Genomic DNA, 144,179 nt, shown 5'->3' with positions numbered 1-144,179 from the left:
TTCATTCCGACTGACTGGGACAATTCTGAGAGTGAGGGCAATGCCGATAAAAAGGCACCAAACTGACAGATGTACAGCAGAACTTCCCAAGACAAACCCTATTACACATCCACACTTAGCCTAGCTAGCCCTCACTTCTCAGGACTACTCCTCTCAATCTAGCCAATCAGCTTGCCTACCTGCCTTATTTCTCTTGCTTTCTTCTTGCTTGCTTCCGTGTGCGTATGCGTGTGCGTGTGTGTGTGTGTGTGTGTGTGTGTGGATGTGGAGGTCAGAGGTCGATGCTGGAGTGTTTCCCAATCACTTGCTACCATCTTTGTTGAGACAGAGTCTCTCACTGTACCAGGAGTTCACAGACTGAGCTAGACTTAGATAACAAGTTCCAAAGATCCCCCTATCTCTGGGATTACTGGTGCTGGGGATTGAACAAGTCCTCTGTCTTGAACAGGAAACATTTTATTTTCTGAGTCATCTTTCTCATTCCTACTTTTGGCATTTTAAAAAAAAATCTACCTCTATATTTTCAAAGAATATTTTTCTATTGTTATTGATTTTTTCCCATTTTATAAATTACATATTAATTTTTTGCCATGGAATGGCCCTTCATAACTTTTTTCTTAAACCATTTTTCTCCCTTCTATTCCAATTATTACATTATATATTCGTATAAACCTTATTCATGGTTGAACCACAAAATTTATATTTTCTTTTTAGTGTAATTGATTATTAATTTTCTCTAGAGTTAATAATTAATTCACAGGCTAACTGGTGGCTCATGCCTTTAATCCCAGCACTGGAGAGTCAGAGGCAGGCAGATCTGTGTGAGTTTGAGTCTAGCCTAATCTACAGAACAAGTTCTAGGATAGCCAAGGCTATACAGAGAAACCCTGTCTTACAAAACAAAAACCAAATTATTAACTCATTTTGTTTTTAATCTATGTTCTGTGGCCATTTACTTACTTATCCCAAAACTCCCAACACTATAAAACTATTTCAAATACTACAGGTCCTACACTATATTGAAAATAACTTTTTTGCCCTTAGCTGCCTTAGTCCAGACTGGGCCAGGCTGCATTGCTGTTACCCAAGATCCTTCTGTGCTCTGTGGGATTGCTTTGTTCCTGCCCTGTTCCAAGGAATCCCTTTTTTCTTTTTCTCCCCCCCCCCCCCAGCTGGGGCCCGAACCCAGGCAAGGCAAGCACTCTACCACTGAGCTAAATCCCCAACCCCAATCCCTTTTTTCTTTATCCCTTAGATCTTTCACTTCCTTGTGTTACAGGGACCATGTCTGGTTCCACAGAGGCTACTCAGGAAGCCAGCGCAGAAGCAAACTCTGGAGAAATTTTAGGCCTAGTGGCCTACAGCTTTAATCCCAGCAGTTGGGAGGCAGAGGCTAGAGACAGGTAGATCTCCAGGTTTAAGGCTAACCTGGTCTACAGAGCAAATTCCTGGAAAGCCAGGGAGACACAGTCTCTATCTTGATAAAGCAAACAAGGAAACATACAAACAAAAATCTGTTTTCTCTTTCTTCCTTTTTTTAAAAGGAACTAATAGTTAATATTTACCCACATTTCCCTGTCATATCTTTTGTTTACTCTTTACCTGAGCCAACAAGCCGATAGGAAACACATCTTTTCTCTATATTAATACACATACATTTTTCCTTGAGCCATTTAAAAATTAGCTGAGGTTCCTCTCAAGTTTAAATTATATTGTTACCACTAAGTGTAGAATCTTAAATTGGCAATCATTTCCCCCCTTCCCCCCCAAAATGAAAACACTGATATCTGCAGTTGTTTCTGTTGGAAAGCTGGTACAATTTTGATTGCTGCCCTTTAAAGAGAATATGGTCTCCTGTAGCCCAGGCTGACCTCCAACTTACTCTGCAGATGACCTTGAACTTCTGATCCTTCTGTTTCCATCCCCTGTGAGCACACCTGGGATGTGCCCTTTCTGTTCTTTTTGTGTGATCACCCTAAAAATGTTAGTTATAGCAGTTTCCCCTAAAGTATCTTTCATCTTTGCACTCTCTTGGAGTTGGCCTCCTCTCTACAGGGGATGGTTTGTTCCATTTCAGTTTTGTGAGACAAGGTCTTACTCTGTACCCGGCTGACCCAGAGCTTGCTATGTGACCTTGGATTTACTGTGTGATCTTGGATTTGTGGGAATCATCCTGCCAGAGTCCTGACTCCTAAGCTTTGGGACCACAAGCTTGGGCCACTCGTGATCATTTTCTATTTGCTTATTTTGGGTTTTGTTTCTCCCATTATATATTTGTTTTAATTTTTTTAGAGCATCTTCATTCTCTTGTTCACAGACTCATGAATGTGAAATACCAAACAACTCTTTGGCAGTTGGTTGTCTGAGAGTGGGTGGGGCCCCTGGGGGGTGAGAAGCAGAGCTGAGCCACCTTGCTTTCTCCAATCTGTTTGCTTTCCTCAAAGAAGAACCCTACCTAGGGTGTTCAAATACGGTCACCAGCCGTCTGGGACTGAGAGGAAGAGGTGGGACACAGAAAGTCTCAGCTATTTGGATTGTACTTCGGATTCCTACAGGAAGTGTTAGGGTTTCTATTGCTGCGATGAAACACCATGACCAAAAAAGCAGGTTGGAGAGGAAACAGTTTATTAGACTCCTACTTCCACATCACAGCTCACCATCAAAGGAAGTCAAGGCAGGGAGCTAGAGGCCGGAGCCAATGCTGAGGACATAGAAGAACTCTGCTTACCAGCCTGCTCCAAATGGCTTGCCAGCCCCGCTTATAGAACCCAGGACTGCCAGCCCAGGGATGGCACCACCCACAATTAGCTGAATTTGTAGGAATCATCCACCAAAGAGTCCTGACTCCTAGGCATTTTCCTAAGGGAGGTTAACCGCCTCTGAGATGGCTTTAGCTTGTGTCAAGTTGACATAAAACTATCCAGAATAGGGTGCCTCCTTTCCCCATCTCAGGGATGAGGTATCAACTATGAGCTATGAGATAGACTAAGTGCTTCCAAGTCCACAGCCAGTCTGTTCATTTCAGAGGAAAAACATCACATCTTCCTTTTTGGTTGAAGAAGGCCAGTGCCTGGGTGTACACAGCCCAAAGCAGTTAATATTGTCAAATTGACAAGTTCTAAATATCCTAAGAGACTCTGAGTGTGTGTGTTGGGGTCAGGGTGCTAGCTTAGGTTAAATGACATAGCAAGGCTCACTCCAAATACCACTGGTCTGGGGTCCTGAGCTGAACAAAAGGAAGGAAATTAGCTGAGCTCCATCATTCATCTCTCTCTGCTTCCCGGTGGTGCACGAGATGAGATCCACAGTGATGGACTATACCTTCGTGCTGTGAGCCTCAACAGATCTGTTCTTCCTGAACTGGTTTTGTCCAGCATTTTGTCCCAGCAATGAGAAAAGTAAACGATGCATCCAGTTCACAAGACTTTGAGCAAACCCCTGGTTTTCAGCCCCGCATTCCACCCTGGGTTTTCAAAGTGTTGTGCTCCCAAATTTGGAACTTTACTTGGGTTCTGTGACATCAATTAAGTGATGCGACAGAGGGTCCATTGTGTCTTCCCAGGAGCCTAGACAGACTGTAGTTTGTAGACAGGCTGTTAGGTTGGGTAAGTGACTGAATTGTGGTCAGTGGGAGAGAGTAGAAGGGATGTGCATTCCATTCAGTGCCCCTCACTGGGTTGGCACTCTCCATCCCTCTCCAGATCCTGTGGTCAGAAAAGGGAGTGGGCTCACATCAACTCTAAACTTTTGTATTTACCAGAACTAGTGTAAAAGAATGAGGCCAAAACCCCGAGGTTTGTTCTCAGCTTCTGTGATTTTTTTTAAGTCATTAAAAAATATTACATTTTTGTTTAATTATTGTGTGTACCATGGTGCCCATTTGGAGGCCAGAGGTCACCTTGCAAGAATTACTTCTCTGCTCCTACGATATGGCTCCTGGGGATCAAGCGTAGGTCATCAGGCTTGGCAGAAAGTGCCTTTACCTGCTGACCCAACTTGACAGCCCATGCAGTTTTTTTGTGGAAGAATTGTTTTGTTTTCTATTATTTTAATTCACTTTGCAGCTAAGGCACAATTAGTCAGTGAGGCAAGGATGGGATTCATAGCAACTTGCGAAAGGTAGACAGCGAATAGAAGAAAATGAATCCCAGCCATTTCGTTAGTGCATAGATACAATTCCAGGAAGCAGAGGCAGGAGTGTGGCTGTGAATCTGAGGCCAGCTTGGCTATGTGGCAAGAGCATGTCTCAAAACATAAGATAAAAGAAAACACTATGTGCCTTCTCGGGGAGATACGGAAAGTGACAGACAAAGAGATCTGGGTTCTACTTAGACTGTCTGAATTTTATCTTATGTCTGGCAGCACTGATTTGACACGGACAAGGGAACGATTTTAAGTTAGCATCTAGCATATAGACCAGATCACTAGCATAGTTACTGTTTCCCACTTCTGGGGCATGCATGCCTAGGTGTAGAACCGGTAGAGTCAGGTATTAAGGAAGTGTTCTTTTAGTAAGCTACACTCCTCTTTGGGTAATTGTGCTGGTTAGTTTTTTTAACTTGACACAAACCCAAATTACTTAAGACGAGGAAACCTCAGTTGAGGAACCGCTTCCATCAGTTTGGCCTGTGTGATGTCTCGGGAGAATATTCTTGATTAATAATTGGTGTGGAAGGATCCAGTCCACTGTGGGTATTGCCATCCTGAGAAGGGGGTCTTAGCTTTCATAAGAAAGCTAACTGAGCAAACCAGTAAGCAGCATGCTTCCCAGGCAGAGGCTTCAGTTCCTGCCTCTCTCAATGATGGACTGTAATCTGCAAGTCAAATAAACTCTTCCTTCCCAAAGTTACCTTCTGCCATGGTGTTTACCACAGCAACAGGAAACACAGCTAAGACTGTCATAAACGATAATTTAATTAGTAACAAATACTAAAGATAACAGAATGGAAGCCCTTCATGAAGCAAAAATCCCTCTCAACAGGTTGCCCTGAGAGATCTTTACTAAGAAAACCTCTGCCATGAAATGGTACCAGGCAAAGGGTGCACATGAACCCCTGTAACCTGCTCACCTGGATTCTCCCACCAGTACACCTTCTGAGGGAAGTGTTCCGACAGTTAAACAAACCGAAGATTTTGTTCTTGATAGGAAGTCTCATTATGTGGCCTAGACCTGCCTCTGACTTGACAGTCTTCTTGCCTCGACGTCCCACATGCTATGCTGAGACTTCGGGCGTGTGCCACTCTAGCTAGCTGATTTATAGTTGAAAGCTTGCCATTAGACAGTGTATAATTATACGTACTGCTGATTTCAATGCAACATTTATAGTCACTGAAAAAGACGAGTTTAGACTGTGCCCTTAGGCAAGCATCCTACCTATTACTGTTTATTGTTACTGTGAGAAAACAACACAGCAGGCTCAGCGTGCCTCCTTCAGGAGCATATTCTGCTGTGACTACAAGTGTCTGTCTTGTCCATGTCATATAGCAATGACCTCATTGACTGTCTAATGCCATGGTACTGGTACCAGGGGTAACTGAGTCAGCCCTGAATAAATGTGTAAAGACCAGAAGTCCTAAGTGGCCAAGCCTTCCTTAGGATGAGGTTCAGAGGGATAGATAGCAAAGCCTTCCTTTGGTCCCAGTGCAAATGCTGGCAGGGTGCACAAATACTAGTGTCTACCAAGGATTGAGCAGTTTGTGGAAAAATTGGCGACTGCTGCCCTCCTTCTCCAGGATTATTACAACCTGAAACTGCTCCCCTACAGAGACCTCCTACCTAGAAGAGCCAACCCCTCCTCCTCCCACTGAGCTCCATGAACTCGCTGAACGATGAACGTCAGGGATGTTGTGTAGCTGGTGCCCTCATCAGAGCCAGCACAGCCCGGCAGAAAGGCAGTGCCTTCCTTCCTCTGGCTGAGGCTGACACCAGCTCCCCTCTCCTCTCCTTAAGTGCCAATCTGGCTAACACGTTTTATAGCTCAGTGGTGCTCAACCTTCCTGATGACTCAACCCTTTAATACCCTCATGTAGTGGTGACCCCCAGGCATAAAATTATTTTGGTTGCTACTTCATAACTACAATTTTGCTGCTGTTGTGAATCATAATGTAAATACCTGTTTTTCTGATAGTCTTGATCAACTTCTGTAAAAGGGTTGTTTAATTACTTATTTTATCAACATCGAAAACTTGTCATTAAAAATTAAAAATCTCAAGCTCACTAATTCTTTCAAAATTTTTTTATGAGTTTGTATGGTTGTACCCATGGTGCCCGTGTCACTACACGCTTATGGCAGACAGACAGCAAGTTTATGGAGCTGGTCTTCCCTCTCCACCTTTACACAGGTTCTAGAGACTAAACTCAGGTCATCTGGCTTGCCCAGGGAGTACTTTTACCCACTGAGCTACCTCTCTGGCCCTAAAAGACATTCATGAGAAACAAGAGACATCAAAAGAGAAAATATTTACAAAACTTATGTCTGGTAATCGAAAATATATCCCCTCAAAGTTCAAACAAAGCAATAAAAAAATTAATCGAAAGGTTTAAACAGGGACTGGAGAGATGGCTCAGTGGTTAAAAGCATGAGCTGCCTTCTGGAAGATCAGAGTTTGATTCACAGCACCTATTTCACAGAGTTCACAACTACCTGTAACTCTAGCTCTCGGGGATGCAACTTCTCTGACCTCTATGGGTACCTGCAAACTCATGTGCACATGCCTACACACACACACACACACACACACACACACACACACACACACACACATGTAATTACAAAAAAATAAAAATTTTAAAAAGATTTAAACTCTCTAATTTAATAATATATGGTTGACAAGAAAACATACCAAAATTGCTCACAACCTTTAGCCCTCAGTGAGCAGACATGACGTAATTCCTAGAACAAACTGGAAAGATTGGCCACACTAAATGTTGGTGAGGATATGGAGGAAACAGGATATCTATTCTTAGTTAGGGTTCCTATTACTGCCACAAAATACCATGCCCAAAAACCAAGTTGGGGAGGAAAGGATTTATTTGGCTTACACTTCCAGATTGATTGTCAGCACAGGAACTCGACCAGAGCTGGTACCTGCAGGCAGGAGCTGATGTAGAACCCATGGAGGGATGCTGCTTATAGACTTGCTCCCTGTGGCTTGTTCATCCTGTTTTCTTATAGAACTCAGGACCACTAGCCCAGGGTTGGCACCACCCACAATGGGCTGGGCCCTCCCCCATTGAGCACTAAATGCCTTACAGCTGGATCTCATGGAGGAATTTTCTCAACTGAAGCTCCTTCCTCTCTCATGACTCTAACTTGTGTCAAGTTGACACACAAAACTAGCCAGTACGCCTGTGAACCTTTTTTGACAACATAGGATGATTCAACCAACCTAGAAAATAGCTTGGCGGTTTAAATCCACAGAGCATATGAAACACCAATCCACTTCTAGATGTTTACTCACATTAATTTATGACTGCGTGAAGACTTATGTATAAATGTTCTCCCAAACTTTAACTGTACGAGCTGGAAAGTAGAAACAATTTCATTACCCGTTAAGAGGTGAATGAATGAACTATACCATATTCATAAAAATAATATTTGTGCAATAAAGAAGACTGTATACACACACGCATATTTATGGACATTCTTAAGCGTATGAGGAACAAGAAATAAAATCATGCTTGCTATTTTAACCCCACACATTGCAGGATAATGTGCTGTGCAGCAGTAGGTAGCTGATACACACAGCAACAACCTTCATCTTCCATATTCAGTTCTGTCACCTCCTCTGGATGCCCTTTCCCCTCTCTGGCTTAAGGTATTTTTTTTTTCTTGTTTTGCCTCATTTCCAGGCCATTTTCTAATAAACTGTCCCAATTTATTTATTCTATAGAACCTATCAAATGTAATTAAAATTCTCTTACTGTGTGTGAATTATCTGATAGCTGTCACCTGACTATCTCACTGATCTACACCTAGAATAACACATGGCTCAAAGGCTTATTGGCAAAAGTAAAGGGAGCAATGGTTCTGAATTATTCACCCAGAAATATCCTGGTGCTTGGTGAGACCACTCCCTCAAACCAAGAATAAGCTGTGCTTTGATAGGCACTGAGACAACCAAAATGTCCTGGGGCTGTTTGCAAGCTAGAGAACAAGGCCTACTCTCACATAATGGGTCAGGCAAGTAACCGGCCAGAGACCCAGAGCTGTAAGTGGCAGAAAGAAGCAGTATTCAAAGAAGGTCTGTCTGTGTTCAACGAACTCATGTTGTCAGAAACAATAAAAATTTTAAAACCACATCAAGGAGCTGGGAGAGGAGGAGGAAAATGGTGAACCAGTTTGATAAGGGAAGAAGGTTCTCTGGGGCCTTGGGCTGCTTAAAGAGGAACAAAATGGGGGCAGTCAGTTGAGAGTGAGATGATATGGCAGGGAGGTCTCAAGCCATAGGGAAGAATGTGCTATGACATGGGATCAAACTGCTTTCTATAATCACCCCATAGATTAGCACTGAGTGTGGGGAAAGCCTCTGGGTTGGCGAAGCTTCATTTTGTAGGTAATTAAGGAGGAGACTCGTAAGTGGCCTAAGTGGTATGATCACACAGTGTCGGGTGCTCATCCCCCCACATCTACATGACCCCCAAACACACATACACACACACACACACACACACACACACACACACACACACACACACAGAGTCACACAAGGGCCAGCAAATATGAAAAGAGAGAGAGAGAGAGAGAGAGAGAGAGAGAGAGAGAGAGAGAAGAGAAGAGAAGAGAAGAGAAGAGAAGAGAAGAGAAGAGAAGAGAAGAGAAGAGAAGAGAAGAGAAGAGAAGAGGAGAAAAGGTTATAAACACTGGAGGAAGAAAAAATAGCCAGGTGAATCTCTGGGAGTTCGAGACCATTTATAGAGCAAGCTCCAGGACAGCCAGGGCCACACAGAAAGACCATGTCTAAAAAGTCAATCAATTGGTGCTGGAGAATGGTTTCAGTGCTCCTCTGATTTCCGCTGACATTTTATACTCCAGATGCGAGCACACACACACACACACACACACACACACACACACACACATACACACACACACACCACACACACATACCACACACACATACACACACACACACATACACATAGACGTAGAAATAATTATTAAAAAAAACCCCACAACCTTTCCTTAGTGGGACAGTGGTGGCACATGCCTTTAACCCCAGCACTCAGGAGGCAGAGGCAGGTGGATCGCTGAGTTCAAGGTCGACAGAGTGAGTTCCAGGACAGGCAGGGCTACACAGAGAAACCCTGTCTTGAAAATCCAAATGGATATATGATAGATAGATAGATAGATAGATAGATAGATAGATAGATAGATAGATAGACAGACAGACAGACAGACAGACAGAAAAACCTCTGGCATTCCATCCTGTAAACTTTGTTTTTTGGTCTTCACAGATTTTAAGTTTCATCTCTTTTTTTTTTTCTTGGATATTTTATGTATTTACATTTCAAATGTTATCCCCTTTCCTCCCTCCCATTCCCCCTCTCCCTGCTTCCATGAAGATGCTCCCACTCCCACCCACCCACTCCTACCCACCCACTCCCACCTCAACACCCTGACATTTCCTTACAATGGGGAAATGAGCCTTCACAGGACCAAGGGTTTCTCCTCCTATTGATTCCAGACAGTGCCATCCTCTTTAAGCTTCATCTCTTTAAGGAGACTCCTGGCCTGACTGGGTTCCCCTTTCCTCCATTATGTCATTCAAACTGTCTCCATATCCACAGTTGGGACAAGAATAGTACAAACAGCACATATAGCCAGAATTGTGTAACTACGTGGTTAAAAAGACTTTGCAGGTAGCCTTTAAGCATGGATTGAAACAAAATGGAGTTTCAGAAATGGGAATGTCACAGGTTGAGGCAGCTGCTAGTGGGTTAACTCTAGAGAAAGAAGAAGGGCATCGTGGGTGTGAGCTGAGATGTGAAAGTCGAGAGGAGAAATAGGTGAACAGGGAACTGCAATCTATAGCTTCAGGAAGCAGAGAGAGAGGAGGAGCTGAAATGAAGGATGGCTCCGAACCAGACACAGGGAGCAGAGGGGAGGTATTTACGGAAATAGTTGGAAGAAATGCTAAGGTATGACAAACCAAAAGTCAATGAGAGTCATTGAAATGGCTCAGGGGGTAAAGACACAGCCGCCAAGCCTGATGACCTCAGCTTGATCCCCAGGACCCACATGGTGGAAGGCAAGCACTGGCTCCTGGTTCCTATCTTCCAACCTCCACATGTGTGCCACGTGTGCACACAGAAAATAACTATCCCAGAAAAGAAAGAGATGAATGAAAAGGGGAGGTCGTGTGTGGGCATTCCCAGGGAAGGTTCCTTGGTGCTGTGTTTGATATATGACTTTAGAGGGGCATGGAGAACTAGCGTGAACATGGTACTCTGTCTTGGCCAGGGAAACTTTTGCAATAGCCCCAGTGGTGTTTAGTTCCCCGTGGTAGACAGCAGTCAATTAAATGGTTCAGAAAAAGAGAAGCTTGGGCTAGCTGGCTGGCCCTTTATCTCAGCAGTGCTCTCAGCCTATTCCACATTCAGGGAAGACCCCTCCTTCCAGCTGCTATACCAACAGTCTCTAGAAAAACACCCAGTGACATGTTTACAAGTGAATTTTACTAGTATAGGCACCTCTCAATCCAAAGTCGACAGCTAAGTTAACCATTGCACTATTTGATGTTCAAACCAACCTTGGTCATAGATACAAATATTCCCTGCTTTATAGATGATGACCAGAGACCCAGATTTTTAAAAAATTCTCATTCCTGAAAACAAAGGCCAAGAAAAAGCTTTATCTATCTATCTATCTATCTATCTATCTATCTATCTATCTATCTATCTATCTATACATCTATCTATACATCTATCTATACATCTATCTATCTATCTATCTATTGACAGGGTGTCACACTATATAGCCTGGCTAACCTACCCCAGAGTGACCTTGAACCCACACAGACTTTCTTCCCTGCCTTTTCCTCCTCCGAGTTAAGAGTAAAGATTTACATAACAATGCCTGGTTTGAATATGTTTTTTAATTGAAACAAATAATCCCAAGGGGAAAGAGTGGAGAAAAGACAGAGGGAGTAGATGGGAAAGAAACATTACCAACAGGAGGCTGTGCATTGAGATGAGCAGCACTATAGAAGGCTGGTTGTTTCCTCCCATGCCATCTTCTGAACACAACCCATCCAAGGGTGACAGGAGACATATTTATCCATCACCTACCCCAGCCCACACCCCGTGGGTAAAGGTTCATTGCACCATGTGTTAAACTACCATACTTCCATGCTCCAGGTGACAGCTGAGTGGGGTCCGACAGAGAGCACAAAGCAAAAAGGTCCCAGGCACAAAGCAAGGACATGTAGTACAGATGCTGTCAGAATATTCCACCTCAGTCACCATAGTGAGAGGCAATGCTGAGAGCTTTTGAGGTGCGCAGGATGACACCACAAGCTGGCATATGAACAGAAAGCTTGTGGGAACCCTGGTCAGGAATGCATGTCCTTTTTGTTATTTTCATGTTTTTGTTTTGTTTTGTTTTCAACAGAGCTGCTTTTAATAGCTTGAGGCGTGTTCTGGAGCAATACTGAACACCAGAGTATATTACTGTACTCTAGAGGAACAGAACTAACAGAATGTGTGTGTGTGTGTGTGTGTGTGTGTGTGAGAGAGAGAGAGAGAGAGAGAGAGAGAGAGAGAGAGAGAGAGAGAGAGAAGGAGAGCGAGCACATGAACATGTGCAGGGCAAAGGATGACTCTTAGAAGTTATTTTTCTCTTTCCATCATGTACATACATACATACATACATACATACATACATACATACATACGGGAGCTATTAGATTGCATACATGATGTAGTCCAGAAAGTCCATCTACCTCAGCTGCCCCCAATACTACTCATCACAGACATCAGAACTCAGCTGCTTTGGCCTTCCAATGTAGACTGAAGATGTTGCCTTGTACTAGAGAGGCTGAGAACCCTGTAGTTGCTAAGTCCTTGAGGCCAGAGTCCTCAGCAGTCCCAGTGTGATATTGTAGGCCTGGAGATTCCTGGAAAGCCACTGATCTTCATTGGTCTACATTGGAAGGCCAAAGCAGAGTTCAGATGTCCGTAATGACTAGTGTTGGGGGCAGCTGAGGTAGATGAATTTGCCTGCATGACAAGAAGGCAAGCTTTTCTTTCTCTGGCTTCCTCTGTATCTCGGTTGGGTGTGAGCAGGGTGAAAGGGGAAGGGTAGAGGATTGCTTCACATACTTAGTGTGGGTCTTCCCACTTCGATGCACTAAACCAAGAAATTCCCTCACTGGGATGAGGAAAGAAAGACTTGTCTGTTAGTTGATTCCAGATCCTGTCAAACTGACAACCAAGATAACTATCACAAAGGGGTAAACTCCTCAGCCCCAACGGTAGAGAGGCTGCCAGAGGAAAGAACAAGAGAAACTTACTGCAAACCTGGATCAAAGGGAATGCTATGGGGCTTGCCCCAGAAGCACTACCTGTAGACACAGAAGGGACAGCTCCTGGTATTGTTGACAACAAGCTACAAACCTGCTGGGGTCCCTCCTTCTGGTCTATCTTTCTGTGCTTGTGCTGCCTGGTCTTGGGATCCTTCTATCTGTGGGTAGCAGCAGAAATCCCATCTTCAAGCATGACCTAGTGGCTCTGCCTTTTCCTGTTCTCAGGGAAGCAGGCTCAGACTGGTTACAGAGGTCATGGTAGTGTCACCAGGACTTGTCTGCCTCTCTTGCCTCTAGGTATCTATAATTCTTAAAGTTGCTAAAGAGACTAAGGAGGAGGGGCAACTTGGGCAGCAGTAGTGGGATAACTAACCATTTTGTCACAGCATGCTACATTTTATAACCCCTTCCAGGCATTGTCTCCTCCTCCTCCTCCTCCTCCTCCTCTTCTTCCTCCTCCTCCTCCTCCTTATCCTTCTCTTCTTCCTCTTTCTGAGTCTTGTACATGAGCAAGCACCCTACCATTCACCACAATAGCTTAGATTGACCTTTAACTCGCTTACAATCCTCCTGCCTGCCACCTACAGATATCTGCCACCACAAATTACATCTTAAGTCAGGGCCACAGGATCTGCAAAACTCACAGAAATCTGACGAAGAACCAGTCATGTGGGAGATCGGACGCTTACCTCTACAAAACAGCTTGGAGTGGGGGTTGGTAGATGTCACCATAGTTGGAGGTTCTTCTGCTGCTACTTTTAACCTTGACAGTTTGGTACATGTATACAGTGTATCTTGTGTACACCCCACTAACTTCCCCTACTGCCAGGTCCCAAAGAAACTCAGGACAAATGTCTAATTGCCTATTAGCAAACTTTAGTGGTCACTGGCTGTCAGGCATACACAGTACCTGTGGCTACTCTCAGCTCTTTTGACCCTGCCCCTATTCTAAGCCCCTCTAGTTCAGGGGCTTCGCTTCCCTCCCCTCAGCTTCTGATTCCTATAAAAAACGAACCATTTTGGCCACACATCTTCTGTGTCCTCTTGGTTCCCTTGGCTCTCTCTCTTCTGGTCCCCTTTCCTTTGCTTTCACACTCTCCTCTCCCAACCATCCCATCCTATCTTCGTTTTTTAAAAAAAATTTACGATAATAATAATTATTATTATTATTATTATTATTATTATTATTATCATTATGTGTGGGTAGTATGTGGGAGTTGGAGGACGCATGCTACATGTTGCCTATAGAGACCAGAGGGCAGTTTCTTAGTTATTCAATCTTTACATTGACCTCACAGATCAAACTCTGGTTGCCAGGGCTTTGGGACGAGCACCCTCACATGCTGAGCCCACTCATCGGGTCACTCATCAGGTCATGTGTCTTCTTTGTGTGTTGGTTTTATGCAGGTTGTCCAACTGCTGTTGTGGGTTCATGAATGCAATGGCCATGACCCAGAGACTACCTTTCACAGTGCTTCTCTCCCTTCTTTACATTGTGTGTGTGTGTATGTGTGTGTGGTATGTGTGTGTGGTGTGTGTGTGTGTGTGTATGTGTGTGTGTGTGTGTGTGTGTGTGTGTGTGTGTGTGTGTGTGTGCTCGCATCTGGAGTATAAAATGTCAGCGGAAATCAGAGGAGCACTGAAACCTCTGGAGCTGGACTTACAGGCAGTTGTAAGCCATCTGACATGGGTGCTGAGAAATGAGTGAGTCCTCTGGAACAGCACTAAGAGCTCTATAACTGCTGAGTCATCCCTCCCAGCCTGCAGAGCAGAAATCCAGAGACGTTCCGGGGGTCTCTCTTGAGTGCTTGGCCAGATACTGATGAATGTGGCGATGAGAAAGAATGTCCCAAGTCAGATGAAGAGCCACTAAGAGGAATAGAGGGATCCGTAACTGGAATTCATGCAGAACTGAGAATGAGGCTTTTTCCCACAGGCTAGGGTGAAAAAGTTCACTATTCATAAGACCTTGGCTAACATACACGGTGTTGCCTCACTGGGAGAATGACTAGCTTTAAAGTCCGCACTGGCCTGCTCTCACCTGACAGACAGATCACGAAGGCAAGGTCCAAAGTATCACATGGTTTCCAAATAGCAGTTCCGCACATAGAGCTTGCTAGTATGCTTATTGGTCTTTACCGCTGCAACAAACATCTGAAATGATCTTACCAAAAGAAAAAAATCACTTGGCTCAGGTTTTGGAGGGTTCAGCCATGATGGTTGCTTTGAACTTATGATGAGGTAGTTCAGCAGCAGCGGCATGTGGCAGGAAAAAACTCATGGCTGGGAAGAAAAGAGGCCAGAGGTGAACCTTGGTGCCCTCCTCTGTCCCTCTCTACCTCACCATTTGTTGGAGTCAATCTCTTTTGAGGGCACACCATCAATGGCCTACAGATACCCCTGACTGGATCTGTCTGTTAAAGGTGTCCAAATTGAACTACCCTGGGGCCAAGCCTTTAGCATACAGACCTTTGGAAGATGCTCATTCAATCTTAGTATTGGAAAAGTAGTCATGAAACAAAGCTTGACAGTAGTCAGAAAAACGAGGCACATTACATACAGAGGCACATTTATAAGGGCAACTTCAGGTTTATTGTAAAAAAGGTAATCTAATGTGATAAAGAAGGGCTGGGGAGATGGTTCAGTGGGTAAAGCACTTGACACATAAGCACAGGGGCCTGAGTTTGAATCTCCAGAACTCATTAAAGGTCAGCAAGTGTCTGTGATCTCTGTCCTCTTAGGACAAATGGGAGTGGGAATGGGAGAATCCCTAGAAGCCTGTAGGCCAGATAGTCTGGCATTCATGGAAGCAAACAACAAAGAGATCTGTCTCAAAGGATGTAGAAGCAAGAACTAACACCCAAAGTTGTTGTCTAACCTCCACCCACACACCATTATGTGGATATTCTATGACATGCATGCACCCAATTACACACATGAAAATGCACATAGACACACGCACACACAATATGGGACACTAGCACATATGCATGCAGTCTTATAAATTGCTTCTTCACTTGGAAATGCATTCTCTGCTCTTTTCTCTAACACCACTCATCTGTGTAGAGCTATACCATAATCTGTGCAACCAAACCTCTAATTTTTCAGACGAACATTTTCAATATTTGGAATTCCAATGGGCGTTGCCAACCATCTCTGATTCTACTACATGATCCCACAAGTTATCATAACTTATAATTTCTTAGGAGAAATTCTCTAAAAGATACTTTTAACGAAAGGGAAGGAACATTTTAAATATTTTTGGTATATTCTCCTATTATCCATCAAAAACGTCATACACCCCTCACCATCAGTGCCCATACTTCTTTTTCAAGGTATACTCCGTAAGTGAAGAGCATGAAGAACAGGTATGTTCTGTGCCCCTTTCTTATCTGTGTGTAGGCAAATGGAATGCAAATGAGGTTGCTTTCTACACCTTGATTGGAGTTAGGATGCACAGCTCAAGGTAATCATGGTGAAGCAGATAGATTTCCACAGGACTAGGGAACAGAAGACATTCACCTCTGTATAAAAATAGAAGAAACAAAAGGCCTTCTTGAGGAAATAGGAGGCAATCAACAATATACAGGTTTTAGTTAGTCTTGTAAAATGGTTTTTCTCAATACATAATTTCTTTAAAGGAGTAAAGGGTCATTCCAGAGCTGGAAGATGGCAGTCCCAGGAGGAGGCAAGAAGTCCGTGGAGAAGAAAGCCCTGGGAGGTAGATGGAATAAATGTAAATGACTGTTCTGTGAGGTCCAGAGAATGATGTGATAGCTATATATTTTTTTGAATGAGTGAGTTTATATTAAGTCTATAGTAAGCAAAAAGTAAGAGAATAAAGAGTGAACACCAAGAGAGAGAGAGAGGCAGCAGACAGACCACAAAACGTCATCAGGTCAGGCACTCACGACATCCAACAGAGATGACTGGGGTGGCCCGACTGAGAACACGGTATGTTCCCACTGTAGGCAGTTTAATATGACAGGGTGAATAGTAACCTTGGTTAGGAACTATTTACCTTCTAGCTGTTCTCCATGACTTGATTTTTTTTTTTTTATTGACTTGAGTATTTCTTATATACATTTCGAGTGTTATTCCCTTTCCCGGTTTCCGGGCAAACATCCCCCTCCCCCCTCCCCTTCCTTATGGGTGTTCCCTCCCAACCCTCCCCCCATTGCCGCCCTCCCCCCAACAGTCTAGTTCACTGGGGGTTCAGTCTTAGCAGGACCCAGGGCTTCCCCTTCCACTGGTGCTCTTACTAGGATATTCATTGCTCCCTATGGGGTCAGAGTCCAGGGTCAGTCCATGTATAGTCTTTAGGTAGTGGCTTAGTCCCTGGAAGCTCTGGTTGCTTGGCATTGTTGTACTTTTGGGGTCTCGAGCACCTTCAAGCTCTTCCAGTTCTTTCTCTGATTCCTTCAACGGGGGACCTATTCTCAGTTCAGTGGTTTGCTGCTGGCATTCGCCTCTGTATTTGCTGTATTCTGGCTGTGTCTCTCAGGAGCGATCTACATCCGGCTCCTGTCGGTCCGCACTTCTTTGCTTCATCCATCTTGTCTAATTGGGTGGCGGTATATGTATGGGCCACATGTGGGGCAGGCTCTGAATGGGTGTTCCTTCAGTCTCTGTTTTAATCTTTGCCTCTCCCTTCCCTGCCAAGGGTATTCTTTTTCCTCATTTAAAGAAGGAGTGAAGCACTCACATTTTGATCATCCGTCTTGAGTTTCCTTTGTTCTAGGGATCTAGGGTAATTCAAGCATTTGGGCTAATAGCCACTTATCAATGAGTGCATACCATGTATGTCTTTCTGTGATTGGGTTAGCTCACTCAGGATGATATTTTCCAGTTCCAACCATTTGCCTACGAATTTCATAAACTTGTTGTTTTTGATAGCTGAGTAATATTTCATTGTGTAGATGTACCACATTTTCTGTATCCATTCCTCTGTTGAAGGGCATCTGGGTTCTTTCCAGCTTCTGGCTATTATAAATAAGGCTGCGATGAACATAGTGGAGCACGTGTCTCTTTTATATGTTGAGGCATCTTTTGGGTATATGCCCAAGAGAGGTATGGCTGGATCCTCAGGCAGTTCAATGTCCAATTTTCTGAGGAACCTCCAGACTGATTTCCAGAATGGTTTTACCAGTCTGCAATCCCACCAACAATGGAGGAGTGTTCCTCTTTCTCCACATCCTCGCCAGCATCTGCTGTCACCTGAGTTTTTGATTTTAGCCATTCTCACTGGTGTGAGGTGAAATCTCAGGGTTGTTTTGATTTGCATTTCCCTTATGACTAAAGATGTTGAACATTTCTTTAGGTGTTTCTCAGCCATTCGGCATTCCTCAGCTGTGAATTCTTTGTTCAGCTCTGAACCCCATTTTTTAATAGGGTTATTTGTTTCCCTGCGGTCTAACTTCTTGAGTTCTTTGTATATTTTGGATATAAGGCCTCTATCTGTTGTAGGATTGGTAAAGATCTTTTCCCAATCTGTTGGTTGCCGTTTTGTCCTAACCACAGTGTCCTTTGCCTTACAGAAGCTTTGCAGTTTTATGAGATCTCATTTGTCGATTCTTGATCTTAGAGCATAAGCCATTGGTGTTTTGTTCAGGAAATTTTTTCCAGTGCCTATGTGTTCCAGATGCTTCCCTAGTTTTTCTTCTATTAGTTTGAGTGTATCTGGTTTGATGTGGAGGTCCTTGATCCACTTGGACTTAAGCTTTGTACAGGGTGATAAGCATGGATTGATCTGCATTCTTCTACATGTTGACCTCCAGTTGAACCAGCACCATTTGCTGAAAATGCTATCTTTTTTCCATTGGATGGTTTTGGCTCCTTTGTCAAAAATCAAGTGACCATAGGTGTGTGGGTTCATTTCTGGGTCTTCAATTCTATTCCATTGGTCTATCTGTCTGTCTCTGTACCAATACCATGCAGTTTTTATCACTATTGCTCTGTAATACTGCTTGAGTTCAGGGATAGTGATTCCCCCTGAAGTCCTTTTATTGTTGAGGATAGCTTTAGCTATCCTGGGTTTTTTGTTATTCCAGATGAATTTGCAAATTGTTCTGTCTAACTCTTTGAAGAATTGGATTGGTATTTTGATGGGGATTGCATTGAATCTGTAGATTGCTTTTGGTAAAATGGCCATTTTTACTATATTACTCCTGCCAATCCATGAGCATGGGAGATCTTTCCATCTTCTGAGGTCTTCTTCAATTTCTTTCCTCAGTGTCTTGAAGTTCTTATTGTACAGATCTTTTACTTGCTTGGTTAAAGTCACACTGAGGTACTTTATATTATTTGGGTCTATTATGAAGGGTGTCGTTTCCCTAATTTCTTTCTCGGCTTGTTTCTCTTTTGTATAGAGGAAGGCAACTGATTTATTTGAGTTAATTTTATACCCAGCCACTTTGCTGAAGTTGTTTATCAGCTTTAGTAGTTCTCTGGTGGAACTTTTGGGATCACTTAAATATACTATCATGTCATCTGCAAATAGTGATATTTTGACCTCTTCTTTTCCGATCTGTATCCCCTTGATCTCCTTTTGTTGTCTGATTGCTCTGGCTAGAATTTCAAGAACTATATTGAATAAGTAGGGAGAGAGTGGGCAGCCTTGTCTAGTCCCAGATTTTAGTGGGATTGCTTCAAGTTTCTCTCCATTTAGTTTAATGTTAGCAACTGGCTTGCTGTATATGGCTTTTACTATGTTTAGGTATGGGCCTTGAATTCCTATTCTTTCCAGGACTTTTATCATGAAGGGGTGTTGAATTTTGTCAAATGCTTTCTCAGCATCTAATGAAATGATCATGTGGTTCTGTTCTTTCAGTTTGTTTATATAATGGATCACGTTGATGGTTTTCCGTATATTAAACCATCCCTGCATGCCTGGGATGAAGCCTACTTGATCATGGTGGATGATTGTTTTGATGTGCTCTTGAATTCGGTTTGCCAGAATTTTATTGAGTATTTTTGCGTCGATATTCATAAGGGAAATTGGTCTGAAGTTCTCTTTCTTTGTTGTGTCTTTGTGTGGTTTAGGTATAAGAGTAATTGTGGCTTCATAGAAGGAATTCGGTAGTGCTCCATCTGTTTCAATTTTGTGGAATAGTTTGGATAATATTGGTATGAGGTCTTCTATGAAGGTTTGATAGAATTCTGCACTAAACCCGTCTGGACCTGGGCTCTTTTTGGTTGGGAGACCTTTAATGACTGCTTCTATTTCCTTAGGAGTTATGGGGTTGTTTAACTGGTTTATCTGTTCCTGATTTAACTTCGATACCTGGTATCTGTCTAGGAAATTGTCCATTTCCTGAAGATTTTCAAGTTTTGTTGAATATAGGTTTTTATAGTAAGATCTGATGATTTTTTGAATTTCCTCTGAATCTGTAGTTATGTCTCCCTTTTCATTTCTGATTTTGTTAATTTGGACGCACTCTCTGTGTCCTCTCGTTAGTCTGGTTAAGGGTTTATCTATCTTGTTGATTTTCTCAAAGAACCAACTTTTGGTTCTGTTGATTCTTTCTATGGTCCTTTTTGTTTCTACTTGGTTGATTTCAGCTCTGAGTTTGATTATTTCCTGCCTTCTACTCCTCCTGGGTGTATTTGCTTCTTTTTTTTCTAGAGCTTTTAGGTGTGCTGTCAAGCTGCTGACATATGCTCTTTCCTGTTTCTTTCTGCAGGCACTCAGCGCTATGAGTTTTCCTCTTAGCACAGCTTTCATTGTGTCCCATAAGTTTGGGTATGTTGTATCTTCATTTTCATTAAATTCTAAAAAGTTTTTAATTTCTTTCTTTATTTCTTCCTTGACCAGGTTATCATTGAGTAGAGCATTGTTCAATTTCCACGTATATGTGGGCATTCTTCCCTTATTGTTATTGAAGACCAGTTTTAGGCCGTGGTGGTCTGATAGCACACATGGGATTATTTCTATCTTTCTGTACCTGTTGAGGCCCGTTTTTTGACCAATTATATGGTCAATTTTGGAGAAAGTACCATGAGGAGCTGAGAAGAAGGTATATCCTTTTGCTTTAGGATAGAATGTTCTATAAATATCCGTTAAGTCCATTTGGCTCATGACTTCTCTTAGTCTGTCGACATCACTGTTTAATTTCTGTTTCCATGATCTGTCCATTGATGAGAGTGGTGTGTTGAAATCTCCCACTATTATTGTGTGAGGTGCAATGTGTGTTTTGAGCTTTAGTAAGGTTTCTTTTACGTATGTAGGTGCCCTTGTATTTGGGGCATAGATATTTAGGATTGAGAGTTCATCTTGGTGGATTTTTCCTTTGATGTATATGAAGTGTCCTTCCTTATCTTTTTTGATGACTTTTAGTTGGAAATTGATTTTATTTGATATTAGAATGGCTACTCCAGCTTGCTTCTTCTGACCATTTGCTTGGAAAGTTGTTTTCCAGCCTTTCACTCTGAGGTAGTGTCTGTCTTTGTCTCTGAGGTGTGTTTCCTGTAGGCAGCAGAATGCAGGGTCCTCGTTGCGTATCCAGTTTGTTAATCTATGTCTTTTTATTGGGGAGTTGAGGCCATTGATATTGAGAGATATTAAGGAATAGTGATTATTGCTTCCCTTTATATTCATATTTGGATGTGAGGTTATGTTTGTGTGCTTTCATTCTCTTTGTTTTGTTGCCAAGACGATTAGTTTCTTGCTTCTTCTAGGGTATAGCTTGCCTCCTTATGTTGGGCTTTACCATTTATTATCCTTTGTAGTGCTGGATTTGTAGAAAGATATTGTGTAAATTTGCTTTTGTCATGGAATATCTTGGTTTCTCCATCAATGTTAATTGAGAGTTTTGCTGGATACAGTAACCTGGGCTGGCATTTGTGTTCTCTTAGGGTCTGTATGACATCAGTCCAGGATCTTCTGGCCTTCATAGTTTCTGGCGAGAAGTCTGGTGTGATTCTGATAGGTCTCCCTTTATATGTTACTTGACCTTTTTCCCTTACTGCTTTTAATATTCTTTCTTTATTTTGTGCGTTTGGTGTTTTGACAATTATGTGACGGGAGGTGTTTCTTTTCTGGTCCAATCTATTTGGAGTTCTGTAGGCTTCTTGTATGTCTATGGGTATCTCTTTTTTTAGGTTAGGGAAGTTTTCTTCTATGATTTTGTTGAAGATATTTACTGGTCCTTTGAGCTGGGAGTCTTCACTCTCTTCTATACCTATTATCCTTAGGTTTGATCTTCTCATTGAGTCCTGGATTTCCTGTATGTTTTGGACCAGTAGCTTTTTCCGCTTTACATTATCCTTGACAGTTGAGTCAATGATCTCTATGGAATCTTCTGCTCCTGAGATTCTCTCTTCCATCTCTTGTATTCTGTTGGTGAAGCTTGTATCTACAGCTCCTTGTCTCTTCTTTTGGTTTTCTATATCCAGGGTTGTTTCCATGTGTTCTTTCTTGATTGCTTCTATTTCCATTTTTAATTCCTTCAACTGTTTGATTGTGTTTTCCTGGAATTCTTTCAGGGATTTTTGTGTCTCCTCTCTATGGGCTTCTACTTGTTTATTTATGTTTTCCTGGATTTCTTTCGGGATTTTTGTGTCTCCTCTCTATGGGCTTCTACTTGTTTATTTATGTTTTCCTGGAATTCTTTCAGGGATTTTTGCGATCCTTTCAGGCATTTTTGCGATTCCTCTCTGTAGGCTTCTACTTGTTCTCGAAGGGAGTTCTTCATGTCTTTCTTGAAGTCCTCCAGCATCATGATCAAATATGATTTTGAAAATAGATCTTGCTTTTCTGGTGTGTTTGGATATTCCATGTTTGTTTTGATGGGAGAATTGGGCTCCGATGGTGCCATGTAGTCTTGGTTTCTGTTGCTTGGGTTCCTGTGCTTGCCTCTCGCCATCAGATTATCTCTAGTGTTACTTTGTTCTGCTATTTCTGACAGTGGCTAGACTGTCCTATAAGCCTGTGTGTCAGGAGTGCTGTAGACCTGTTTTCCTCTCTTTCAGTCAGTTATGGGGACAGAGTATTCTGCTTTCGGGCGTGTAGTTTTTCCTCTCTACAGGTCTTCAGCTGTTCCTGTGGGCCTGTGTCTTGAGTTCACCAGGCAGCTTTCTTGCAGCAGAAAATTTGGTCTTACCTGTGGTCCTGAGGCTCAAGTTCGCTCATGGGGTGCTGCCCACGGGCTCTCTGCAGCGGCAGCAACCAGGAAGACCTGTGCCGCCCTTTCCGGGAGCTTCAGTGCACCAGGGTTCCAGATGGTCTTTGGCTTTTTCCTCTGGTGTCCGAGATGTGTGTGCAGGGAGCAGTCTCTTCTGGTTTCCCAGGCTTGTCTGCCTCTCTGAAGGTTTAGCTCTCCCTCCCACGGGATTTGGGTGCAGAGAACTGTTTATCCGGTCTGTTTCTTTCAGGTTGCGGCGGTGTCTCAGGCAGGGGTCCTGCCGCTCCTGGGCCCTCCCCCACGGGAGCCCAGAGGCCTTATACAGTTTCCTCTTGGGCCAGGGATGTGGGCAGGGGTGAGCAGAGTTGGTGGTCTCTTCCGCTCTGCAGCCTCAGGAGTGCCCACCTGACCAGGCGCTTGGGTCTCTCTCTCACCGGGTCTGGGAGCAGAGAGCTGCTGCGGGCCGGGATCCGCGGGTGTGAGACTTCCGGTAAACACAGAACGTCGACTTGATGTTTTTGGTACCTACACTTGGTCCTTTTCCTTTCTCCTTGCTGTGGAGTTAGGGCCCAGCCGGCCTCAGGGCAAGGAGTTTGTGAGCCAAGGAAACTCCCAGAGTTTGCTTTCAACTAATTAAAGCCACATAGGGAAATTTACCAATAAAACGCACATCATTGCGGTGCATGACCGTATATCCCTTTATAGTTTATCTGATATTGTTTATGGTGTGAAGGGGCATAGTAGGAGTCTGGTGGAGGGTATGGGGGTTTCCATACTATTGTCAAACTGACCTGCACTTCCTTTGTCTAAGAAGTCTCCAATTTTGTTTGCTTGTTTGCTTGTTTGTCAAGATAGGGTCTCACTTTGTAGCCCTGGATGGCCCGGAGCCTGTTTTGTAGAGCAGGCCAGCCTTGAACTCACAGAGATCTGTAGCTGTTTTGCTGGAGTCTTGAAAAAAGAAAAACATTCCTTTGTCCCCTACCATTTCCTCTATGGTATTTAAAATCAAATTTCCCATTCTGTCTTGTCCTTTATGGGGGCGCCATTTATAGCTAGCTGTCTTTCACTACTTTGTGGGTTCTTCTTTCTTCCATCCTTTTCCCACCCTTTCAACCCTTTAGCACTAGATAAGAGAGAAGTAAGGAGAGAAAGGAAAGGGGGCGTGTCATCATTAGACTACGTGCTGATTGAGGGCAAACTTCATCTTCATTGTCAGGATATCTAACTTCTTGTTGTTTCTTCTTAGCGGATGACTACTTGACAACCAATAACAACCCAACGCAACTGACCCCTGATCAATAACCTGCCCTGCCTCTCAGAGCCCTAGCATGTATCCCTCTGAAAACTCCCCAGAATCCCAAATGTCACATAAGCTCAGAAACTATCTGCTGCCAGCAAGATCACGGCCCTGCTGGAACATGAGACAAATCATAGTCAGCTGTCCTGGACAATCTGAAGTGGCTACATATGCCACTCCTGGGGTTAATTTCTGTTTTTTTGTTTGTTTGTTTGTTTGTTTGTTTGTTTAAGAAACCAAAGTGCCAAAATTGCACTACAGAGGTCCAGCTTCTTGGACTCACTGTTTTTGATTTTATTTTTGTGGCTTGGTAGGAGTGTTGGTGTTTGGCTTTTGGAGTTAGTGTTTCTCTGTTGCAACAGACCTGGCTATCCTGGAACTTGTTTTGTAGACCAGGTTATCCTTGAAATCACAAAGATCTGCCTGCCTGTACCTCTGGAGTGCTGGAATTAAAGGTATACACTCCCAGCACCCAGCTGCACACACCATTTTTAAGCAGTGTAATGAACTGTCTTTGACAACCATGTTTTTGTTTTTTTTTTTTAAGATTTATTCATTTATTATATATAAGTACACTGTAGCTGTCTTCAGATACACCAGAAGAGGGCATCGGATCTCTTTACAGATGGTTGTGAGCCACCACGTGGTTGCTGGGAATTGAACTCAGGACCTCTGGAAGAGTAGTCGGATGCTCTTAACCACGGAGCCATCTCTCCAGCCCGGTTGGTTGCTTTTTTGAGACAGGGTTTCTCTGTGTAACAGACCCTGGCTATCTTTCACTTTACAGACCAGGCTAGCCTCAAATAACAGAGGATCTACCTACATCTACATCCCAAGTGATGGGGTTAAAGGTGTGTGCCACTATGCCTGGCTCAAAAGAGTTTTAAGATTCTGGAGGGCAAAGTTAAATTTTATGGAACTGGAACAAATTAGTCCTCTCAGGGAAAGGGCAGATTTTGAAAGCATGGGAGTGTTGACATATGGAGTGATAAAGCAGTGGGTGGTGGGGAGTCGCCCCGGGAGAATCTAAATAACAAGGAAGAAAAAAGAGCCAGGGCAAATCCAGGGACAGGGTTAAGAGGGCTAGCAAAGGGGGGGGGGGATCTAACTGATTTTTAAAGATTTCTTTTCTGGAGCTTAGAAAAAGGCTCACTGGGTAAAGTATTTTCTCTTCAAGCAAAAAGAGGCCCTAAGTTGGAGTCCCAGTTCTCACAGTATAAAAGCGCAGGAACAGTGTGAGTCCATAATCTGGGTGCTGAGAGGCAGAAACAGAAGGATCATGAGTTGAGCTAGTCAACTGAGGAACTCCAATTTCAGTGAGAAGACCGGTTCTCAAAAGGTGAGGTTGCTGGGTATGGTAGAACATACCTTTAGTTTTAGCATTCAGGAAGCAGAGGCAGGTGGATCTTTGTGAATCAGAGCCCACCCTGGGTCTACATAGTGGGTTTTAGGTCAATCATGGCTATATTTTGGGACCCTACCTCAAAACTAAAATGATTGAGATTAATAGAAGACATTCAACATCAACCTTTAGTGTCCATGTACGAATGTTTAAGCACATACATATAATACACATAAATGTTTATTCTAATTGACATAATTAAACATTTTGTGGGATACAATGTCACATTTGACTCATGTAATTAGTTGGTATTCTTGTCTATTAGGATGCCTGTGTTTCCACAGATTCTTTTATTGATAACCTGGTTGGTTCTTATTTAGAAGATAAGCCATGACCTAGATTTAGTCAGTGATATTATTCCATCTCTTTTGGCAACATGGACTAGACTGGGGTGGATATATAATATCAGCCAAGACAATCAGACTTGTTATCTGACCATTTCCTCACTGGACTGGTCTTTTCTTCCTTGTTGGCTATTGGATATTTTGACTGTGGGTCCTCAAGCTTTGAGGGCATGTTTCCTGCTAGATAGAGAGTGGCTACTGCAGAAGGCCTCTAGCACAAGTTTTTGTCACCTAAATTAGTTATAGGTGATTGATTCGTTAGAAAATGTGATCTGAGCGATACATCAGTTGCTGTTGTTATAAGCACACCCTGAGCCAGGTAATAGAGCATGAAACAGAGAAGCGCAACCCCAGGTGCACTGAGTGACTTCATGCTTTGTTTGCCAAAGCACTGAGTAATGAGGCTGATAGGAATGTGTACAGGGTGTACTAGTGACAAAGGTGGGGAAGCCACCACTTGAGAGGCACTTGTAAGACACAGATGAAAGACAATGAGAAACCTAGGAAGACTCGGGCTTAGTCAGGGTTAGTATAAGATGATAGGAAATGATACAAAAGTCATTTCAGTAAACTTTATGCTTCTGGTAAGAAAAGGAATCATCTTAATGAAGACTTTATCTATTCATTTCTATCTGTCCCTGCAGTCTCTCTCTCTCTCTCTCTCTCTCTCTCTCTCTCTCTCTCTCTCTCTCTCTCTCTCTCCTTCCTGGATGCCATGAAGCAAGCGGCCCTGCCCCTTCATTCCTTCCTGTCTCAAAGTCTTACCTGCCACTCTGGTGACATAGGCCAGAGACATGGGCCCAGATGTTAGAAATCATAAGCCAAAATAAATCTTTCTCTTAATCTTTTTTTCAGTCTATTATTCATACAAACATACCGTGTGTGTGTGTGTGTGTGTGTGTATTTTAAGTGTGTGATGTATGTGTGGGTGGTGCAGTCATGTGAATGAGAGGTGGCATGTGTATTCTCATATATGAAGTAGCCAGAGAAGGACATCAAGTGTCTTTACTACTCCCCACCTTATTGCCTTGAGACAGTCTTATTAGGGTTTTTATTGCTATGAAGAGACACTATGACCAGGGCAACTCTTACAAAGGACAACATTTAATTGGAGCTGGCTTACAGGTTTAGAGGTTTAGTCCATTATCGTCAAGGTGGGAGCATGGCAGCATCCAGGGAGACATGGTACAGGAGGAGCTGAGCGTTTTATATCTTCATCCTAAGGCAAACAGGAGAAAACTGGCATCCCCGGGCAGTTAGGAAGAAGCTCTCTCAAAGTCTACCCCCACAGTGACACACTTCTTCCAAAACCACCTAATAGTGCCACTTTCTGGGCCAAGCATATTCAAACCACCACAGTCTCTCACTGAACTGAAAGCTTACCATTTTGGCTAGGCTAGCTGAGTAGTGGGCTCTAAGAATCTGTCTCTGTCCTCCAATGCTGGGGTTATTGGCCTCTCTGGCCATGCCTTGCTTTTTATGTAGGCCCTGGGGACTTGAACTTGGGTTTTCATACTTGCATAGGAAGTACCCCTAACCAATTGAGCTATATCCAAGCCTCTAAGCATGTTTCTTTGTCGTATCGCTTTCTTGTATTGCTATTATTAAATAACAGCTTTTTTTGTTTGTTTTTTTGTGGCTTCTCCAGACTGCATTTTGTTATGTCAGAGGAAAATGAAACATTTTTAAAAGTCTTTCAATGGCTAATTACAAGACATTCTTTAACTACACTAGGAAAACACTTCAGTGAGAGATATTTGCAATGAGTGTAGAAGACTTGTGACTACTGATGGGAGGAATTAATGGTAAGGATGGAAAAAATATTCCAACTCAAGGGTTCAAGGGCAATCAGAGGATGGAGATCACAACAGAGAGTGAATACAGCATGTGGCTATTCGCATTAAGAAGGGGAATGAACTGTGTGTCATACATATGCTGTGCTGGTTGGTTTGGTCAACTTGACACAAGCCTAGACATATCTTGGAGGAAGGAATCTCAGCTGAAAAAATATTTCCTTTGGATTGGCCTGTGGGGACAACTGTCTTGATTAATGATTAATGGGGAAGGGCCTACCTAGCACATTATGGTTGGTGCTATCCCTGGGCAGGTGGCCAGGAACTGTAGAGGAAAGCAGGCTGAGCAAGCCAAGAGAAGCAAGTCAGTTAGCACTGTTCCTCCCTGGCCTCTGCATCAGTTACTGCCTCAAAGTTCCTAGCTTTAGTTTAGTGCCTGTCCTGACTTCTCTTCATAATGAACTAAAAACTATAAGCTGAAATAAATCCTTTCCTCCCTAAGTTGCTTTTGGTTATGGTATTCATCAAAGCAATAAAAAGCAAAATAGGACAAATATAAACCAGAAAGCTCTGGATGCTTAGAATACATTATTATCCATGCTTAGCTGTTTGGAATGGTATGAGATTGTCCCTGTTTGTTTCTATTGCTGTGATAAAACATGACCAGAAGCATAGGAGGAAACGGTTTGTCTCAGGTTACAACTTCATCTCTGAGGTCAGTCAGGGCAGCAATTCAAGGATTCAATGGTCAGCAGGACTGGAGTGGCACTGGAACATGGGGAGCCTTACATTTTGTGTTCTGAAGCTTGCCCCTGGCTTCTCAGTAGCAGAAAGCCACTATAGAATGTAAACATCGGACTGATACTGCCTTCAGGGAAGGCAGAAGAATTTTCTCCACAACACTGAAGTGTAAAAAGAAAAAGAGTTGAATTTGTTTGAATTCCAAAATAAGCCACATGCACTCTGGTGTCCATTTATCAGAACTGGCAAGACACTTGGTTTCACTGGATGAGGTGCCAGCAGGGAGACAAAGGAGTGAGAAACAAGGGGGTAAAGGAGGGAAAGGGAGACTGCAGTGTATAACTATGTAAGATTGCTGACAGCTGCTGCAAGCCACTCTTAGTGGAGTGTGAGGTAGCACATAAGAATAGAAGTGTGGGGGCTGGAGAGATGGCTCAGTGGTTAAGAGCACTGACTGCTCTTCCAGAGGTCCTGAGTTCAATTCCCAGCAACCACATGGTGGCTCACAGCCATCTGTAATGAATTCTGATGCCCTCTTCTGGTGGGTCTGAAGACAGCTACAGTGTACTTATATATAATAAATAAATCTTTTAAAAAAATAATAGAAGTATGTAACATAAGTGCACAAGTGATACCTTGATCAATATCTCCAAGGTCACATAGGGAATCACACAAGGATGTTGCTAAGATGTGGTACCTGTCTCCATAGCTCTGGATCAGATCCCTGGCTGGAGCTAGACCTCAACTTCAGCCTCTGCTGTCTTCCCAGGGCTTCCAAAATGTTTACTAGCCTTGTAGTGCACAGAACCCTAAATGTCCTAGAAGAGACATGGAATTCTGTTTTCCTATCAGCTAATCTGTCAGATTTGTCTTATGAATAACGCATTTGGCAGCATGAAGCACGAAGAAAAGCCAGAGGGATGAGAATGTCTATCATCAAACAAATTATCCACAAAGGAGGGGTGTGGTTTCTTGAGGTAAAAAGGAAAGTGGATGGGGGGGGGCAGCAATTCAGCTGACTGAGGAAAACAGCATGATGCTATCAGGAAAGAGAGAGAAAAGTGGAATGGACTCTAGATCATTGTGTTTTGGGTTTTGAACAGGTGCTCCACTGTGTAGCTCGGGCTAGCCCTGAACTTAAAAACCTTTCGCTACTCTGTCATTCTTGAATTCTGTAATTCTCGAATGATAGAATTACAGGTCTGTGACACTACATCTAGATGACTCCCTAATTTTGACACTGGTACACCTGGAATGATGAAGAGTTGGTATCTAAGGGAGCCAGAGAGAGGCAGTTTGTGGGGGCCAGTGAATACCATTTTAGTCATGCTAAGTTTAAAGGACATCCTTAAATCTAGCTGGAGTCCTAAGTGTCTAGACAAAAAGAACTGAAAATTAAACGCCGAAAGAAGTCAATGGGAATCCACTGAGTTCTGAGGTGGTGACATTGTCGGAAGGAACAAAAGGATAGATGTTTGTTGAGTGGGAGGAGCCTAAAATGACGGTTGTGGAGAGACCTGACGTTCTAGATGAAGTACAAAGTGTTTGCTCATAAATAGGTACAAACATTTGCTTCTGTAACAAACTGGAAGAATCAGAAAGTCTTTGGGTTGAAGATCTAGAAAAGTCAGCTTGTATCTTTTTTATTTTTGGTTCTTTTTTTCGGAGCTGGGGACCGAACCCAGGGCCTTGCGCTTCCTAGGCAAGCGCTCTACCACTGAGCTAAATCCCCAACCCCACCAGTTTGTATCTTAAGAGCTGTTTCCCTGTTCTGCCTCAGCGTAGGAGACCTGGGAGACGTTATTGTGTCTACTACCTCTGCCTCAGATGCTGAAAATGATGAGATAAGGAAGTCTTTTCTTCCTCAAAAAAAAAAAAAAGCCACCTATTTTATACATATATAGGCTCGAATGCAAGAGTCATTCGTCTGGTATTTATTCTGACCTGGGCTCAATCAGCTCTTGGGCAAGCTGATGGTTCTTTGCTCCCAGGTGGTTACCATATCAACGCTGACCTTCTTATGAATGCCTGGTGAAGGTAGGACATTACAGCCTGGACTTCTGGACTAAGAAATCCTCCTGCCTCCAATTCCCAAGCATTTGAGTACACGCATGCACTACTCTGCTGCACACAGCTAGTATGTTTATGAGTACTACTTGTGAACAAAACAGGTTTTTGTATTTTCCTTTAATGTGGTCCAATAATGTTTCTTGGTATGTTAAGTTTTCTTCTTAAGTTTTGAGCATTTTACTGATAATTTTTTAGAAAATTTGTGTATAAAACGACTGACTATGGTTGTGTGACTGTTTCACCAATTTGTATCAGTGTGCAGATGTGCTTTACGTATTCATTTTGAGACCAGGAGTCAACCACCGTGTGATCAGGGCAACTCCCTGTTTGCAATGTGGCTTAGATAAACCTTCCATCCAAAGGTGGAGTCCATTGCCTCTCCTCTGGCCTCTCTGTTGGCCTGTGACTGGCTTTGAGTAGCAGCAGTCTCTGTATTTGCTTTGCTTCAATGCCACTAACGTCATGCAACTAAGCTTAGAGTTTGGCTGGGAACGTGATTAGGTTGGCAGAGTGTTTCCTTAGCATTCATAAAGCTCTGGGTTCCATCCCAGTATTGCGTAAATGAGGTGTAGTGGAACATGCTTATCATCTCTGCACTCACCTCAGAAGTTCCTCTGCCACCTAGAGAACTTGAGGCCCCCTTGGGAAGAAAGTGATACTGTTACAAAAAAGGAAGGAGAGAACAACAATTGTATCAGCAGCTGGGACTAGCTTCTCTCCGTGATAGACATGTTTAGAACTAGACAGGCTAGACAGGCTAGACAGGCGGGTCCTCCAGACAATATCAGAGACAGATATTCAGGCAAAGCTATCTCATACTGCTCTGGGGCCATCTTACCACTAGTGCAAGCAGAGAGAGCTTCCTTATGCCATCCGATGAGAATCAATCACTGGCCACAAGATAAATGAATGCAGTTTAGTGACCAGCCTCAGGTCAGATGAGGTAAATACTAGCATTGAGCACCAGAACAGATTGATGAGCCACAGAACTGTGATTGAATTAAGTGGTGGTTGTTTCAGGTCACTGGGTTTTAAGTAGATTGCATGTAATACAGATTAACGGATACAACTTGGGACCTGCTATTCGCATTCTGATTTTGGAATTAACCTCTCTTTGATATCATATTTCAGCATTTGACAAACTGAAAGATGATTTTAAAGGACTATGTTATTTTACTATAGTTTACTTAAACTTTCCCCAGTAATGGTATATTAGGTTTGCATGTAGTTTTTAGCTTCATGAAAAATATTGTTCCAAACATCTTCCTACAAGTGGTTTACAAACTTTTGCTTACTTTTGTTTTCTTTAAAGATTTATTTATTTGTTCAATGCATTTAATGTATACCGTCACTGTTCTTTTAAGAAAATCATGTATGGGGGCTGTAGAGACAACTCAGCAGTTAAGAGCACTGGTTTCTCTTCCAGAGGACCCAGGTTCAATTCCAAGCGTCCACATGGCAGCTCACAATGGCCTATAACTCCAGTTCCGGGGGATCTGACACCCTCACACAGATACACATGCAAGCAAAACACAAATCCACATAAAATAAAAATAGATCATTATAAAAATAAAAAAGAAAAGAAAATTATGTATGTATATAGTTATGTAGCATTTATTGCAGTGCTGGGGACGGAACCTGAAGCCTCACAGATACGTCCCAGAGCTATAGCCATAGCCCCTTCTCAGAAACTTTTCTTACATTGCCTGACGCTTTTCAAAAGGTCATTATCAATCTGTGCTTCAGTCAATGTACACAATAATGTATCCACCCAGTGCCAGCAACCTGTTTACACTGGGCAACTGCTAAATCAAGCATTCTGACATCAGAACCTTTGTGCCTTCCTATTTGTGTGCTGAAAATCTGGACCCTTACAGTGATGGTATTAGGTTCCTTCTCAACCTGTGGATTGCAACCCCCTTTGGGGGTTGAACACCCTTTCATAGGGATCATATATCAGATCTCCTGCATATCAGGTATTTGCATATGATTCATAACAGTAGTACAATGACAGTTATGAAGTAGCAACAAAAATAATTTTATGGCTGGGGGTCACCACAACATGAGGAACTGTATTAAAGGTTTGAAGCATTAGGAAGGTTGAGAACTTATACTAGGAGATGAAGCCTTTGGGAAGTGACAAGCTAGAGCTAGTGAATGGTATTTAAAGGGACTTACAGAGGAAAGAGACAGACTGAGAGACAGAGACAGAGACTGTGACAGACACAGGGACACGGGGACAAAGAGAGACACCAAGACAGAGACAAAAGCAGAGAGAATGAGACAGAAAGATGCATGTTTCTTGCTCCACAGAGGCTTCACTGTCACCCTTTTCTAGGCTGTAACATATGTAGCCCATTGCTGTTTACCATCAAATAGTTTTGTCTAATCTTGAATCATGAATGCCATGAAACTGGAAACATTGTCTCATCATATCTGTGAAATCTACCTATGGCGCTGTTGTATACCATTTTTTCAAAATCACTGAATATTATTCCACTAAGTGAATATGCTGTCATTTACTTATCCACAGTTGGAATCTGGGGGCTTTTTGTTTTGATGCTATTAAGCAGTGCTTTAAAACCCGTTTCAATAGCTGAACAAGTGTGCTGCTGGTGCCTCATGGATGTTTTAAAACTTTCAAGTACTGCCCAGAACGAGGTAAGGGGAGAGGGGAGTGATGGGCAGGGATAAGAGGGTAAAAGCGATTTTAGCCATGCCGAAGAACTTAGCCTTTATGGCTGGACAGAGGAAGGAGCTGCAGAGAGGTCCTGACCAAGAGGAGGAACTTATGCAATTAATGGAATAGCAGGAGTGACGGGGAACAGAATGATTGTCATTAATCGGCCAAGGGTTCTATTGCTGTCCTATTCACCTAGATAAAGTCATGAATAAGCAAAGTGCGATTTCCTCCTGTTAGCTGTTATGAGCTTTGCGTGGCAGAGGCTAACGGCTCTGGGCCTTTACAATTTTTCAAAATTGTAAGAGGAAACATATTTTGAAAGTATGGGGGGCATTTATAAATAAGGAAGGTGGTAAGTGGTTGTCTTGCAAAATAAAATAAAACGTGGCATGAAGTTTTTTCATTCAGGTTTATGAATTAAAAAAAAACATTATGTTATGTGTTGCTGCCTTTGGAAAGTGAAGGGGAACAACAGAGTGAGAGGGAAGGAAGCGGAACTCAGTATCAGACTTGAGAAGGTCAAGTTGAATCTGCTGAGCTGTAAGCTTACAAATGTGTTCAAAAGAGAAAGAGGGAAAATATGCTTAATGTTCAAATCGATAAGCTGTAGTACCAATATAGTGTATGTACTTGAAATAGCATTAGGGCACTGGCTTATCTATCCCTGACAAGCTAGTCATTTTTTAAAAAATGGAATAACTCATGGATTTACATGTTGTCCTTACATAAAGGTTATGCTAATTACCTCTGCCTTGGTTCTATTAAGATTGAGTGTGTGTGTGTGTGTGTGTGTGTGTGTGTGTGTGTGTGTGTTTGTGCGCACACGAGCGCATGCATGTGTGTGTTGGGGAGACAGGTGTATCGAACACACAAGCATGCCTGTGTGAGTCTAAATATACCATGTTCATGCAACTGCTAAAACACAACTTTGCAGTATTGAATTCCCTGGGGCTGAAACTACAAGAGATTGTAAAGTACCTGAAGTAGGTACTGAGAATTGAACCTGGGTCCTATGCCAGAAGTTCTTAAAGGCTGGGCTCTAGCCATTTGGTCTAATTTTAATAGGAAGGCTCTTGAGGGAAGCTCCATCACTTTGGATTTTTCGGAGGCTTTAGGCCTTGAGTGCCAGCAGCCCATCCACCCTTCACAGCTCTGTTAATGAACCTTGGTGGCTTCCCAAACCAGAGTGGAACCCCACAGCTCTTCTAGCAGTCAGGGATTCTATTGTCTCCATTCATTGCAGCCTTCACCTCCATCTCAACTCTGCAATCTCTACTCTTGGCTGCTCTCTATATTTCTTCGGGTGTCCTCTAATTGCTGCTGACTGGAGCCCCAGAAGATGTCTGCTCTTCACGTCATCAGCTCAGTCTGCTCTACCCATGGGTCTTAGTTTCATTTCAGCTGCTGTGATTAAATAGCCCAACAACAAGCATCTTAGGGGAGAAATGGTTTCTGCAGCTTGCAAGTCAACATTACAGTCCATCCCTGTGGGGACATCATAGTTTCAGAAGCTTGAGACAACTGGTCACGTCACACCCATAGTCGAGAGCAGATAGAAATGCATGCACTCATGCTTGCTGGCTACCTTGCTTGTACTCAGCTTAATTTCTCCACACTTCTGCAGTTCAGTGATCCCTATGTAGGGAATGGCTCTGCCCACTGTGGGATAGGTCTTCACACCTCAGTAAATGTAATTACGATAACTTTCTACAGACATGCCCACAGGCCAACACAATAGACAGTTCCTCACTGAAACTCTTCCCAGGTGATTCTAAGAGTCAAGTTGACAATTAAAGCTAATCATCCCATTATGGTAAAGACGGGGAAATAGTCAATAAACAACAAGATAGCATTTATTGAGGCCTGAGCTGCAGGATAGTGGGGCAATGCATAGGAGGAAGGTGTGAGGAGAGTGAGCCCAGAGCTGCTAGTGGAATCCTGTCATGAATGTAAACTAGCTCTCAGAGGTACCCATTCCGAGTAAGGACTGTATCTGCATGTAACTCTCCATAGGGGTCTGCTAAGGATGATCTAAAACTGTCATGGCCGAAGGGAAGCCTCCTGAGGCAAAGTGTCATTGGTGTGGCAGCCATGACAGGAAAGAATGTGGGCTTCAGTGTATCTGCCTGGTTGAAAGTTTCCTCTGGCATCTGTGGCTACATCAGAATCTCCATGAGCTGTGAAGATGTTTAGAACAGACATGTATGTAATGATGAGAACGAGTGGAATGGAGGAGTGACCACTTCATTGGCATCTCCCTTTCCTAGAGCTGCCCTTGCTGCTGTCTGGCTGAAGAGCAGCAGTAATATTTGCTCACAGTCCCAGCAGGCATGGAACTGTGAAGATGACAGTGGCAGTCCTGACTGGGCCTCTATATCTGCACAGCTCAGGGCAGCAGCCACTGCAGCAGAGCATGGAGGATGGGCTTGATAGCTGCAATTCTGCCATGCCTGACAGAAACAGAAAAGGGGGCTAGATGTTGGGGACAGCATACCATGACAGGGACTCATGACAGCGGCAGCTCTTTGTAAAAGAGAGAGAGAGAGAGAGAGAGAGAGAGAGAGAGAGAGAGAGAGAGAGAGAGAGAGAGAGTTTCTTCTCCTAACCTTAGCTCTGGACAACAACTGTACAGATTTCATTTGTGTGACTTTTTTCAGTTGGCCTTGGTGTGCATAATTATTTGTTATATCTGACTTTTCTACTCCCTTCTCCTTTTGTTCTGGTGAATTTTGTGAAACTAGATATTTCTTGATATAATGATTCTTACACAATTAAAAACATTGAGGCATAGGGGCACAGTACAACATAGTCCTAATGGTCTAGGTGCGTGCTATGTGTTCTCATCTTGGAAACAATGTAATAACTACACAATGGTGTTTTCTAGATTAATGTTTGGCTTACAAAGAAATTTTGAAGAAATCATGTTTTAAAATATTAGAAAATAAAACAAAGCCATGTACTGTTAGTGTCATACAGGATCTATTACTAGAAAGTGAAAGAATTTATTGAAATCATGAGAAACCATTAGTACAAGAAACACAATCATGGAATAAGGAAACACAAACATGAGATACTTTAATTTAGAAAGGAAAAAACATTAAAGTTATGAAATGAGTTTTGCACAACATTTGAGAGTAGTTCTTTGTCCCTTTTAGATGTATATGGATAAGAAAGTATAAAACACATAAAATTACATATTAGTAAAACTAAGTCAAAACACTGGGAATCTGAGGAGAGTCATTGTGTGCAATGTATAGCAGCAGAAAGCTGGTGGAGCCACTGAGCTAAGGGTTGACTTGATTCTTTCTGGCCACTGCCTGGCAGCTTTGCCCATGTCATTTATCAGTAGAGCTTCACAGGAAAATATATATAGCTGACCTCGGGACTCTGAGCTCTGAAGCATAATAAGTCAAAAGTCAAAATTTAAATAATGATAAGTTTACAATTATTATTCTTTTGGCCTGGGAATAGGGGAAGCTTGAAACTTTGGTGAACAATTGTAATTCTTGATTCTTTGTGGGATGTGGTTATTCTTTTGAATTTGATTTGATAATGATTATACAATGTCTTTTCTACTCACTTTTGGAGTAACAAAATAAAAGACTGAGACAAGAGAGCGAGAAAGTGAGTGAGAAAGGGTGTGAGGAGAGAATGTGTGTGAAGTGTGTGTGTGTAGAAAAAGAAAAACAGGGTTTGGAGAGATGGCTCAGCGGTTAAGAGCACTGGCTGCTCTTCCAGAGGTCCTGAGTCCAATTCCCAGCAACCACATGGTGGCTCACAGCCATCTGTAATGGGATCTGATGCCCTCTTCTGGTGTGTCTGAAGACAGCTACAGTGTACTCATATCTTTAAAATTAATAGAAAATTTTAAAAAAGGAAAAGGAAAAGAAAAACATACAGAGGAATGTGTGAGTATAAGAATGAGAAAGAGAAAGAGAGAGCACAACCCCCAGCCTGAGGGGAGGAGGGAGAAAGAAAGAGAGAGAGAGAGAGAGAGAGAGAGAGAGAGAGAGAGAAGAGAGAGAGAGAGAGAGAGAGAGAGAGAGAGAGAGAGAGAGAGAGAGAGAGAGAATAACTTTAAGCCTTCAAACATTGCCTGTCAGGTCATACCAGAAAAGTTGTCTATGTGTGTTTATTATGTGCCTTTTAGATATCCCTGTTTCTAGTTGAAAACCCAGATCCTGTGTCAAGGCTGGACCCTGACATTATGTGGTGCCTAATGTGGGGCAAAGGGTATTCACTCTGATGGCATCTAGATCTGCAATCTCATTCCCAGTGGCAGCCCTTCTGATGGTGTGTACACACAGTAGCTGGAATACTGCCTGATTCTCCTTGTTGAACATGGGCACTTCCCCCAATAGGTCTCTGAGGACAGTTATAACTTAAGTGCCCAGGATTTCCAGAAGAAAAGCACACACCTGACTGAGGATGTTCCCCTTTTTTGTTTAAAGACCTGCGGAATCCCCAGCATCTTATTTTTCCAGTTGCCATCTCCTTTTTTTTTTTTTCTTTTTTTCGGAGCTGGGGACCGAACCCAGGGCCTTGGGCTTGCTAGGCAAGTGCTCTACCACTGAGCTAAATCCCCAACCCCCAGTTGCCATCTCCTTAACTTGACACTCACTCTTAGCCTTAATTGTTGAAAACCCAGATCCTGTGTTGAGGCTGGACCGGGACAGCTAGAGAGATGGCTCAGCGTTAAAAGCACTGGTTTCATTACAGGGACCTGGGTTTGGTTCCCAGAACCCAAATGGTGGCTTATAGCCATTTTTAATTCCAGTACCAAGAGATCTGATGCCTTTTTCTGACCTCCATGGACACCAAGCATGAACCAGGCAAACAAAACACTCACACACATATAAAAATAAGTAAATCTATTTTTAAAGAGGAGGGGGAAAACACTACTAATAGCATTTATAACCAAGATCTATCATAAAAATAACTTTAACAGGGCTTAATACCTATTCAGATAAGACGGCTTGGGTTCTTCCTTCTGACTCAGGTGGTTTGAGAGGAAGACAGATTTCTAGGTTAAACAAAATACCAAACAAATAAACAAAAGACTGTGGTGATAGCACAGGTAAGAAATGAGCTGGGGTCACACTGGGTCCTGGGGACTGTGGTTGAGACAGATGGTAGTTGGGTAGCTAAGCTACTATTACCTACCTATCTACCTACCTACCTTCCTGACTGACTGACTAACACAAAGCATAGGAGTGGGGAGCAGGAGATGGCATCACAGGAAAGCTAACAGCGTCCCTTTGGAGATTCTCAACTCAAGATGTTTGTGGCATACCAGGTAGAGAGGACTGTCTAACAGTTCGGTACTTAGTTCTGAGATCTGGAAAGTGGTGCTGACTGGGACACAGATTTTGAAATTTGTTAGCATATGGATAGAAACATCCAGAAAGTGGTTCAGTGATCACTGACAGGGGTAGATGGTTTATGAGAAGGAGAGCCAAGGAAGAAAATGGTAGAAGAGAACTCAGGGGTATACAGGGAAGATGTGGGTCTTCAAGGAGAGAGTATTCCAAAATGGGGAGGAAAGCCAGATTGCAGAGTTGAAGAGATGGGAGCAAGTTATTAGATTTTGCTTCTAAGACACACAAGTGAAAGACTGGAAATGGCTCAGTGATTAAGAGCACAGACCACTTTTGCAGAGAACCTGAGTTCAGTTCATGTAACCCAGGATGGATGACTCACATTGCCTATAACTCCAGCTCCAGGGTGTCATAGGCCTCTGACCTCTGAGGACACCCACACACATACAGACGGACAGATGGATGGACAGAGACACAAATAAATAGACAAACACACACATGCATATAAATAAAAAATAAAAAATCACCAAAACAGAAAGATATCAGCATCAAGATTAATGTTTTTGCTCCCTTATTTAAGTTACAGAGACATGAACCTAAGTAGAAAAGAGGAGATTGAGCAGTTAGGAGAGGGAGGGAGCAGTGGAATTGACTTCTGAAGTTGCAACCAGAATGTGAGGATGGCGTGTAAAGATGGAGAGGTAGCAGGGTGGGAGGCCATCTTCACAAGAGGAAAGACGCAAAGACCCCACCAGAAAACAGACATTCTCTGGCTGTGGCGGCGACACTGTGGCGGGTGGGGTGTGGTTTGCCGTAGACACTTTCTACAATACAATTTGGATTGTTGGGTTCTCTTTCTGTTGATCAAAAAGGTAATTTCTAGCTTTTCAACATTTTAAGCAATTGCAAAAACTTTACCCTTTTCATAAAAAGCCCCAATAATACAGTTGTATGGCTATTCCTGGCTGTCAACCTGACTATATCTGGAATGAACTACAATCCAGAATTGGAAGGCTCACCTTTGATCCTGATCTTAAAGCGTGGAGATCTCTGAGTTCAAGGTCACCTGGAACAAAGCAAGTCCCAGACCCAGGCGTAGTGGTACACACCTTCGATATGGGACACATCTTCTGCTGGAGATTTACATAAGGACATTGGAAGAAGGAAGGGTCTCTCTTTCTCTTTTTTGCCTGCCTGCCTGCCTCGTGGGACTGAGACACCGCTAGACCCTTGGACTTCCATTCAGAGCTGCTGCTGATCATTGTTGGAGAGTTGGGCTACAGACTATAAGTCATCAACCAATTCTCTTACTGTAAAGAGACTACCCATAAGTTCTGTGAGAACTGTTGTCTTACAACAGTTGAACTGGATTCCATCTCCTCCTCCTCTTCTTTATTGTATCAAAGTAGCAGTTGTTTGTCATTTAGGAAATGAGATGGCGCGGTGGTGAGAGTCAAATGATGTCATCTTTTAAAATAAGGAGCTGCCCACTAGCCAAACAACCCATTTGATCCCTAGGAGCAAGTGACAAGGTTCTTGGATTTATATGAAACAGACATTTACAACAAATAATGTTGCTAAAAGAAAAGGTTTTTTATTTGATTGGTTGGTTAGTTTGTCTTTGAGACAGGGTTTCTCTCTCTATCCTTAGCTGGTCTGGAACTCTCTATATAGACCAGGATAGCCTCAAACTCACAGAGCTTCAACTGCATCTGCCTCCCAATTGCTGGGCTGAGTGGCGTTATTTCACCACGCCCGCACTTTCCACAGGAGATTGTGATGTATCTCTGCATCAGGACCTCTGTGCATTTGAAGGTGAGGAGAGGTCCTGCATGTCTCTGTGAAACACGTGCAGGGAAGACTCATCGAACTGTCTGCTCAACCTGAGGAGGTGATTGATGCAGAGAAGAGGATGTTGTGACTGAACGTCTGACTACACCTTAGCTGAGCTTTACTGCTCTGCTTCTCTGTAAGTTCTATGAGGAAAAAGCTATTTGTGGAAAAGAAATGGACATTTTGCTGGCGATTTTAGCTCCTTAAATGAGTAAATAATATATTTTCTTTAAGAAGAGATAGATTGAAGGTGCAGCAGCACACACCTTTTTTTTTAAAGATTTGTTTATTTATCATATATAAGTACACTGTAGCTGTCTCCAGATACACCAGAAGAGGACATCAGATCCCATTACAGATGGCTGTGAGCCACCATGTGGTTGCTGGGAATTGAACTCAGGACCTCTGGAAGAGCAGTCCATGCTCTTAACCTCTGAGCCATCTCTCCAGCCCAGCACACGCCTTTAATATGAGGCCGGGGCAGGTGGATCTCTGTGAGTTCCAGGACACCCTGGTCACCCTGGTGAGCTCCAGCACAGCCAGAGCTATGTAGAAAGACTCTGTCCCCCCCCCCAAAAAAAAACCAAAAATAAAAATAAAAGAGAAGAAATTGCCTTACTTTACTTAAAAATAAAATTTGTGTTGGACCAGCAAAAGCACAGTCACAGGGTTCAATTAAGAGACAGATTTCTTCTCTCTCTCTCTCTCTCTCTCTCTCTCTCTCTCTCTCTCTCTCTCTCTCTCAACCTTAGTTCCAAAATAACAGTTTTGGGGATAAAGCTATGTCTCAGAAGTTAAGAGTACTTGTTGCTCTTACAGAGGTCCCGAGTTCAGTTCCCAGCACCTACATGGTAGTTCACCACCATCTGTAACTCTAGTTCCAGGGATCTGTGTCCTTTTCTGACTTCTGTGGGCACCAGGCACACATGTGGTACATATACATGGGTGCAGGCAAAACTCTCATATACATAAAATAAAATAATCTCAGAAGTAACCCACAAACCAACAGTTTTCATCCTTTTTAAATCCACCATCTTATTTTGTTATAATTTTAATAGCTTTCTTTCTAACAAAATTGCTGGCAAATTTTCATATTGTAAATATCATTAATGATAATCAATTGATATGCTATAAAAACTAGTCTACTTCTTCCACTTTCTGAAAGTCAAATTTCATTTTGTCTTGAGCAAGTAATTTAACAAAAATGTCTGTTTGCTTTTTTTTTTTTCTCTCTCCAGAGTTTTCACATTTGATGAAAAGGCACTTAGGACATTCATTTCAAGAAAGGTAAGCTAATTTTAACTAAGTAACAGATGGCTCTGAGACATTTGAATTTTAAATGAGGAAGAGTGCTACAGCTGCACACATGCACTGTGTATCAAGCTTGTCAGAACCTCACTGGTAGGAATTTGTGATGTTTGGATCTGTATGCATAAAGTTAAAAAAATAAGTGTGGTAGGGAGGAGGAACTGTACAAAAGTTTTAGCTAAGAAGATAACCAAAATAAAAGATCTTCAGAAGAATATACTATCACCTATTTAAAAGAAAATTGGCAGTTATTATCAGGTTGTCACATTTACACCTTAATAATTCCCAGTTAGAGTTTTCCCAAGACGTGGAAATTATTTCAGGGGTTCTCCAGAGAAAGACTATGCTTGTGAACCTCCTTGTGGGACCAAAGATTGCATGGTGTCACCCCACCTCAAGACCAAGTATTGTATAAGATCTGTCACTGCAGGCCCTTGTCTGATTTTTGGAGAAAGGGTCTCAAGTACCTCACAGTTACAGTGCGACTAAGAATGACCTTGGGCTCCTAATCCTCCTGCCTCTAGTTCCCAAGTGCCGGGGTTATAGGCAAGTACCACTATGTCTAGTTTTGCCCTTCAAAAAAACAAAATCAACCATGTTCATGAATCCCATAGTAATGCACTGTTGGAGAGGTTGAGCATCACTAATCTGAATATACCTGCCCAAGATTTCCAATCCAGAATGTGTCAGGTGGAAGATGGACTGTGTCTAAGACAGTTGCACAAAATAGTTTCCTCAGCATACTATCCTGCCCCACCCCCCTGGGAGGGAACTCAGCCCCCAAAGGTGCAACACACAAACTTCGCTTCAAACACAAGATCACTAAGCATAGAAAATTACCTTCAGCCCATGTTTAGAAGGTATGCTTGAGACACAAGTGAACAGACTTGAGTTCCAGCTCCAAGATGAATGAACATGTAAATATTCCACATTTTGAAAATCGGCTACAGTTTGAATCTCGAATTACTGCCCAGGCTTGGAAATGTGTCCTTGAAGGGATTGTTGAGACTGTGACTACTCCTGACCTTCCCTTTCATTGCACAGCTTTCTCAAGGACAATGGTCTCTGCCACGCCACATGCTTGGCCATGATCTACTGTGACATCAGCCCTTGGGTCAAGTATCCCGTAGACTGAAATCTTGGAAACCATGAGCCAAAAACTTTTCTTCCTTTTCAACAAATTGTCCTCAGGTATTTTGTCCCACAGATCCAAATCTGACCTGTATAATCAAAGTTAAAACACTTCCATTACCAGCCATTTTGGAAGTCAACCCAAATGTTACAATGTATAAAAAAATGTTTATAACATTATCACTCTGTACACATTACTAAACTTAGTTTCTTATTTATCTTAAGGACATTTATATACATATCATTTATTAAATTATTTTTGGAATATGTCCAATAAATATTTTGCATACCTTTAGAGATTTATGTACCCACCCTGGAAGCTACAATTTTATTCAGAGAATTCCACAGCTGACACTCCAGTCAATCAACCTCATATATTGGCGTTTATAAGTGTCTCCATCCAACAGTATCAGACTATGCATTCTTTTCATGTGTCCATGGTAACAGTTATCAAAATATATTCTGGTCCATAAAACAAGTGTCAATAAAGTAAAATGAACTCAAATTATACAAAGTACGTCTTGTACCAATGCCTGATGAAAATTTGCTGGAAAGACCCCAAACACTCAGGAACAAAATAATGACTCAAGACAACATCAAAGTAGAGATTGCAAAGTATTTTTGAACTGAATGAAAATGAAAGTACAATCATTAAAATGTCTGGGGCATGCTCTCAGCAGCTCCTCGGGATAATTCAGTCACACAAACACCCAGGTTAGAGCAGAGCAAAAGCTCTAGAGCCATCAGTGTCTACCTCAAAGCACTAGAAAAAGATGAAACTTAAAGCAAGGAAGGAATAATAAAAATATTATTCAAAGCAAAGATGCATTAATTAAAAAATCATCTTTGACCAAATAATTAATAGATTAACCTGTAGCTAGGGTAATACTGCTAAAGTAATATTGTCTTAGAGAGTTAAATTGAGGTCAATCATGAAAACACACACACACACACACACACACACACACACACACACACACACACATACACACACACACACACACCCTAGTGATATGCCAGGGAAAACTAGTGAAAGAGATTCTATAATATTAGTTCCATAGGTCTGTATGTTGGTTTGGTTGAGAATGATGCTCACAGACTCATGTTTGAATGCTTGGCTCCCAGTTAGTGAAACTATTCGTGAAGGATTAGGAGGCGTGGTCTTGTTGGAGTTCATGTCTCATTCAGAGGTGGGCTTTGAAATTTTCAAAAGCCCACACCAGGCCCAATTGCTTTCTCTCTCTGCCTGCAACCCGCAAATCAGAATGTATCCTCTCAGCTACAGCATGGTGCCTGCTTGCCTCTCAGCACGCCCCCGACTTTGACAATCGTGAACTAACCTTTTTAAAGTGTCAGAAAACCCTCAAATAAATTTTTTCAAATGTTTTTCAAATAAATGTTGGTCATGGTGTTTCTTCACATCAAAGTAACACTAAGATACTCAGCAAATGAAACTAGTCAAACTAGCTTTTAGCGTAAATAGCAATGGGAGAGTAAATTTAAGTTGACGTTTCCTAAGTAGTTGAATGTATTCTTCTATTTGGTGGTAAAATCTATGGGTTCTGGTTCTTGGTTCTAGTGATTTGTTTTTTTGCTTTGTTTTGTTTTTTATTTTATTGGTGTTTTTGTTTGGTTGGTTTGGTTCAGTTTTTGGTTTTAAGTTTTTTGAGACAGGGTTTCTCTGTGTAGCTCTGACTGACCTGGACTCATTTTGTAGACCAGGCTGTCCTTGCACTCACAGAAATCTGCCTGCCTCTGCTTCTGGAGTGCTGGGATTAAAGGCGTGTACCATCACACCCAGCTGGAAGTTGTATATTTTATATGAAGAAATGACTTAAGAGGAAGGCTGTGTTAGGAAATGTGTAGACAGTTCACTTCTGGGCTTCAGGATACTCATATAAACAGGTGCCCATGTGGGCTAGAGATGGCTCAGCAGTTAGGAGCACTTACCACTCTTACAGGGGTCCTAAGTTTAGTTACCGGCACCTATGTCTGTGCCTCAAAACCACCTGTAACCGCAACGCTGGTGGATCGGATGTCCTTTCCTGGTTTCCTAGGCAACTGTGCTCACATGCACATTCCCTACATGGACAGGCAAGCACACACACATATGTAAAATAAATAAATGATACTAGGAAAGGTAGGTAACTTGAGAAACTGCCCACCAAATGACCTTGCTTATGTAAAAATTCAAGACATTTTAATCGCCTAAACTGTTTTTTTTTTTTGTTGTTGTTGTTGTTCTTTTTTTTCCCCGGAGCTGGGGACCGAACCCAGGGCCTTGTGCTTCCTAGGCAAGCGCTCTACCACTGAGCTAAATCCCCAGCCCCTTCAAGACATTTTAAAAGGTATAAAATATTGGAAACAGAAGAAAGATGAAATAAATCCATATAGGTCATAGAAAACATACACATGCATGTCACATTATATAATACTTGAGACACATAACATTTCTAGCAAGATGCTGTGAAACATCAATGTAGGTGATTGTCAAGTTGCATGTGAACCAAATACTTCTTAATTGTGTTCTGGAATTTTAATTTTGCTCTAAGGCAGGAAGAAACCTCTGTTTAATGGAGTAAGGTCATTTCCCTGCTCCCATACCCATAAATATTTAGGATGTGCAACACCTCTTACCACCATGTGGTGACACTGCCAGTACTGACTCCCATTCTGTCACCTGCTTCACCTCCAAAGGTGCTCTTTGCTCACAGTCTTCTTGATCTTGGTCCATTTCCCACCCCTTGGAAAGCCTCTTGAATCCTGCTTGATCCTCAGAGATGTCCCATTTCACATGAACCCTCCGATTGATGGATCAGTCTGAGCTTGAGAAACCAATACCCTGAAGTATTAGACACAGAACGGTTATAGCTAAACTGGTGAGTAGGTTGAGAATCCAAACAGGCTGGGGAGAAGGCTCAGGGTTAGGAGCACAGGGGTTAGGCTACTCTTGCAAAGAACCCAGATCCCATTTCCACTACCCACATAGCAGCTTACAGCTGCCTATAACTCCAGTTCCAGGGGATCAGATGCCCTCATTGATCTCTGTGGCCACTTGCACACATAATGCATATACATACATGCAGCTAACACACACACACACACACACACACACACACACAGACGTAGACACACACAATAAGAACAATTTTTTTTTAAAAAAGAATAATTTGCAACCATATACAAGAGTAATTCATCGATCAGAGTGTTCATGTGAAATGGGGCATCACTGAGGACCAAGCAGGACTCAAGGGAGTTTCAAAGGGGTGGGAAACAGAGCAATATCAGGAAGATTGTGAGCAAAGAATATGATGGGGTGGATTTAAATTATAACAGAAAGCTGAGAAGCCTTTTCCAGAACAATGGGTCAGTGATGAGAGGGACAGGAAGGCCATTGACTTTAATGAGTGGGCAGTGCATGGTGACCCCTAAAAGGCATATTTTAGAAGATATCCACTTATTATTTATAATATGCCTCTGTGAATTCTTCCCTTCATAGTTTCTTGTGAAAAACATGAAACAAAACAAAAGAAAAAAAACCACTCAGTGGATGAGAGCACGCACCATGCAAGTGTGAGAACCTGCACTCAAGTCCTCAGCACCCATGGGAGTAGCTGGGCGTGTGCACTCGTAAGCTCAGATTTGAGGGGCAAAGGCAAGAGGATCTCAAGGGCTCACTGGCCAACCAGTCTAACTTAAAATGGCAAGCTTCCAGTTCATAGAGAGACTCTGTCTCCAGACAATAAAGCAGAGAATGATTGAAGGAGACACCCAAGGCTCACACATGAATATACATCTACTCACATGCATGCATAACTCATTACATGCACACATACACATACATACACACAGTATTAAAAAAACAGCACTTATCTCAAAGATGTCTACTAGGCTCATTGAAGGATTTTCTTTCCTTAGTTTTCTCCATAAGTAAGAATGAATCTTTATCTCTAATAAATGAAGTAACTTAAGAATCTCTACTCATTTTGATAACTCAAACCTCAAAACTTGTTTCTTTTAATGCCCTCAAAGTTTTAACAGAGAAGAAACTCTCTGATCCTCTAGGATAGATTTTGATAATTATATGATCACAATACAGTTAGTCCTCCATCAATGTGGGTTCCATTCAGGAACTCAATGTGGAAAATGTTTGAAGAAAACATCTGTATTGAATAGGTGCAGACATTTCTCCCTGTCACTATTCCCTAAACAATACAGTCCAACTACATAATATCATAATAACATAATATCAACTTAGCTTTAGCAATCTTTTCTTTAAAGATTTATTTATTTATTATATACACTGTAGCTGTCTTCAGACACACCAGAAGAGGGCATCATATCTCTTTACAGATGGTTATGAGCCACCATGTGGTTGCTGGGATTTGAACTCAGGACCTCTGGAAGAGCAGCCATTGTTCTTAACCACTGAGCCATCTCTCCAGCCCTAGCATTAGCAATCTTGAGAGATGATATAAAGTATGGGAGAGAACTGTGAGATCATATGCAAATACCAAGGAATTTAATATAAGGGCCTGAGCATCACGTGTTGTGACCTTGGGTGTCCTAAAGTCCTATGGATATTGTGGGACCTGTTGATTTAGCCTCAGTTCCTCTGGTTTATGCCAAGGTATTCTACTTCTCAAGGAAACAGCTGTTGTAGAGTCTGTAGAGATGGCTTCACCATCTGTTAAGAGCATGCACAGCTCTTGCAGAGGACCAGGGCTCAGTTCCCAATCACCCATATCAGGCTGTTCACAACCATCTGTGGCTTCAGCTCCAGGGTATCCAACGCCCTCTTCTGTCTTCTGTGGACACCTGCACTCATGTGCATGCATGAACATGCATGAGCACATGTGTGTGCACACACACTACAAATTCACATACGCACATGTAAAATGAGATAAATCTTTAAAAGAGAGAAATGGCTCAGTGACACAGGAATTGACCGTGCAGTGTTTGTCATGTCTAAGAAAATGTGAGTCACAAAGAGGCAGCTTAGAGTGCAAGAGGACTCAAGCTGTGGCAGTTCCTGCCAGCTTTCTTTCATTGTGCACAACAATTAGACCAATGCTCTGGAGGTGGTTGGATGAGGAGAGTTCTCTTTCCATGCAACAATGTGTTTTTATTGATTGTATCTCATTGGATGACTGCAGTTAGGAGTTGAGTTGTGACATGAAATACTAATGATCCACATTACTTGGTGCCACCATCTCACCTGTAAGTAGAGTGACGTGGGTTAGCTGACTGACATTTAAGTTGCATAAGTTACCTTTCCATCTCCTGGTATTTGACATCCGAATCAAATATGGAAATGAAGTTGAATGAGAATATGTAAAATCTGGTTATTAAATTCTCCAAAAAGCATCAGGGTATTCAAAATAAAAGCCAGAAGAAACCTTGATTATATTTTTATTTCTAGAATGTTATTCATATAGCTGGCTTTATTGGTGTGAATTCCTATAGCTTTCTTTCATAGTGAAGACCACTACCCTTTTCTTGTTCAAATCAGTAAGAAAAGATGAGCACAGTTCCAACTATGAATAGGGTTCAGTTACTCGCCTACAATCCAGTAAGACTTTGGGAGACTTTGGAAGGCTGTATGCTCTGCACGTGGCTGCAATGTGCAGCCTCAGGGTCAGAAAACAGACTGCATCGAGGAAGGCTTGCAGTGACCTGCCTGACCTCATTCTTGCTCTTGTCAGATTTTCTCACCTGCACTGTGGCCTGGACCTAGCACTGGCTTCTAACAACTGACATTCCAGCAGATGAGTCACTTCTGAGATGAGGTGGTAAACAGGCTGTTGGCTGTTGGCTGTCTTGCTCACCCCTTCCTGTTTGCTCATCCCCAGGGAAGCCGGCTGCCATCTCAAGTGCCCTACAGGGAAGAGCTTTTCTGTGGTGCAGAAGAAAGGGTGGCCTCTGGAGGAACTGAAGGTAAGTGTAACCCACATGAGTGACCTCACCAACAGACTCTTCCCCAGCTGACTCACAGCCCAGTGAGCAATGATTAATTATACCCATCCAAGTGCTCCCAGACTCCTAAGCCACAGAAAATGAGAGGGTGTTTGTTAAGGCATCAGATTGTGTGACAACTTTGGAATGACTTAAAGTGACAAACAATTTACACCTTTAGGCTGGTAAAATGACACAATTCCGGGAGGTGGCGCACCCTAGTTGGAGGAGGCATGTCACTGGGGGCAGGCACTTGTCATTCATTTCTCTCTGTTTCATGCTTGCTGTTAAAGATGCAATCTGTCGGGGTTGGGGATTTAACTTAGCGGTAGAGCACTTGCCTAGCAAGCACAAGGCCCTGGGTTCGATCCCCAGCTCTGAAAAAAAGAAAAAAAAATGCAATCTGTCAGCTTCCTGCTCCTGCTGCCATTCCTGCAGCTTGTTGGTCTGCCTCCCTACCGTGATAGACAATGAGCTCTTATCCCTCTGGAATCATGAGCCAAATTAGACTCTCTCTTCCTCAAGTCCCTGTGGCTTGGTGTTTTATCACAGCAAGAGAAAAGTAACTAGTTCATAGCCCTCAGGACAAATGTCTTGAGCTGGAGAACAACAATCAAATCTTTGTACTTAAATACTCTTGCACCAAATATCCTGTTGATTATTTGATAGGAAAATGGGGAGGGGGGAAAGAAGATGAAGAAATTAATTGTAGCACACGCATAAGCACGCACGCACACACACAGACACACACAGACACACACAGGCATACACAGGCACACACACACGCACACTCAATTTAAAATAAAAATAAATTGAGAGACCCGGTGAGAGAGAGACCCAACCGCCTGGTCAGGTGGGCACTCCTAAGGCTGCAGAGCGGAAGAGACCACCAACTCTGCTCACCCCTGCCCACATCCCTGGCCCAAGAGGAAACTGTATAAGGCCTCTGGGCTCCCGTGGGGGAGGGCCCAGGAGCGGCAGGACCCCTGCCTGAGACACCGCCGCAACCTGAAAGAAACAGACCGGATAAACAGTTCTCTGCACCCAAATCCCGTGGGAGGGAGAGCTAAACCTTCAGAGAGGCAGACAAGCCTGGGAAACCAGAAGAGACTGCTCCCTGCACACACATCTCGGACGCCAGAGGAAAAAGCCAAAGACCATCTGGAACCCTGGTGCACTGAAGCTCCCGGAAGGGGCGGCACAGGTCTTCCTGGTTGCTGCCGCTGCAGAGAGCCCCTGGGCAGCACCCCACGAGCGAACTTGAGCCTCAGGACCACAGGTAAGACCAAATTTTCTGCTGCAAGAAAGCTGCCTGGTGAACTCAAGACACAGGCCCACAGGAACAGCTGAAGACCTGTAGAGAGGAAAAACTACACGCCCGAAAGCAGAACACTCTGTCCCCATAACTGACTGAAAGAGAGGAAAACAGGTCTACAGCACTCCTGACACACAGGCTTATAGGTCAGTCTAGCCACTGTCAGAAATAGCAGAACAAAGTAACACTAGAGATAATCTGATGGCGAGAGGCAAGCGCAGGAACCCAAGCAACAGAAACCAAGACTACATGGCACCATCGGAGCCCAATTCTCCCATCAAAACAAACATGGAATATCCAAACACACCAGAAAAGCAAGATCTAGTTTCAAAATCATTTTTGATCATGATGCTGGAGGACTTCAAGAAAGACGTGAAGAACTCCCTTAGAGAACAAGTAGAAGCCTACAGAGAGGAATCGCAAAAATGCCTGAAAGAATTCCAGGAAAACATAAATAAACAAGCAGAAGCCCATAGAGAGGAGACACAAAAATCCCTGAAAGAATTCCAGGAAAACACAATCAAACAGTTGAAGGAATTGAGGATGGAAATAGAAGCAATCAAGAAAGAACACAGGGAAACAACCCTGGATATAGAAAACCAAAAGAAGAGACAAGGAGCTGTAGATACAAGCTTCACCAACAGAATACAAGAGATGGAAGAGAGAATCTCAGGAGCAGAAGATTCCATAGAGATCATTGACTCAACTGTCAAGGATAATGTAAAGCGGAAAAAGCTACTGGTCCAAAACATACAGGAAATCCAGGACTCAATGAGAAGATCAAACCTAAGGATAATAGGTATAGAAGAGAGTGAAGACTCCCAGCTCAAAGGACCAGTAAATATCTTCAACAAAATCATAGAAGAAAACTTCCCTAACTTAAAAAGAGAGATACCCATAGACATACAAGAAGCCTACAGAACTCCAAATAGATTGGACCAGAAAAGAAACATCTCCCGTCACATAATTGTCAAAACACCAAACGCACAAAATAAAGAAAGAATATTAAAAGCAGTAAGGGAAAAAGGTCAAGTAACATATAAAGGCAGACCTATCAGAATCACACCAGACTTCTCGCCAGAAACTATGAAGGCCAGAAGATCCTGGACTGATGTCATACAGACCCTAAGAGAACACAAATGCCAGCCCAGGTTACTGTATCCTGCAAAACTCTCAATTAACATTGATGGAGAAACCAAGATATTCCATGACAAAACCAAATTTACACAATATCTTTCTACAAATCCAGCACTACAAAGGATAATAAATGGTAAAGCCCAACATAAGGAGGCAAGCTATACCCTAGAAGAAGCAAGAAACTAATCGTCTTGGCAACAAAACAAAGAGAATGAAAGCACACAAACATAACCTTACATCCAAATATGAATATAACGGGAAGCAATAATCACTATTCCTTAATATCTCTCAATATCAATGGCCTCAACTCCCCAATAAAAAGACATAGATTAACAAACTGGATACGCAACGAGGACCCTGCATTCTGCTGCCTACAGGAAACACACCTCAGAGACAAAGACAGACACTACCTCAGAGTGAAAGGCTGGAAAACAACTTTCCAAGCAAATGGTCAGAAGAAGCAAGCTGGAGTAGCCATTCTAATATCAAATAAAATCAATTTCCAACTAAAAGTCATCAAAAAAGATAAGGAAGGACACTTCATATTCATCAAAGGAAAAATCCACCAAGATGAACTCTCAATCCTAAATATCTATGCCCCAAATACAAGGGCACCTACATATGTAAAAGAAACCTTACTAAAGCTCAAAACACACATTGCACCTCACACAATAATAGTGGGAGATTTCAACACCCCACTCTCATCAATGGACAGATCATGGAAACAGAAATTAAACAGTGATGTCGACAGACTAAGAGAAGTCATGAGCCAAATGGACTTAACAGATATTTATAGAACATTCTATCCTAAAGCAAAAGGATATACCTTCTTCTCAGCTCCTCATGGCACTTTCTCCAAAACTGACCATATAATTGGTCAAAAAACGGGCCTCAACAGGTACAGAAAGATAGAAATAATCCCATGCGTGCTATCGGACCACCACGGCCTAAAACTGGTCTTCAATAACAATAAGGGAAGAATGCCCACATATACGTGGAAATTAAACAATGCTCTACTCAATGATAACCTGGTCAAGGAAGAAATAAAGAAAGAAATAAAAACTTTTTAGAATTTAATGAAAATGAAGGTACAACATACCCAAACTTATGGGACACAATGAAAGCTGTGCTAAGAGGAAAACTCATAGCGCTGAGTGCCTGCAGAAAGAAACAGGAAAGAGCATATGTCAGCAGCTTGACAGCACACCTAAAAGCTCTAGAAAAAAAAGAAGCAAATACACCCAGGAGGAGTAGAAGGCAGGAAATAATCAAACTCAGAGCTGAAATCAACCAAGTAGAAACAAAAAGGACCATAGAAAGAATCAACAGAACCAAAAGTTGGTTCTTTGAGAAAATCAACAAGATAGATAAACCCTTAGCCAGACTAACGAGAGGACACAGAGAGTGTGTCCAAATTAACAAAATCAGAAATGAAAAGGGAGACATAACTACAGATTCAGAGGAAATTCAAAAAATCATCAGATCTTACTATAAAAACCTATATTCAACAAAACTTGAAAATCTTCAGGAAATGGACAATTTCCTAGACAGATACCAGGTATTGAAGTTAAATCAGGAACAGATAAACCAGTTAAACAACCCCATAACTCCTAAGGAAATAGAAGCAGTCATTAAAGGTCTCCCAACTAAAAAGAGCCCAGGTCCAGACGGGTTTAGTGCAGAATTCTATCAAACCTTCATAGAAGACCTCATACCAATATTATCCAAACTATTCCACAAAATTGAAACAGATGGAGCACTACCGAATTCCTTCTACGAAGCCACAATTACTCTTATACCTAAACCACACAAAGACACAACAAAGAAAGAGAACTTCAGACCAATTTCCCTTATGAATATCGACGCAAAAATACTCAATAAAGTTCTGGCAAACCGAATTCAAGAGCACATCAAAACAATCATCCACCATGATCAAGTAGGCTTCATCCCAGGCATGCAGGGATGGTTTAATATACGGAAAACCATCAACGTGATCCATCATATAAACAAAATGAAAGAACAGAACCACATGATCATTTCATTAGATGCTGAGAAAGCATTTGACAAAATTCAACACCCCTTCATGATAAAAGTCCTGGAAAGAATAGGAATTCAAGGCCCATACCTAAACATAGTAAAAGCCATATACAGCAAACCAGTTGCTAACATTAAACTAAATGGAGAGAAACTTGAAGCAATCCCACTAAAATCCGGGACTAGACAAGGCTGCCCACTCTCTCCCTACTTATTCAATATAGTTCTTGAAGTTCTAGCCAGAGCAATCAGACAACAAAAGGAGATCAAGGGGATACAGATCGGAAAAGAAGAGGTCAAAATATCACTATTTGCAGATGACATGATAGTATATTTAAGTGATCCCAAAAGTTCCACCAGAGAACTACTAAAGCTGATAAACAACTTCAGCAAAGTGGCTGGGTATAAAATTAACTCAAATAAATCAGTTGCCTTCCTCTATACAAAAGAGAAACAAGCCAAGAAAGAAATTAGGGAAACGACACCCTTCATAATAGACCCAAATAATATAAAGTACCTCGGTGTGACTTTAACCAAGCAAGTAAAAGATCTGTACAATAAGAACTTCAAGACACTGAGGAAAGAAATTGAAGAAGACCTCAGAAGATGGAAAGATCTCCCATGCTCATGGATTGGCAGGATTAATATAGTAAAAATGGCCATTTTGCCAAAAGCAATCTACAGATTCAATGCAATCCCCATCAAAATACCAATCCAATTCTTCAAAGAGTTAGACAGAACAATTTGCAAATTCATCTGGAATAACAAAAAACCCAGGATAGCTAAAGCTATCCTCAACAATAAAAGGACTTCAGGGGGAATCACTATCCCTGAACTCAAGCAGTATTACAGAGCAATAGTGATAAAAACTGCATGGTATTGGTACAGAGACAGACAGATAGACCAATGGAATAGAATTGAAGACCCAGAAATGAACCCACACACCTATGGTCACTTGATTTTTGACAAAGGAGCCAAAACCATCCAATGGAAAAAAGATAGCATTTTCAGCAAATGGTGCTGGTTCAACTGGAGGGCAACATGTAGAAGAATGCAGATCGATCCATGCTTATCACCCTGTACAAAGCTTAAGTCCAAGTGGATCAAGGACCTCCACATCAAACCAGATACACTCAAACTAATAGAAGAAAAACTAGGGAAGCATCTGGAACACATAGGCACTGGAAAAAATTTCCTGAACAAAACACCAATGGCTTACGCTCTAAGATCAAGAATTGACAAATGGGATCTCATAAAACTGCAAAGCTTCTGTAAGGCAAAGGACACTGTGGTTAGGACAAAACGGCAACCAACAGATTGGGAAAAGATCTTTACCAATCCTACAACAGATAGAGGCCTTATATCCAAAATATACAAAGAACTCAAGAAGTTAGACCGCAGGGAAACAAATAACCCTATTAAAAAATGGGGTTCAGAGCTGAACAAAGAATTCACAGCTGAGGAATGCCGAATGGCTGAGAAACACCTAAAGAAATGTTCAACATCTTTAGTCATAAGGGAAATGCAAATCAAAACAACCCTGAGATTTCACCTCACGCCAGTGAGAATGGCTAAGATCAAAAACTCAGGTGACAGCAGATGCTGGCGAGGATGTGGAGAAAGAGGAACACTCCTCCATTGTTGGTGGGATTGCAGACTGGTACAACCATTCTGGAAATCAGTCTGGAGGTTCCTCAGAAAATTGGACATTGAACTGCCTGAGGATCCAGCTATACCTCTCTTGGGCATATACCCAAAAGATTCCTCAACATACAAAAGAGACACGTGCTCCACTATGTTCATCGCAGCCTTATTTATAATAGCCAGAAACTGGAAAGAACCCAGATGCCCTTCAACAGAGGAATGGATTCAGAAAATGTGGTACATCTACACAATGGACTATTACTCAGCTATCAAAAACAACGAGTTTATGAAATTCGTAGGCAAATGGTTGGAACTGGAAAATATCATCCTGAGTGAGCAACCCATTCACAGAAAGACATACATGGTATGCACTCATTGATAAGTGGCTATTAGCCCAAATGATTGAATTACCCTAGATCCCTAGAACAAACGAAACTCAAGACGGATGATCAAAATGTGAATGCTTCACTCCTTCTTTAAATGAGGAAAAAGAATACCCTTGGCAGGGAAGGGAGAGGCAAAGATTAAAACAGAGACTGAAGGAACACCCATTCAGAGCCTGCCCCACATATGACCCATACATATACAGCCACCCAATTAGAGAAGATGGACGAAGCAAAGAAGTGCAGGCCTACAGGAACCGGATGTAGATCGCTCCTGAGAGACACAGCCAGAATACAGCAAATACAGAGGCGAATGCCAGCAGCAAACCACTGAACTGAGAATAGGCCCCCGTTGAAGGAATCAGAGAAAGAACTGGAAGAGCTTGAAGGGGCTCGAGACCCCAAAAGTACAACAATGTCAAGCAACCAGAGCTTCCAGGGACTAAGCCACTACCTAAAGACTATACATGGACTGACCCTGGACTCTGACCCCATAGGTAGCAATGAATATCCTAGTAAGAGCACCAGTGGAAGGGGAAGCCCTGGGTCCTGCTAAGACTGAACCCCCAGAGAACTAGACTATGGGGGGAGGGTGGCAATGGAGGGAGGGTTTGGAGGGGAACACCCATAAGGAAAGGGAGGGGGGAGGGGGATGTTTGCCCGGAAACCGGGAAAGGGAATAACACTTGAAATGTATATAAGAAATACTCAAGTTAATTAAAAAAAAAAAAAGAAAGTTAACAGCCTTAAGTAATATTTCAAACTATTCAAAAGTGTGCTATCAGACAATTTGCCAATATCTCACATATTTTCATTCTAATTAAGATAATTTCTGCAGAGACAAAATTACTGCCATATCTCTCTGTCTGCCTAGGAGGTCACCTTACATTTATATAATATACTTTTTTTTTTTACTTAAAAAAATCCCCAGTGTTTATTAGTTATCCTGTCAGCGCTCATTCTTACCCGTTCCCTTAAAACAACTCTGTTCTTGTTCTACCTTATTCTACCATCATCAGAGAAGCTTGCTCCCGATGGATATGACAGCAAATACAGCGAGTCAGAGCAAGGTGCTATGCAGAAAGAGAAATAGAGATAGAAATTGACAGACAGACAGATGGACAGACAGATAGATGATAGATAGATAGATAGATAGATAGATAGATAGATAGATAGATAGATAGATACCTTGGAACACAGTCCTAAATGAGATGTCTCCATCAACTCTTTATTCTTAGAGCTCAGAGAACCTAGCAGAAGACAAAATGAAAGGGGTGTAATAACCAGTGGGAATGGAGAACACTGGGAGAACAAGTCCTTTAAGCCAACTGAGAATACACAAAATAAACTCAATGAGACTGAAGCAGCGATTGCAAGGATCTGTACCGTGTTCTCTCTGTATATAATGTAGCTTCCAGTTTAGCAATTTAGAGTGTAAATGAGTGAGCCTCCTATTCTTGTGCCTTCTCTTGGACTTGTTTTGTTCTGTTGGGTTGCCTTCTCCATCTTCGATGTGATGATTTTTGTTTATGTCTTGTTTCATTTTCTTTTTATGTTGTTATCTCTTATAAACCTGCTCATTTCTAATGAGATATGGAAAGTGAATGGGTCTGGATGGGAGAGGAAGAGAGAAGGTACTAGAAGATGTAAAAGGGAGTAAACATGGTAACTGAGATATACATTATGAGGAAAGAATCAATTTACAATAAAATGGTGCGGGGAGAAAAAAAATAAATTGAAAAACTTGTTTGAAATATTCATATTCTCATGCATTAAATTAAAAAATACTTTGAGGAATATGTACATGTGGAGATTATAGGACAACTTGAGGAACCCGATTTACCTTGTAGATTAATCCCCCTTTTACCTGAGGGTCGAAGGACTGATCTTGAGTTGCTTGGAGACAGACCCACCGAGCCATCTTTCCAGCCCTGTTTTCATGCATTTTCATGTGGGGTGCACCTGTGGGGTGCACCTGTGGGATGCACCTGTGGGATGCATGCATGTTTTGTCCACATGTGGCTAGAAGCCAGTGTTGAGTGTTCTTCCTTAATTGCTCTCCACATTTGCTTATTTATTTATTTTAGATTTATTTATTTTACATGTAAAAGTGATTGGTCTGCATGTAGGTCTGTGTGCCACATGCATGCCAGGTACCAGTGGGAGTGAGAAGAGGGAATGAGAGCCTCTGGAACTGTAGTAATGGATGGCTATTCGTTAAGATGTGGGTGCTGGGAATTGAATCTAGGTTCTTACATGGAGCAACATGTGCTCTTAACCACTGAGTCATCTTTCCAGTTCTACACACACACACACACACACACACACACACACACACACACACACACATGTCTTTTTTTAGAGACATGATCTTTCAATGAACCTGAAGTCCTGCGGCTAGGCTCCAGGGTGTCTGGCTCAATACCTTCCCCCAGGGCGGGAGGAAGAGGGGTGTACCATCATCATCCGTAGCTTTTTTCCTGGGTCCTGAGGATGGAAATTTGGGTTGTGTGCTTAGGTGACAGGCACTTTTCCCACCATTTCCTTGCCCATGATTTTGACCTCTAAGCCCTTACAAGTTTTCTACCTACTTGTTCTATAAATTACTGACAGACTGAGAATTATAAGTGTCATTGGTCTTTTTTCCTACTTCTATTAGTGTTTTCATTTTATGCTTTTCATCTAGTACTTACCTACTTTACACTCCTATGCTTCTCAGCTGAGTGATCTTTTCCTGGTGAAGAGCCTGCCTGTGTCTCTAATAGTTTTCTTGACTCTGAAGTTTCTTCACACAGTATCAACCAGTAATTGTTGATTTCTTTTGATTAATGTTTGCATGATATAGCCTTTTACATGCTTTTACATTTACTATGCCTTTATCATAATTACGTAAGTATACTGTAGTCCCTCATGGAGTTGGGTTTAATTTTAAATTTACTTTGCCAATTTAATCTTCTCATTGCAGTATTTATAATGAAAATTTATATTTAATGTACTTCCTGATACATTCGGCTTAAATATGACATTTTATGTTTTGTTTTCTGTGTTCTATTTTTTGTCATTTCATTTCTTTTTTGTACCATCCTTGTGGGTTACTTATGCAACTGTAACTAGGATCTATTTCTAGAATCTTCATGTCAGCCAAATAGCAACTTTGTACCCATTAAAAATAACCCTCTCCTTCCCCTTCAGCAGTAATTATTAAAGTATCTGTTTGTGTTCTTGTTATTGCTAATTGGGGTTGCTAGGTTCACATTATGTGACTCTATCATGGTCCACTAATGTCATCGTTTTGCTAGTTAAAGACAAATATAGAAACCTCACCATCTCTACTAGTTGTTTTTCTTGTTTATACAACTAAACACCTAACAATAAGCAAGTTAAAGGAAAAATGTTTGGTGCTGGAAAAAAAATGCTCAGTGGTTTAGAGCATTTACTGCTTATGCAGAGGACTGAAGTCTGGTTGCCAGTATCAACATTGGATGGCTCACAATTGCCTGTAATTCTAGTTTCAGGAAAATCTGATGCCCCCTTTTGGCCTCTGGGGACACCAACATACATGTGTAATCAAGTTGGCAGTCAAAATTATCTAATATACCACCCTTTGAATCATGGTTCATTCTGTTTACAACATAACTGTTTTCATCAATTCTACATAACATAGAATAGCATCAGTGTTAAAATAATTATTAACATTTTAGAAACTTCAAAGACTCAAAAAGAACTGAGCATGGTGATGCATGCCCTTAATCCTAGCACTCAGAGAGCAGAGGCAGGTGGATCTCTGAGTTCCAGGCCAGCCTGGTCTACTAAATGAGTTCCAAGACAGCCAAGGCTACACAGAGAGACTCTGTCTAGAGAAAAACAAACGAAACAGAACAGAACAAAAATAAACAAAACTGCCAGAGGAGGTGGCCAGCCCTGGTCAGGATCTTCTTTCTTGTTGGTTCTTCTTGAGGCAGAAGGGAGAAGAGTGTCAGTGGAGGGTTAGTAAAAAATTTACTTATCTAAGTCTAAGTGACTATGCAACTGTAGCTGACCTGCCTTCTGTGTACCTCTGAGGCCAGAAACTGTAGTCTCTGGCACTTAGCACCTCTTCTTAAAACAGCAAGTGATTAAGTAAAGGATTAACTGCTAGAGCCTTTTCCCTTTTGTCCAGATGACTCTTACTGTCAGGCTAGGGGGAAGTTTGGAGCAATAAACTTCTACTAAATCAGGAGAAGAATATAGCATTGGCAGAAAGAAAAACTTTTACATAAGCAAATATGCATAAACTAACAAATTCATATATGGATTCACACATGCATATTTATACATTTCCATTCATATCAGTTGGGTTCAGTTTGTATTCATTCTCACAATTACATACATATAAACACACATGCATAAATTCTCATAACTACACACACACATCCATACTTACATATGCATATGGAGCAAAAGACCAAGTACCAATGCAGAAAGAACTCATTCATTCTGGATGAAAAATGAGCTCCAATCTTTATTGCATAAAGAAAGAAAAAGCTTCTACCCTTTTAATGCTAAATGAATTAAACCCAAGTTTGTAACAAGAAAGGTCCTATAATAGGACTAAGCCTGTCACAAAAGAACACATATGGTATGCACCCACTCACTGATAAATGGATATTAGCCCCAAAGCTCAGAATACCCAAGATACAGTTTACAGACCACATGAAGCTCAAAAAGAAGGAAGACCAAAGTGTGGATGCTTCAGTTCTTCTTAGAAGGGGGAAACAAAATACTCACAGGAGGAAATACAGAGACTGAAGATTGTGTGAAGGAAAGGCCATCCAGAGACTGCCCCACCATATACAGTCACCAAACCCAGACACTATTTTGAATGCCAAGAAGTGCATGCTGACAGGAGTCTAATATAGCTGTCACCTGAGAGACTCTGAGACTGACAAATACAGAGGCAGATGCTTGCAGCCAACCATTGAACTCTGCATAGGTTCCCCAATGGAGGAGCTGAAGGTGGTTGGAACCCCATAGGAAGAATAACAATGTCAGCCAACCAGACACCCTAGAGTTCCCAGGGACTAAGCCACCAACCAAAGAGTATACATAGAGAGACCCATGGCTCCAGCTGCATATGTAGCAGAGGATGGCCTTGTTGGGCATCAATGGGAGGAGCTGTTCTGTGAAGGCTCTGTGCCCCAGTATAGGGGAATACCTGGGTGGGGAGACAAAAGTGAGTAGGTGGGTAGGTCAGAGAGCACCCTCATAGAAGCAGGGAGAAGAGGATGGGATACGGGGTTTCCAGAGGGGAAACCGGGAAAGGGGATAACATTTGAAATGTAAATTTTAAAAAATCCAATAAAAATAAAGACCTGTCCTGTCCCATGGTAAGAAGAAGCCTGCTTGGTCCTGCTCTCTCTCTCTGCAACTTCTACTTTTTCCTCTTTCAGTCTGCACATTGCTCGTAGTTTTTAAATGTTACCTATAGTTTCTAAGTTATTCTACGCTGCAGTCTCCTTCTAATCTTGCTCTCTTCTCCTGCTCTGATGTCACAATAATGCTCTTACTCTCAATGCGTTTTCTCCCAATACTATGCCTATACTTTTAAGTTCTTCTTGAGTTCAGTTCTGTTTAAAAAGTGTTCTGTCTAAAAATTTCTCTTCAGCTCAGTTCTGACTATTCTTTGTCCCCTACACATATACATCTTTTCAGAACACATGATCACATGATAAAAAGTTCAATACAAGTTAACACATAAAATCAAATCATAAACTGAAGTAGAGGTTTACAACAGAGAGTGTTTACATGCATATCCATTAGGAGTAATTATCTGGCTAAACATTCATCACCTGTCACAGCTCCACAGGTTCATTGAAAGTTGAAAACCATAACTAAGTTATTAGTGAAGTTTTGTATAGATGAACCAAGTCAATATTTTATCTTCTGTCCTAGCACCTATAGTAAATCTTTAGTTCCTTTTTTATGACCTTTGGTTAATTGCTTTATAACCTCTTGGAATGTGCTCTGAGTAGTAGAAAGTCTGGTTACTATCTAGAAGCAATTAACTGGTGACACTTGGGAGACTGACAGAGTTCTCATTGCAGTTTTGACTATCAGAAAAGAATCTAATAGCTGTCCCAATATAAAAGAGCTTAATAATTACCGATATAATTTTAGAAGTTCTTATAGGATCATCATTAAGAATTAAGAAGTCGGCAGCAGCTCTCTGCTCCCAGACGCGGTGAGAGAGAGACCCAACCGCCTGGTCAGGTGGGCACTCCTGAGGCTGCAGAGCGGAAGAGACCACCAACACTGCTCACCCCTGCCCACATCCCTGGCCCAAGAGGAAACTGTATAAGGCCTCTGGGCTCCCGTGGGGGAGGGCCCAGGAGCGGCAGGACTTCTGCGCCTGAGACACCGCCGGAACCTGAAAGAAACAGACCGGATAAACAGTTCTCTGCACCCAAATCCCGTGGGAGGGAGAGCTAAACCTTCAGAGAGGCAGACAAGCCTGGGAAACCAGAAGAGACTGCCCCCTGCACACACATCTCGGACGCCAGAGGAAAAAGCCAAAGACCATCTGGAACCCTGGTGCACTGAAGCTCCCGGAAGGGGCGGCACAGGTCTCCCTGGTTGCTGCCGCTGCAGAGAGCCCCTGGGCAGCACCCCACGAGCGAACCTGAGCCTCGGGACCACAGGTAAGACCAAATTTTCTGCTGCAAGAAAGCTGCCTGGTGAACTCAAGACACAGGCCCACAGGAACAGCTGAAGACCTGTAGAGAGGAAAAACTACACGCCAGAAAGCAGAACACACTGTCCCCATAACTGACTGAAAGAGAGGAAAACAGGTCTACAGCACTCCTGACACACAGGCTTATAGGTCAGTCTAGCCACTGTCAGAAATAGCAGAACAAAGTAACACTAGAGATAATCTGATGGCGAGAGGCAAGCGCAGGAACCCAAGCAACAGAAACCAAGACTGCATGCCATCATCGGAGCCCAATTCTCCCGCCAAAACAAACATGGAATATCCAAACACACCAGAAAAGCAAGATCTAGTTTCAAAATCATATTTGATCACGATGCTGGAGGACTTCAAGAAAGACATGAACACACTTAGGGAAACACAGGAAATCATTAATAAACAAGTAGAGGCCTACAGAGAGGAATGGCAAAAATCCCTGAAAGAATTCCAGGAAAACACAATCAAACAGATGAAGGAATTAAAAATGGAAATAGAAGCAATCAAGAAAGAACACATGGAAACAACCCTGGATATAGAAAACCAAAAGAAGAGACAAGGAGCTGTAGATACAAGCTTCACCAACAGAATACAAGAGATGGAAGAGAGAATCTCAGGAGCAGAAGATTCCATAGAAATCATTGACTCAACTGTCAAAGATAATGTAAAGCGGAAAAAGCTACTGGTCCAAAACATACAGGAAATCCAGGACTCAATGAGAAGATCAAACCTAAGGATAATAGGTATAGAAGAGAGTGAAGACTCCCAGCTCAAAGGACCAGTAAATATCTTCAACAAAATCATAGAAGAAAACTTCCCTAACCTAAAAAAAGAGATACCCATAGGCATACAAGAAGCCTACAGAACTCCAAATAGATTGGACCAGAAAAGAAACACCTCCCGTCACATAATTGTCAAAACACCAAACGCACAAAATAAAGAAAGAATATTAAAAGCAGTAAGGGAAAAAGGTCAAGTAACATATAAAGGGAGACCTATCAGAATCACACCAGACTTCTCGCCAGAAACTATGAAGGCCAGAAGATCCTGGACTGATGTCATACAGACCCTAAGAGAACACAAATGCCAGCCCAGGTTACTGTATCCAGCAAAACTCTCAATTAACATTGATGGAGAAACCAAGATATTCCATGACAAAACCAAATTTACACAATATCTTTCTACAAATCCAGCACTACAAAGGATAATAAATGGTAAAGCCCAACATAAGGAGGCAAGCTATACCCTAGAAGAAGCAAGAAACTAATCGTCTTGGCAACAAAACAAAGAGAATGAAAGCACACAAACATAACCTCACATACAAATATGAATATAAAGGGAAACAATAATCACTATTCCTTAATATCTCTCAATATCAATGGCCTCAACTCCCCAATAAAAAGACATAGATTAACAAACTGGATACGCAACGAGGACCCTGCATTCTGCTGCCTACAGGAAACACACCTCAGAGACAAAGACAGACACTACCTCAGAGTGAAAGGCTGGAAAACAACTTTCCAAGCAAATGGTCAGAAGAAGCAAGCTGGAGTAGCCATTCTAATATCAAATAAAATCAATTTCCAACTAAAAGTCATCAAAAAAGATAAGGAAGGACACTTCATATTCATCAAAGGAAAAATCCACCAAGATGAACTCTCAATCCTAAATATCTATGCCCCAAATACAAGGGCACCTACATACGTAAAAGAAACCTTACTAAAGCTCAAAACACACATTGCACCTCACACAATAATAGTGGGAGATTTCAACACCCCACTCTCATCAATGGACAGATCATGGAAACAGAAATTAAACAGTGATGTCGACAGACTAAGAGAAGTCATGAGCCAAATGGACTTAACGGATATTTATAGAACATTCTATCCTAAAGCAAAAGGATATACCTTCTTCTCAGCTCCTCATGGTACTTTCTCCAAAATTGACCATATAATTGGTCAAAAAACGGGCCTCAACAGGTACAGAAAGATAGAAATAATCCCATGCGTGCTATCGGACCACCACGGCCTAAAACTGGTCTTCAATAACAATAAGGGAAGAATGCCCACATATACGTGGAAATTGAACAATGCTCTACTCAATGATAACCTGGTCAAGGAAGAAATAAAGAAAGAAATTAAAAACTTTTTAGAATTTAATGAAAATGAAGATACAACATACTCAAACTTATGGGACACAATGAAAGCTGTGCTAAGAGGAAAACTCATAGCGCTGAGTGCCTGCAGAAAGAAACAGGAAAGAGCATATGTCAGCAGCTTGACAGCACACCTAAAAGCTCTAGAACAAAAAGAAGCAAATACACCCAGGAGGAGTAGAAGGCAGGAAATAATCAAACTCAGAGCTGAAATCAACCAAGTAGAAACAAAAAGGACCATAGAAAGAATCAACAGGACCAAAAGTTGGTTCTTTGAGAAAATCAACAAGATAGATAAACCCTTAGCCAGACTAACGAGAGGACACAGAGAGTGCGTCCAAATTAACAAAATCAGAAATGAAAAGGGAGAAATAACTACAGATTCAGAGGAAATTCAAAAAATCATCAGATCTTACTATAAAAACCTATATTCAACAAAATTTGAAAATCTTCAGGAAATGGACAATTTCCTAGACAGATACCAGGTATCAAAGTTAAATCAGGAACAGATAAACCAGTTAAACAACCCCATAACTCCTAAGGAAATAGAAGCAGTCATTAAAGGTCTCCCAACCAAAAAGAGCCCAGGTCCAGATGGGTTTAGTGCAGAATTCTATCAAACCTTCATAGAAGACCTCATACCAATATTATCCAAACTATTCCACAAAATTGAAACAGATGGAGCACTACCGAATTCCTTCTACGAATCTACAATTACTCTTATACCTAAACCACACAAAGACACAACAAAGAAAAAGAACTTCAGACCAATTTCCCTTATGAATATCGACGCAAAAATACTCAATAAAATTCTGGCAAACCGAATTCAAGAGCACATCAAAACAATCATCCACCATGATCAAGTAGGCTTCATCCCAGGCATGCAGGGATGGTTTAATATACGGAAAACCATCAACGCGATCCATTATATAAACAAACTGAAAGAACAGAACCACATGATCATTTCATTAGATGCTGAGAAAGCATTTGACAAAATTCAACACCCCTTCATGATAAAAGTCCTGGAAAGAATAGGAATTCAAGGCCCATACCTAAACATAGTAAAAGCCATATACAGCAAACCAGTTGCTAACATTAAACTAAATGGAGAGAAACTTGAAGCAATCCCACTAAAATCAGGGACTAGACAAGGCTGCCCACTCTCTCCCTACTTATTCAATATAGTTCTTGAAGTTCTAGCCAGAGCAATCAGACAACAAAAGGAGATCAAAGGGATACAGATCGGAAAAGAAGAGGTCAAAATATCACTATTTGCAGATGATATGATAGTATATTTAAGTGATCCCAAAAGTTCCACCAGAGAACTACTAAAGCTGATAAACAACTTCAGCAAAGTGGCTGGGTATAAAATTAACTCAAATAAATCAGTTGCCTTCCTCTATACAAAAGAGAAACAAGCCGAGAAAGAAATTAGGGAAACGACACCCTTCATAATAGACCCAAATAATATAAAGTACCTCGGTGTGACTTTAACCAAGCAAGTAAAAGATCTGTACAATAAGAACTTCAAGACACTGAAGAAAGAAATTGAAGAAGACCTCAGAAGATGGAAAGATCTCCCATGCTCATGGATTGGCAGGATTAATATAGTAAAAATGGCCATTTTACCAAAAGCAATCTACAGATTCAATGCAATCCCCATCAAAATACCAATCCAATTCTTCAAAGAGTTAGACAGAACAATTTGCAAATTCATCTGGAATAACAAAAAACCCAGGATAGCTAAAGCTATCCTCAACAATAAAAGGACTTCAGGGGGAATCATTATCCCTGAACTCAAGCAGTATTACAGAGCAATAGTGATAAAAACTGCATGGTATTGGTACAGAGACAGACAGATAGACCAATGGAATAGAATTGAAGACCCAGAAATGAACCCACACACCTATGGTCACTTGATTTTTGACAAAGGAGCCAAAACCATCCAATGGAAAAAAGATAGCATTTTCAGCAAATGGTGCTGGTTCAACTGGAGGGCAACATGTAGAAGAATGCAGATCGATCCATGCTTATCACCCTGTACAAAGCTTAAGTCGAAGTGGATCAAGGACCTCCACATCAAACCAGACACACTCAAACTAATAGAAGAAAAACTAGGGAAGCATCTGGAACACATGGGCACTGGAAAAAATTTCCTGAACAAAACACCAATGGCTTATGCTCTAAGATCAAGAATTGACAAATGGGATCTCATAAAACTGCAAAGCTTCTGTAAGGCAAAGGACACTGTGGTTAGGACAAAACGGCAACCAACAGATTGGGAAAAGATCTTTACCAACCCTACAACAGATAGAGGCCTTATATCCAAAATATACAAAGAACTCAAGAAGTTAGACCGCAGGGAAACAAATAACCCTATTAAAAAATGGGGTTCAGAGCTAAACAAAGAATTCACAGCTGAGGAATGCCGAATGGCTGAGAAACACCTAAAGAAATGTTCAACATCTTTAGTCATAAGGGAAATGCAAATCAAAACAACCCTGAGATTTCACCTCACACCAGTGAGAATGGCTAAGATCAAAAACTCAGGTGACAGCAGATGCTGGCGAGGATGTGGAGAAAGAGGAACACTCCTCCATTGTTGGTGGGATTGCAGACTGGTAAAACCATTCTGGAAATCAGTCTGGAGGTTCCTCAGAAAATTGGACATTGAACTGCCTGAGGATCCAGCTATACCTCTCTTGGGCATATACCCAAAAGATGCCTCAACATATAAAAGAGACACGTGCTCCACTATGTTCATCGCAGCCTTATTTATAATAGCCAGAAAATGGAAAGAACCCAGATGCCCTTCAACAGAGGAATGGATACAGAAAATGTGGTACATCTACACAATGGAATACTACTCAGCTATCAAAAACAACGAGTTTATGAAATTCGTAGGCAAATGGTTGGAACTGGAAAATATCATCCTGAGTGAGCAACCCATTCACAGAAAGACATACATGGTATGCACTCATTGATAAGTGGCTATTAGCCCAAATGCTTGAATTACCCTAGATCCCTAGAACAAACGAAACTCAAGACGGATGATCAAAATGTGAATGCTTCACTCCTTCTTTAAATGAGGAAAAAGAATACCCTTGGCAGGGAAGGGAGAGGCAAAGATTAAAACAGAGACTGAAGGAACACCCATTCAGAGCCTGTCCCACATTTGGCCCATACATATACAGCCACCCAATTGGACTAGATGGATGAAGCAAAGAAGTGCAGACCGACAGGAGCCGGATGTAGATCGCTCCTGAGAGACACAGCCAGAATACAGCAAATACAGAGGCGAATGCCAGCAGCAAACCACTGAACTGAGAATAGGTCCCCTATTGAAGGAATCAGAGAAAGAACTGGAAGAGCTTGAAGGGGCTCGAGACCCCAAAAGTACAACAATGCCAAGCAACCAGAGCTTCCAGGGACTAAGCCACTACCTAAAGACTATACATGGACTGACCCTGGACTCTGACCCCATAGGTAGCAATGAATATCCTAGTAAGAGCACCAGTGGAAGGGGAAGCCCTGGGTCCTGCTAAGACTGAACCCCCAGTGAACTAGTCTATGGGGGGAGGGCGGCAATGGTGGGAGGGTTGGGAGGGGAACACCCATAAGGAAGGGGAGGGGGGAGGGGGATGTTTGCCCGGAAACCGGGAAAGGGAATAACACTCGAAATGTATATAAGAAATACTCAAGTTAATAAAAAAAAAAAAAAAAAAAAAGAATTAAGACGTCATCTATTTGTCTATTTAATATCACTACAAGACAATGAATCTTCATAGATCTGCAGAGATCTGCTCAAAATGGTGGGTTAATAACTAGTGATTGTTATGTATGTTTAATAATAGCAGGAAAGGCATATTAATAGCAGGGATCTTTCATAAAATGAATTTCTCCTGGGCCATGTCTATGGAGCAAACCTGTCGTGGATTATAATCCGAAGCAGAACATCTCGGGAAGATGACCTGCTAGTTATTAGCTATGATGACTCATGACACAAAAATAAACAAAACTCAGAAGCATTTCTTTCTTCTTTCTTTTTTTAAAGTATGGGCTCATGTACCCCAGATTGATCTTGAAACCTTTATGTAGCCCAAAACAACCTTGAACTTCTGATCCTTCTATCTCCACTGTGCATCAACACTCCAGACTCAGTGCTAGGGATTGAATCCATGGCTTGGTACATAATAGGCAAGTGATCTACCAACCAAGCCACACCCCTAGTGCTGTTGCAGGATGTGGTTTTTTTTAGCTGTGCTTTCCTTCCTCCCATCCCAAAGTTTTATCCTTTCTCATTTCCTTTCTGCTTTGGGCTGTTGTTCAGTCACTTTCTGGATAGTTTTTCTTGAGATTGACCTCTCCTAGCTGAGATGTTTTGGTTTCTGTTTCATCACTAGAAAAACCTATCTGGATACAGGATTCTAGTTTGGTGATTTTTTTTTAAGTACTTAAATATGTTATGGGATCAGGGCATGGTAAAGCACATCTCTAATCCCAATGGTCTGGCAGCTGAGGCAAGAGGACTGCCACAAGTTTGAGGCTATTTGGGTCAGTGTGAGAGCTTCTCTGGGGGAAAAACTTATATACCATTCCCTCTATCCCCAAAGGTTCATGGAAAAGAAAATTGCTGTCGCTCACAGTGCATTTCCCATAAGTAGCCTCTACTTCTGCTTTCTTTCAGTAACTCTTCTTCAAATTTGGTGTTGTTCAGCAGTGAACGTGTGTCACGGCACAGATTCGCGTTGTTCAATTCAGCTTCTTGAATTTGTACGTTCATGCCTTTTGCCAAATGAGGAGACATTTTAGGTTGCTTTTTTGAATACTTATCTCATGGGTTTCTAGGACTCTGTGGTCCTCTGCTCAGATTGAGTGTGTCCCACAGGTCTGTCACTGACCCAGCCTTGCCACTCACTACATTTCAGCACATTTCTACTTGTTTCTCCTCTGCCTTGTAGTTCTATTATCTTCAGTTAGTTCATTTGGTAATTTCTGCTTCTTTACTGAGGTTTAACCTTTATGTTATGTTATTTATTTGTGTGTGTGTGTGTGTGTGTGTGTGTGTGTGTGTGTGTGAGAGAGAGAGAGAGAGAGAGAGAGAGAGAGAGAGAGAGAGAGAGAGAGAGAGAGAGAACATGAACATGTGAACATGTACAGGGCAAAGGATGACTCTTAGAAGTTATTTTTCTCTTTCCATCATGTGGGTCCCAGGTATTGAACTCAGGCTACTTCAGGCTATTGGGCTTAGTGTCAAGTGTCATTACCCACTAAGCCATCCATCAGCCCTCTGATGACTTTTAAACTTTTGATTAAGGATTTTCGAATTATTGCCCAAGCCTTTTATGATACATATTTTAGTATCCCTTTTAGGTAATTTAACATTCATTTCATCTCACAACTTAACGTATGTTGATTTATTCTTTTGTACATTGTTTTCCTGGTTCTTGGATGGTTTTCTTTACATATCCGGAACATTGGGTACCTTATTGTGCTCTGTCTCCTCCTATCTGCTCTGCTCTCTTCCTCTCTCCCCCTTTCCACCATCCTCACCTCCCTGACCTCCCCTCCCCCTGCTCATCTTAATTTTTAACAGGCAGTGCCCTTCTAGGCCAGGCTAACACAACTTTGACAAAGCTGGAGGATGCAGATGCCATGTAAATGCTGCAAAGTTCAGCTTTGCCCTTGCTATACTGACAAACCCCCAACTGAGCACAGCACCAGCTCCTGCTACCTGACTGCCTTTGAGCATGTGTCAGTTTCAACAGCTGAATCTGCCTATGAGAACTCCTGAGTACTTCTTGTTTCCTCTAGGCCTGGAATGAGAGATCAGCTCCGAAGGCAGCCCTGCCAACATCAACCACAAGGGTGTCAGAGTGCTGCCTCCCACTGCCACAAGTGAAGGGGTCAGGAGGCACTGAACATCTACTGCGTCTGATTAGCCCAGGGCAAATATTGATGGTCTGGCTTTCTGCTACTGGGCCACATTTCTCCCTTTTTGATGAGGGAACACAGGCCATTTATTTTGACCTTTATTTTGTCAAATCTGCTTGTAGTACTAGGATGGCCTTTTAAGATGTGGGAGGATGGGGTTGGGGATTTAGCTAGCAAGCCCAAGGCCCTGGGTTTGTTCCTCAGCTCTGGAAAAAAGAAAAAAAGAAAAGAAAGAAAGAAAGGGGGAAAAAAAGAGAGACTTTGGGCTGGAGAGAAGGCTCAGTGGTTAGGAGCACTGACTGCTCTTCCAGAGGTCCTGAGTTCAAATCCCAGCAACCACATGGTGGCTCACAGCCATCTGTAATGAGATCTGATACCCTCTTCTAATGTGTCTGAAGACAGCGACAGTGCACTTACATATAATAATAATAATGATTTAAAAATTCACTAAAAAAAAATAAAAGATGTAAAAGGACTAAAGAAACTCAGGGAGTCTGTCACCACGCCCCTCCATAAGTCCTGGGATGCCTGGGAATCCAACTTTGTCTCACCTTTAATTGTGTGTGTGTGTGTGTGTGTGTGTGTGTGTGTGTGTGTGTGTGTATGGGTATTTTTCCTGCATGCATATCTGTGCACTATATACATGCCTGGTGCTCCCAGACACCAGAAGAGATTGGGGGATTCTTTGGAACTGAAGTTACAAATGATTGTGAACAGTCTTGTGGGTGCTGAGAATCTCACCTGGGTCCTCTGGAAGAGCAGCCAATGCTTTTAACCAACCACTGAGCCATTGCTCCAGCTCCTTTGCCTCACTTTAAGTCTTGGTACTCTTATTCTATGATGTGTGTTCACATGTGTACACAAACACACATGCATACCTCAAAAGGCCATTTATTTGTTTGTTTATCTTGTTCTGGCTGGCATGGAACTTTCTGTGCATCTCAGGCTTGCCTTTTCATGACTCTTGGCCTCTCAGGATTATAGTCCTATAGCACCATGAAGAGCCCCCAAAGCCATTATAAAACACTTGTTTGAGTTAGTGATTGGAGTCCTCGGTAGAATATCAATATCCATGAATGTTCTACTTCAACAGTTCACATCCTAGGCCTCACTCCATACAGATGCACGTTGAGAGACAATGGCTGATACAGAGAATCACCCAGTATTGGAGAAGAAATAAACAAACACAAACCTTTGAGAGCGCCTAGGCATGGTGGCTCTTGCTGTATTCCTAACACTTCCTGGGGTAGAAGCAGGAGAATCAGGAATTCCAGGCCTGTGTGGGATACATGAGACCCTGTCTCAAACTAAACAGACAAACAAACAAATGCAAAACAAACTACCAGCTTTGAGGGGAATGGCTTTTGACAGGACACACATGAGATATAACTGAAGAATTGCTGAGACTGTGTGAACACATCTGAGAGTTAACAACTCCAAGAGGGACCCAGTCATGGGGATCCAGTCCATTTCATTTAAAGGAGTGTGACCAAGTTCTCAAGGTGCCTCTATCAGAAAGATCCATTGGGACTTCTAGAAGGAAGCGGGGCAAAGCAGCCATACTGAACTATGCTCCATCATCTAAAAGCAATGAAAAAGAAACCTTGAAATAAAGGTGTAAAGGAAAGCTTCTCACCCACAGAAGAGCAAAGAAAACGACTGCAACCAACTGCAAGCAAGCAGGAAAAACGCAGAGCCAAGTCCTTTAAGTGTGGAGAGGAAAGAATCATGAAGGCAGAATTTTGTACTCTGTGAAAGTATCCTTCTAAAGTGACACAGCTAGGTTGGACAGGTAGCCTGATAGATAGAGCGCTTGCCTAGCATGCATGAAGCTCTAATTCCTGGTGCCACATGCTCAAAGTCCCACACTTAGGAGGTAGAAGCACACAGACTGCAAGTTAAAGGTCATCCTCAGCTACATAGTGAGTTTGAGGGCCAACCCTGTCTAAAAACAAAATAAAACAACAATGACAAAGCAAAACAGAGAGTGAAAGGAGTTGAGGCAGGAGAGTCAAGAGTTCAAGATCAGCCTCAGTCACATGAGGTTCCAGGCTAGCCTGAGCTACTTGTGACCCAATTTAAAGAAAAAAATTGAGAATTAAGGAATCTTTAAAACAAACAAACAAACAAACAAACAAACAAACCAATGTTCACACCTAGTAAATGCCATAAAAAGTTCTCCAGAAAGCAAGGACTGTATGGGTCATAAATTCAGAGGAAAGTAAAGAAAGAGATGAGATACATTCTTTCTTTTCTTTTTTTAAAAATGGAATTATTTTATTTATGTATGTGTGTAAATGAATCACATGTGTATGTGGGCACAGAGGCTTAGAAGAGAGTGTCCCATCCCAAGGAACTGGAATTGCAGGCAATTGTAAACTGCCTGACCTGGGTACTGGGAACTGAACTCAGGACCTTGGGAAATGTTACAAGTATTCTTCACTGCAGAGTCTCTCTGACCCACCTTTATTTCTCTTAACTGACTAATAGTTACAAAATTGCAACAACAATAGTAGTCAGTGTTTTAAACATAAATGTCAGCAACCAAAGGGAAGAATTAGGACTAGTGTTTTATTCTAAAGTACACATTCTACTGCTGAAGTGTTCTAGCGATATTTGAAAGTTAATTTAGGATGGTGATATTGAAAACACCAGGGCAAATGGTGTTGAGGGAGGAGAACATGTGGAGTCATGAGGAGAAGCAGCACCTTGTTCAATGGGTATGATGCTACCTGCACAAAGCGTTTACACAGGGAGGGCAAGGAAGAGACAGAAACAGGGAGACAGAGATTACAAACTCTCTAGAATAGGGTTTGGGGGTGTCATGTCCACCTTAACACAAACTTAGTTTGCTTATTCTTACCTAAGGTTCAAAAGCTGGAGTTGTAATCATGGTGAATGTTAAGCTCTGTGTTCCTATCACAAGACCGTACAACTTAGGATAAATTATCTACTATTTACTAGCGAGAACATCTTCACAAATAAGTATGCAAACATTTGCTTTCCTGAGAGAGCCACTTATCTGAAAGATTTGTATTCAAATTCTAGTTTTACTATTTATCAGTTGTGTAGTTAGTCTCAGTCTCTCTCTCTCTCTCTCTCTCTCTCTCTCTCTCTGTGTGTGTGTGTGTGTGAGAGAGAGAGAGAGAGAGAGAGAGAGAGAGAGAGAGAGATAGCGTTCATTTCTGAAGATGCAGATTAACATGTATTTGTGTGTATATAAGGGGGAAAGCTGACACTAGATATTCCTCAATTACTCTATTTTTTAAAACAGGGTTTCTCACAAAACCTGGAGACCCCCAGCTTGTTTAGGCTATCTGGACAATGAGCTCCAGGAATCTGTCTGTGTCTATTCAGTGCTTGGGTTATAGATACACTTGATCACCCACACTTTTTTTTGAAAAATTTTTTCATGCAAAATCTTTTTTTTTAAGATTTATTTATTTTGTGTATATGAGTACACTGTAGCTGTCCTCAGACACACCAGAAGAGGGCATCAGATCCCATTACAGATGGTTGTGAGCCACCATGTGGTTGCTGAGAATTGAACTTGGTTAAGAGCAGTCGGTGCTCTTAACCACTGAGCCATCTCTCCAGCCCTCATACAAAATCTTTTGACCGTGTTTTTCTCTTCTTCAATTATCCTAAGATTCTCCCATAATCTCTACTCTCCAAAATTTATGTCCTTTTTCTCTCTTTCAAAAAAAATAAAGGAACAAAAGCAATAAAAAGACCTCCCCCCAACAAAAGCATAAAAACAAAAATTATAACAAGGAAAAGACTAATAAGATATTTTGAAAAATCAACAAAGCAAAATGAAACAACACATCTACAAAAATACCACTGAGTTCCTTTTGTGTTGGCCAACTACTCCAGGGCATGGGGCCTGCCCTGACGCATGGTTCCATATCAAAGAGACCCCATTGGGAAAAAGTTCCTTTTCCTTTGCCAGTGGATATCAATTACAGATAGCTTCTCAGTTATGGGTGGGACTCTGGGTCCTCATCTGAGTGCAGGAACCCACATGGTTTGAATCTGTGCAAGTCGCACGCATGCTTCTACAGTCTCTGAGGTAATACATGCATCCATCTTGTTGTGTCTGGAAGACACTGTTTCTTTGGAGCCATCCACCTTCTCTGGCTTACACTCTTCCCACCTTCCCTTCCTCATTGATTCCGGAGCCTTGAGGAAAGAGGTTTGATTAAAACATCCCATTTAAGACTGAGTGTTCTCTGTCGTTGCCTACACAGTCTCCAGTTGTGGATTTCTATGTTAATTACCATGTACTGCAAGAAGCTTCTTTTACGTGGGCCGAGTGAGGCATTGATCTATGGGTATAGCACTATGCGTGCCATTAGCAGTTATTTCAATGTTATGCTCCTTTAGCAGAAGAAGAGTAGTAGATTTTCCACTAGACCCATGGCCTAGCTAGTCTCTGGTTCTTGTCTATTTAGCAATTGGATTGGCCTCCAATCCAAGCAGAAAGTGGTTGGCAGCTTCTGTAACATTTGTGCCACCATCACCAGTATATCTTACAAGCTGTCAGTTGCAGGGTCTGTAGCTGGGTGACACTGATAATTATGTTCCTCCTCAAGTAACATGCAGAGTGCCTTTAGTACCATGGCTGCTGGTCAGTAGGATGAAGCCTCTAGCAGGGCACCAGCTGAACTTTGCTTATGTGGAAGGACGTAACTGTTGTTTTCAGCAGCAGGGCCTTACTGTCAGTTGTAGAAAGTAGCCAATGGCTTTGACAATAGCCTGTGATGTTTGGGTGTTTCCATAGGGCCCTTTTGGCCAACGACTCAACAAGATATAGCTCATTCCTAGCACTGCAGACTTTACTTGGTGGCTTAGGATATTTTGTTGGGGCATTGTTTCCACTATTATTTGGTGGCTCTATTTGGATTCCTTTCATATATGTATATATTTTAGGAAGCTTCTATACTAATAAGGTCCTAAATGTTTTTTCAAATGGCCTTTAGTGTTAGTTGTCCCTACGCAAATTCTCTCTTTAACCCTTTTCTCCCTTACCCCCTCCTACTTAATGTTTCTATTCTAATTTCCCCTTCATCCGCCCATAATACTATATTCTATTACCCCTTTCCATGGGAGATTCTTTCTGTCCCCTTAGTAGGTATCTAATTTTTGTGGTTATTTGGATTGCAGTGTATGTACATGTGCATGTATGTGCGTGGTGTCTTCATCAGTTTATACATACCACATGTGCAGTTGCCTGAGGCGGCCAGAGACCATCAGATTTCCTGAAACTGGAGTTACAGGCAGGTGTGAGCCACAAGATGTTGGTGCAAGGAATCAAACCCTCTCCAAGAACAGTAACTGCTCTGCTCTTAACTGTTGAGCCATCCCTCTAGTCGGAGTCAGAGATAGTAGCAGATTTAAAACGGAGCACATTTCATATTTTAAGCCCTTGGTAAATGGTAGCTGTTATTAGAAACAAACAACCTCCCCCACCCCCAATGCAGCAACTTCACTACGTTGCCATAATGAGGAGGTCATGATTCGAACTCAAAGCTTTCAGAAGCAGGGAGGATGCAACATCCTACACCAATTCCATTGTGCAGCATTACTTAAGAAGCACTGACATCTCTGTCATTCAGAGTTGATGGGAACAAACATAGAACTCATCTCTTCTAAGTTACCCATTTTGTAGATAAGGAAATTGAGGCTGGGAGGCATTGAAGGAATTACTTCAAGGTTACAGTGTCAGCACCCATCCTGCTGTACCCAGTAAAGCACACAAATATGAGGTCAGGAAACTAAAACATCTGGATTACAGAAAGAAAATGAACCCGACCAATATAACCCAAAGGAGCATGTCCACAAGGTATAAATATCCCTGGGGCTGAGTACCAGACACAGGGACCACCCTCACCAGAACTCTAGGGGGAGTAGCAAGCATATTTGCTTGGTAGCTGGATGAGAACCATGGTAGCCAGAAAAGTAGTGAAGGTGGTGCTGTGTGAGCTTGGCTGCTGTGCATGGGCTAACCTCTGTTAACATTCATGGAGCAGAAAGGGGAGCAAGTTGGCATAAAAGAAACATACCATTTTCTGCACTGCTCACTGATCCTAGAGAGTAGGTCACAATGCAAACAAATACCATCCATCCAGCTGGCAAATGTCAATATTTCCCAGACCATACCTGGATACAAAGAGCAGAAGGCATTCACAGTGTGGATTCACACTGCCTCTAGACCTTATGCCTTCATTCACTTCTGAGGCTGGTCTTGGTGTAATTTCTAGAAATGGATAGGATGAAAATTGATTTTGTGAAATATTGAAGAGGAACAACTTTTTCATGATTCAGTATTTCTCAATAGTGCATTTTGTCCGTTTGCCCTACCCCACTAGCTGTGAACTGTAACAAAGACAGGCGCTGACAGCCAGCTCTGTGAAAACCTTGCTGCCTTATTTTTGAAACTATAATCAGGGTCTTTCTTATCTTTGTCTTGAAATATATTTTGCATAAAATATTTTTAAGGAGGTAAATTTTAAAAAATAGTTTTCAAATTTGAGAGTTGGGATTTAGGGATTTATATTTATTTATTTATTTTCTTTTGGTCTTGCTTCTATCTGCTTTTCAGATTCTAAGACAGATTCTAATCAGTCTGCTCTTTTATGTCCTAGGTTGCTTTTTATTGCTGTGCTAAAGGCCATAACTGGAAGCAACTTAAGAAGGGAAGGGTCTATTTCCTCTTAAAACTTCCCAGCACAGTCCACTGTTGAGGGATGTCAGGGCAAGAACTTAAGCAGGAACTTGAGGCAGGAACCGAAGCCTTGGAGAAGGCTGCTTGCTAGCTTCCTCTCCATGGCTTGATCATGGGAATTTTCTTAGACATTGTAGAATCCCTTGTCCAGAGCTCGCCCCACCCTCAGTGAGGTAGGCACTACTGCACCAATCATTAACCAAGAAAATACCTTGTATAGACTTGCGGTTCCTCTTCCCATATAACACTAGCTTGTATCCAGTTGACAAAAAGCCAGGACATTTTATTTCTATTTTAAAATTTAATGTATGTTGTGTGTGCTCACCTGTTGAGTGAGGGTAGGCACATACATGTCAGGACACTTGTAGGTTCAGGGGACAACCTTGGGTGTCAATCCTTCCTTCTAACTTGTTTGAGGCAGTAGGTCTTGTGGTTAGCCACTGAGTGTCCCAGGCTAACTGATTCACGAGCTTCTAGATATTCTCCTATTTCTGCCTCCTGTCTCTCTGTAGAATAGCCAGGATTAGAGACACAATGACTGCATCCAGCTATATATGGGCTGTGGGATCCCAAACTGCAGTCCTCAATCTTGTATAGAGCATGCTTTACTCCTTGAAACTTCTCCCCAGGGCAAAGGAGTTACTTAAAAAGAATAACGTTTTCTTTCTTTCTGTTGTTGTTACTGGACAACAAAATCAGTTTATGAAATAGTGGAGTTGGGGACCTAGATCAGTTGGTAGAATGCACAGAACCCGGGTACCCAGGAGTCTGTTGTGGTATAAATCTGGAATACCAGAAGAGCCAGCACGGGGGTGTAGGCGCAGGAAGATCAGGAGTTCAAGTTCATCTTTGGCTACATAATGAGTCTATCCTGGGATACTCGAGAGCCTTTCTCAACAATAAAATCAAGTAGTAAATACAATGAAATCTCTCTTTGGCAAAAATGCAAACAGAGGTGACTACAGAGGAATAACTAGAGAAATTCATCCTGAAGCTGTTCTAAACCCCTCATCCCAGGTCTGGGATTTCCAAGGATTTTTTGTTGTTGTTGTTGTTTTCTAGTTTTCTTAAAAATGAAAATTATTTTGATCAAAAGATAATCCCCCTCCATATTAGTTAATTTCCATGTTGCTGCTACCAAGTATTGACCAAAGCAACGCAAAGAATGGTGTATTTGGCTCAAGAATGAAAGGAACAGCCATATCGTAGGAATGAAGTCATGGCAGCAGGAGTGTGAAGTGTCACACTGCAGCCACAGTCCAGAAGTAGAGACAGTGCTAGTGCTGCTGCTGCTGCTGCTGCTGCTGCTGCTGCTGCTGCTGCTGCTGCTGCTCAGCCAGTGTTTCCTTTTGGTTCTGTCTGGGCCACAGCTCATGGTATGGTGCCCACTTACAATGGGAAAGGTGGTCTTCCCATATCACATAACCTCATCTAGAGACTCCCTTACCAGCATGTGTAGAGGCTCCTAGTGATTCTAGATCTTGTCAAGTTGACAGTCAATATTAACCAGCACATGCCATTCCTTTTATTCAGCCTGGCTCCGGGATAAAATGTAGGGTCTCAGGCATGGCTCTCCTAGCTCTTCTTTACTTTTTAGCCAATGTTCATTTACATACCACAGAGTGTCAAATTTAGAGTAGAGGGGAGGACCAGAGCAAATTCCAGAATAACTGCAAAAAAAAAAAATTCTCTGTGAACAGTCCCAGGAGTCCATTCAACACTACAAAGGACTTTCCTTATGTGTATGCATTTCTTGTTATGGTTTTTAAAAATGCAAAAATCAGAGATATTATTTGTGTCTGTTTTGGAGACTGAGTACCCACCCCCCAATCTGTTACTTTGTTCATCAATGTAACAAAATGCTTGCCAGAAACAACTTAAAAGGGGGAAAGATTTACTCTGCTGACGGTTTCAAAGGGGTCCATCCATATTCCTGTACCTAGGAAGAACATAGCTGTGGCAGGAGCCTGTCATGGAGAAAGATCTTCACCTCATGGTGGGTGAGAATCTGAGATCAAGGAAGGAATTGGGAACCAGCTGTAACTTCCAAAGGTTCATCTACAGGACCTACTTCCTTCAACATACCCTACATTTTCCAGAAATGCTAATTTAAGTAGTTACATGTGATTGGTACTTTGTGTCTCTGTGCAGGCTCAGGTGTTGCCAATAAGCAAAATTTGTCCCATTATTGGAACCGTTACTGGAAGAGAAAAAATCTGAATTCCCAACTACTGAGATCAGATAGGGATCAAGTGATCATACAAGAGCCCATAGGGAACATTTCATATTCAAACCTATAATCCTTTTTTAAAAGTTTCATTGCATTTAATTTTTAAGTGTATTCCCTCAACCATATAAGTTCAGTGCCTGGAAAGGGAATCAGATCCCCTGGAACTGAAGTTACAGATTATTGGCTTTGAGCTGCTGGGAACTGAATCCAGGTCCTCCTGAAGAGTATTCTTACCCACCAAACTATCTCTCCAGCCCCTACGATACTTCTTGCTTCTAAAGACCCTTCTTTGAGAATTCAGTATTAGGGATAAACACAGTTATAAACTGGGTGAGAAGACTCATGTAAAAAGGAAACAGAAAAGTCTCTGATTTTCCAAGTACTATTGTACCTCTGAAGCTTCCTCTCACCTAACTTACGGTTTTCCTTCAATAAACACTTGAGAGCACTTTTTCTGTTTAAGTCAAAGAAAAGGAAAAGAAGCCAGCTCTGATCTGGGACTTACCAATGTAATTAAGTGACTGCCTTGGTGAGGTTTTTCATTGCTGTGATAAAGCACCACAAGCAAAAGCAATGTGAGGGAAAAGGGTTTATTTCCGATTATAACACTCCATTGCTAAGGGAAGTCAGGACAGGAACCTGAGGCAGGAGCTGAAGCAGAGACCATGGAGGAGCGTTCTTACTGGCTTGCTCAGCTTACCTTCTTAGACACCCTAGGATCACCTGTCCAGAGGTGACACCACTTTCCGTGAGCTGGTCTTTCTAACGAGTGGTTATTAGACTTGCTTATAGGAGATTTGATGGACATATTTTTCTCAATTGAGGTTTATTTTTGTTAACTAACCTTGCCAAGTTGACAGTAAATTAGCCAGGCCAATACAGAAGGCGTAGTTAACTAGAAGCTGAATTAGAAACTTGGGGCAGAAATATGTGTGCGTTAGATGAAGTTCTAGTGCTTTTACTATGGTCTTGGTCTCAATCAGCACTATTAGAGCTTTCAACATGGAGGAAAATATACTGATTAGCACAGTAGCCATTAGTCACCGTAGCCTACTGAGAATCTGAAATGTGGTTAGTACAGTTAAGGAACTGAATTTTTTTTTTATTTCACATTGATTTTAAGTAGCTACTTGGGATTAGTGTCTTGAGTATCTGTGCAGGCTCAGGTATTATCAATAAATAGAATTTGTCCAGTTGTTGGGCGAGAACTATCTGCAAACTTATGGTAAAAGTAAACAGCATGGGTGTAGGCTTGAATGAGCTGTGCTCAGCTCACACTGAGACTAACAGTGCTAGGTAGTAGGATGGGGCTGTGATAGGTTACACTGGGCATCCTGCAGCTAACTGGATTTGAAACTGCAGTTAACAAAGAATTGTTACTTCTGATTGGTGGCTAAGAATAGCCCTTACATGTGCCAGACATTATGTTGAAGGCTTTACATGGATTATATCATGTAGTTATTCTAACAACCTCTAGAAAAAAAGAGAGGGGGAAAGAGAGAGAGAAAAAAGGGGTGTGTGTATGACTGAAATTATCAGGGAGATCCTTGGACTAAGGGGAGGAACAAGATTTGTCTGTGCAGTGTGGCAGCTTCGGAGGGGTCAGGTGAAGGTTGCTAAGTCAGGTCCAGTCCATCCCCAAACAGGAAGAACTAAAGTGCAGTGAGGCAAGGTCACTCTAGACAGCAGTAAGATGATACCAGGCACCCTGGGGCTTGTTTTTACAAAGGAAGAAGGCCTTTTGTTCTTTTGGTTGGCTGAGCACTTTCACAAAATGGATGGTAGCTAGAAAACCTTTTGAGGAGAATGACAAGATTGCTGGAGCTAAATGGTTTTTATTTTTGAGAAGCAGGAATCAGGGCCATCTGCCAAGAGGACTAAAAGCCATGGTGAGGAGTAGAAAGGAGCTCTGAAATACCATCAGCTGAACTCCCAAATATCCAGTATCCTTTATCATTAAAGGCCACCATATATATCATCCCATTAAATCTACCCACCCACGGAAGTATTTTCCCCCACTTGATGCTACATTATGAAAACAGAAATTGAACTTCAAAAAGGTTACCACCATAATTAAAGGAAAACAAAGACTGTCCACCAGGGTGCTGGCAGTGTTCTAGAAACAAACAGGCTACAACAAAGGGGGTTTTACTTAAGTGGTGCAAGCAAAATTCCAATTATTATTTTAGACTTTGACAAGTGATGTGGGAGAGGAAAAAATGGTGCTGTAAGAGATACGGTGGATTGATGGAGAAAATTCGGGGAGGCAGAGGTGATAAAACCATGATGGAGGTAGGAATGCTGTGAGCAGGCAAGCAAGCTGGAAACTTCAGGTCCAGGAAGGTAGATTCTCCCAGGCCCAGGCTATGAGGCAGAGACTTGGCGAAAAGCTAGTAGGATAGAAGCCTGGTGAGCAAGAGGGCACTGGCCAAGGCCAGAACCCCATGGTAAACCAGGGCAAAAGCCCTGCCTTTGCCAAGGTAAGGGCAAGGAGCAAGGGCCAGGTTGCTCAGCTCGCCCACGCGTGTTCGTGACCGCCACCAAGACGCCCAGCACGTGGACAGGGCGACAGTAAAGGCCACTTGCAGGCCGAGGGGCGTCAAAGAACCAGAATTAGCCAAGCTGGGCGTGGGCCATCCTTCCAAGAGCTACCACCTTCCATCGGTGAGCGACCCCGCCCGGGCCCTCCGCCACCAGGCAGCCAGACTGACAGCCTTTCTTCCCGGAAGCGGGCCTCTCAGCCGAAACTTTGGTCAAAATGCCGTGCGGAGATAACACAAATTGCAAACAAGGCGAAGTCCTGGAGAAAACAGCCCTGTTGATTTATCCTGTTTCCCCTCGCGGCTTCCCAGTAGAAGATTTAAGCGCCTCTCTTCAAGTCACCCCCCTCCAACAGCGAGAGCATTGGTTTGTCCCCTCAGTCCGGATTGGCTGAAATTTTACGCCTTGGCTAGCGATTGGAGAATATTTGTCTCGTTCCTAGCCCCTGCGTCAATTGGTCGGTCTCCTGCTTCTGGGCGGAGCATCCGGGGACGGTTTCCACCCTCTTGTTTACCGGCCGCTTAGTTGACGCTCTCGCTAAAGTTCCCTGTTCAGCCGCGCGGGCCAATTGCGCCGCTCGCTCCGCCCCCGCCCCCTCCCTCACGGCCTCCTGCGTGGTACTGCCCACACCTTCAGAACGCCGGCTCTTCCTCCGCCCGCGCTGGCCCGCTGCTTACCCCGACCCCGCGTCGAGTCCGCGCTTGGTACGGCCCGCGCCACCTCCTCCGCTCGTGAGGGAGGCTCGACCCCCTCCCGGGCCGCGGCTCTTGGTGCCGCCCGGGAGAACCAGGTCATCGGCCGGTTCCCGTGAAAACAAAAACAATCGGCGGCGCCGCCGGGGGGCGGCCGAACGCGGCGAGACAGGGGGCCCGGGGCGAGACGCGGCGCCGGGTAGGGCGGGCGAGCGAGCGAGCGCGAGCGGCGGGGCCGGGGCGCCATGGGGCGGGCGGGCATGGGCTGCGCGGGGCTCTCCGGGTGCCGCGGCTAGCGCGCCCGCCTTGCCTTCGTCTCCCGCGCTGCCCGCCTGCCGCCTTGGGGGAGGAGGAGCAGGACGCGGCCTCGGTGGGGCCCGGGCCGAACCACTGCGGACCCCTGGGCGCCGGGGAGCCAAGCGCCGCGGTCTCCGGCATGGATCAGTGCGTGACGGTGGAGCGCGAGCTGGAGAAGGTGCTGCACAAGTTCTCGGGCTACGGGCAGCTGTGCGAGCGGGGCCTGGAAGAGCTCATCGACTACACCGGCGGCCTCAAGCACGAGATCCTGCAGAGCCACGGTGAGGGTGGGCGCGCGGGGGTCGGGGCCCTGCGCTGTGTCTGCTGGTCCCCAGGCCGCGGCGACTTTTCCTCGTCGCGCGGACCCACCCGGAAACGCGGTGGCCTGGGGGAGCAGTCCGCTGCACACGGCTCGGGGCGGGGAGGCTTGCGTGGTCCTGCGGGCCGCAGGTGTGCGAGTGATAAAGGGGGTCTGCGCAGGACTTTGTCTAATTCTCGGCTTCGCAGACTTTTTTTCCCGTGGTGGTTCTTAGTTGAATGTTCTTGGCTGTGGGTTTCCACATCAGCCGCTGCTGGAACTTCAGAGCTGGACTTAGGTGAGCAGGCAGCTCTTCTGAAATCTCATAGGAAGCCGGCTGATTTGAACCATTCAGCGCTCCTGCTTTAGCCTCTGTAGAGACGGATGGAGCAGTTGTCGAGTTGTTAGTTACTTGACTTACCTGGTCCAGTTTGTACTTGTTAATAATTCTTTCAGAAAACTGTTTTTCCGTAGAAAGTGTTTTGCCTAGGTTATTTCTTCAGTTGCCTGGGCTAACTTTGAGAAAGGGTTTTGTGTTTTAAAAATGACATTAGAGGTCTGGTACTTTGGAGCCACAATGCTGACCCTTTCTGAAGAGTAAAGGACTTGTAATATTAGAGATTCTTTCAAGAGGTTGGGCCCTTGTCAGTTTGAGGGCTGAACAGAAATTAAAGGGATGTTTACTAGTCAGGGAGAAATGCTGATGGTGCAGGTGAGATTAAGGCAGTGCTAGCCCTGCCTCTCTCTTCTTTCCTCTACACCTTTATTTCCCAGACATTTCAGTTGTGAGTGACTGCTCCTCTCTGGTAAAGGAGTCTGACAACTTCTGACACAGCTGTCGCTTTGGAACGCCGTATAAATATATAGAAAACATATTGATGGCTGCTTGTGAAAAGATTATTTGACTGAATTGGTGGTGATCATATACTTGATACAAACAAAATAAGGAGGGGTGTGAGGAAGTCTGGTGAATTTTGACTCATGGGGTGAAGTTTGAGCACTGACTTCTCTTCCAGAGGCCCTGAGTTCAATTCCCAGCAATCACTTGGTGAAGGGGCTGGAGAGAAGGTTAAGAGATGAAATTCAAGGGTCTGATGAACATAGAGCAAAGGGCTTGGGTGTACGTGAGACTAAAATTGGTTGTTTTCTTTTGGTTGTGGTGTTTTGAGGTAGAGTCTCACTGTGTGGCCCAAGCCAGCTTTGAATTTATAATCTTGTCTTTATCTTTCTAGTGTTGGGATTCCCGGTGTGGCCCCCTGTGTTTCCAGATATTTCTAGGCAGACTGTGGAGATCATAGGATGTGAGATGAAAGATCGTAGGCTCTAAACACAGCCAAAGTAGAGCAGAAATGAAAAGGGCAGAAAGGATAAGAGAGGCTGCTTGGCTGGTACTTGACATTTTGTGGACAAACCAGATTATTTCGGGCTAAGAAAAAAATAGTGCACACTGAAGTGGAAGGCAATCAGTCCAAGGTGGTTCTACCTCAGTGCTTAGAGACCCCGACACCCCATTACTCAGAGGACATCTTTGTCATTTGACCAAAAAGGAGGAAGCCAATAGGGAAAGAGAAGAACACAGGGCTTACACCTGGAGAGGTAGGAGGAATGCTTCCTTTTTTGGGGACCAGATCAGAGATTGAGGGGTTATTTGAGAGAGAAAAGATAGAAAACAGAGTCCTTTCCAGAAGAGTGAGTATGGAAGAAGAGAGATGTGATTGTGAGGTTTGTTTTAGGGAAATTACAGTCAGTTCCAGATGGTTAAAATTATTGTAAAAATCACCAAGTCAGGGATTTTAGGCCTCTTTGCTGGTGGGAGAACTTTGCACAAAACCTGTGGTGTGAGGGGTAGTAGGCACATATGCCTGCCGTGCTGCTGGTAGAACACATTGTTGTGCTTGTTCTCCTGTGTAACACACACCTGCCAGTCCTCTGTGGCATCCTTGTTTCCCTTTAATAAATTGACTGGGATTAAGTAAGGAGAGGTAGTTATAAAACATGAAAGAGATACACACAGATCCTGGGTCTGCTTTCTAAGGTAGCCTTTGTTTCTTTTGAGTGATAAACATGCTTTGGTATTTGATTGCAGGCTTCTCAAAACAACTAATTTCTAAGTTAAAGTTTCAAGCAGGTGATGGGCAGTGGGTATTATACTGAATCTTAAATACGCCCCTTTCAAAGGTGCCTGCTGAAAGCAGAGTTTACCTCTATTTAGGCTTGGAATTGTGCCTTCTGGGCAAGTACTCTGGTAGGCTGGCTGCTGTGATCCAAGAGAGGGGCTCCAGTTGGGCTTCTGTCAGGGCTCCAGATCTTATGCTCCAAGCTCATGAGTGGTAGGTAATATTCCTGGGAGAAGAGAATGAGTGAATTAGAACCTTGGGGACTGTGAACATTATCTGCCAGATTGCAGAAACATCTTTTACCAGAACTGGGAAATCAGCCCAAGTTTAAGAAGCCATAATTTCTTAGGTTTACTTGAGTCTATAGTGGGGTGTCTGAGGTAAAAGGGATCACAGACAACTATAGTAAATGAACATAGCTAGAGAATCTTTGGAAACTGGTTGTACGTATGTGGGGTCAGTAAGTTCAGCCACCATATCAAATCCTTCCTCCAAGTTACAAACACAGCCCTAGGGGCTGACCTGGAACTGTCCAGCCAGCTTGAAATGACCTCTATGTAACCTGAAATTGTTGCACGTGAAATTTCTCTGTTAGCTATGTCTTTTTAAAATGTAGCTTTCTTATGCATAAACTACAGGAGAATAAGGATGATATGGGATACTCACTCACATTTGGTGAGTTAGTTTATGCTATCACTTTATCCATCCCTAGTTCATCAGCTTGGAAAGGGGGCGGGGAAGTTTTGTTTTTTTCTTTTTTAAACGAAGCTCTGGCTTCTGTAGAGGAATATAATATTAAAGTATAAGAAGGAAATGCAGGCTTTGAGTGTGGGTGGTTCTAGAGCAGCTAAGGTGGGTAATAGGAATATGAAGGGGCAATAGAGGCTAGAGCTTAGAGAAATCTGTGTGAACTGAGCCATTCCTTTTTGTGGAGCCTGGCACCAGAGGCTTCTCTTTGCTGCCTTGGATAGGGCACGGAAGCAGGAGGATGGGCCTCAGTGGGGTGCCCAAGGTGGAAGAGGTAGACTCAGTTATTCATGGCAAATGGAAAACAGGGACCAGTATGTTGGTCTGAGGCAGTAAGACCCCTTTTTTAACCTACTTTGTTCAAGAATTGAGCTCTGCTGCTTAGCCTGAATTTTTTTGAAGTTCCCTTTTCATTAATTCCCCAACTGAGAGGAATGCACTCCTGACTTGGTCGTGTCCACCTTTCGGTGGAAGTTTTCCCAGAAGAGAGAAATTGGCTCTAGATTGTCGTGGTTGATGTTGCTGGGGGATCTTTTCTAGGATGCTCTTGGTTTAATGTGGGTGATGCCTTACTCGTTCGTGTGTGTGCTCTCAATTTTCACATATGCTTGAGGGTTTGCCTACATAGACTTCAGCTCAGTTCCAGGCACTGCTGGTTCTGGTGAGGTCATAGACTGGATATTAGGTATAATAAGCCAAACACACTTAGGTTTTAGTGATCTGGCTTGTGATGATTCTGCTCCTCCTTCCCCCTTTAATATTTTCCTAGTGGAAAATACAATAAAAATTTTTGTTAATGTTTTGTAGTGGAAAGAAGAACAAAAAAGACTGAAACAATTTTGGTAACAGTTCACAATATACTTAAAGTGTAGTTGGAGAAATTATAGAATTAAGGATGTGCCATATTATTTTTCTGGTATTTTATACTACTACTAAAAGAAATTTGGCTGTACTGGTAATCAAACCCAGGGCCTTATGAACACTAGGACAAGCAACTGACCACTGAGCTATCTATGTATCCCCAAGAAGTTCTCTTGCCTTTTTTTTTTTTAAGATTTATTTATTTATTTATTCATTTATTTATTTATTTATTTATTTATTTATTTATTTATGTACAGTGTCGATGTCTTCAGACACACAAGAAGAGGGCATCAGATCTCATTACAGATGGTTGTGAGCCACCATGTGTTGCTGGGATTTGAATTCAGGAACTCGGGAAGAGCAGAAAGTTCTCTTAACCACTGAGCCATCTCTCCAGCCTCTCTCTTGCTTTTTTAAATTTAAATTTTATGTATTTTGAGTAGGTAATGAATGCAGATCGTTTGAATCTTTAAAAAAAAAAAAAAAGGCTTCCTGGGAACAAGCTTCTCCACTGTTCCAGAACCTCCTCATTGCCTGACAGGTGGAGGTGCTAGTTTCCATTTAATAAATAAATAAATAAATAAATAAATAAATAAATAAATAAATTGCAGTAATGGGGCCCACTGGTAGATTTCTTGCCTAGCACCTCAAAAATGGCAATATGATTACCTGTCACCTTTTAAAATGGCATCTGTGTATTTACACTTAACCATCATTACATTTGATGAATTGGTTAAAGATACCATTGTGTGTGTAGTGATGAACACATAAAAGCACCTTAAACAATTTTTGCCTGTATTCATTTATTTTGTGTGTGTGTGCGTGTGTGTGTGTATCTGTAATTGTAAAACTTAAACTATAACTCCTATAATGATCTTACTGGTGAGTCAGAAAATAGCTGAACATTTGGTTACTAGTGTCAAAGCTCTTCCTTGTTTTAAGTTGGAGAGTGACACATGTGAAGCTAATTAGGCAAGTGAGTGTAAAAAATACGGAGATAACATTTTAAACTCATATTTAGATCACCAGGCTCTAAATGCATACTATTTAGGTCTAATATACGGTTGAATTAATAGAGAGAAGCCAAGGGTTGAAGATCGAATGTGCATAAGCTTCCAGTCTAGAAACTGGGTTGTATTATTACACATACATGTTGAAAAATATGCATACGTGTACATAGAGAAGTGTTGTGTGCTAAGTGTGACCTGCCTATGTCAAGTATAATTTACAAGTAGAAGGAATCAGTCAGGGCCCAGTAGACTCATAAAAACCTTACTTTTTAGCTAACTTGGGTTAGATCACATAACCAGGCCCCATTTGTTGAAATTGTGCTAAATGTTAGTAGATACTCTTGAAAGAATTGACTTTTAAGCTTTGACTTGAGTGCAGTGTGGTCTACAATAAACACCTAGTGTGGAAAATGGCTTGTGAGTGGGTCATAAATAAAAGTTTGGGTGGATGGCTATACCATTGTTCAAGCACAGTAAGAGCAAAATAGATGGGTTGCCAGGCTACTCAGGCTATTTTAAGTAGGAAAATAAAAGGTCAGTATGTTTCTAGTTGGACTTAAAAGTGGATTTAACTTTTGTTAGCCATTCCTGTCTAGGCTCCTGGAGGAGACAATTTTTTGTTGTATGGAACACCGTTCATTTAGATTTGTGTGTTATCCAGTATTCTTTGGGTTTCAGGTGGCATGCAATTTTAATAAAAGTAGACTTTTTAAACATGACTACATAGGCTCCAGTTAACAAGACTGGCTCCTGAGACACTGAAGGTGACATCAGGAAGCCTTGTCTTCCGTCATTAGTGCTTTCCATGATTACTTGAATTCTCAGAGTTTTCCTCATTTAGAGGTGAGGATGACCGACCTAGCTCAAAAGACAGGAACGTGGCTAGTAAGATTTCCCAACAATACTTTCTTGTTTTGTATTCCTGGTCACCTTGAGCTCTCCTCGTCCTGCTTGTGTGAGGCAGAAGAAAAGCTTGAAGAGTGTGGGAAAGGCACATTGCCCCTAGCATATGTTGATGAAAATGGAAGAACTCTGAGTGAAATCAACCATTGTGTTCCCTGAGAAGCATTGGTGACTAGCCTGGCCTTTACTGCCCAGCGTTTAGTCTTGTATCCTGTGTGCATATAGTTGTAAATACTGAGCTGTTTAAAATGATCTTGTCGTAAGCTTAAATGGATCTTGCTTCTTGCACCTTTGGGGACTTGTTTGACATGGCTTTGATGCCATGTAGTAAATATAAAGCCATTTCTAAGATTATCTCTTAGGTATCTTCTAATTCTGGATAGTAACATAGCTCAGGGGCTGTCCCAGAAATAGACAGATAATAGCTTGTTCTAGAAAAGTTACAAAGGACAAGTTATCTGTGAACTTTGTATGTTGTTAGGGAGATGGGGACTGGCATGGACTTTAACAAAAGCAGTGCCTTGTAATGCAAGACCATTCATACATACAGACCATGAGGGTGAGGAATGGTAGAGAGGAGTCTGGCTTAGGGTTAAGAGACTGCCTACCTGTGGTTGGTTTTAATAACACAGGAGATGAATGAGAACCAGAGGATGGCAAGAACAAAGGTACAGAAAGGGAGATGGTGAGAGAGAGTGGGATAAAAGCATTAAAATTGGAAACGTTCTGTAAAATCCTGGACACCAGGGAAAGAGCGAGATGGGGAAGACACTGACAGTGAGTCTTCAGTAAGGATGGGGCAGGGGCTTGACTAGAGGCCTTTTGCCCACAACGCTCAAGTTGAAGTTTGGGCCTGTTCTTGGGCAGTAGTGGTGGAAATGTGGCTTCCTAAGGGATTTTTGAGAGTGACTGGGACTTGTGCAAGGATGGAGTTGGGCAGAAAGGTTATAAAAATCAAAGATTAATCTAAGCAGGAGTGAAAGAGATAATTATGGAACCAAGAAAAAAACAAGCTGGGAAAAGTAGGAGGAGAAACATGAGTTTGATTTTTTTTTTTTAAATATGAAATCCAGATTTAAAAGTTACACTGGGTTCAATCATTCAGTTTTGAGATACTTAGAGATTAAGTGTCTGTATTTTGAATATGAGGTCTTTAAAAATAAGGACTATCTAGAAGACATTTAAAAACTTGTACCTGCAAGTTTTTCTCTGTAGTTCTTGTCATATGTGCTTTGAAGTCCTCCACCCTAACCCATGACAGTCATTGGTTAGTTCTCTGCCCCAAGAACACTGTTGTCTATACCATGCAGTTGAGCCTGACTTAGAACACCCATCTGTGAGGCCTCTGCTCTGTTCTAAATGGTCAGGCAGGGCTTGGACACCAAAATGCCTTCTTTACGGATTTGAGTGAATGTGATGAATATGTCCCCTTCCTCTGGGTTAGGTCTGAAAACTTACCTATTGAACAGCTGTAGCATAGGCCTTAAGGTTGCTCTCAGGAAGGCCACAGCTCTCCTTGGCCACATTTAGACTATTAATGCTATGAAATAGTCCTTTGTTATTTTTAACATCAGACTGAGCTTTTCAAGTTTCTGTTTTAGTACTTTGCAAGTACTTTAGTACTTGTTCACTCTGACAGGTGACTTTGTCAGTTTTAAGTCCTAACGTCTTTTCTTTATGAACTAGTAACACGAGGGAACACTGCTGGCCAAGGCTTTGATGCTCAAATGTTAATTAAATCTAAATGTCATCATTTTCTCCCCTGCTTTTGACATTTTGGGGGTTTTGTTTTGGTTTCCTTTTATTTTTAACTATTAAGATTCTAACTGGGAATAGTGGTATACACAACTTTAGCGCGCCCCCCCCCCCAAGCTGAGGACCGAACCCAGGGCACTGACTAAATCCCCAACCCCTGGTATATACAACTTTAATCCCAGCATTGGTGTGAGTTTAAGGTCATCCTCATCTACAGAGTGAGTTCCAGGATAGCCAGAGCTACATAGTGAGACCCTGTCACGAAAAAATAATAAGTAAACAAGCAAAAATAAAAGGTTTCAAAGAAAAAAAAAGACTCTAAAAAAGAGTGGGTTATAAAAATACCCCTCTCTAGTCTTCTTAATGATACCTAATATTCATTTGAATTCGAGCTCTAAGAATGAGTCAGTCTATCTGTCTATTAATCTATCATTAGTCTCATATTTTAGGCCGGGCTGGCACTTACTGTCGGTAGCCTAGGGTGACCTTTAACCTACGACCATCCTTCATTACCCCGTCTACACTCTATGCTGGGATCTCAGGGGAATGTATCTCCAACCTTATGCTGGGGATAGAACCTAAGACTTTATGTAAGTTAGGCAAACACTCTTACACTCCAGCCCTGTGCACTTGTTAGTTTATTTATTCTAATCTTTAGGAACTTATTTTCATTGAATTTACAGGATCTGAGTTTTCATTTAGGTATAGTTAGGATTATGTTTTCTGATTTTTTGGTTCTTTTTTTCTTTTTTTTGGAGCTGGGGACCGAACCCAGGGCCTTGCGCTTCCTAGGCAAGCGCTCTACCACTGAGCTAAATCCCCAACCCCTAGGATTATGTTTTCTAAGTGGACTTTTATTTCTCTGCATTATAACTTGTTTCCTAATTTGTTTGCTCTATTCTGCTAAGATCTCTGTCCATTTTGTGAAAGTGCATAATTCAGGAGAGAGCAAACTCAGTATATTTATAAACTAATGTTTGCCTCTAGCATATTTATAAAGATATATAAGTAGGGTCTGTGATTTCTAAGAAATCTGACAGTTCATTTTTACCAAAATATTTTTATTTTAGATAGTAGACTTTGAAAATCTGAGTTATAATTTTCTTGGATATTAGCAATACCTTTTTGTGTTTTCTGCCTCACTGGTTTTATAATGTTCTCCATGTAGAGGGCCCTGTCTCATATGACTACTGGGAGGCCTGAACATGATGGTATAGTGACACGCTTAAGATCCCTTTTAAAGACCTAGTTAGAACTATGATTGTCAGCTGATGGGCAGATGTTTCAATCTTCTGCATTTGAATGCTGCTCAATGCCAGCTGTGGTTTTAACAATGGTATATTTTGTTAACAGTGTATGCTTGTGTAGTTGTTTAGTGTCACCCTCCACCCCATATGAAAATAAGCACCAGACAAATTTGAAAGTTCAAACACTGGGTTGGAATTTAGTTGTCAGTTTTACTATCTTTGACTCAATTTAGGTGGGTCAAAATGTGAGGGAATCTTAACACAGTTGGCCACTTGGGTTTCTTAGCTCTGTGATAAGGAGAAATATAGAACAAGTAAAAGGTAGAGGTACTTTAGGATATTTACTCGACTATGTTCAGATATTAGGATGTACTTTTCGAAAAAATATTTCTTTGTGTGTGTGTGTGTGTGTGTGTGTGTGTGTGTGTGTGTGTGTGTGTTGAAGCCAGGACAACTTTGTGGAGTCCTTTCCCATCTTTATGTGGGCTCTGGGGACCAAAGTCATCAGGCTTGGCAGCGAGCACCTTTACAAACTGAGCCATCTCACCATGCTGGGATGCACTTTGATAAACAGACAGTGAGATGGGTGTCTCTCTATCTTTAACACAACTTAGGATATTTTTATTTACAAATGAAGATGCTAACTCAAAAGTGACTGGTGTCAGAATACAAACCTGTGTATTCCTGCTCTGTGGTCGCAGCAGGTGTTTGAAACAGAGAAGGAACTTAGGACAGAAGGGGAGTAGGAGAACTTATTGTGCCATATTTGAAAATAAGAGTGTGTGCACACATAGGCTAATATAATAGTTCTAAGGGAAATAGTGGGAGGAAAGAGAAGGAATGTGTATGTGCATGCATATGAAGACTGTGGGACTGGGAAGGAGGGTACTATATATACTATTATTTCCAGGCTTACGTTGGCATTTGAAAAATGTAGCCCAGAGTGTTGTTATGTAGGAGACACTAAACATTCTTCAAGAAGCCAGGGAATCCACAAACTGCTGTCTGTGAAGCTGCTGGCAGCTTTAGAGTATGTTGGTAATACCAGTCTCCTATGCTGGACTTGAAACCAAGAGTGTTGTGCAGCATCTATTATTTTTATATTCATTTTGTAAAGGATTGTTGACCCAGGTGTTGTGATGCACACCCTAGACTCCTAGTACTTTGGAGATGGGATCAAGAGGAATGTGAGTTTGGAGGCAGTCTGGGATATAAAACAAGACCCTGGAAAAAGCAAAACAGGAAAGCCGCCTCCAATAACAACAGTACCACAAGTTACTGAATGCAGTTATGTACCAGTCACCATAGCTAACTGTTAGAGGTTGAATACTATGCTTCAGTTATTTTCTTGGGAATCATAGACAGGTATAACAACAAAGTGTAACACCTGGATTGGGAAGCAGAGGATGCTAATGAAACAGACATTTTTGTAACATACTGTTTCTGTGACACTAATGGACATAAATCTTGAAATGGCCAGGCATAGAAGCTGGCAGGTAGATCTGGACTCCTAGCCAGACAACATAAAAACCATGTCAACTCAGTTAGGGATAGTTAAGTTTGGTGAATGTCTGGTTTTGGAGGGGTAACTGACTTAAATTTCTGAAAATATTATACTTAAAATCTGTTTCTGAAACAGAAGGTGATAGCCAGGTGTGGTAGCTCATTCCTAATAGCAGCATGGGGAATCTGAGGTAGGAGGGTCACTGAGTTCATGGGTGGCCAGTTTGATCTGCAGAGTAAGATATGTTCTAAAAACTACTGCTGCAACAACAATGACAACAAAATAATAATAATTAAATATCGATTGTTTTTAAAGGTGTTATTGTGTTACATTTAAAGTGTCCCCCTCCCTGTACTGGGAATCCTATATGCTAGGCAAGTACCCTATCATGGAGTTACATCCCTACAGTTACAGAAGGGATTTTTAACTCACCTGTTGGGTGTGATGGTTGAGTATTTAATTTTAATATTCTAATTAATGCTCACAGTCATTTAATCAAGTCATGTTAGTTGGGACCTTATAATGTACTTGTCACGAAGAATGCCGGAGTATCTCAGTTGCATTCATATGCGGTCCAGGGAATCTATCACATTGAAAGATACAGTGGACACAGGACTTTATCCTGAGTGAAAAGTGGCCAGTCTGAGCTCTACTTTAGATACGGTAAAAATTAAAGATGGTTGTTTTATTATTTTCACTTTTTATCTAGGAAGTAAATTAATTAAATTTGTTTCACAGGAAGGTTCTAGAAGCAGGTTGTGTTTTCATAGAAAGATCAGAAAAACATTAAGACTTACCCATTAGGACTTAGAAGTTTGATCTTGTCTCAGTCAGTCTGGTCATTTTACTGATTTTCAAACCTGTTTTTACCTCTGGTCGCTTTCCACTGAGTACATTTGAAAATGCATTAGTGGATCCTCTCTGAACGGGGCTTTCCTTCAGGTAATTCCATACTAGTTTTCTTGAGTTCCAAATAGGAAGGCATTGCTTAACGGCAGGAATGTGTTATGAGAAGTGCCATTGCAGAGTTTCATTGTCGTGTGAAGGTTGACATGTACTTACATACCTAGATGGCACAGCCTCTTGCGTATCATCATGTAGGTGGCCCATTGTTATTAAGCCATCTTTATGTAGTACGTGACTGAACTTGGAGCTCACTGATTCAGTAACACTGTCTAGCCAGCAACCATCAGGGACTCTGAGTCTCTGGCTCCCCAGGGGTGGGGTTATAGGTATGTGCTGCTGCACCGGCTTTTTATATTGTACATGGAGATCCTCATGTTTGTTTAGCAAGCACTTTACCGACTAAGCCGGCTCCCTACTCTCTCCACCCAGCTGTTTTTAAATTGAATTGTCATGCTGTTGTTGATTTGGAAGAGTGTGTTTTGTTTTTTTTTTATTATTTTTGCTGTATTGAGGATTTTACCTGTAACCTTGCACAAGCTAGGCAAATGTCCGGCCACTGAGTTGTATCTCTCTATATTGATACATTGGGTGTATGTATAAGTGTGTATGTGTTTCCTTGTAAGTTTAGCTTTGTCCTTGATACATTAAGAGTGTGATTTGCAAGTATTTTCTCCCATTCTGGTTTATCATCTTCCAGAGACAGAGTCTCATGTGGCCAGGGCTAGCTGTAAACTCTTGTCCTTAATTCTACTTTCCAGGTGCTAGGATTACAAACACACGGGCTCTGAAACTTTAATTTTAATGAAGTCAAGTTTAACTATTTTCCTTTGGTTACTTATGCTTTTGATGTCATGTTTAAGAAACCATTGGTTAATCAAAGATCCAGAACAAATTTGTTTTCTTACAAGGTTCTAGTAGTTTCAACTTTTTGATTTTGGAGCTTTATTCTGTTTGAGTTAATTTCTGTGTATGATGTGATGCTTTTGCAAATAGCAGTCTTGTCCAAGCACTAGTTGAATAATTCTTTCCTTTGCTTCATTCACTGTCAGTCCAAAGTTTTGTATGCCTTGCATAGTTTTATCATGCATGTAAGAATATGGCATGCACACTATGTGGTTAAGAACCTTATCTCACCTTGGGGCCGTATGTGCGTTTGGCAGATGTTGGTGTACACAAGAAATTGTTAGCTGGTATAAACTAGTGCCAGAGGAATGAGTAGAGAACAGGAATTAGCAGAAGAGGAACCAAGTCAAGGAACCAAGATGTTTGTAGAGAAGGAAGGCCATTTGTAGAGGAAGACCACTGAAGTTAGGCAAGGTTTAGTCCAGATCTCAGTGCCCCACACTGGTGCAGTTAAACGCTTCTGCTGCAGAGGAGTAAATTAGACAGATTGTGTTGGAAGTTGGAATCATCTGGCTTAAAGTTTGTGTGATTATGTTTAGAGATGAGGGTATTTCATTTCTGTTGGGCTGCCCTGTACAGTTTGGACAGCTTGAAGCACTACCTTCTGTTTGCGTCTCAGGTCGCCTTACTTACTGCATTCCTTTTCCACAATCCCTGCAACCTTGTAGGATGTCTTTTCCTGAAACTTTTGAGAAACTATTCTTGTGGTTATGATATCTGTGCTGGGCTGGAGAGATGGCTTAGCGGGTTAAGAGTATTGACTGCTCAGGTTAAGAGGTCCTGAGTTCAATGCCCAGCAACCACATGGTGGCTCACAACTGATGCCCTCCTCTGGTGTGTCTTAAGACAGCTACAGTGCACTTATATAAATGACATCAGTGCTGTAAATCCAGTGGCCAATGTTCAGTCCATAGCTTACTTAGTGGTTTTGTCATCATTCTTATTCTCTGTACCTGGGCAGATTTTCCCATAATTGATTTCCTCCCTATCTTTAGGCTTCAGTAGTCTGTTAGTCTGCATTTCAGTTCTTCCTCATGTCTGCCTTTCGCCACTTCTCTGAATCTGTACTGTACTTTCATTTAGTTTCATAGTTGAAGAATAATTTGTGTGCCATTGCTGCACAAGTTTGTCTCTCTAGTTCTGGCACTGATCCTGACCTCCAGGCCTGCATATCCAGCTGTCTCCCATGTATGCAGTAGTCAGCATCTTGAATTTAGTAAGTACCAGTTAAAGCTCTCTCTTTCCTGGCCCTCAGATGTGCGCATCTTTCTGTTTCACCTTACTTATAGGCAACATCATCTTTGTATGTGGCTGATTATAAAACTTGGAAACAACTGTGAGGCTTTCCCTTCCTCCAGGCCAGTCAGAAAGTACTAGGCTGTCATCTGTCAATTGGGTTGTTGCCACAGTTGCCCACCTTGCTGTCCTGAGTCTGTTCTTGCCCTCCTCTTGTCCACCAGAGCAGTCATATGAAAATATCAGTAGGTGCTTGCTCTGCTTCAAACTGTAGTGACTCATTCCTTACGTCACATAGTAAAACTAGTCTTTACAGAACAAACAAGAACCTACAAAAACTAGGAGCCAGTTGTCTCTTGAACCTGTTTTCCTGCTATTTCCCCAGGCAGAAGTTGCTATTAGACACACTAGCTTCTTCACTATTCCGTCAGTATTCTAGGTGTGTATATTCTGTGTAAGGCTGTCCAGGTTGGCCTCTTGGTCATGGTCTCTTGCCTTAGCTGAGGTTATAGGCATTATCTACCATGAAACTGCAATAGGATGGACTTGTGTTGTTGCCTGTTGGAATGCATCCTCTCCTCCCGAGGTAGCTAGTTATGTCATTTATTCAGATCTTCATGCCCATTCATCTTGGCTTTTGTTTTTGCAGTTGATTGATCCCATACACGCGTCTCCCCCTACTCCCCTAACAGCAGTGATCTTTGCCACAGTCTCATTTGCCTTACTGTAGTGTTTGTCTTGCATCAGAAGGTCAGTCATAGGGAAAGGGTTGATTGCAGTTTTGCTGCTATCACCTGCCTTATAGTGGATTCACTAGACAGGAATATGATAAGTGCATAATAGTTTAGTTAGTCTGTGGTAAAGATATTGTGGAAGTGGTTTGCTTCATAGTAAAAATTTTTTTAATTTCTAAAAATAAATTCAGTTATTTCTTGGTGTACACTGTACTGGTGTACTAGTGTACAATGTAATTGGTGTACATCTGTAACTGTGGCCACATGCTTCAAGAAAGATACTGGTTTTTCTTTGTTTTTTTTTTTCCTGTCATTATGGAGTTTACTTTAGTGAGTTATCAGTATTTTTTTTTTCTCTCTCTTTTTTAAAATAGGTCAAGATGCCGAGTTATCAGGGACACTTTCACTTGTTCTGACACAGTGCTGCAAAAGAATAAAGGACACTGTCCAGAAGTTGGCCTCTGACCACAAAGACATCCACAGCAGTGTTTCTCGAGTTGGAAAAGCCATTGATAAGGTAAGGTATGGAATTGAAGAAATGTTTTTGTTTTTAATTTCCTTTTAGTTACTTGCTATATGCGCGCGCGCGCGCGCGCGTGTGTGTGTGTGTGTGTGTGTGTGTGTGTGTGTGTGTGTGTGTGTATGTGCGCGCGCGTGCATGCATGCAGATGGAGATGAGAGGACACATTGAAAGTTAGTTTTCTTTATCTACCATGTGAGTCCCTGGGATTGAACTCAGGTTATCAAGAGCCACACAACAGCCACAGAGTGCCTTTGTGTTTCTGACAATCTTCATTTACCAGCATCTTGATACCTTTTTCTTCCTCACATCACTTTATGCCATTCCTTTCTTCTTTGCTTCTGATAACTTTTACAGGTCTTGTTTACTGTGTAATCCTTGTTAAAAGTTCCCCTGTTGCTGTTGTTTGAGAAACAGAAATAAAAATAAAGCACTAAAGTTCTTGCCTTTTATAGCTTTACTGTTCCATTGCTTTTATGGCTAGAGTCCTGATGAGTAAAGCTGGAAGGAAGTTGTAAGCCACTGTGGGAGTTTGTTTATAGGAATAAGTTGCTGCTTCCTAAGCGAGTCTCTGGCTGCACCCAGGGACTGTTGTGGGATGGTTAGACTAGCACCCTGGATGTGTCTCTCTCACCTCACCCTAACTCTTGCCTTCTGTAGGCAGGCTAGTTGCTTTTCTTTATTAATGTCTTCTATTCAGGTGAGTGACTTAGTAGTTAGGGAGCCAGGCAAGCCATTTTTGTTCAGTGATTTTTTTTTCTTGTGATAGTTTTTAAATAAACCATCCTTGGTTTAGTGATTGACTCATAAGCACTTTCCATTTTTAGCACTGAAGCTGTTTTTCCCATGGGGTTCACAGTCTAGATGGAGTTTAAGAGGAGGGGCCATGTTTTCTGTCTGATGTCTCTGACTCCTCCATTTATTAGGTAGGGAGTGTGACTGGCCACGGCCATCTCTGTTTATATGTTGTAAACTTTTGAAAGAAGAGGCAGACTTTTAGTGGAGAGCTCTTTGTAGCAAACGTTCCTCCTGAACCTATCTGAGCCACTGCCCCTGTGTGTACAGTGATAGTGTAACATAGAGGCTGCTGTAATCTGGAGTGTTGGAGAAACACGTGAGCGGTCCCACTGTTAGAAGTTACCTGTGGTGTAAAAGTATTGAAAGGCTAAGCTTAGTGGTGCCTAAATCAAGACAGCTTCTGAAGAGGTATGTTTGCTGGTAGGTGTGATACTACAGGATTGCAAGTGGCAGGGACTTTGGGGACTGTATGACTTAGGGAAGTTTTAGCGGCCTATCGGAGTGATGATCTTGGATTAGTGATGGCAGTCACCAGCAAAGACTGGGAATGTGGTGAGTATTCTCTGAAATATCTTTGAAGTTTGAAACTTGTTTGGTGACTTGATGTAGGTGAACATGGCTGTGGAAGTAAGCTTAGCATCACACCATCTGGGGTCAGTGGCACTGGAAGTTATCAGTTGGTACCTGAAGTGGTTATTTTGATGTTTGTGAAGTGGGTATTTGAGAGACAGTGTTAAATCGTCTGTGGATGGGTGAGGAGCCGTTGCATTTGCTTAAGAGGCTTCAGATTTTTATGATCAAAACATCCTGGTGATTCTGATGGCACAGAGAACCCTAGTAGGTTCCTGGGTGATCTGGTGGATCACTGGGCCTGCTGCTCTCTGTATTTATTAAGGGAGTCATCATCTGGGCAGCAGACCAGGGTTGTTATGGTGAGAAGAGCTAATGTCCAAGGCAGCAAGTCTTACCTGGGACAAGAACCCTGCTTGGGTTAAATGGGATGGTCTCAGCTGTCATCTCAGGCTCATGTCTGTGCTGTCTTCCAGCTAACACCCTCTCTCTATTGTCCTGCCACAGTTATCATAAGAATTCTCTTTTGCCCTTAGGCCCCCTCATGCAGTTGACTTGCTGTGAATGGCTACCCCCAGATACAGCAGGCTTTTACAAACATCACTAAGGGTTATCAAATATTTTGACTAGTTTTTGAGCAAAATAGTAAGATGTACTTGGTGTTAAGATTGAGTACCTCTTTGAGAATGAGTCTCCCTGGAACACATTTATAGTTAATAATTCACATTTTGACTTGGATTGGGAGAGGACATTTGAAACATGTTTCTTATTAGGTATTTAATAAGTTTTGAGATTTCTTCTCATGTACTTGGAAGTTATAAGGATTTCAGATAGCTACAGTTGTGAAAGAAACAGAATAGTTTCTTCCAGAAATGTGTTTACATTTTTAGGAAAGTAGCTTAGGTTTTAGTTACAAAGATTCTTTTCATCCAGCATAGGAAACTACAGCAGTTGGTGAATACTTAAGTGCCCGCTGTAGCTAGGTGGTAGGGCTCGTTTCCAGGCATCTTTCCACACAGACTCCATGTTTTTTTGGCATCTACTGTGTTGCCCAAAGAGGAAGTTGTTTTCTGACTGGATGTTCCTAGTTGTTGTAAAGAGACCTCATGTATACATGAGAAATCTGTGTAGGCTGTTATTGCATTAAGACTCCTCTGGATTGTTAAGTCCTACACATGTAACTTGAACTTGGCAAGCTCTAGGGAGCTTATTGTAAAGGTGGAGTGCATTCAGGTATTGGTGGTGAGTAAACAGGATAAAGCCTAAACCATTGTGGTCCATGGGTTGTGGACCACGTTAAGCTGACCTGCAGTAGACTGGAATGCTGCCTGTGAATGCCATTGTATGAACACTTGCTTCTTCCAAAGAAGCAGTTGCCTCCTTTGGAGTAGGCTGGATTTGTTGTTTTTAAAAGCACATTAACAGCAGTATAAAGTAAAAAAATAGACCTTTAAGAACAGAAATGAGTATATAATTTCTACAGATTCAAAAACATAGGATTTTGAAACAACATAAAGGTAAATTACGACCTTTCTTTAAGGGAAAAGGGACTTAAAAAGGTCTATTTGCTTTTATTTTATGTGCATTAATGTTTTGCCTGCATATATATCTTAAGGTGCCAGAAATTGGAGCTACAGACAGTTATGAGCTAGGTGTGGGTGCTGGGAATTGAACCTAGGTCCTCTGAAAGAGCAGCCAGTGGTCTTAACCGCTGAACTGCCTCTCTAGCCCTAAAAGGCACAGTTAAAGGACAAGCAGGCAGGTGTCCTTTATTCGGTGTGTGTGTGTGTGTGTGTGTGTGTGTGTGTGTGTGTGCGCGCGCGCAAACAAGACCCAGGTCGCTCCCTTTGCAGTGGGGACTTAAGGTAATCCTTGCTTCCTGTCTTGGAAGACTTGAGGTAGGTAGCGTAAAGTCACAGCTGAGGTTAAAATCCTTCCTTCCAAAAGCTCGTGTTACTTCTCCTTGTTATATGCTTATGATGTTTTGTGTGGGTGTGAATGAAAAGCTTTTAGTGTATCTTTAAAGCCCTAAGTGATAATTTTTTTACTTTAATGTTTTAAAAGAGTTTTTTTGTTTTCCTTTTTGTATTATTTTTTCCCTGAATATTTATTATTGTGAATATAAAACATTGAAGTTTTAACTTTAATGTGTTGCCTATTAAAGTATTTTAATTCTTGGATTTTGTGAAAACTTTTTTGTCTTGTTTTTTAATTTAATCCACCCATTTTTTTTTAAAATGGGAATAGTATGCTGGGCTGTTTTTAATTTTCTTTTTTTTTTTTTTTTTCCAGAGCTGGGGACCGAACCCAGGGCCTTGAGCTTGCTAGGCAAGCGCTCTACCACTGAGCCAAATCCCCAACCCCTGTTTTTAATTTTCTACCTCCTACTTTCTAGAAATTCTAGTTAGAGGGGATAGGGGAGAGTGGCTAAAATGAATAGTGAATAATGCTGAGATTTTAAACTTCTAAAATGCATGTTATAGTTAAGAGCTAAAAAATAATACGTGTTATTTTTATGCTAGAAATCTTAACTAGTCTTATAAAACATGCTAGGTTTTCTTACAGAAAATAGTAGAAAAAGTTCTGAGGCAAATAAACCTATGTGTACCTGAAAACGTAAAGGAGATATTACACTTTTGGCTAATCTAAGGTTTGAAGAGTTACTATCTTAACTTGAAAGAATGTGTAAGCTTCAGAAGAAGAAAGCTGTGAAGTGAGATTTTCTGTTAGGATAGAAAACAAGAAAAGCAACACGTGTTAAAGTCTGAAGGACTGGCTTGGTTAGGGAAGGTTCTCTTCCTGAAAGTAGGAAAGATCAGGTTGGGAAAGATGTAGGGATTACGGACTCCGTCCTGAGTTTTATCCTACCGTCCTGAGTTTTATCCAGTAGGTGACCAAAAAGAACGAAGAAGATATAGAGAGCAAAGGAGGATTAGCTTGACATACAGGAGAAAGTAAGTAGTGGTCAGGGCTGGGAAGAGAGGCGCTGGGAAGAGAGGGTGTTTCTGGTACTGAGCTGAGTGATTTACATGCATTATGTGTCCCTTGATGCTAGCATGCTGTTCTCATTCACTTAGTAGGAGGAACTGAGGTGAAATGATGTTAAGCCCCATACCCTCAGTATACAGCCTGGAGAAGTTTTCAATGGAGAATTTATTCTTAAACTTTACTTGAATATAAGTGAGGTATGGCAAGGGTGATGTTGGGATGGTAAAAAAGTGAACTGCGTTACCCAAACTGGTTTTCTGCCACTAGGTGGAGCAGCTAGCATTGGGGAAGCAAAATGCTGACGTTAAAGAATGATAGTATGGAAAGTAGCTAACATTTTTTAAATAAGGTAGTCATTTTAATTTTATGTCAGTATCACTGGTTCCAAGAGTAGACAAAAGATAACGCAGCAGTTAGATCTTGTGCTTAGCTTACACCGCGGTTGAGATGAATTGGGTGAAGCAGAATATAGACTGACTTTAAAGTCAGTATGTGATAAATGCATCCTTCTGTAGTAGAGATGACGTATTAAAAAGAGAAATAAGGACATTAAGAAAAGTAGATGATTGTCTCTGACTAAGAACAAAAAAGCTAAGTTGAGTTCTGAAGTACAGATGTAATTTTATATGTATATTGGAAAGCACTTTTTGAAAGGGATAGCTGACAGATATAAAGAGAAAATAGTAATTAAAAAGCAAGGAAGGCATTCCCTAAGAATGAAATAAAACATACCAAACTACTGTCCACCCAAGTAACTAATAATAATAATAATAATAATAATAATAATAATAATAATAATAATAATAAATGCAGTCTGTCACTGGTGAGCTTTATTTAGGTGCATGCAGTGAAGTAGCTTGGCCTTGGCAGTCAAGATGGAAGTCCTTGCCTTTGAAATTGCATGGTTTCAGTAGGAGCTGCTACAGTCTCTGTTTCTTGTCTACTTGGGTCATAGCGCTTGTTCTGAGGATGGACCTTTCCCAGCCACATGTGTGCACTGTGCCCCAGAGATTTTCCCATCTTTCCCCAGGTGTGTGTGAGGACGGGGTAGTTGTTTTTCATCAGAGCCTTAGGGAAGGGAGTGTGCTGGCTAGTTCTATGTCGGTTTGACACATATATAGTCATCTGAGAGGAGGGGACCTCAATTTAGACAGTGCCTCCATAAGATCAAGCATCAGCAAGCCTGCTGGGTAGTTTCTTAATAATTAATGGAGGAGGGACCAGTGTGTGGTAGGTGGCTGTGCTGGTTGAGCAAGCCATGCAGTGCAAGCATGTGCATCAGCTCTGCTTTCCAGTTCCTGCCCTGTCCTGAGTTCCTGTCCTGACTGCCCTTGATGGTAAACTGTGATGTGACGATGTAAGCCAAATAAACCCTCTCCTCCCTAAGTTGCTTTGGTTATGGTATTCCCTAACAACAACAGGGAGTCTGGGAATATATGAGGTTAGGCAGTGTCCTGCAAGTGGGGTAGTGGTCTTGGAAGGAATCTAGTCTGACGTGGGAGACAAAGCACGGGTGCCAAGAGGGAGGGAGCATCTTTGAAATACTATCCCTTGCCCACCACCTTCCTTAAAGCCAGCTTGCCTGAATAAAAAGAACTCTGTAAGAATCCAGCATCCTAACTAACAGCTGGGTGATCTCTGGTTCCTTGCTTACCGAACATAAGCACTGGTGTGGAACCATACTGCCCCTGCCCCTCATAGTCTGAAAACCATTCTCCAGAAAGAAACTGAGTGCAGTTTTGCTTTCCCTGCCATCTGTTATGTATCTGCTCTAGGTTATAAGCCTTACAGATTTTGTTTTTGTTGTTAAAATAAAATCCTGTTTCAAACTGAATGAAGCTACATTATTTAGATGATAACCATTTATTGAATTATAGTATAGACCACAGAAGAAAGCCTGGTAGTCAGGTCTCATAGGATTGGGGCCAGAAGAATCCTCTGGACTGGCATATTCCCACATTACCTGCTCGGGAAGGTAGAAGATGAAATACTGGGCTTGGTCTAGCACCCATGGCACATTAGGCCAAAAGGCACAAAAAGACCTATACAGTAAATTGTGCATATAAATCTAGACTGTGACTAGATTCAAGTGGTGTGTGTGTGTGTGTGTGTGTGTGTGTGTGTGTGTGTGTGTGTGTGTGTGTGTGTGTAGATTTATTACCACACCCAGTTTAAGTGATTTTTGAATTAAGGAATTTGTTGTTGTGTTTTGTGGTTTTGAGACATGGTTTCTCTCATAGCCTTAGCTATTCTGGAATTCACTCTACAGACCAGGCTGGCCTCAAACTCAGAGCTACCCACCTCTGCTTCCCTAGTGCTGGAACTAAAGGTGGGTACCACCACCTCCTGCTGAATTTGTTGTTTTTTATGTGCTTGTTTTGTTTGTATTTTCTAATGGCTCAGGAGAAAAAAGTGCAAATTGAACAAGACTAGTGTCCTGAGTTTGATCCTTAGAACTTGTGGTGAAGGAGAGAACTGATTCCTTTCAGCAAGTTACCCTTTGCCCTCCATATATGTGCCGTGGCACTCATGTGTCCGCCTGTTTTCACAGTCGCATTATATACACACAACAATACTAGTAAAACTTTATAAAAGCTTGTGTTTTCTAGTGGAGATTATTTTACATGTGGCATCAGAATTGGTGGCAAGGACTGATTCAGACCTTTTGCAGGTTAAATATTTACTTTGGATGAATATGGGTAGAACATTTACATCTTCTTGACTAATGGTTTAATTTAATTTGAATCCCAACAACTGCAATCCTAGGTATGTGAAAACTGAGGTTTATGTTAGAACCAGAGAGCAAATGGGAAAACTGAGTTTAAAATCTAGAGCTGAGACTTTAAGGAACCTTCTCAATTAGAATTGCTTGGGCGAAGTGATCTTTAGTGCCTTAGGAGCACCTGCGGTATACTTAGGAATCTTTCTCCTTTCCTTGTAAAATGGAAAAAGATGCTTGCCATCTTTGGGAGAATAAGTCACTGACGTGTCTCTGTTCTGTTCTAAGAGCCAGTGGGGTAGCAGATGGGGATGTGAGATCCTTGAGGAACAAGGGAGCGACAGACAGGAAGCTGTGGAGCATGTTTATCTTGTAAGAGCGCAGCGTGTGCTGTGGTTTAGTATGTCTTTATGCTTATAATGTAAAAGCTTAGCAGTGTGAACCTGTCTTTCTTCTAACTTTGAATACCAAAGCAGAGGTGTGAGTATGAGTGCTGTACAGAGGAGATAAAAGAGTGTCAAAAAAAGATAGTGTTGGCATCTAGAGTTCACCTACACCACTGATTGTGCTACACTACCAAGCTCATTCCCAGCCACAGCTTGTGAAGTACTGCTGTCTAGCATATGCTAATATACAAGGTTATGTCCTCACAGGTCTGAAACCTTAGCATCAGCTTTACAAGGTGTTGCCAGATTTTTCCCTAAGGGCTTAACCAGTTTACAGTCCTGCTCAACACGTGTGACAGTGCTGTCCCCTCATTTCTCATCACAGTGGTCAGATATTAAAACTTTTGAAGATTAACCAGGTGGGTGTGAAATAGTATGTGGTCATATCACTTTGCCTTTCCTGTCTTTTGAGGGGGAGCAACTTTTCACCTGTGATCTCTCGTGAATTTCATATTCTTTGGCCCATGGTTTCCTTTTAGATGGTCTGTTTGTCTTTCAGTTGGGGGTTTGCTTCCATACTCTTTGTGAGTTGAATATGAAGTAGCAGTCTCTCCCAGTCTAGGTCTCCTTACTGGAGACCTTTGGAGTCTACTCTCTCTTACTGACCCACATTCACTAGATACTGAGGAAGAAAACCAGTCTCTTGTAGGTGCAACAGCAACCTGTTGTTGGGTTCATGTGCTAGTTTTTCTTCAAAGTAGATGGGAAGCTTAAAAATAACACTGGGAGTTGGCACTTAGGAATGAAAGCAAACACTGTTTTATTGTGGACTGCTCAGTAACTATAATTCATGAATGTATTTAGGTGACCAATGAAAACCACTCTTTAAACCTACTTGATTGTATTCAAGTAGACTGTTTGTTCTCATGGCTACATGATGAAGTTTTGTGCTTCTCCACCCTCCAATCTCCAGATTTTGTGTGTTGTGGTTTTCTTTTTCCAAGTTTTATTGCACCTTGCACAAATGGACTCACTTTGCTATTCCTTTTTTGGTTCTTGTTTGAATCCTTCCTCCCTGTGTGAAATCTCATACCAGGCTTCTCTTTGCTTTATTGTTTGTTTTTTAAGACAGGGTTTCTCTGGGTAGACATGGCTATCCTGGAACTCATTCTGTAGACCACCATGGCCTCAAACTCAGAGATCCACCAGCGTCAGCCTCCCAAGTTTTGGAATTAAAGGTATGTGCCACCATGCTTGGCATACTGTTTGGTTTTAGTTTGCTGTGTAACCAGGCTGACCCCACTGAACTCTAGATCCTCTGGCCTCTGCTTCCTAAATGCTATGTAAATTTGTTTTACAAATATGAAAGGGAAGAAAAGTAAAACATGATGCTAATAATAGAGGTGTTTCTTCACATTAGTGCCTCTGCTGGTTCACAGTGTTGTTGATTTCCTGGGTAGCCGTGTGAATATGTTTGGTCACCTAGTAACAGGTTGGAAGGAGTACCAGCTCTGATGCAATAGTGAGTAAGAACCTACAGTTATGAGGAAGGGAGTTGACTTGTATTGCACCCCCTCAACATCCATTTATATTTTGGCTTTAATTTTTATTACATGCAACCAGAACATAAACTGTGAAAGGGTTTCTAGTCTCCCTTAATTGTTTAAAGTGAAAGAATAGGTGGTTGAAGGGAGTTTAGAAACTGTCCAAGACAGGCAACTATGTTACAAAGTTTCAGTGTGATTAAAGACAATCTTACTGGAAAGGCTGTTCTATTTTTCTTACCTATGTGGTGGTAACCATAGAAAGCGTTAAGAAAGTGAAAATCTATGAAGGGCATCCTTATAAAACCATACCATTGTTTAAATGCTAGACTAAAAGGTTTCTCAATAGGCACTTATTTTTGTTATGTATCTCAAGGAAAGTAATTATCCAAAGAATTTATTATTTGAGAAGATAGCATTAGTGGTAACTGTTAGATATTTTAAAAGTAGCTGTAGGAAAAGAAGGCAGAAGGAAAGAAAGGCTTTGTCTGATCTTAGGCAGTGTTGATGGTTGGTATTTGCTTGGCCCAGAGAGTGGCACTATTAGAAGGTGTGGCCCTGTTGGAGTGGGTATGGCTTTGTTGGAGAAGATGTGGCACTGTGGGTGTGGGCTTTAAGACCCTCATCCTAGCTGCTTGGAAAGCCAGTATTCTGCTAGCAGCCTTCAAGTGAAGATGTAGTAGAACTCTCAGCTCCTTCTGCACCATGCCTGTCTGGATGCTGCCATGCTCCCTCCTTGACAATAATGGATTGAACCTCTGAATTTGTAAGCCAGCCTCAATTAAATATTGTCCTTAGTCATAGTGTCTGTTCACAGCAGTAAAACCCTAACTAAGACAGGCAGGACCATGGTTATTCATTGCAAGGGGCATCTTTATTACCCACATGTTTGGATGGCCAGAATGCCTACAGAGGTGGGATGTGGAGATGACTTCCATAGTTCTCACGAGAAGCTGGAGGTACAGTCCTTCGGCAGGAAGCTGTCAGTAACTATTGGAATTCTGATAGTATGTTAGATGTGGTATCTGTATACTCAGTCTCTGCACTTGGGAGGAAGGCAGGGTGCCAGGAGTTCAAGATCATCTTTTATTACATAGTGTGTTTGAGCCATAAACCCTGTTTTCAAAAACAAGCAAACTGATAATATATATTAACGAGTAAAAATACCTTTGAAAGCATTTTTTATTTTCCATAATTGTCTTCTTTCTTTCCTGGTGAATTAAATAGCTGCTGATAAGTTTATAAGATTGAGAAGTAATTATTAGACGAGTCATTACCACCTAGGGCTGTGTTTGTTCACAAATCAGTGAGGAGTGGAACTGAGTCAGGTGGCTTTTGTTTATTACATATGCTTAGGTGTGTGGAGAATTATAGGCAGATTCTGAGTTTGCAGTGAATTCAATCATTAGATACCCAGTATTTTACTTGTTTGAATGTCCTCTGGGGTGTAAAATAGACCCATCATACTGTGGGTTTCTAGTTGAGTCCAGAAGAAGAAAAGCAAAATATCACCAGTCCATTTTTCTGGTTGTTACAGACAGCACACAAGATGTAAATTGCTTTTTAAAAAAGTGTCAGTGACCTGCCATGAATCAATTTTCAAGTGTTGGCTCTCTGATAAGTAGAAGTAAAACTCAAACCTTTATAAGAGATTGTGCTTCATTAGTGCTGTGGATCAGGAAGTTCATGTGAGCATCATGTTAGCATTAGGTTATTTGTTTTTTTCCGCCGGTTAGGTTCTAGTTTAAGAGATTAGATAGGAGTGATGATGGAGGGCTCCTGAGTTCCCATTCCTGGTGAAGGAACTTTTGACAGTTGATGGCTGCTGGAGGAAGGGCAGTCCTTTTTCTTCACTGTTAAATTATTCATACTACTATAAAAAACACTCTGGTTGTGTTCATGCAAGTAACTCAGTTAAACTCCTGAGTCAGTAGTAAGAAAAAAGACATGAAAGTAGGGGGTTCTTACTAGGAAGAAGTGATCTAAAAGCACCAAAAAGGCAGTAAATGGGGAATGAATATGATACGACTATATTATATTCATGTATGTAATTGTCAAAGGAAATAAAAATTGAAAATGAAAAGGTCTTACAATAAATGAAAATTAAGATATAACAATACTGGGGTTTTAGCTTTCATTTTGCCTGAATGATTTCAGATTTTGATGTATTTACCTTAGCTCCTGCAAGGACATCTAAAACCTGAAAAGATCACTATGGAAAAATGTGCTCAACTTTGGAAAAGATCACTTTTTTGTTTGCTGCTGTAGGTTACTTATAGGCTATTCTTTTCTATAAACTAGTATTCTAGTATTCTATTGATTAGGCTAGTTAAGCAAAGGTTGCCAGGAATTGTAATTTCAGATATATCCAGATGATCTTGTTTCATTGATTTGTGTAGTTTTAAAAAATTAAACAATAGAGACTTAAGGCAAAAACGAACTAGACAGAAAACTTTGAGACCATGATACAGATTTGTTCTTTCTTCACTCTTTTTTTTTGGTTTGGTTTGGTTTGGTTTGGTTTTGAGACAGGGTTTCTTTGTGTTGTCCTGGCTATCCTGGACCTTGAATTAACAGAGATCTGTCTGCCTCAGTGCTGGGATTAAAGGCATGTGCCATCTTCACTTGACTTCTTTTTTTAGTCTTGATGTAAATCTGCCAAAACAAAATCTTTTTTGTCAGAGAATGCTTACTTCATCTTCCTTCCTGAAGGATATTTTTACTGGATATATAATAATTCTGGAATACCGATTCTTTCTTTTTTATTGTTGTTGTTTGTTTGTTTGTTTTTGGTACTATAACATCCTTTTAACTCAATAGTTTCTGTTGTGAAATCTATAATCATTGAAATCCTAGTCCCTCTGTTCCCTCTGAAAGTAATGGGCCATTTTTCTTTTCTCTTAAGTCTACACACATGCACACTTGCTCATGACAACCTCAGGTGTTCTTATTCCTACTATGTCTGTATGTCAAGCTAGCTGGCCTATGAACTTTTGGAGATTCTCCTGTTTCTGCCTCCCATCTTGCTTGTGTAGGAACTCTGAGATTGTAAATGTGTGCTAAATTCAGCTTTACATGGGTGTTTGGGGTCTGAATTAGTCTTAGCTCAACTGAACATTGTCTCTTTAGTCCTACAGGCCATTTTTTTCTCAGCTGGTTGCCTTGGGCTAAGATTCATTTTTGTTTTGTTTAGATGTTAACATTTTGATGCACTCAAGTGGGAGTTTTCTAAATTGCTTGGGTCTAAGTGTATCTGTCTGGCAATTCTTTTTCCCATCCTTTGGTGACACATACTATATCTTGTTATTTTCCCACTTGTTCAGACTCTGCTCATTTGTGTTTTGTTTTGCTTTGCATCTTGTTTTTCTGTTTTCTAATTGGATAATATGTATGGTAACGTTTACTGGCTTCTTGCACTGCCACTTTGTTCCTGCTTTTCTGTGTCTCTGGTGAGTTTATTTTGGTTACTGTGTCTTCTAATTCTTTACTCTGTCCTTGATGTTTCAAGAATGTTTGCTTTCTGGGGCCTGAGATTGGGTTCAGACAGCAAAGAATGCCTCAGAATTTGACAATTTTGAGTTCTGTCTCTAGAACTCATGTGGTAGAAAGGAAGAACAACAATGCGTTTTTCAAAAGAGTATTTGCCCTTTTTGGAGAACATTTTTGTAATGATAGCTTAGAAGTCTTGGGTTTCAGCATTTGTCATTTTGGCCTTGGTGCTTGCCACTTCCTCTTCTGTATCATGTGAACTGTGTTTGGTTCCTTCTATGCTAAACAAATCTTGAGTTGCCCTCTGATGGGCAGATGCTAGTCTTCTGTGGGTTGCAATTCAATTTGGTTCACAGTTGTCTTGATTGTACTTCTGAGTAGCCAGTCTATCTTACTTCGGTTTTCAAAGTCAGAAGTATGCTCTGTGGGGTCAAAACTAGTATCCACAGCTCAAATGTAGGCCTAATAATAGAAACCACCCTTTACACCACCTGTCTCCTCAGTCCCAGCCTCAGAACTGCAGTTAGTGGGCTGTGCCATGTAGCAGTTCTATGTCCAAAGAGGGTGTGTGTGTGTGTGTGTGTGTGTGTGTGTGTGTGTGTGTGTGTGTGTGTGTGTGTGTATGTGCATATATGCATGCATATGTGTGCTGTGTGTATTTCTGTCCTTCACATTCCAGACAGAGCTGCATTGAGCATGCTTTTAACAGATTACTACAGCATACATCTGAAAATATTGCTATAGTATAATGCCCAGAAATTGGCTTATTGATTTTGGTTTCACAGAAGTCAGTGTTAAGTCTATACATTTTCCTAGAGTGCTTCTTGATTTTTTTTTTAAGTTCATATTTATCTACCAGTAATCTCCAGGAGTGAAAAGATTTAAAAGAAGCACTAGGAAAATCCCTGCCTGTGATTGTGTAGATGAATTGAATTGAGTACTTCCTGATAACACCAACGGAAGATGTAGACCTTTCTGTAAGATGTTTCTTTCTGTTAAGTGAGGTGAAAAAAGAAAGTCATCTATACACGATTATTTTCCATTTGCCCCCAGAATTTTGATTCTGACATTAGCAGTGTGGGAATAGATGGCTGCTGGCAGGCAGACAGCCAGCGGCTTCTCAATGAAGTCATGGTGGAACACTTCTTCCGACAAGGAATGCTGGACGTGGCCGAGGAGCTCTGCCAGGTAAGCATGTGCCAGTGAGGCATAGGGAAACAAACAAGGCCGTGCTGTGGGGTCTGCAGTGTCTGCGGGTGGGACTTGGGGGCACCTCAGACTGTAGGTCGATTTGTAATATTTTAATTAGCATGAATAAGTAATTTTGCTAGGAAATTTTTTAACTATGAAGATTCTAGTGCTATAATTTAGTATCTGAATTGCCCTTTCCTCAAGAAATTACACTCAGAGGAAATTACACTCAGAGTTTAATATCCAAATTGTTATTTCTTTGTTCGGAGTCTGGTAGGTTGATTTCTGGTCATGAGTCAAAGTGTCAAAGTAATACTACTTTTCCTGTGTGGCCCAGGCGGCCTTGACTCCTCCTGTTTCAGTCTCCCCAGTGCTACATTTAGTGGTGTGCACCATTTACTCCAGATCCTTTTCTTCCTGTGATAGGGAATGTTAATATAGCAGAAAAAAGAAACAAAAATAGTGATGTTTGGTTTTCTGATCTAATAAAACTATATCAAATGAAATTTCAGGTTAAAATTTACATGAGGTGGGCATTGGCCATCTTACTTCTGTTAGCCAGGAACACCATGTAGTCACGATAGTAGTAACTGCTGTGTATTATGTGTTTACTCAGGCCACACCCTGCTTTTCCTTGCATTAGGAGTTATTGTTGCTATTCCACACATAAGGAGTGTGAGGTTTGGAGAACCAAGGAATATACCCAGGGCCATTCAGGGAAGGAAATGGGGGATTCAGTATTCAGCCCTTATTCATTTCTCCAAACTCCATTCTGTTGCATTGTTGTTGTTGTTTAAGAAAAATGAAGAACTCAAAAGATAAACTATTTAAATTGCAGCATAAACCAGTCTATAATCTGAGCCTTTCTGTTTGAGACGGTTAAAATCAATGATACGTGGGTTGCTTTGTACCTTTAGAGGTGCGTGTGTCCATACCGACCTCACAGTAAATTGTCTTATTGAAGATCACTTTGTTTGCAAGTAACAGACTCAAGATAGAAGCTTAAACAAAGTTTGTTCTTTTCGTATAGAAAGAAAGGTAGTAAGAGAGGCTCATAGCACCTGTCCCGTGAAATTCTTAGACACTCCTCGTAGCTCTGCAGTTCCCAGTGAGCCCTCCTCTGCTTGTGGCCAGACTCCAGCTGTACCTTCCGTCCCAGGGAAGAGTATGTATTTACTTCGCATTGGCCTGAGTGCAGAACCGCACTCAGCTAGAGTTCAAGGTTGGTGCTTGGCTCAGATTTGACTGAAGCATAGAGGTTGGACAGTCTCTGTTTCTGCCCCAGAAGTATATGCTAAAAGAAAATTATCTTTGACAGCCCTGTATTTTATAGTCTAGATCAGCTTTTCCCACTGTGAATGATTATACTAACAGGTTTGTCTGTTTGTCTGTTTTTTCCTTCTAGGAGTCTGGTCTGTCTGTGGACCCAAGTCAGAAAGAACCATTTGTGGAATTAAATCGAATATTAGAAGCATTAAAAGTCAGAGTTCTAAGGCCTGCTCTTGAGTAAGTTACTCTTTCTTTTAGGTACTATGAGGGGAACTTTGTAAGAAAATTTATTTGTAAAACAGAAGAGAGATATTTTGATAGGTCTGTCTTACCTAGGGTAGAATAAAGAGGATTTGAGAAAGGACTCTTGGATGTCTTTAAACCGAGTGAAATAGAGCTGCATAATATGAGAACATGGGCAGCCTACTTAACATAACAGTTGATCATGTTTCCAGAAGAAAAATAGGTTTACTTATCTATGCTCCAACACCTCTTTGGATAGACCAGTATTAAAACTGAAGCATTATTGTTTCAGCAATCTTTACATGATATTCGAGCTGCTATAATGTATTGAGGGTTGTGCTCTCATTCTGAGAGATGCTTTAGTTGGCTATGGGAGCTAAGTGATATTCATGAACAGATGAAAAATTCTGTATGAAAGATGTGTGTGAGTGTGTATGAAAGAGAAAGAGAGAAGGGAAAAAGGAATGTGTCAGGAGTCGAAGATAAGAGAATTCAGGTTTATGGGTGTCATATTGTATATGTGGAGATCAGAGGACAGCTTTGGGAGTCAGTTTTCTCTTCCACTGTGGATTCTTAGGATTGAACTCAAGTCATCAGGTTTCTGCTGCAAACTAGCAAGCACTTTAACTGACTGAGTCATGCCACTGGCCCAGATCACCACAATATACATGGTGCTATGAATTGAACCCAGGGGGATGCACAAGTGAACAACTGGATTTTGATGATTTACTGTGAACATACCATTTACTTGAGTTATCTGAAATATACCTGGGTACTTGTTGCTGGAATAGGGTTGGTGTGTGGTTTAAATAAGAATGGCCCCTACAGGGCTTATATAGTTGAAGAGTAGGGGTGTGGTGTTGGGGGAGTTGTGGGCCTTTTTGGAGGAGGTATGTCACTGGAAGTGGTCTTTAAGGTTTCAAAAGCCCACACCATTCCCAGTTGTGATCAGATAAAAACTCTCAGCTTCTGCTCCAGCACCATGCCAGCCCCTTGTCCCCTTGCTCCCTATTCCCTATTCCCTGCTCCCTGCCCCCTGCCCCCTGCTATGATGGTCATGAATTTACCCTCTGAACTGTAAGCAAGCTTCCAGTTAAGTGCTTCATTTTACAAGTTACCTTGGTCATGATGTCTCTTCATAACAGCAGAAAAAAATTATGAAATAATACAGTTGGCAGACTCTTGCATGAGGGCCAAATAATAAGTATTTTAGGTTTTGTAGATTAGTGAGATTTTTGTCACATTTTTCTTATTTTTTTTAAATTTAAATGTTATTTAAATGGGCAGAGTTGTGGGCCCTTTTGGAGAAGGTATGCTACTGGAAGTGGTCTTCAAGTTTCAAAAGCCCACACCATTCCCAGTTGTGATCAGATAAAAACTCTGAACTTCTGCTCCAGCACCATGCCTGGTGCTGTAAAATAGTTGGTCTTGGTATGTGTCACACAAAATAGGGAGTATGTTATTGTTTATCTCACGCCAGAGTCTAAATCCATTCTAAAGTTGTTAGTGTGATAATTAACTAGGTTATTTATAGTAAATAACATAAAGTGAAGATAAAGAACAAGATAACCAAAAGTAGCATGCTGATGTTTTAAAACTGGGGATATTTGAAATCATTGTTAATGATTGGCAATAACCCATGTGGCATTTGAATTTTGTGTTTAGGGTAGAAGTTACTGCATAGTTTTCTATTTTTGATCAGTTTCTTTTTTAATTGTATATTTCTAGAACTAGCTGAGATGAGCAAACAGAGGGTTCTTATGTTAATGTATGTGTTGTATGATTTTTGTATAAACTAAAAATATAAATGATCTGGTTAGGGCTAAACTCTTTAACTTTGTTAAAATGTGTGTGTGTGTGTGTGTGTGTGTGTGTGTGTGTGTGTGTGTGTGCACAAAATTTTGAATTGCTTGCTTGTACTGGGATAGAGAAAACTTTTTCTTCTAAAGTGGCTGCTTAGTATTTTGTTTGAGGTTATACCTGAATTTTACCTAACCTTTTGACTCCTGGGGGGAGGTCTTAAGACTCACTATGGATTATATATCTGACCATCTGAGGCCATAAAATGATTTCCTGGGACCTGCAAGGGCAATCCCTACTTGCCTCTGTTAGTGCAAAACCCTCCATTGTACAACTTGAGGGACCAAAAATAATTAAATGGTATAAGAAGGAAAAGAGAAGAGTAAAGGTTGTTTAATTTTTCACCTAGAGTAGAAAGTGTTGCCTTGGTTTATACTACAGCAGAGTTTTATTTGGGACAGGCTATCAACACTACCAGGCAGACTGCTGAGTCTCCCCAGGCCAGAAACTAGGTAGGAAGAAAAAGTCAGAAGGATGGGGTATGAGACTGCCCTTATACTTTTGTGGAATAATGTTTTGTTAATGGTCTTATGGCTAAGAAAATCCTGAGACACTATAGCATGAATAAATAAAACACAGTACCTGATGATCAGAGATTTGAATTACAAACTCAGGGGGCAACAGTTAAATAGTTTCTGGATGAGGCTGGAAAGATAGTTTTGTTTGTTTTAAGATTTATTTTCTTTATTCATATGAGTACACTGTAGCTATCTTCAGACACACCAGAAGGTGGCATCAGATCCCATTACAGATGGTTGTGAATCACCATGTGGTTGCTGGGAATTGAACTCAGGATCTCTGGAAGACCAGTCAGTGCTCTTAACTGCTGCGCCATCTCTCCAGCCCAGAAAAATGATTTAGAGGGCTGGCTGGTTGTTTTTTCAAAGGACCAGGGTTCAATTCTTGGTCCCCACACCGTGACTGTCTTAGTTAGAGTTTCATTGTTGTGAAGAGATACCATGACCATGGCAACTCTTACAAAGGACAACATTGGGACTTACTTATAGGTTCAGAGGTTCAGTCTATTATAGTTATGGTAAGAAGTATGGCCCCTTCTAGGCAGGCATGGCGCTGGAGGAGCTGAGAGTTATACCTCTTGTTCTGAATGCAGCTAGGAGAAGACTGGCTTTCAGGCAGCTAGAATGAGGTTCTTAAAGCCCACACCCACAGTGACACACTTCCTCCAACAAGGCCACACCTCCTAATAATGCCACAATGTGGGCCAAGCATATTCAAACCACCACAGTGACCCACAACCATCTGTAACTCTTGTTCAGGATTTGATACCCTCTTTTTTGGCCTCTGAGAATCAGACATGCACATGGTTACATACAAAAAACATCTGAACACATATTTTTTAGTTTTAAATAGTTTCTGGTGTTTGTTTCTTGTTCTTTAGTGCAAAGCTTCTCACAGGTGTGCAACCAACCCTTCATTTCAAGCAGCTCTTAGCAGCCACAGACAGTAGAAGAAACAGCTCTCCTGAGGAAACACAGCAAGGGCATCCAAGGTCGAACAAGTTAGATTTTCCTCCTAGTGTTTGATTTTTCTTCTTTTTATCCAATTAATTGGCCTTAATTCTGAGAAGACAAAAAAAAGAAAGGTGATCCATTTAAAACTAATTCTCTGTATACGCTAAGTGATGGAAAAAGAACACTTCAATTAAAGAGAAGCTAATTTAAAAAAGTGTGGGTATGGTGTACACACCCATAATCCTAGCACTTGGAAGATGGAGGCAAGATCAGAATTCAAGGTCATCCTTTGGTAGTTAAGGAACATCCTCTGGAAGTTAAGGCCAATCTGGGCTTCCTGTCTCAGAAAAGGGTCTAATGAGGTACAGGTGTCAGGGTTACAGGAAAGGATGCAACAGAGGGACTATTTACTGCTGGTGAAAGGCTATAGGAAGATCTGAGCCTGTTCCTCAGGAAAAGAATATGCATTATCTAACTATCCTACTGAGGGTCCAGCAGTGTTAGAACAAAGTGGGCCTGTATATCTGAGAACCTCAATATGTGTGTTTTATGCTTTGTTTTAATATTTTTGTTCTTAACCAATAAGGTCTTAGGTAGCTTAGGTTGGCCTTGATTTTGTGATTATCCTACTACCTCTACCTCCCAAGTGCTGGGATCAGTGGCTGGCTTGCTTGTGTTGAACTAGACACTCATGTACAATACGCCAGGCCTCCCCACTTCCTCTTCCCCTGTTCTTTTTGAAACAAAATTTCACTGATGCTCTGTAGCTCATGCTGATATTGGTCCTTAGTGCTGGGATTACAGGCATGTACCACCATATATGACTATAAGTCTTTTAAGAAAAAAGTTGTGTGTGTGTGTGTGTAACTTGCAGAAATTAGTTCTTTTCCCCATGTGTACCTTGGAAATTTAACTCAGATTGCCAGTCCTGGTGGCAAGTGTCTTTGCCCTTTGATTAATCCTACCTCTCTGTATGGTTTCTTAAACAGCTAACAAAAAGGACAGGCTGGAGAGATGGCTTAGCAGTTAAGAGCACTTACTGCTCTTTGAAAGGTCCCAAGTTCAGTTCCCAGCACACACATTGAGTGGCTCACAACCATCTATAACTTCTGTTTCGAGGATCTGACACTCTTCTAAATTCTGCACTAATGGGTACATACATGGGCATAATTTAAAAAATAATAAAAATATCTTTTTAAAAAGTCAAAGGCACGGGGTTGGGGATTTAGCTCAGTGGTAGAGCGCTTGCCTAGGAAGCGCAAGGCCCTGGGTTCGGTCCCCAGCTCTGAAAAAAAGAACCAAAAAAAAAAAAAAAGTCAAAGGCACATCATCTCTGAGATGAACAAACCATTAGTACTTTTAATGATGGAATTAGCCAGTGACCAAGACTTCACCATTTGGAAATACCAGTCCCCCATTTGTGAAAAAAATTCATATACTATATTTTAATCATATTTTTGTCTCTCCCCGTTTCTACAAGATCCTCACAGCCTCCCTTCCCATGTATTATGTTCTTTTTTTCTCTCTTTCAAAAACAAAACAAAACAAAAAAAGCAAACAACAAAAACCCAAGAACACAGCACAAAACCACAAAAAGGAAAATCTAAATAAATAAGCAAATGACCAGTAAGAGGGGGGAAAAAAATCCCAAAGCAAGCAAATTAAAACAAAAAGTCTACAAAAATACCATTGAGTTCATTTTGTGTTGGCTGACTACACCTGGGCATGGGGCTTCTACCTCGCTGTCTGCACATTGTCCAGTTGTGTGTCTTTGCTATCAAAAGCTACTGAAAGGAATCCAAATAGATTCCCAGCTACTGAAAGAATTTCTCCGATGTGATCTATGAATATAGTACTATGTTATTAGGAGTCATTTTAATGCTATGTTTTTGTATCAGAGTAGGACTGATTCTTGGCCATTTTAGCAGTATCAGATATGGGTTCCATTTCATGGAGTAGGCCTTGTATATAATCAGAAAGTGGTTGATTACACCCATAACATTTATGCTTTTATTGCACCCAATATACCCTATAGGTAGATCACTGTTGTAGATCTTAGGGTTTGTAGCTAATGATATTAATGATTACCTTTTTTCTCAAGTAATGTGCAGAGTACCGTCTAGTAGTGCCATGACTACTTGCAGGGGTGAAGCTTCCAGTAGGGCACAAGTTAACTTCTCTGGGTTGGAGAACATGAGTAAATATTTTCTACAATAGAGCCTTACCATCAGGTTGTGAAGAATAAACAATAATTTTGGCAATGGTCTGTGATGTTTGGGAGTTTTGGTAAAGCCCCTTTGACCAACAACGCAACAAGAAGCAACCCATTTGGGCTGGAGAGAAGGCTCAGTGTTAGGAGCACAGATTGCTCTTCCAGAGGTCCTGAGTTCAATCCCCAGCAACCACATGGTGGCTCACAACCATCTAGAATGGGATCTGATGATGCCCTCTTCTGGTGTGTCTGAAGACAGAGATGGTGTACTCATATACATTAAATAAAATAAAAAAATCTTAAAAAAAAAAAAAAAAGAAGTAACCCATTTCTGGAACTGTAAGTTGGGACATTATTTGGTGACTGCATTTGCATTTCTTTCGTTTATGTTAGGAAGTTACTACAGTAGTATGTTTATATATGGTTTTTCAAATGGCCTTTAGTGTTAGTTGTCTCTACCCAAATTCTCTTTTACCCTTTTCTCTCTTCCCCCTCTCCTATTTAATGTTCTTACTCTAGTTTCCCCTTCATCTGTCCTTTTTTTTATTTTTATTTTTTCGGAACTGGGGACCGAACCCAGGGCCTTGTGCTTTCTAGGCAAGCGCTCTACCACTGAGCTAAATCCCCAACCCCCATCTGTCCTTTTTTTACAATATTCTATTACTCCTCTCCATTGGAGATCCTCTCTGGCTTCTTAGTATCTCCTTAACTTTTGTGGTTATTTCCAGACTAAAAGTCCAAATTAATCCTTGTTCAACTGCAACTATAAACAGTAAATTTAGCTGGGTGTGATCTTGCCCAGAGATCACCACTCCCTTAATATCTTTATCTCCTGAACACAGGTTTCAGGTCCATTTCACTTCTTGGTGCCCTTTTATTATTACTTGAACCACACACTTTGAATTTTTAAGCTCGTATATTATAAGCTTGCTATGCTTGATCAGAATGCATGAGCAGAGAACAAAAGTCCCTGCTGAGCTTTTTTGATACTTCTTGGTGAATGCAATTAATATAAATCTCTCAGCTAGACTCTTCAGACAAAGGAAAAAAACAGCACATTCTTCACCAAAATACCACAAAAAACAGTCTCTAGATTACATACTGAAACTCTTCTCCACTGAAACTTCTTGGGCCAGGTTTACACAGTCAGCAAAACACAGTCTTCCATATTCCTACTAGGATGGCCTGTTAAGCCCCACTTAAAGCATTCCACTGCTTTCCAAAGCCCCGAAATCCACATTCTTCCAAACAAAGGCATAGTCAGGCTTATCACAGGAATACCCCACTTTTGGTACCAACTTCTGTCTTAGGGTTTTGAAGTGGAGACTTAAGGGTCAGTTGGATGGTGTTTTGCTAAGGCAAACACATGAAGGAACATTTCGTTAACATGGGCACGGGTGTAAAAGGCTAAGGCAGACTCAAGGAATATTTTGCTGAAGCAGATGGATGCAGGAGAGAGGGTGTGCTAAAGCAAGCACATGAAAAGACACTTGATAAAGGATTCTTTTTTTGGGGGGGGTTCTTTTTTTCGGAGCTGGGGACCGAACCCAGAGCCTTGCGCTTCCTAGGCAAGCGCTCTACCACTGAGCTAAATCCCCAACCCCAAAGGATTCTTTATTAACAGCATGAGTGTATTGGTGTGCTTTACGTTGCATAGTTGAGCTGCATTTGTCGGGACTCCATAGAGAGAAACAAACAAACAAACAAAAACTTCTGGTGATATAGTACAGTTTCTTGCCACTTCTATTCACTTGGGCTGATTGACAGAGTGATGTCAGCTGAGACAGACAAGACCCGTGCTGAGGCCAGGCACATGGAGGACACGTGGTGTTTGGAGTGTGTAAATAGGACTTGGTGGACAGGAGCTGAGCTTGACTTGCTGGTACAGCAGCTGTGCAACACCTGTGGATCTTGGATCTTTGCTGATCTTTGCTGAGAGAGGCGTAGCCAAGAACTTCTCTAGGTCACTCCTGTTGACTTGAGCCAAGGCTGAGGCCTGGCTGTTTCTGCTAGGTAGTGCCACCACCACTGATTAGAGTTTGCTATCCCGATTCTACTGAACTGGACTGCTGGTGTATCCGTGAAGTGTTTCCAAGTGGATCAAGCTGCAGCTGTTAACCTGTGAACTTAACTGCTGATTCCCAGACTACACAGATGGGAATTGCTCCAAAGAACCTTACTGAACAGGTCCACTTCACCCATATCCTTTCTTTCCCACTACCTCTAGTGGCAGGTTAAAGTGTTTAAAAACCATCATTAAAAATACGATTTGAAAAAAATTAAAATTACAGGGTTTTATTGCTGTGAGGAGATGTTGTTGTAAAAATAAAAAAATAAAAAAGTAATGAAGGTCTTTTACCCCACTTGGTCTGCACCGTGGTGCCCCAAGATATCTGCTAGATATCTTGGCGGAAACACATCCCAACTTCGCGGCGGCCCAGACCAGTTGCCCCACACTCCATTGCATTACTTAAATCTACACATTAAAGAACACACAACACAATAATCTTTGACCCAGTTGGTAAGATATAATTGCCCACTGAAACATACAAAGCCCGGTACCATCCATCCCTTAGGAACATTGATAACCTGTAAATACACAGAGCAGAATCTTAACATCACCTGCCATGGCTTCTCCCCGTCTTCTCCTCCAAACTTCTCTCCTGCCCATCCTTCTCCAGTGATAGGCCTCCTTCTATCCTGTTCCTGCCCCTCACCTCTACAAAATCAAAGGGGAGGTGGTTCTGGTGAAGTTACCTGAGTTCTGAGTGTGTGACTAGGCAGCTGTCCTTGGGGCAGTGGAATTAGCATCAAAATACAGATAACTTCAGGGCAAACCACCACCAGGAGATACCTTGACCAAGGCAATTCTTTTTTTTTTTTTTTGGTTCTTTTTTTTCCGGAGCTGGGGATTGAACCCAGGGCCTTGCACTTCCTAGGCAAGCGCTCTACCACTGAGCTAAATCCCCAACCCCGAGGCAATTCTTTTAAAAGACATCATAGGGGCTGGCTTATAGTTTCAGAGGTTTAGTCCATTATTATCAAGGTGTGAGCATGGCAGTATCCAGGCAGGCATGGCACAGGAGATATTGAGAGTTCACCATCTTGTTCTGCAGACAAAGAGAAATAGACTAGCATCCTCAGACAGCTGGGAGAAAGGTCTCAAAGCCCATCCCCACAGTAACACACTTCCTCCAACAAGGCCACAGTGCTATTCCACTAGATCACACCTACAAATAGTATTACTCCCTGGGCCAACCATATTCAAACCATCACAGTCTCCTTCGGTTGTCTTATTGCTGTATCTGGGACTTCAAGTACTATTTTGAACAGGTATGAAAGGAATGTACACCCTTGTCTTATTCCTGATATTAGTGGAGATAGTTTAAATTTCTCTCCATTTTAGGTTACTATTGTTTGTGAGACTGCTGGAAGTCACCTTGTTGTGTTGTGGTATGTCCCTGTACTTGTACACTTCCAGAACTTTTATCCTGAAAGGATGCTGAGTTTTGTCAAAGGCCTTTTCTATATCTAATGAGATGATTGTGTGGTTTTTGTCTTTCAGTCTGTTTATATTGTGGATTATGTTTATTGATTTATGCCATCCTGGCATCTCTGTGATAACTCCAACTTCATCATAATGGATAACTTTTTTTTAAACATGTTTTTGGATTTAGTTTGCAAGAAATTTGAGAATTTTTGCATTTATGTTCATAAGGGATATTGATCTATAATTGTATTTTCTGTTGGGTCTTTGTGTGGTTTTGGTGTCAGGGTGAGAGTGGCTCTATAAAAAGAATTAATAAATGTTCCATTTCCATTTTGTGGAAGAGTTTGAAGAGTATTGGCATTGATTCTTCTTTGAAGGTTTTGATAGTATTCTGAGCTGCATACCTCTAGCCCTGGGCTCTTTGTGAGACTTTTAATTGCTGCTCCTATTTCACTAGGAGTTACCAGTCTGATTAAGTTGTTTATTTGATCTTGATTTAACTTCCATATCAAGAACTGCCTTTGTAGTGTTCTATAAGTTTAGGTATGTTGTGATTTCCTTTTTGTTTTGTTTTTTTGTTTGGTTGGTTTTGTTTTTAGGTTTTTGTTTGTTTGTTTTTTAAGATTTATTTATTTTACATATGTGAGTACACTGTCACTGTCTTCAGACACACCAGAGGAGGGCATCAGATCCCATTACAGATGGTAGTTCCCACCATGTGGTTGCTGGGAATTGAACTCAGGACCCCTGGAAGAACAGTCAGTGCTCTTAGCCTCTGAGCCATCTGTCCAGCCCATAGATTTTTGAGACAAGATTTTTCTGTGTACCTTGGCTGTCCGGTGCCTCTGCCTTCCCAGTGCTGAGACTAAAGGCATGCACTACCACTGCCTGGTGTGTTTTCCTTTTTATTCAGTTCTAAACATTTTTAATTTTTTTCATAATTTCAGCCTTGACTCATTTTTTTCGTTCAGTAGTCGAGATCTATTGAAATTTTCTTTTTGTCCTAGTATGTGTTCAATATTAGCAAAAGTTCAAATAACTGCTTATAAGAGAATGTATTCTTTAGTGTTTGGGTGAAATATTCTGTAGATGTCTTCTGGTTCCGTTTGATTTATGACATTATTTGGCTTCACATTTCTCTGTTTAGTTTGATGCCTGTCTTGTCTGTTCATGAGTTGCCTGAAATCACTGGTTGAGGGTCATTATGTGATTTTAGCTGTAGTGGTATTTCTTTTTTGAACTTGGTACCCTGTGTTCAGTTCATAGATGTTTAGAATTGCCATATCCTCTTGGTGGATTTTTTTTTTCCTTTCTGGGGGGGGGGGGGGGAGAAATGTCCTCTATCTCCTTGATTAGGTTGAATTTGAAGTTTGTTTTGTCAGATATTAAAATACCCACATCTATTTGCTTTTTGGGTCTATTTGCTTTAAATATTTTTATCATTATTTTTAACCCTGGAGTGATGTCTATGTTTGATGGTGAGGTATATTTTTGGATGCAGCCAAAAGATGAATCCTACATTCATTTTTAATTTTTTAAAATGTATTCGTTTTGTTTTATGTGTTTTTGCCTACAAGTATGCCTGTGAGCCATGGGCATGCTTGGTGGTGCCTTTGGAGAGGTAGGTCAGAAGGAATTGGATCTCCTAGAACTGGAGTTACAGGTATTTGTGAACCACCACGTGGGTGCTGGGAATCAAACCTACATCCTCTGCAAGTGCTTTTAACCATCGCTCTATCCCTGGATTCTGTTTTCTAGTGCAGTCTGTCAGTCTGTGTCTCTCTAGTCCAGTCTGTCAGTCTGTGTCTCTTTATTTGGGGAATTGAGGGCATTGCTTTTTGAGAACTGTTGGTGAGCAGTAGGGTTATTGATTCTGTTTATTTGTTGTTATGATGTGGGTTGTTTCTGCACATTCTGATTTACTGTTCCGAGATTACAGATTCTTTGTGTCTTCTTGAATATAATTAACCTCTTCACGCTGAGGGTTTCCTTCTAGCACATTCTGTAGATACGGATTGATAAACAGAAATTGCTTAAATTTGTTTTTATTGTGGAATGTGTGTCTTTCTCTGTCAGTTGTAAGTGGTAGGTCGCTATACTAGGCGTAGGAGTCTAAGCTGGCATCTGTGGTCCCTCTGTTTATAGAAGACCCATTCAGACCCTTCTGGTTTTCAGAGTCTCCATTAAGAAGTCAGGCATGGGCTGGAGAGATGGCTCAGTGGTTAAGAGCACCCGACTGCTCTTCCAGAGGTCATGAGTTCAATTCCCAGCAACCACATGGTGGCTCACAACCATCTGTAAAGAGATCCGATTCCCTCTTCTGGTGTATCTGAAGACAGCTACAGTGTACTTATATATAATAAATGAATAAATCTTTAAAAAAAAAAAAAGAAGTCAGGCATATTCTAATGGGCCTGTCTGTATGTGACTCGGTCTTTGTAGCTTTTAACATCCTTCCTCCCCACCCCACCCCTGAGTGTTTAGTGTTCAGTTATGTGTTGTGGGAAATTTTTTTCTAGTCCTGTCTGTTTGGTGTTTTGTGTGTTTATACTTTAATAGGCAGCTCCTTTAGATGGAGAAATGTCTTTGATTCTGTTAAAAGTTGTATTATTTGCCTTTGACTTGAGTTTTTCTCCTTCCTCTATTTGTATTACTTGTAGATTTGGTGTTTTTATAGTGTCTCTGATTTGCTGGATTGTTTTTGGATTTAACATTTTCTTTGACTTACTTATCCATTGCTTCTGCTTTGTCTTCATGACCTGAAATTCTCTCTCTTCCATATCTTGTAATCTGTTGGTGAGGCTGACATCTGAGGCTTTTATTTGACCTCCTAAATTTTTCATTTTTAATTTTATCTGTTTTGTTTTTCTGTTTCTGCTTTCATGTTTTGAAACGTTTTCATCATTTCATTCTACTGTTTGTGTTTTCATGGTCTTCATTGAGGTATTTATTCATACCTTCTTCTAATATACTTATGCTTGGTAATTTGAAGCCCTTCTCTTGTATGCCAGTTAAATTTCATTTCTCGGGCCTCCTGCAGTAGATTCGTTTGTTTCTGGAGGGACAATCTAAATGTTTACTATTTATATTTGTGTTTTGGGACTCGGATCTAGGTGTCTGCAGTTAGGATATTTGAGGTGTTTTTTTGGTGTAGTTATCTGGTCCTCTCTTTTTTGGTGGGTGTTCTATGCTTTGGTTAATGTTGCCCTGCCTGGATCCTAATTAATTGTGCTGGTGTATGATCCTTGGTTGAGAGTGTTGTGGGTTGGATCAGCAGGACACAAAGAAGGGGTTGGAGGAAAGGCCAGGAGATAGAGAGACACTGTGTCCACACCAAGAGGGCTGATAATACCGTTGGATGAACTGTTAGTGGTCATTTATCTTCACAGTGATGTTAGGAAGTTGTTAGCTCTTTTGATTTTGTGGTGTTTGCCTTTCTTTGAATTTTAAAGACATTTGGATTGTACTATTAATAACTTCCCATTAAGTTTATACTTGTAGGGCTGAGTATTGTTAATCATTCCCAAGAAGGAAAAAAAAAGTAGGGTGTCAGAAGTCTTCCCAAGGAATACTAGAAGGGAAGGGTATTTGTAGTCTCTAACATGCTGGAGAAGGTCTGTAATGGGGTGGAAGGGAGAGACGGCTCAGCGGTTAAGAGCACTCACTGGCTGCTCTTCCAGAGGTCCTGAGTTCAATTCCCAGAAACCACATGGTGGCTCACAACCATCTGTAACAGAGTTTGATGTCCTCTTCTGGTGGGTCCAAGAGAGTGGCAATGTAATTATATGCAAAAATAAATAAGTCTTTATTTTAAAAAAGCATGCTGGAGAAGGGTATAGTGGTACAGGTTGTGAGCCTTAGCCAGATGCATTTTTCTTTCATTGTTACCAGAAATAGTCACCCATTCAAGTGGCAAATTTAGGAGAGGAGAGGGAGAGCTAACCATGTGAGTGAAATCATGTTATTATCTGAGGGGTGATGGAAATTATATATGCAGAGCCTTACATATACCAAGCCTTTTCACAGGGTACAATGCTGCTGTAATTGTGCTGTGAGCGTCAGTGTAGGCTACTTCTGACTTAGTCACTGAGTACCATTATTGTGGGGGGAGGTTCTGTTTATGAGAGACCTAAAAGGTTTCTTATTTAGAGAATGCAGTGGCTAAAGAGTTGTCCTTTGACAACAGCAAAGGGATGCTGATCTGTGCCCTCAGCCTACAGGAAGCTGTGGTGTAAAGTGAACCGAGGCAGAGCGGCTTCTGTCTTTCAGTTTGGGTTGAACTGTGAGCAGTAAGTTGACCAGCCCTTGGCTGCCTGTGTCCAGGAGAACCGTGCGTACTCCAACACGAAATCTGAACTTCCTTAAAGCCTAAAGTCATTCTTGGGCATATACACAGAGAACCCTGCAGCGCAAGTCATCACTGTAGCTGGGAAATAAGTATAAGCACCCAGTCTCAGAAAATCAAAACATATGCATGTTTCCCGTCTTGCTGATTCTTTAGCATGAACTTTAAAGATGATGCCATCATGTCACAAAGTAAAGAGGGTAAGTGTACTTGCTTGACACATTTACTTCTGCTTTGGATAAAAGCCTTTACTTTTATAAAAATTCAAATTTCCTTAATGTGCAGCCTAAATGTTAAAAGTTGGTTGGATCATTGGGAGAAGACTGTAATCTCAGGTCGGGGATCTGGAAAAGCATTGTTGGGTTTTTTTGTTTATTTTGTTTTGCTTTTTGTTTTTGTTTCATCCACTCAAAATTGTCATTCATTTATTAGTGTTAGGTGACTTGAGAAAGTTAACGGTAGGGATAAGAGTGCCGGCGGGAAGGTACTAGCTAGTAAGTACAGTGGAATAAAAGTTACTCAGATTTTATGTCACCTTTATTTTGTCCTCCCTACCCCATATGCTAGGGATCAAACCAGAGGCCTTGTGTATGCTGGGCAAGCGCTCTGCCACCAAACTCTATTCCCAGCACAGTTGCTCACATTTTATATTCATACCTGGTTCCTGTTCCAGGTCCTTGGTGAATTGGGTTAGCTGAAACATGTCCAAGTAAAGGTCAATTAAAGGGTAGATTTTATAGTTGAATATTTATCAGAATGAAGCTTCCTTCTCACCTTTGTAAACTTTGGCTTTAACAGCTCATCTGAGGTGCACATCTGTTTTTATGACATGGCAGTCCCAGTTAAAGATGAATGGTCAGTCCCTCCTTGTGCAGCTGCTGCCTGATCACTCATGGCACTTTGGAGTTTCAGAAGAGAGCATTATTATTTCCCTCTGTGACATTATATCTATACAAATCCCTTTGTCATGTGTAGCACAGTGAGCATGTATGCTTTTTTTTTTTTTCCCTGAAAGTACTGGGACTTAGTGGTGAGCACTTGTTGCTCTTCCAGAAGACCTGGGCTTAGTTCCTAGCACTCGAGACAGATCAAAACTATAACTCCAGTTCTAGGAGCTCCAGTGCCCTCCTTTGGCCTCCAAGGGCACCTGACATGCACACATGCATAATGTATGGGGACACACACACACACACACACACAGACACACACACACACACACGTCAGTCTTAAAGACCGCAAGAACCTTGAGAAATCTCTTTGGTTTCTGATTTTGTTTCTTTTGTGTATTCTTGTTGTTGCAGTGCTGTGGGTTGAACCCAGAGCCCTTTTATTTGTGTAAACAAACACTCCATCGCTGAGCTGTATCTACAGCCTCTATGTTTGCTGGTTCTTAATACTAAAGTGAGTAGCATAAAGTCCGACCAAGGTTTAGAATTTAGAAATAAGAGATTCCAGGCCCATGGTGAACTAGTGTATCAGGTAAAGGTGCTTGCACCAAGCCTCACCACCATCCCATGGTGGGAGGAAAGAACTGACATCATGGGCTGTCCTCTTGACCTCCACATGAAGGATAATGTTAGTATAGAATGAAAGCATAATAAATGGGAGAGTGTAATTTAAAAAATAAGAGACTCTCCTTCAGAATTTTGGTTTATTTACAAATATGCTTGCTTAATAGGAAGAAGGGTGATTCTAAGTGATTTAGGTTTGAATCTCAAGGCTTACACTAGAGAGTGTGGTCCTCTTTAAATCCAAGTGTATCATGTGATGTACCAGAGCCATTATACTGTAATACCTTATTGAAGAAATAATTATCTAACTTCTTATGATTTCCTTTGTGTTTGCATCTCCTGATGGTTGATGTTTCCACAACCTCCCACAAGAGGGCACACTAGACCCTCTTTTCTCATGCTAGATGTCAACCAGTTTTTAAAGCCTCTTACTCATGCCCTCGATTACCCTTAAAACCTTTTCTGTTGCTGTAGGTGGGCAGTATCAAACCGAGAAATGCTCATAGCCCAAAACAGCTCCTTGGAATTTAAACTACACCGACTGTATTTTATTAGCTTGTTAATGGGTGGAACTACAAATCAGCGAGAAGCCTTACAATATGCGAAAAATTTCCAGCCGTTTGCTCTAAATCATCAAAAGGGTGAGTCTGGAGTCAGACCGATGTTTGATGTTTTTCCTTTGTACTTTGGGGAGGGAGCATAGGCAAGGTGGGGAGAGTACAGGGAGTTGAAACGGTCTCTGTGTATAGCCCAGGCTGGTCTCAAACTTGTAATCCTCTTAGGTCAGCCTCCCAGAGTGCTAGGAGTACAGATGAGCACCACCGGCATGGTTGAGGTAGAGATCTTTAGTGTTTGGGGCGAGCCAGTATCCACTCCAGTATCCACTCCTTGTGTCCTTCATACATATTTGCTAATAACTAAAACTATTGGGATAACTGGCAGTTAGGGACTCCTTAATGTAAGGACTCTGACAAGACCAAGGTATGACTTTCTCTTTGGCTACTCCCCTCTCACCACGTGCTGCTGCCACACATGTGTCGGAGTGGCTACTTAATCACCAAACAGATACGTCAGTGTCAGACTAAGAAGTTAAGTTCACTATTTTCAGTGCTTTCCTTTTCTCGTCCTCTCTATGCTGTGTCTGTAATTAAGGAGGAGGACTTGCGATCACACTTTGCGACCAGAATGTTTACATTGTTTTAGAGTATGTCATATGGGATGGAGATGTTCTTAGCTTTCTCAACCTATTCACAAGTAAATACTGTTTCAGACATATGTGAACACCTTCATTTTGCTGGTGCTTTTTCTTTCAGACATTCAGGTATTGATGGGAAGCCTTGTGTACCTGAGACAAGGGATTGAAAACTCACCATATGTTCACCTACTTGATGCAAACCAGTGGGCTGACATCTGTGACATCTTTACACGGGATGCTTGTGCCCTCCTAGGGCTCTCCGTGGAGTCTCCTCTCAGCGTCAGGTGTAGTAATGGGCCCTAGGTACTCTGAAATGGGCACTGTACTGGGCAGCTTTTCCTGTTGCCTTTATGGTTAAACCAGTAGATTGTGTTGTCTTTCTGGAGACACGTATAGTTGGTACTTCAAGTGCTTGCCACAGATGGCAGTGACACGGTTTAGATCAGTGTTTCTCCAAATGCGACCTGGGAAACAGGGAGTCCGAAAACCCTTTCCACTGCTGACATTTGCACAGATGATGCAGAAACAGAAGTAAGTTAAATGCCAGGGTCTGTGTTGTGGGGACATTGATGCCAGCCTCAGCAGGTATGTGCAGCAACTCCTCCCTACCACACTGGCTGCCTAGGAGACGCCTGCTGAGCTCTGCAGTACTTTGGGTAGGCAGTAGAGACTTGATTTATGCTGATATTTGGGTCTGCATCTTTTTAACATTCTCTCTCTGACACAATAGGGCACTTGCATAAAGCGTTTAGTTTCATGCCACAGCATGATGCTTGTCAGACAAAGCTCCTGTGTGCTGAGTTATGAACTGTCTTGTTACAGGATAGTTTTTACTTCAACTAATTTGCCACAGACACTCCAGCTTATTGTGTTTATTGTGATTTTAAATGAATCAATCAGTACGTTTTAATTTCTAACATTAAGTGATCTAATCTATGAAAACTAAACCACAGTTTATTCACATTCTGGGTTTTGACACTTACTTTTCTAAGTGAATGAAGTAAGCTTGTCACATTAAAGGAAGCAAGTTTGTGTATCTTTCTATACAATGATAAAGGTCAAGATTTTAAACTAAAGTTAAGTTTTGGTTCTGAGCTTGTAAAGCTCTTTCTAATGAGACTGGTGAAGACATTGTAGTTTAAAAAAATATTGTAAACTGGAGGGAAAACTTTGGAATGTTTAATTCATATAACCTTCCGTAATCATACTCGAAGAGGAGACAGGCTCAGAAGAATTTCTTGCCCTGTAAATGTTACAGCACAGACAACTGTGTTTGGGGGCACACTGGCATTTAGGCCTCACACTTCCTCAGCCCTCCTTGACCTAATGAGATTTGTGCTCATAATGATGGCTCTTCCCTTTCAGCACAGAATGCCAGAGCTACCTCTCTTCTGATAAGCAAGCCATTTTTTTTTTAAATTATGAGGAATTAAGTGGAAATTAAATGTCCTATCAAAAAACAATCTTTTCAAAGCTTTCTCCTTTTTTTCATTTCTCCCACACTGGCTAGGGTTATGTGGTAGCACTAAAGTTTTATGTTTTATTTGCAAAGGGAATTATATTAGTAATTATAGGAAATAGAGCTGAAGACTGGGACTGGGAGGATGGGGGAGAAAAACGAGTTAGTTTTCTTTGAGTTTTCTTTCTGCATCCTGTCTACTTGCTAGGCACTGTACTTTAGGGTTAGCATCCCTGGGGTAGGCACTGTGCTGTAAGGTTAGCATCCCTGGGGTAGGCACTGTGCTTTAGGGTTAGCATCCCTGGGATAGGCACTGTGCTGTAAGGTTAGCATCCCTGGGGCAGGCACTGTGCTATAAGGTTAGCATCCCTGGGGTAGGCACTGTGCTTTAGGGTTAGCATCCCTGGGGTAGGCACTGTGCTTTAGGGTTAGCATCCCTGGGGTAGGCACTGTGCTGTAAGGTTAGCATCCCTGGGGTAGGCACTGTGCTTTAGGGTTAGCATCCCTGGGGTTGGCACTGTGCTTTAGGGTTAACATCCCTGGGGTTGGCACTGTGCTTTAGGGTTAGCATCCCTGGGGTTGGCACTGTGCTTTAGGGTTAGCATCCCTGGGGTTGGCACTGTGCTTTAGGGTTAGCATCCCTGGGGTTGGCACTGTGCTGTAAGGTTAGCATCCCTGGGGTTGGCACTGTGCTTTAGGGTTAGCATCCCTGGGGTTGGCACTGTACTTTAGGGTTAGCATCCCTGGGGTTGGCACTGTGCTGTAAGGTTAGCATCCCTGGGGTTGGCACTAATGCTTCCCTTTTTTGCCCTCAGTTTCTCAGCAGGTTGTGTGGCGCTGCCTGCACTAATTAACATCAAAGCTGTGATTGAACAGAGGCAGTGTACTGGAGTTTGGAACCAGAAAGACGAATTACCTGTGAGTTCAATTGACAATTTATTTACCTTTCTTGCCCTAGAAGGTGTTTTCAAAGTACTCATCATGCCATTTAACCAGAAAACACTATTACAGCTATTCAGCATGGTTTTTTGTTTGTTTTTGTTTTGATGCACATAACATGAGTGAACAGTAAGGTTGGATATAGCTCAGTGGAAGACCATTGCCTGGCAGGCTTGAAGCTTTGGACCTAGTCTCCTCACCACTCTAAAAAGGAAACATGTCAGTTAACTAATTAAAATTAAAATAGGTAAGAGGGAGGTGATGGAACACACTTAATTCTAGCTCTCAGAAGGGAGAGGCAGGAAGATGTTTGTGAGTTTGAGCCCAGCCTGGCCTACATAGTAAGTTCCAGGACAATCAGGGCCTCTTTCTTACTGAGACACTGTCTTAAAAAAAATGAAACAAGAAAATAGATTTGAAGGATTTTAACCCGAAATTATCATTTCTGAGATAATTGTGTCACAGATGCCGGAGGGTTGAATTAATAAGCCTTTGACATTAGCTTCTTTTCCCACACCTGCACATAGATTTGTCTGCAGTTAGCTTGTTCCTTCAGCTGTAAGCCTGTCAGTTGGTTGCACCAACTAGAGCAGCTTGCTGAGGGTGGTTTGTGACTAAAGGCACAGGTGCCTTCCTGGTGCTACATGTGGTCAGGGCATAAGCAACACTGTACTCTACTGCTGCTGCTTGAGCAAATGAAAGAACTCTGTTTCTTAAGCAGATGCCAAGCTTCTGGCAGTTTTATGATCTTTCTGTGAGCTTCTTTGACATATGCACACTGACGTAGAGGAATCTATAGGATCCCCGCTGACAGTGTGCATCTGACTGGGAGAGTATCAAGAGGAAGGGGTTGGTAATCTTTCCTCAGGAAAGATTTGTTGTACTTTTGGCTTTTGTGCGCCCCTCCCTTTCTTTTGGGGAGTGGGGAGTCAGGGGATACCCTAACTATATAGTCCAATTTGGGTTTCCTCTGATCTTCTTGGGCACTGGCTTTATAGGTGTGTTCCACCATTTTTTCAGTATTGTAGTTTGGACTCAGATCCTTGTGCACACTGAATTCCTTCCCCTTTGTCAGTTTTCCTTAAAGAACCTTATGAATTGACTAAGTCTGTGTGTCACTGGCTGCCGTAGATCTCATTTTGTCTTGTATCCATCAGATACAAGAGACCTCAAACTCAAAACCCCTTTCTCTACTGGGACTAAAGGTGTGTGTCACCACGCCTGGCAGTAATGGACTTTTAGTACAGGAGCTGTTGTAGATGGGAAGAAAGAAAAGGGAGGGAGGGAGGGAGGGAGGAAGGCAGGCAGGCAGGCAGGCAGGCAGGCAGGCAGGCAGGCAGGCAGGCAGGCAGGCAGGCAGGCAGGCAGGCAGGCCGGCCATGTATTGGTGGAGACTCTGGTATACAGCAGCTGGTCTGCTAGATGACTTCAAACTTTTATATAATTGGATTTATTTGTGGCAAAAACACAATGTTGATATCATGCCTTGAGCTTTTAATGTGAACAAATGACAAAAATCCTGCTGAGATTTAGCTTAAGTGTTATTGGTATTACAAGCCTGTAATTCCAGACATTTGGGAGGCTGAGGCAAGAAGACTGTAAATTCAAAGCCTGCCTGGACAACTTATAGAGAGCCTATCTCAAAAGCAAAAAAAGGGGGGAACATGCACCAAGAGGTGATGGTGGCAGGTAGGGTACTGGATTAAAGCCTGCCTAGTCACATGCAAACCTCCACTTTGGACTCTAGCACTGGGGGAAAAAAAAAACAAAACAAAAATCCCTCCTTCGGGTTTTCTCTGGACCATGTCATGCAAATTACAGAGGAAACTCAGATCTGGTCACCTAGAAGGCAGCTCTATTTAGATTGCCCTTGGAGGAGTCGATGCACTGAATTTATCACCTAACCAGGCATTTCTACAGAAGTCAGGGTCTGCTTCTGCTCTTGGGATATGTTCTGGTGAAATTACAAGGTATTTAGGCCAGGGATATGGCTTAGTGCTGGGCCAGGCTGCCTGGTACCACCAAAAAAAGATACTTAACTTTTGAGCGTCATGTTTGATCTTCTCAGACCCCAGATTCAGTTTGAAAAGCAATGTTGTAGTTTTGCAGATGAAGATTTAACTAGCCTCTGTGCATTTCTCTTTTTTGAACAGATTGAAGTGGACCTTGGTAAAAAGTGCTGGTATCATTCCATATTTGCCTGTCCCATTCTTCGTCAGCAAACAACAGATAACAACCCACCCATGAAATTGGTTTGTGGTCATATTATATCAAGAGATGCCCTGAATAAAATGTTTAATGGTAGCAAGTAAGTGTCAGACTTCTTAAATATTAAATAGATCTGTCTTGTAGGAAGTAAGATGTAATAAGGATAAATGAATGCATCCAAAATCTTTTATATATTTGGTTGGTTCCCCAACCCCCCAGGGTTTCTTTGTATAGCCATGGCTGATCTGTAGAGTAGGCCAGCCTCGATCTCGGACATTTGTCTGAGTACTGGGATTAGTGTGTAACACTGTGCTTAGCCATAACTACACTGAGAAATGAGTTTTCTTAACTAGTCATAGAAAGTGGGTTATGTCTAATCTCTTTGGTTAGTTTAACCTGCAGTCTAAATTTGGTAAATAGACTTGTAAATGTTCTCTAATCCTTGTGTGCCCTTCCCTCCAGGCTTTAAGTGTAGTTACTATGCATGTCCTACTCCCTTCTTTGTTTCACTTCTCTCACTTAGGGCTTTATTGTGGAGCTATTTTTATATGTTGCAAAAAGAGCCCTTTGTTATGATGATGTTAAAGCTGTGGATGAGCAGGCATGGTGGTGCTTGCTTCTAATCCCAGCACTTGAGTGGTGGAGGTAGGACCCGGAGTGCAAGGTCATCCCAACTATGTAGCAAGTTAGAAGGGTCATCTTGAGCTACATGAGATTGTCTCAACTACTTTTGCTGCCCTCCCCCAATGTAGATTACTCTGCAGTGTGGAAATATGATTATTCAGCTATTTTCCTCTTGGTGAATACAGTGCCAGTGTGTTGTCCACATGTGATAATTGCTACCAGTGTAATCATGGTTCAAAGCTCATAGACATTTGTAATTTTACAGACAGTGAGCCCAATTTAAAACAAAACAGATCTCCAAGGTATTCTAACTTAGGCAGTTGGAGGGGTCTTGACTCAGGTTGGTTCTGGCCCCATTGTGGGAAGGCCCTTTCCTGGGAGGTCTGTTGCTTGAAAGAAACTGTTTATACCCTTCCCAGACCACACAGAAACCCTGGCAGTGCAGATTGGTGGTGATTGTGGTCACTGAAACGCATGTGGGCTGTCCTTTATGCAGACTGATAGCTCACAACAGATTTGCTGTCCTTGAATAGATTTGAAATTCATTTAAGGACAGGTACACCGTAAACCTTGGTGGATGGAGATTAGATTACTTCTTAAACTCAGGAATTATTTTCAAGAAGTTGTCTTTATTTTACCTGTAAAACATTTTTCTCCAATTACTAAATATCAAAGAGGCTTTCTGGTTAAGATCTGACTTCTGTGTTGTTTTCTGTGACCCTTCAAAGCCTGGCTGACAGTTCTGTTTAGAGCATAGTTAGTCCTCCAGGCAAAGCAAACACCTACGCTCTGCTTCTGTACATGCTGTAGGTGTGGGTTGTTAGAATGTGCTCTATACCTGTGCGCAGGGCTGATGTTATTTATTGTCTCAATCTTTTCTGTCTTCTATTTAGATTAAAGTGTCCATATTGCCCAATGGAACAGAGTCCAGGAGATGCCAAACAGATATTTTTCTGAAGAATGAGTTTGTTTGCAATTTGTAAGTGAAACTGAATTAAGGGTACACTCGAGACAAGAGTATTCATTGACTGCAGCTGTCCAAGGACTGCCTATTCATAAGCTATGCTCCAGAAGCTGCCAGCTCGCTCGTGTACACGGAGGGCGTGCTCCAGATGGGTATTACACAGGGCTTTATTCACTCTTGGTCTTCGTTTCTGATCAAGTAAACACACCAGCAGTTGTCATTCAGTGCAGGTTTTTGTACTTACTATATGGTGATTTTTTTTTACTTAAAAGCAGAAACAGAAGTTGACCTTCCTGACATGTGTTTAATATTCCTCCTGCTTTTACAAATTCTGACATTTTCTTGATAATTGTAAGCTTGAGAGTGTTTGTGGAAGAACTTTCTTTCTTCTCATGTATACATAATTAAATGAAAAGTCTTCATAGGAGTTTGGTTATAAAACGAATTTGCTTTTTTGTTATTGTTTTGTTTTTCTTTTTCGGCCTAAGGAAGAAAGCTGTGGTGAATTCCAAATTTGCATAGCTTTTGATGTTTTACTCTGCCCCAGCTCCTGCTTCAGAGTCAGCACACCTGCATTGAGTTCTGAGTTCTTTCTGTAGCCTGGCAGTCTGCCTGTTTAAAAATCCCATCATGAATTTAGCAGGCTAATGTGAGAATGAAATAGATATTACTGGGTTTTTGTTGTTGTTTGTTTGTTTTGCTTTTGTTACCAAGAGGTGCTTTTTAATAAATGGAATTCTGAAGTTAGGGTGTTACTATTTGATATATGGTTTCACAGTCTTAGCACACTGTCCTTTGAAATCTGCCTTTAAGACTTGGCTGAGTATTGCGGTAGTTTATCATCACAGATGCGCAGTGTTATGCATGTGTATGCAAGTATGTGCACCAGCATCAAACATTGCGTATGTGGAAGGGAAGAAGCATGTTCCATTCTAAATGCAGTTGCCAATCTCACCACTTCAGGTCCTTAAGGGTAGACACTAGCAACTTTCTGTTATGGACCTTGTTTACTGCTCGTTTGTGTTTAATTAGTATATTGTTCATGCCTCTCTTCTGCAGTGTCTCATCTCATTGACTGTGAACCTGTATATTGCTCAAATGGCTACAGATAATGATCTTTTCTTTTGTGAGGTCTCTTCATTTAATGCACTGCCCATAAAGAGCCATGTGTAAGAGTTATTCTCTGTATGAGGAACTAATTACATGGAAAAGACTTCTGTGGACATAATTCTGACTTAAACCCATGAAATACTTCATCTTGAGAAGAGTGCTGTGTGGAAATCACCAAATAACTCACAACCTTATTTCATCTGATGTAGATCTGAACACCAACATATGAAAACTGTCATAAGAAAATGAAAAACCATAAACACAGAAGCAACAAGAAATGAGACTCTTATTTTAAACTACGATGGACTCTGTTTAAGGGAATGGGGATAACAGCTTTGGTGCTAAGTTAATCAGAAATTTCCAGCATTCACAGTGGTATGCTAGCCTGGATGGTCTCTCCTGAAATGTTTGCCTAGGAGAGCTGGTATTTGCTTGTGAAAGAAGGAAGAAGTATTGCAGAAAAACCCAAGAAATGACCACATGGTCAGTTTCATGGTGATGGCTATTGTGTACTGTGTAGGTTACCTGGGTCAAGATTGGTCCAGCTTAGAGTGCATGCTTTGTTCAAACCCAAGCCTGGCTCACAATGACTTGTGCATCACTCACTGTCAGGATGCTCTGTAAAGTCCCTCAGGCCCCATGAAGCAGGGAAAGAACAGAGGTGCCTCTAGCCTGCAAGAGAAAGGGCCAGGCAAGATCCTGTGGAGGGAGGGAGGCAGGATGTGAACTCGTTTACTATGGGTATTTTTTCCTTTGAATTAAATTCTAGAGTGTCAGGCTTTTTTTTTTAACTTTGTTATTCCTAAGCCAAATTTAGTTTTTAGGTTTCCTTCTCCTCCCATCCCCCCAATAACTTATTCTTATCTTCCCACCTCAAGCATCTACATGACATTTAGACTTCACATGAAGTTTATGTGATACACACATGCTCTTGAGGTTGGTGGAAAGTGGTTTTGGAAGTAAGACCCTTCACACAATTGGCTCAGGCCATTTTAAGGACGAGGGCTCTGCCTGGTCCTCCTGGTGCCGGGCATCTCTTTGACAGTCTCTTGTGAAGCTCATGAAACTTTAAAAAGAATGAGCTTTAACAAGTGTTTGACCCTACAGCTTCCTCTGTAAGGCCTTATAGTCCCAGTGGGCGGGCAGGACAAAGGCCCAAAACTGAAACTTGATCTTAAAATTTACCATGGAAAGGAGGTCTTAGGCTCTTCTTTAAATGTGTGTGCTTTATCTGTAAGAGACTGACTAGCAGAAGTGGATTCAAAGAAGACAGACCTTGACCAAAGATGCTGAAGTACAATATTGGGGTCCTTGTACTCTAGACCCATGCCATCACGGTGTCATGCTCAAGCTTGCATGCAGGAGGATGCCTTGTTAGAAAACGTGATGTTAGCGGAAGACTGTCGGTCACACAGATGACAGGCATTGGAAACAGCCACGCCATGGCTTCTTTGAGAGCTGCTTCCTTTTTCTGGTTGTGGACAAGGCTGCCTTAGGACTCTGCTAAACCAACAAAACCTTTAGAATCTGGTGGAGCCAGAGCCTCTCCACAGTGGCTAAAGTTGTCATTGATCTTTTCTCTTCTCCTTTGTGTGATCATCACAGATGCCATTTCTGTTTTATTGATGATTATATGAGACTTTTAATACATAAATGAACGGGTATTGGTGCCTCTTTATTTTTAAAAGTTTGAAGAAAAAGAGCCACCTCATATTCATAGAGTGTGTATTTTGTGAGTATGTAAGCATTTGATTGAAAATAAGAAAGTTATTAAGTAAAATTTTCGTTTTACTCTTTCCACAACAGCTAATGTGTAGGGATACATTAAACCCACACCAAATCATGAGGGGATGAGAATCCCCCCAATCTTCTTCTCTAGGTCGCCCATCCCACAGGCTGTGCAGCTCAGATTCCTGTTTATGCTGTGTTGTGTCCACCTCAGTGCTGTCAGCCTTTGGGACAGTGGCTCTCAAAGCCAAGAGCTCTTGGTTTGTCTGCCCAGTAGAAGCTGCTGGTAGACTACACTAGTCCTCTGGTTTCCCAGCACAACCCTCATGCAGTGGACTGACAGCCTGTGTTGTCTGTTTCGTCAGCCAACTCAGGTTATCTTCAGGGAAGGTATGGAGGTGTGGTTTGTTTTGGTTTATCTCCAGGATGTATACGGTGAAGACAAACCAAATACTTTTCACCATTGAACTATCTGTATATTATCTTTGGTAACACTAGAATACTGTGGTCTTGGGGAACACACAGAGGAAACATAGCAAGAATCACATACAAGGCTTGGTGTTTGATAAGCGTGCCAGCTGACAGTTGTGTGTGCTACTGTGTGTACACGTGTTTACCATGAACAGGTACAGGCTTCATGATTTTCATACTGAATTACAATTGAGTAGATACCAAAAACAGTGGCAAATGTATTTTAGTAACAGATGAAGCAATTAGTTTTAGGGTGAATTTTTCACTGTTGATTTTACTTTAAGATGTAGCAAGAGAAAGTTTTGTTTTTAAGGCATTTTAAAGCTGTAGCAGGCATATGCTTCATTTAATTCCAAAGAGGCAAAAGCGGCTAGACTCGCACGCACACAGCACATGCTCCGCTCCATGGCATGGCTGGACACCTACACTTCTAAGCAGTCTTAAACTACTCACAGCCAGGCAGGTGGGGGTCTGCGGGATTTAGTGCCTGACATTGCTTTTGGGAAGGGGCTGGAGTGAATGTACTGGGTATGGGAGGGAAGCAGAAGGAAACAGGACTGTGAGTGAGTGTGCATGTGTGGAAATTCATCATAACCCTTGAAGCTAGCAAGCGACTGCTGTTGGCCGTGCTTTCCTCATGCCTGCAGTGTGCATGTATCTCCTCACCATGTTTTCTAGCCTTCACTAAGGATTCGTCAGATCTTCATCTTGCTCAGATGGCTCAGGATCGTGTTCCTTTGGCTTACCCACCCGTGCTCCTGGGTTCTATGGTGTTCCTATAATTATGAATAGTGCTGCACTGTAATCTATCATATAGAGCTATATGTATGGAAATTTTTGATCAGTTTTTTAAGAGATGTATCCTGTTTGCAAAGGCACAATAAAATTGCATCTTCTAGATTATAGGCAATAAAGATAACAATAAACCTTATTTAACAAATCAGACTGATACTCTGCTTATTTGATTTGGTGGGGAGGAGGATGTCTAACATATTCAGTAGTTTCAGGGATTTCACTTTAACTTAAAAACTGATATTTAATTTATAAATTTGGGACTGATAAAGTAGAGTTTTGGGAAACTATAAGAAATGCTTTGTTAATGTGTGTATTCCTATGTAAAACACATGGCTTCTTCTGTGTATATTTTTTAAAATTAAAGACTCGCACATTTAAAACGTGTTTTTGTGGATCCAGTTTGTGAACCTCTCTCTCTGCATCTGCTGGTGTCTGCATGCATTGGGGGAATAGAAGGGAGTGAGATCTTTTGTCAACATCTTTACATCTTTACACCAGCAGTGTGAGAAGTGGCTGGGGCACCTTCTAGAGTTTAGATGTTTTCCTGGAGGTTCCTCCCTTTTACCCATTCTGTGCTCTGCCCAGAGTAGAAGAGGTTGCTGGGGTTGGGGGATGGGTGCTGGGATTGGGGAACGGGGGCTGGGGCAGGCACCTCAGCCCTGCTGGGGGAAGAGCAGAGGCTGAATTGTCTCAATGGGAAATGAATGCCATCTGTACAAGACAAGAGTGTGTTTGTGTTCATTTTGTCTAGTTTTTGAAGAGACATTGTTACCAGGGACAAACCTTACCTGGTGAAATGGCCTGGCAAAGCCCCTAGAGGCACCCTGACTGTTGGGGTAGTCTTCCAGTGCAGTCTTGGTGCCGCCATGATTGTGGTTTCCCTTGGTGTCTGGACTAGTTGGTTTTCTGTTGCTGTTATAACAAGATTAAAAGCAGTTTGCCCACAGGCCAACTGTTGGAGGCAGTTCCTTGGTTTCCCCTTCATATTGACAAGAACTAACCAGTACAGTATCACCGAGGGAAAAAACCTAAACAACCATTGGTTGATGTAAAAATCACTAACTGGGGGTGGGTGGTATTACATGTCTAGGCAATGTATTAGCAGCTTTTGTCACATTATGACAACTGAAGGACATGTCAGAGATGCAATTCAGGTGAACCTGCAGGTGTCGATGGTGATTGAAGTTGATAAAGTGCTTAGCATCCCTTCTATCCCATCCATTTCCTTCAGTGCACCAGCCTTTGTGTTGGGTTAGATTCTTCTTGCCTCCATGTGTAGACATTGTTGAGCATTTGAGAAATGCCCAGTGCTGTTCTGATACAGGGTTAACTCAGGCTAGACTTGCATGGTTTCTCCCCTGCCAACTCCCGTTGAAGGCTAATGATACCCACTAACCACTGTGATTAAACATAGGCCATGACAGTGGTGGTGGTGGTGGGGGGGGAATGACAGGGCCTGGAGAGATAGCTTGGTGGTTAAGAGTACTTACTATTCTTACAAAAGAATAAGCACCGTTACTCTAGTTCCAGAGGATCTAATGCCTTCTGACCTCTGTAGGCACCAGGCATGCATGTGCAGGCAGAGCACTCATAGACATATCTTTTTAAAAAGTAACACGTGAGTTCCTAAAAGACTCAATACAGTAAAGACATGAATGGCCATCCTTTCGGTTAGTCCAACTCCCTTACTGCTAGCCTTTAGCTGTGACCACCATGGGTCCCAGGAGTGGGGAAGCTAAGTTATATACAAAGCTGCCTCTTCATTCTGTGGCCACCGAGTAACTCATTTATGCCAAACACTCATCTCTCAGACTTTGGTTTCCCATGGGCTATGCTTCAGTACCTGAGTATGATATCAGTATCTGGGAAATTGGTCCCTCCTGGGCACATTTGGAACTAATCAGGTGGTATAGGTAAGACTAGGCATCTAATTTCTCCTTAGGCCAAGGTCTTACAGGGTTGCCCTTGGTTACCTGGGGCTTAGATTCCTAGGCATTAACTGTCTACAAGGAGGAGTTACTGTTTACTTTGGGAAGTGATTAAGATGGGAGACCGTGGAGACTGGAGAAATGGCTCAGTGGTAAAGGGCACTTGATTCTCTTCCAGAGGACCTGAGTTTAGTTTACAGCCCCCACATTAGTGGTTACTATGTTTACCATTCTACCTGTGAGTCACTTAAATCTCTTGTGACAGAATACCCAAGAGAACAATTGAAGGGAGAAAGGTTTGCTTTTAATTTTATTTTTATGTATATGGGCGTTTTTCCACATGTACATATACCTGTGCAGTGTGTGCATGTACAGTGCCTGAGGAGACCAGAATAGGCATCAGATCCCCTGAAATTGGAGTGATGGTTTTGAACCACTATCTGGGTACTAGAATCAATCCCAGGACCTCTGGAAGAACAGCTAGTACTCTTAACCACACCATCTCCCCAGCCCAGGGAGAACAGTCCATGGGGTTCAATGTATGTTTACTTGACAGTTTCTGGGCTCCTGAAACAGGAGTCTGTGGGGACAACTGTTCACCGTGTGGTAGACAGGATGTAGAATGGAGCATCTTACATCATGGACAGAAAGGAGAGGGCATCCAAAAAGTAAGATGCAGACCTCAAAGGCATGTTTTCAATGACCACTTCCCCTCACAAGGCAGGATGTCCCATCACCTCAGTAATCTACTCAGATTTTGAACCCATCAATAGATGAGAGCCTCAGGATCTGAGCGTCTCTGGTAGAACCCTCACAGACACTTAGAGGATGCTTTACTAGTCCAGCTGCTCCCAACCCAAGTCAGAGCCTGCTGATTCACACTTAAACTGTAGCTCTGGGGCAAGAAAAGGGGAACATGTGAGTTCAAGGCCAGACCTTGCTATTAAGATGTTAATCCCTGCCTCCCCCTCCCCAGTTTAGCTATTATGTAAGAAGTATAATCCTTTTTGTGAGTGCACTACCAAAAAACCAAAACAAGCACAGAAACAAACAAAAAAAAATCATTTCCTTTTAAAGTCTTCCAAGTTCAACTTCTGTCTTAGGGTGTCTATTACTGTGAAGAGACACCATGAACACAGCGACTCTTATAAAGGAAAATATTTCATTGGGGCTGGGTTACAGTTCAGAGGTTTAGTCCATTATCATTGTGCTGAGAAGCATGGTGGCATGTAGGCAGATATGGTGCTGCAGAGGTAGCCGAGAGTTCCATCTACGTCTGGATCTACAGGCAGCAGGAAGAGAATGAGACACACTAGGCCTGGCTTGAGCTTCTGAGACCTCAAAGCACACCTCCAGTGACACTATTCCTCCAACACCACCACATCCACTTGAACAAGGCCACACCTCCCAAGTGTACCACTTCTTGTAAACCTATGGGTGCTATTTTCATTCAGACTATCACAGCATCCAAGCTGAAAGTTGAAGAGAAAATGTATAGGGGGAGAAGAAAATATTTTTGTGTATGGATATGGATATACATATATGTATATATGCATATATGTATGTATATATGTATACATATGCGTACATACATTTTTATATACACGTGTGTGTGTATGTGTGTTTGTGTGTGTGTGTGAACTTCATTTATTGCAAAAGGAAAAAAAGACATTCCTTAATCCTTTGAGCTTTCAAAATCCTGCATCGAGCCTCTGGAACACTCATGTGTGAATCTGGAGGACCCTCACCTACACCTGAGTGTGCACTGTCCTTTTCTAAGTGCTTCTCTTCCTGCTAACTCATATACATCTGTATTAAAATATCTTAAGAAACTCCAGCTGTGCTCCATACTAGCCTGTCTTGAAGTTTTCTTTCAGCAGTGAAGTCAAGAATGCCAACTTCAGAACTAGTAGGATGGTTCAGCAAGTAAAGGTACTTGCTGTCACACCCGACAACTGGTGTTCAAGCCATGTGAGCCATATGGTAGAAGGAAAGGTCAGAAACTCCACAAATTCTGTAAGTTGTCCTCCCACCTCTACAATGATACAGTGTAACCCCTCTGCTACACACACACACACACACACACACACACACACACACATACACACACACAACACAACACAGACACAGACAAATAAATGAATAAATGTGCCAAAACAGGTTTTTTTGTTTGTTTTCCAGATAGGGTCTCTAAGTAGCTCTGGCTGTTCTAAAATTCACTCTATAGATGAAGCCGGTCTTGAACTCAGGAATCTGCCTGCCTCTGCCTCCTGAGTGCTGAGACTGAAGTCATGAGCTACCATGCTTGATCTAATAAAACTGTTTTCGAAAACTGTATGCCAACTTCACCTGAATGTAGGTCTTGGAAAGAAAGAACTCAGGTGGCTGCAGCAGGCAGAGTGGGTGGGGTGCCTTCTCCACCTCACAGGGCTGTCATGAAGAGCATTGTCATACAAACTAGTTTAAAAAGGAAGTAGAAAGGCAGTTATTAGGAAACAATGGTAGGAAGACATTGAGATAGGAGAACACTTGGATCATGGAGTTTGGTGCTAACCTGGACAACAGTTCAGTGGTAGAACATATAGTTAGTATATAAGATCCTAAATTCAATCCCAAGGGGCCCAGTAGTAAGAAGGCTGGTTTGTTGGTGGTGGTAGCTGCTGCTGGTTCTGTTTTGACCCAGTCCTGAGTATGTGGGTGTTTTACCTCTGTGATGAGCACTTGGGGCTTATCTGCCCCCCTACCCCAGTATGCATATTTTATCTCAACAAAAAAGTGAAGATTTTAAGATTGATGATGGGAGAATTATCATTTCATCTGTCACCAAGAGAAAAGGAAGGCAATGGAAGGGTTGATCAATGATAATGGTCCAGGTAAAGGAGCATGACATGATAATTTTACTTTCATGTACATACCCTAAAGAAAGATATGTCAGGAGTGTAGCACAGTTGGTAGAAAGGATGCTTGTATGGTTTATACCCACAATGTTGTGGATTTGATTTAATGCTTGTATTGTGTTATTTGGGTTCCCAAAATTGCGTGAGAATCATGCATGTAAGACACTGAGGATCCCTGACACTAGTTGGCTTCAATTGGTAAACAAAGTTGCAGAGACAGAGGCGGGACCTCAGGCTTCATGGGCAAGGGGTCCAGAGACAAAAAGATTAATAACCGCTGTGCTGGGAAGGGAATAAGATCTAGGCTTGAGAGCTATAGAACAGAGAACATACCCATCATGTAAGAGCAGGGGAAGAGCAGCCCCGGCCCTCTCCCCCATTCAGTTTAGGGTAGCAAAGATGGAGTATAGATTTTAGTAAGAATAACTCAGTTGTATTGGAGGGGAGGTGTTAGCAACAAGGAAGTTTGGGAGTGGCCCAACCGTTGAGCTGATTAAGGAATATTAAATATGGCTCTGTGTGTGTGTGTGTGTGTGTGTGTGTGTGTGTGTGTGTGTGTGTGTGTGTGTGTGTGTGTGTGTGTCTGTCTGTCTGTCTTTCGGGAATCCAGAACATTGGGGCAGGTAGCAAGGAGCTTGAGCTGCCTCCGCTGGGAATATTTGAGAGGTTAATCGCTTACGACACACAAACAGGCCTAAATCC

General features: G+C 41.9%; 1 protein-coding gene and 1 non-coding gene across 4 annotated transcripts; one reads left to right on the top strand and one right to left on the bottom strand.

The window, feature by feature from the left end:
- Positions 1-82,092: 82,092 nt before the first annotated feature.
- On the top strand, positions 82,093-139,036 carry Rmnd5a (required for meiotic nuclear division 5 homolog A). Of its 3 annotated transcripts, none has more exon segments than NM_001427218.1 (10): positions 82,093-82,612; positions 96,927-97,069; positions 110,620-110,754; positions 112,163-112,263; positions 127,634-127,800; positions 128,473-128,638; positions 130,629-130,731; positions 132,906-133,060; positions 134,478-134,563; positions 135,608-139,036. In NM_001427218.1, coding segments are annotated over 9 exon segments (1,176 nt in total). In that variant the 5' UTR covers positions 82,093-82,470; the 3' UTR covers positions 134,542-134,563; positions 135,608-139,036.
- Positions 118,369-118,442, bottom strand: Trnas-aga32 (transfer RNA serine (anticodon AGA) 32). Its single transcript has one exon. It is a non-coding gene; the product is annotated as a tRNA-Ser (tRNA).
- Positions 139,037-144,179: the final 5,143 nt, after the last annotated feature.

Source organism: Rattus norvegicus, chromosome 4 (assembly GCF_021556685.1).
Source record: "Rattus norvegicus strain SHRSP/BbbUtx chromosome 4, alternate assembly SHRSP_T2T, whole genome shotgun sequence".
NCBI classification, from domain to species: domain Eukaryota; kingdom Metazoa; phylum Chordata; class Mammalia; order Rodentia; family Muridae; genus Rattus; species Rattus norvegicus.
Note: the sequence above shows the minus strand (reverse complement) of the source record. Positions and strands in the feature narration are given on the sequence as shown.

What these genes read in the sequence shown, in the direction of transcription:
- Rmnd5a (XM_087657407.1), top strand. Translation starts at nt 82,471, where the DNA reads ATGGATCAGTGCGTGACGGTGGAGCGCGAGCTGGAGAAGGTGCTGCAC. An exon ending in GAGTCTCCTCTCAGCGTCAG is followed by an intron (nt 128,639 to 130,628) that starts GTGTAGTAATGG and finishes TTTTGCCCTCAG; the next exon opens with TTTCTCAGCAGGTTGTGTGG. An exon ending in AAAATGTTTAATGGTAGCAA is followed by an intron (nt 133,061 to 134,477) that starts GTAAGTGTCAGA and finishes TCTTCTATTTAG; the next exon opens with ATTAAAGTGTCCATATTGCC.